Below are 144,179 nucleotides of genomic sequence, written 5' to 3'. Positions count from 1 at the left end.
GTTGGTCTTAGTACGATAGTGGTGACTGCTGTGGGTGTTTTTTTTTAATTTCCGCATTGATTCGTGACTATTGTATTTTCGATCTTGATAATTGTACTAAAAAGTTGGATTATGTAAAATAATTATGCTATTGATGACGTCTTTCACAATGTTAGAGTCTGCCACGACGAACACAACAGAAGTGGGAAAGAAAGACGATTTAAAGATGGTGGCTCTTGGGTTGAGTTCGACAATATTGTGCGAAGGAGCATTGTTGGTTGAAGACAATTATGGAGTGTTTGAATTTACCCTTACGGTTTTCGTAGTGAAATTTATCAAAGTGTTTCCCAAACTTGGCCAACCATATTGGTATGACATCATTCTCCTAGTCTATATTGGAAGAGAAGCTGTGATGTTTTCTATGAAGAAAATGAAGGAAAAAATGGGACAGAAAAGAGAAGTTGCGGCAAAGAAAGGGGAGAGCGGGTTGGAAAATTTGGAAAAAGAGTGGAAGGTAACAAGTGAGCGACTAAGTTGTCATCATCATGTAAATGTTAACAAAGATCTGCCAAGTTTCACAAGAATGAGGATCATCATGGCAAAATGAAGGAGGACATTGATATCTGATATGATAGATTTTACATTGAGAGATTTAGATTTGTAAAGAATTTTATCATTTTTTAATGAAATTTGTGAAAGATTTTGATTTAAACGCGGATAATGGAGTTGAAAGTAAAGCAAATGTAGAAGGGGCGATCAATTTTTTATTAACCGTCTTAACCGCTCGAACCAAATTATACCACACTTTTTTTCCTAATTTTTTTCAAAAGATCGTTATTAAAATAAGACATATATTTCTCTGTCCAGTCTACAGACCTTCTATTTTTGCATGTTTTTTACGACTTACTTTTTCACTTGATTAAATATCACAACATTGAAGTTTATCACAGTATCTAACAAAGTCGATGCTTTAGATCTAAAATAACCGATTCTAACAGTTGATCTCAATTTCACGAAATATAAATCTTTCGAATTGAATAAAAAAACAAAATGTAACAAAAATCCAATTTATTAATTAACAAAAAAATAAACAGAGTAAGTGAGTAAATTTACCAAATCAGAGCTACTTCGCGTGGGTTTGGGATGGTGGGGCAAACCTCAGCGAGGAAGCTAAGTCTCGAAAAAGGGGTGGAGGTCTTTAGGTGAAATTTCACATGGCCAAACCAAGGTAGAGATGCTGGGCATTTAAATGAGCATGTAACAACCCATTGCGACACGTTTTAAATCCGTGAGGTCCGAGGCCAAAGCATAGAATTTCACAAGTGGGCTGAGCCGTTACATTTGGTATCTGAGCGACTCCGCGTGAGTTTGGGATGGTGGGGTAAACCTCAGCGAAGACGCTGAGTCACGAAAGGGGGAGGGAAAAGGCCTTCAGGCGAAATCCCACATCGCCAAACCTCGGCAGAGATGCTATGCATTTAAATGGGCGTGTAGCAACCCCTTTTTACGTGTTCTAAATATGTGAGGCCCTTGGCCAAAGCAGACAATTTAACAAGTGTGTTAGACAGTCACATTGGTATCAGAGCGACTATGCTTGGGTTTGGGATTGTGGGGCAAACCTTAGCTAGGACGTTGAGTCTCGAAAGACGGGGTGGAGGCTTTTAGGCGAAATACCACATCATTAAACCACGGGAGAGATGCTGAGAATTTAAATGAGCGTGTAGCAACCCCTTGTGACGCGTTTTAAATCCGTGAGGCCCTGAGCCAAAGCGGACAATTTCACAAGTAGGTTGGGCTGTTACATTGGGTATCAGAGCGACTCCGCGTGGGTTTGGGATGGTGGTCAAACCTCAGCGAGGAAGCTGAGTCCCGAAAGGAAGGGTGGAGTCCTTTAGGTGAAATCTCACATCGCCAAACCACGAGAGGGATTCTGGGTATTTAATTGGGCGTGTAGTAAACCTTTGTGACGCATTCTAAATCCGTGAGGCCCTGGGAAAAAGTGGACAATTTAACAAGTGGGTTGGGCCGTTATTTTAATTTCTGCATTGATTCTTGACTATACCGTATTGTTGGTCTTAGTACGATAGTGGTGACTACTGTGGGTGTTTTTTTTTAATTTCCGCATTGATTCGTGACTATTGTATTTTCGGTCTTGATAATTGTACTAAAAAGTTGGATTATGTAAAATAATTACGCTATTGATGACGTCTTTCACAATGTTAGAGTCGGCCATGGAGAACACAACAGAAGTGGGAAAGAAAGACGAGTTAAAGATGGTGGCTCTTGGGTTGAGTTCGACAATATTGTGCGAAGGAGCATTGTTGGTTGAAGACAATTATGGAGTGTTTGAATTGACCCTTACGGTTTTCGTAGTGAAATTTATCAAAGTGTTTCCCAAACTTGGCCAACCATATTGGTATGACATCATTCTCCTAGTCTATATTGGAAGAGAAGCTGTGATGTTTTCTATGAAGAAAATGAAGGAAAAAATGGGACAGAAAAGAGAAGTTGCGGCAAAGAAAGGGGAGAGCGGGTTGGAAAATTTGGAAAAAGAGTGGAAGGTAACAAGTGAGCGACTAAGTTGCCATCATCATGTAAATGTTAACAAAGATCTGCCAAGTTTCACAAGAATGAGGATCATCATGGCAAAATGAAGGAGGACATTGATATCTGATATGATAGATTTTACATTGAGAGATTTAGATTTGTGAAGAATTTTATCTTTTTTTAATGAAATTTGTGAAAGATTTTGATTTAAACGCTGATAATGGATTTGAAAGTAAAACAAATGTAGGAGGGGCGATCAATTTTTTATTAACCATCTTAACCGCTCGAACCAAATTATACCACACTTTTTTTCCTAAATTTTTTCAAAAGATCGTTATTAAAAATAAGACATATATTTCTCTGTCCAGTCTACAGACCTTCTATTTTTGCATGTTTTTTACGACTTAATTTTTCACTTGATTAAATATCACAACATTGAAGTTTATCACAGTATCTAACAAAGTCGATGCTTTAGATCTAAAATAACCGATTCTAACAGTTGATCTCAATCTCACGAAATATAAATCTTTCGAATTGAATAAAAAAACAAAATGTAACAAAAATCCAATTTATTAATTAACAAAAAAATAAACAGAGTAAGTGAGTAAATTTACCAAATCAGAGCGACTTCGCGTGGGTTAGGGATGGTGGGGCAAACCTCAGCGAGGAAGCTGAGTCTCGAAAAAGGGGTGAGGTCTTTAGGTGAAATTTCACATGGCCAAACCACGGTAGAGATGCTGGGCATTTAAATGAGCATGTAACAACCCATTGCGACACGTTTTAAATCCGTGAGGTCCGGGGCCAAAGCATAGAATTTCACAAGTGGGCTGAGCCGTTACATTTGGTATCAGAGCGACTCCGCGTGAGTTTGGGATGGTGGGGTAAACCTCAGCGAGGACGCTGAGTCACGAAAGGGGGAGGGGGAAGGCCTTTAGGCGAAATCCCACATCGCCAAACCTCGGCAGAGATGCTGTGCATTTAAATGGGCGTGTAGCAACCCTTTTGACGTGTTCTAAATCTGTGAGGCCCTTGGCCAAAGCAGACAATTTAACAAGTGTGTTAGATAGTCACATTGCTATCAGAGCGACTATGCTTGGGTTTGGGATGGTGGGGCAAACCTTAGCTAGGACGTTGAGTCTCGAAAGACGGGGTGGAGGATTTTAGGCGAAATCCCACATCATTAAACCACGGGAGAGATGCTGAGAATTTAAATGAGCGTGTAGCAACCCCTTGTGACGCGTTTTAAATCCGTGAGGTCCCGAGCCAAAACGGGACAATTTCACAAGTAGGTTGGGACTGTTACATTTGGTATCAGAGCGACTCCGCGTGGGTTTGAGATGGTGGTCAAACCTCAGCGAGGAAGCTGAGTCCCGAAAGGAAGGGTGGAGTCCTTTAGGTGAAATCTCACATCGCCAAACCACGAGAGGGATTCTGGGTATTTAATTGGGCGTGTAGTAAACCTTTGTGACGTATTTTAAATCCGTGAGGCCCTGGGCAAAAGTGGACAATTTAACAAGTGGATTGGGCCGTTATTTTAATTTCTGCATTGATTCTTGACTATTGTATTGTTGGTCTTAGTACGATAGTGGTGACTGCTGTGGGTGTTTTTTTAATTTCCGCATTGATTCGTGACTATTGTATTTTCGCTCTTGATAATTGTACTAAGAAGTTGGATTATGTAAAATAATTACGCTATTGATGACGTCTTTCACAATGTTAGAGTCGGGCATGAGAACACAATAGAAGTGGGAAAGAAAGACGAGTTAAAGATGGTGGCTCTTGGGTTGAGTTCGACAATATTGTGCGAAGGAGCATTGTTGGTTGAAGACAATTATGGAGTGTTTGAATTGACCCTTACGGTTTTCGTAGTGAAATTTATCAAAGTGTTTCCCAAAATTGGTCAACCATATTGGTATGACATCATTCTCCTAGTCTATATTGGAAGAGAAGTTGTGATGTTTTCTATGAAGAAAATGAAGGAAAAAATGGGACAGAAAAGAGAAGTTGCGGCAAAGAAAGGGGAAAGCGGGTTGGAAAATTTGGAAAAAGAGTGGAAGGTAACAAGTGAGCGACTAAGTTGTCATCATCATGTAAATGTTAACAAAGATCTGCCAAGTTTCACAAGAATGAGGATCATCATGGCAAAATGAAGGAGGACATTGATATCTGATATGATAGATTTTACATTGAGAGATTTAGATTTGTGAAGAATTTTATCTTTTTTTAATAAAATTTGTGAAAGATTTTGATTTAAACGCTGATAATGGATTTGAAAGTAAAACAAATGTAGAAGGGGCGATCAATTTTATATTAACCGTCTTAACCGCTCGAACCAAATTATACCACACTTTTTTTCCTAAATTTTTTCAAAAGATCGTTATTAAAAATAAGACATATATTTCTCTGTCAGGTCTATAGACCTTCTATTTTTGCATGTTTTTTACGACTTAATTTTTCACTTGATTAAATATCACAACATTGAAGTTTATCACAGTATTTAACAAAGTCGATGCTTTAGATCTAAAATAACCGATTCTAACAGTTGATCTCAATTTCACAAAATATAAATCTTTCGAATTGAATAAAAAAAACAAAATGTAACAAAAATCCAATTTATTAATTAACAAAAAAATAAACAGAGTAAGTGAGTAAATTTACCAAATCAGAGCGACTTCGCGTGGGTTAGGGATGGTGGGGCAAACCTCAGCGAGGAAGCTGAGTCTCGAAAAAGGGGTGAAGGTCTTTAGGTGAAATTTCACATGGCCAAACCACGGTAGAGATGCTGGACATTTAAATGAGCATGTAACATCCCATTGCGACACGTTTTAAATCCGTGAGGTCTGGGGCCAAAGCATAGAATTTCACAAGTGGGACTGAGCCGTTACATTTGGTATCAGAGCGGCTCCGCGTGGGTTTGGGATGGTGGGATAAAACTCAGCGAGGACGCTGAGTCACGAAAGGGGGAGGGGGAAGGCCTTTAAGCGAAATCCCACATCGCCAAACCTCGGCAGAGATGCTGTGCATTTAAATGGGCGTGTAGCAACCCCTTTTGACGTGTTCTAAATCTGTGAGGCACTTGGCCAAAACAGACAATTTAACAAGTGTGTTAGATAGTCACAATAGTATCAGAGCGACTATGCTTGGGTTTGGGATGATGGGGCAAACCTTAGCTAGGACGTTGAGTCTCGAAAGACGGGGTGGAGGATTTTAGGCGAAATCCCACATCATTAAACCACGGTAGAGATGCTGAGAATTTAAATGAGCGTGTAGCAACCCATTGTGACGCGTTTTAAATCCGTGAGGCCCTATGCCAAAGCGGACAATTTCACAAGTAGGTTGGGCTGTTACATTTGGTATCAGAGCGACTCCGCGTGGGTTTGGGATGGTGGTCAAACCTCAGCGAGGAAGCTGAGTCCCGAAAGGAAGGGTGGAGTCCTTTAGGTGAAATGTCACATCGCCAAACCACGAAGAGGGATTCTGCGTATTTAATTGGGCGTGTAGTAAACCTTTGTGACGTATTTTAAATCCGTGAGGCCCTGGGCAAAAGTGGACAATTTAACAAGTGGGTTGGGCCGTTATTTTAATTTCTGCATTGATTCTTGACTATTGTATTGTTTGTCTTAGTACGATAGTGGTGACTGCTGTGGGTGTTTTTTTTAATTTCCGCATTGATTCGTGACTATTGTATTTTCGATCTTGATAATTGTACTAAGAAGTTGGATTATGTAAAATAATTACGCTATCAATGACGTCTTTCACAATGTTAGAGTCGGACATGGAGAACACAATAGAAGTGGGAAAGAAAGACGAGTTAAAGATGGTGGCTCTTGGGTTGAGTTCGACAATATTGTCCGAAGGAGCATTGTTGGTTGAAGACAATTATGGAGTGTTTGAATTGACCCTTACGGTTTTCGTAGTGAAATTTATCAAAGTGTTTCCAAAAATTGCCCAACCATATTGGTATGACATCATTCTCCTAGTCTATATTGGAAGAGAAGCTGTGATGTTTTCTATGAAGAAAATGAAGGAAAAAATGGGACAAAAAAGAGAAGTTGCGGCAAAGAAAGGGGAGAGCGGGTTGGAAAATTTGGAAAAAGAGTGGAAGGTAACAAGTGAGCGACTAAGTTGTCATCATCATGTAAATGTTAACAAAGATCTTCCAAGTTTCACAAGAATGAGGATCTTCATGGCAAAATGAAGAAGGACATTGATATCTGATATGATAGATTTTACATTGAGAGATTTAGATTTGTGAAGAATTTTATCTTTTTTTAATGAAATTTGTGAAAGATTTTGATTTAAACGCGGATAATGGATTTGAAAGTAAAGCAAATGTAGAAAGGGCGATCAATTTTTTATTAACCGTCTTAACCGCTCGAACCAAATTATACCACACTTTTTTCCTAAATTTTTTCAAAAGATCATTATTAAAAATAAGACATATATTCCTCTCTCCAGTCTAGAGACCTTCTATTTTTGCATGTTTTTTATGACTTACTTTTTCACTTGATTAAATCTCATAACATTGAAGTTTATCACAACATCTAACAAAGTCGATACCTTGGATCTAAAATAACCGATTCTAACAGTTGATCCCAATTTCACAAAATATAAATATTTCGAATTGAATAAAAAAGAAAACAAAATGTAACAAAAATCCAATTTATTAATTAACAAAAAAATAAACAGAGTAAGTGAGTAAATTTACCAAATCAGAGCGACTTCGCGTGGGTTTGGGACGGTGGGGCAAACCTCAGCGAGGAAGCTGAGTCTCGAAAAAGGGGTGAAGGTCTTTAGGTGAAATTTCACATGGCCAAACCACGTGAGAGATGCTGGGTATTTAAATGAGCATGTAACAACCCATTGCGACACGTTTTAAATCCGTGAGGTCCGGGGCCAAAACATAGAATTTCACAAGTGGGCTGAGCCGTTACATTTGGTATCAGAGCGACTCCGTGTGGGTTTGGGATTGTGGGGTAAACCTCAGCGAGGACGCTGAGTCACGAAAGGGGGAGGGAAAAGGCCTCGAGGCGAAATCCCACATCGCCAAACCTCGGGAGATATGCTGTGCATTTAAATGGGCGTGTAGCAACCCTTTGTGGCGCGTTCTAAATCTGTGAGGCCCTGTGCCAAAGCAGACAATTTAACAAGTGTGTTAGATAGTCACATTGGTATCAGGGCGACTATGCTTGGGTTTGGGATGGTGGGGCAAACCTTAGCTAGGACGTTGAGTCTCGAAAGACGGGGTGGAGGCTTTTAGGCGAAATCCCACATCATTAAACCACGGGAGAGATGCTGAGAATTTAAATGAGCGTGTAGCAACCCCTTGTGATGTATTTTAAATCCGTGAGGCCACGAGCCAAAACAGACAATTTCACAAGTAGGTTGGGCTGTTACATTTGGTATCAGAGCGACTCCGCGTGGGTTTGGGATGGTGGTCAAACCTCAGCGAGGAAACTGAGTCCCGAAAGGAAGGGTGGAGTCCTTTAGGTGAAATCTCAGATCGCCAAACCACGAGAAAGATTATGGGTATTTGATTGGGCGTGTAGTAAACCTTTGTGACGCGTTTTAAATCCGTGAGGCCCTGGGCAAAAGTGGACAATTTAACAAGTGGGTTGGGCCGTTATTTTAATTTCTGCATTGATTCTTGACTATTGTATTGTTGGTCTTAGAACGATAGTGGTGACTGTTGTGGGTGTTTTTTTTTAATTTCCGCATTGATTCGTGACTATTGTATTTTCGGTCTTGCTAATTGTACTAAGAACTTGGATTATGTAAATTTTATGGAAATTGGTATGAATTGTTCTTTGGGTGAATTGCTTGTCAACTTAACAGACGGCCGTGCTCTTCTTCTTTAGAATGAAGCAATCAAATCATTTGACTGGATATAGAAATTTGAAATGATGATAATCACTCTACATGTTCTCGAACCCGACAGGGCATTAGCTTTTGGGCAATTGACGCTAAACGAATGGCAACATCCAACGGTGAACGAGGCTTGCTGGCCTGGGTCTTTCAATCTCAGAAAAGGTTTCTTGATTACTGTTTTTTTTTATTCAAGAATACTCATTTTTTGTGTTCTATGTTGAATTTATTACTAAAAATCATTTTCTTTTTTGTTTTGTTTTAACAATTTTCTTGAGATTTGAAATGGGCGTGGCAGCCTTCTTATGTTCCATGTTCGTCGTTTCTTATCACATGCCAGTTACAGATGCTAAAAATAAAGAGGCCAAAAAGGTTTATGAGATTCTTGCATAAATCGAAATTGTTGTTTGCATTATGTTTTTGCCCTTGGCAATGCCCGTAAGTCATTTATTTATATGTTATTTTGTTCTCAATCTATGGATAAAAAATCAAAATATTCTAGGTTGGAGTTTAAAATAATTACGCTATTGATGACGTCTTTCACAATGTTGGAGTCTGCCACGACGAACACAATAGAAGTGTGAAAGAAAGACGAGTTAAAGATGGTGGCGCTTGTGTTGAGTTTGACAATATTGTGAGAATGAACATTGTTGGTTGAAAACAATTATGGAGTATTTGAATTGACCCTTACGGTTTTCGTAGTGAAATTTATCAAAGTGTTTCCCAAACTTGGCCAACCATATTGGTATGATATCATTCTCGTAGTCTATATTGGAAGAGAATCTGTGATGTATTCTATGAAGAAAATGAAGGAAAAAATGGGACAGAAAAGAGAAGTTGCGGCAAAGAAAGGGGAGAGCGGGTTGGAAAATTTGGAAAAAGAGCGGAAGATAACAAGTGAGCGATTAAGTTGCCATCATAATGTAAATTTTAACAAAGATCTGCCAAGTTTCACAAGAATGAAGATCATCATTGGTAAAATGAAAGAGGACATTGATATCTGATATGATAGATTTTACATTGAGAGATTTAGATTTGTGAAGAATTTTATCTTTTTTGAATTTTATCTTTTTAATGAAATTTTGAAAGATTTTGATTTAAAGGCTGATAATGGATTTGAAAGTAAATCATATGTAGAAGGGGCGATCAAATTTTTAATAACCATCTTCACCGCTCTAACCAAATTATACCACACTGTTTTTTCTAAATTTTTCCAAAAGATCGTTATTAAAAATAAGACATATATTCCTCTCTCCAGTCTATAGACCTTCTATTTTTGTATGTTTTTACGACTTACTTTTTCACTTGATTAAAGTATCTAACAAAATTGATACTTTAGATCTAAAATAACCAATTCTAATTAGATCAGCTCGTTTGGATGTAAATTTAACAGTTGATCTCAATTTCAAAAAATATAAATCTTTCGAATTGAATCAAACAGAAAACAAAATGTTAAAAAAAATCCAATTTATTAATTAACAAAAAACATAAACAAAGTAAGTGAGTAAATTTACTAAATCAGAGCGACTTCACGTGGGTTTGGGATGGTGGGGAAAACTTCAGCGAGGAAGCTGAGTCTCGAAAAAGGGGTAAGGTCTTTAGGTGAAATTTCACATGGCCAAACCACGGGAGAGATGCTGGGCATCTAAAGGAGCGTGTGACAACCCATTGCGACACGTTTTAAATCCGTGAGGTCCTGTGCCAAAGCATAGAATTTCACAAGTGGGCTGAGCCGTTACATTGGGTATCAGAGCGACTCCGCATGGGTTTGGGATGGTGGGGTAAACCTCAGCGAGGATGCTGAGTCCCGAAAGGGGGAGGGGGAAGGCCTTTAGGCGAAATTCCACTCGCCAAACCTCGGGAGAGATGCTGGGCATTTAAATGAGCGTGTAGCAACCCCTTGTGACGCGTTCTAAATCTATGAGGCCTTGGGCCAAAGCATAAAATTTTACAAGCGGGTTAGACCGTCACATTGGTATCAAAGCGACTCTGCTTGGGTTTGGGATGATGGGGCAAACCTTAGCTAGGACGCTGAGTCTCGAAAGAAGGGGTAAAGGCTTTTAGGCGAAATCCCAAATCGTCAAACCACAAGAGAGATGCTGGGAATTTAAATGAGCGTGTAGCAACCCCTTGTGACGCGTTTTAAATCCGTGAGGCTCTGGGCCAAAGCGGACAATTTCACGAGTGGGCTGGGTCGTTACATACCAATATCAGAGTGAATCCTCATGAGTTTGGGATGGTAGTCAAACCTCGGCGAGGACGCTGAGTATCGAAAGGAACGGTGGAGTCCTTTAGGCGAAATCCCACATCGCCAAACCACGAGAGAGATTCTGGGTATTTAATTGGGTGTGTAGCAAGCTCTTGTGACGCGTTTTAAATCCGTGAGACCCTGAGCAAAAGTGGACGATTTCACAAGTGGTTTGGGACGTTATTTTAATTTCTGCATTGATTCTTGACTCTTGTATTGTTGGTCTTAGTGCGATAGTGATGACTGTTGTGGGTGTTTATTGGTCTTGCTAATCGTACTAAGAACTTGGATTGTGTAAATTTTATGAAAATTCATTTGAATTGTTCTTTGGGTGAATTGGTGGTCAACTTGGCCCTCAACAGACATCCTGCTCTTCTTCTTTAGAATGAAGCAATAAAATCAATTGACTCGATATAGAAATCTGAAATGACGATAATCACTCTACATGTTCTCAAACCTGACAGGGCATTAGCTTTTGGGAAAAAGGATGTAAACGAATGGCAACACCCAACAATGAACGAGGCTTGCTGGCCTGGGTCTTTCCATGTCAGAAAAGGTTTCCTCACTATTGTATTGTATTTAAGAACACTCATTCCGTGATACTCAAATTTAAACAAAATTTTATCATAATGTTGACAAACCCACCCAAGTGCGAGCCACGAAGCACCCAAAATAACATCAGCACCATGTAAAGCGAGAATAAATAATTCAGGTTGGAAGGTGTGTCCCTGGATTGTCAATGGTGATTGTTGTAGCGTGCCTTATGTGATCAAACGATCCCATTGCCTATTGCTACCATAAAAAGAGTTGCAGATATAATAGGTAGTTGCAGATGTTTAGCTACTCGGGTTTGAACAAAAGAATGTGTACTTCCCCCATCAATCATACTTGTACTAGAGACCCCGCCAATATCTCGGAAAATCGAAAGGTGGTAGACAAAGGCTGGCCAACAAGAACATGAAATTAAATAGCCGAATGAATGGGTGTATCTTGAGATAACAGTTCAGTTGGCAGAGTTGTGTCCTCGGGTGGTGGGGATGGGCAGTCATCCTCCACGTAAAAGAATAAAATGTGGGGTTTAGCCTTGCATTTGTAAGAGGATGACAACTTTTCATCACAACTGAAACAAAGACCCTGTTGGCATTTAAATTGGACTTCCGAAGGGGATAAACGACGAACAAGATAAGGAGAATTTAGTGCAGTTGAAGAAATCACCAGATGAGAATTAGAGATGGAATCTGTGGATATTATAAGTATAAGATATTATAAGTTTCAGAGTTTGACAAACCAGTCAGTAACAGAACTGAATATCTGAACTAAACAGTAATTGAACTGAAAGGACGTAACTTAACTCAGAACTGAAGGAGACTTATCAAACTGAAATAGACCAAGTAGAACAGAAGTAAACAAAATAATGTTTTCAAAAGTATTAATAAATCTCAAATTGAATAATCCGAGATTGATAAACAGAAGAACTGAAGACCAGAACTGAAAATATTATTCACAAAACGGATATTGTTAAACTGAAACGATCTAACTGAAATGATAGTAGAATGTTCAAACTATAAAGACATCAGTTATAACTGATATAGACCAGCTGAACTGATCAATCGACTAGTTTGACTCCTGCTCAGTTAGCAACGTTGTCAGTTGCAATTTGAATATCAGCGGAAAAACTGACACTCCATACCAAAGCAGAATAGACGAAGCATAACAGTCTGATACATCATATCATTGTCAAAAAAATGATGTCTACATGGACTAAAAGACCACTCAACGGATATCATTAATTAATGAATTCAATGTGACAGTTATAAACAAATACTATATATAGCTGAGAGTACAGTTGTGAAGAGGATAACAATCGAGTGAGTGAAAAACAACAGTCAATAACGAACAACAAGAACAATCAGTGTTTCAGTCAGTTGCGATTTATTTTCAAATTTTTATTCAGTTTGCAAATCGCAATCTCTAACTCACAACTCATTGATATATTTGTATCATTCAGGCTACTCATTTGATCTATTCATTTATCAACTAATAAGTTTTGTAAGAAAAATTAAGAGTTTCAATTTCGCAGTGTTTAAGTCCAAACTGAAGTAGGTTATTACAAATTCATTGTAATTAATCGAAGTTTTTTAGTGAATACCTATCATTGAGAGAGAAGAGGTGACGTAGGAGCATTTGAACTCTCTGAGCATCCATAAAAATCGTCGTGTACATTGTTTTTGTTCATTCAGTTTTCACAGTACCCTAGCCAAAATATTCAATCAAAATTCCGTACTATTATTAGTTAACTGATCGATATAGACATACGATATTTTAGGATCAGTCCTTTGAGAAACTTATTCATATTCGAAAAAGAATTCAAAAAGCCTAAGTATTTATTCAACCACCTCTTCTAAACACTTCACTCATATTAACCGATCCTAACAAGTGATATCAGAGCGGTTAAATCTTATCTTGAAAAATTCCAAACACACATCTGATAACCATGTCTTCGTTCAATAAAGTTCACATGTTTTCAAGAGAAAATTTTGATGACTAGAAGATTAGAATGTAGGCTTATCTAGCTACACAAAAAGATGATATGTGGTATGTCATAACTGACGTACCAATGAAAATAATGAAGGCAAATACTGCAGTTGCTTTAACTGATAGAGCACCTCACCGCATTGAGAATCCACGCGATAAGTGGAAAACTGAAGAAAAAAGAAAAGAAACTGATCTGAAACCTTCAGCAAAATAAAAATATGCAAATCTGCCAAAGAAATTAGGGAGAAACTAATCAAGCTATGTGAAGGCGGTGAGCAAACAAAGGAGGAAAAACTTTCTGTTGATGTGCAAAAATTTGACAACATAAAAATTAAGGCTGGTGATTCAATGAACGAATTTGATGAACGAGTAAACACCATTGTTAATGAACTGAATGCACTAGGAAAAGTGTATTCAAACAAAGAAGTTGCTTTAAAAGTGATTCGTGATCTTCCCAATGACAGATGTAAAAACAATAGACATGCGAGAATCAAAAAATCTTTACAAATTGGAACTGCATGATCTGTTTGCTGGCCTGAAAGCATATGAATTTGAAAAGCAAACAATAGAGGGTGAACTACCAGTTCCACCTGTCACAACTGCCCTCAGTGCTTTGAAACTAGAGCCAACAGTTTCAGTTGAGAAGACTGCTGAACAGCTGAGCAATGACGCGATGTCATTGTTCGTAAAAAGTTCGGAATGTCTATGAGAAAGAATCAAGGATCATTCCAAAATAATTACCACATGAATGAATCAAAGGAAGAACCGAACCCGTGCTACAACTATAGCAAAACTATTCATTTCAAAGATGACTGTTCCATGCAAAAGAAAGACAACAAACGATCAGTTGAGAAGGGAAAGAAGCCATTCATCCAGGAAGAAGCACGAATCCCTGGTGGCTGAAGAAAGAAAGTCAAAATGGGAAAAAACCGACAACGATGCATCAAAGTCTAAGAGCTCGAGCAGCTCTAATGATGAAGAAGAGGTGAAATGCCTCATGGACAATGATGTTGAACTGGAATCTAGCAGCGAGCAGGTATTTGATTTCAGTTCGACTGATTTTACGTGTGAAGAACTTATTTGAACCCTACATTATCACAACCCGAGATCGGGGTTAATTGACACCGATGTTGCTCAACAATCACATAATCATGAAACAACAAGCCTCGTAATACAGTATGTACAAAAACCAGTTTAGCACTGAAAGTCATCTCATATGCTTGAATTCAAATTTTACATAGCATATCATAACGTGAATAATAACTAATATTCATACTTCATAATCATAACATGTCATCATATATCATACTCGTATAACATACTTGTTTAGCACTGAAAGTCATCTCATTTCCATGATTTCCTGTTATTAGTCTCCTATATGTTAATCATCTAAGGAGTGAGGCCATGTCCAATATATTAATCCTCTAATTTGGAGCCAGTATGGAATTGATTTAACAAAGAATTATGCTCGAACGAACTTTCAAAAACTGAAGGGAGATTCGTACACAAATTATAATTTCTTTAAACGCAAGCCCACTTCAAAGATTAAGTGTGGCAAACAAAAACTCACTTACGAAAGAATATATACATAACAAAAACCCATTTACGGAGGACAAGTGTGCAAATTATAATATAGTAAAAACCCACTTACGAAAGAATATATGTATAACAAAAGCACACTTACAAAGGACAAGTGTGCAAATTATAGTATAAAAAAAAAACCCTTACCTTGAATAATTCGAAAATGAGAAATGGTGATGGTAGGATTTCAAAACTGAACTTGGATCTAGACTACTGCAGAGCTTCGATACTCGGCACACTAAAAGAGCAAAGTCTCGACAATTCCTAGGGAAAACTAGAGAGAAAATTTCGAAAATGTGGAGGTGTGAATTTCGAATGGTATGGCTATCCTATTTATAAGAGTTGGCTGTTATCCTGATCATGTATTATCCTCGCGTTTGAACTTTGAATCAAACTTTAAATCTATAATAATTATAATGTCTTATCCATGATACCGGATAATTTCGAAATCTATATATCCATTCCTTGGATATATTTTCGAAATATTCTTCTATCCAAGCCTGCAAAATTTCGAATTTTGTGTCTAATTCCCAATATTCGGTAGATCTATTATTTCCAGTACAATTAAATCATTGCTCTTAAATCCCAAAAATCTGCTTTAGTAATTTCGAATTTTGTGTCTAATTCCCAATATTCGGTAGATCTTTTCTTTTTCAGTACAATTAAATCGTTGCTCTTCAATCCCAAAAATAATACTCTTGATTTACCCTAAAATTCTGGTAGGCAAACTCTTAAATTTTCCAATGCCTGTATTTTTTTTATTGTGCAGAATTATTCCTATCTCCATAATTTCAAAAATCCTAATTAAATACTCCAAGATTTCGAAATTTGGGGATCATATTATCCTCTTGCTTGATCTTTATCCAGGTATCAATATCATATCAACTATTACATCTTTATCCGATATCAATATCATATCAAATCTTATATCTTTATTTAGGTATCAATATCATATCAAATCTTAGATCTTTATCTGGTATCAATATCATATCAAATCTTTGGTCTTGGTTTATTTATCCCAAAATTAGGATTATCATCAAAATTTTTATCTCCGGAGAAAAATCGTGGTTTCACATACATGACATGGTAAATGAATATACCAAATCTTTGGTCTTGGATTATTTATCCCAAAATTAGGATTATCATCAAAATTCTCATATCCGGAGAAAAATAGGGGTTTCACATACATGACATGTTGAATGAATATCGTGAGCTTGTTATTTTATTTGAGGAAGCTAAAGCTAAGCAAACTGATCCTACAAACGACAAATTGAAACTGATTGTTCACAATCAGTTGAAATTTCGAATTTAAAAAGTAGATTGCAAAGCTGACAGCGGAAAAAAATGAGAACCAATCTATGATTCAGCAGTTGAAGTCCGTGAACTTAAGACTAACTTATCTGATTCAAGTATAGAACAAGTCATCAGTCACGTTGACTGAGATTCAAGGTTTACATAAATCAAATGAATACAAAACTAGTTTGAACTTTAATAGTCAACATGAACCTTCAACAAGATGTACTAAGCCAAAACTAAATACATGCAAAGGAAAATACATTGACTTTATTAAATCAATTATGGTACATGAACAACCTGAGCCCAGTAAGCCGGTTGAACAGCCGATTGAAAATATGAACTAGGCTAAAAGGCACGAGATTGGATATAGTCCAAAGAGTTCAACTGATTCACTCAGCTGGTGACCTAAGCGGTCGAGCTATAACAAAAAGAACTCTGTGAATGGCTACTACAATCACTATCATAATTGAAAGCTTGTTCAGAAACAATATCGGATTAAAACAAGGCGAACATAGCTAAAACACATATTGTATCAACTGCACACAACACACAAACTAAGTAAATCTATTTGAAACACGACGACTGGAAACTCAGTCGACTGATCCAAGTCTGGGTTCCTAAAGGACTAATAAGTTCAGAACCCAAATAGATTTGGGTACCAGATTTATTTATTATTTTTTATTGCAGATTATAGGAAAATTGACCAAAGACTCAGTTTGGTACTTGGAAAGTGGATGCTCAAGACACATGACTGGAGATGCAGAATTAATATCACAACTGGTCAAGTACTTAGGTTCCAAAATCAGTTTTGGAGACGCATCTCAAGGTAGAACCGTGGGTAAGGTAAGCTTATTCATGGTAACATTATTATTTATGATGTCTTACTTGTTAACAATTTGAAATATAACTTGATTAGCATCAGTCAACTATATGATCATAATCATTCAATTGAGTTTAGTAAACATACTTGCGCTGTTAATAACACAACTAGCGACATCATTATGACAGGCAATAGATGTGGTAATACATATAAAGTTAGCTGGAGTAATCAACCAATTGAACCAATTTGTTTTGTCGCTTCTAATCAATATAAAAACTGATTATGGCATAAGAGATTGAACGACTTAGATTTAAAAACCATTACACAACTAAGAAACCACAAGCTAGAAATTGGTCTGCCAAAAATCGAGTTTTCAAAAGATAAAATATGTTCAGCTTGTCAATTTGGGAAGCAAGTTAGATCATCTTTCAATAACAAAATAAGTAAATCTTCTACCTGATGCTTAAAACCGGTGCATATGGACTTATTTGTTCCACTACCAATCATGAGCTTAGGGGGAATGAAATACACGTCAGTGAATGTTGATGATTTCTCAAGATTTACTTGGGTAATTTTTCTAAAATCAAAAGACCAAACTACTTCACAACTGATAAAACTTTTCAAAAGACTTTTAAATGAAAGATCAATTGGGATTGACAGAATAAGATCATATCACGGGACTGAATTTTTCAATCAAACTCATTTTCAATTTCTTGAAAATTTGGGAATCAGACATGAGTTCTCAGCTACAAGAACAACACAGCAGAATGATAGTATCTAAACAAAGAAACCGTACTCTTAAGGAGGCAGCTAGAACTATGTTTGCTGATTCTGGTATTTCTCAAAGGTTTTGGGCAGAAGCAGTTAACACAGCGTGTTACACTCAGAACAGATTGATGATCAATAAGAATCATTCCAAAACATCTTATGAGATTTTGCATGGAAAGAGAAGTGTGGTTTTGTACTTCAAAATATTTGGGTGTAAGTGCTTCGTTCACAATAATGGTAAAAACCACTTTAACTGCCTTTGATGTTAAATCAGATGAAGGAATCTTTCTTATTTATTCATCAGTTAGTAAATCTTATAGAATATTTATTAAGCGCACATTTAATGTTGAAAAATCAATGCATAATGTTTTTTTATGAAATTGTACTAACTGATAAGCCATCTGATGGAGTTGAACTAACTAATCGCTTAACATATACCAGTATGGAGGATGACAGTGAAGATTAAATTCACGCTGTCAAAAACTTCCATCAAACAGCAAAACCCGAAGTGATAGATCAACTAGTTGGACATGATGCAGTTTTTTATGATCAGTTTGTGGAACACCAAGTTAATATTCAAACACAAACTGAAGTCATTCCAACTGAAGTAGAAGAAACTGGTCAGTTACAAACTGAACCACTTGCGCAGAGAAGTTTGACAAATCCAACCTACATATGGAGCAAAAAACATCATCATGATTTGGTAATAGGTAACTCATCTGATACGATAAAGACTAGAAAACATATGTTTATTTTATTTGTACACACTGCTTTTATATCTCAATTAGAACCTAAGAAAACTGATGAAACTCTATCTGATCCCAGTTGGGTAAATACTATGCAGGAGGAGTTAAATTAGTTTACCCATAATAATGTCTGGACTTTAGTTCCAAGACCACTTTCAAAATCTATTATAGGTAAAAAAAGGTTGTACATGAACAAAATAAATGAAGATGGTTGAGTTGTATGCAACAAAGCGAGGCTAGTTGCATAAGGCTATAGACAAGAAGAAGGGATTGATTACGACGAAACATATGCTCCAGTTGCTCGACGAGAAGAAATTAGAATATTCTTTACATACACATCCTTCAAAATTTTCAGATTCTATCAAATGGATGTGAAAAATATATTTATCAATGGTCAGTTACAGCAAGAAGTTTACGTAGAACAACCTTCAGGTTTCGTAAATCATTTATTTCATGACCATGTTTATCACCTTACCAAAGCTTTATATGGTCTTAAACAAGCTCTCAGAGCTTGGTATGAGACCTTATCATGATATTTAATTTCTCATGATTTTATTGTAGGAACAATTGACAAGACACTGTTCAAATTTACGAAGAAAATCATACCCTGCTTGTTCAAATTTATATTGATGATATTATTTTCCCAAACTATACGAAAAGTTTGCTAAATTGATGCATGAAAAATTTGAGATGAGTATGATAGGTGAACTGACGTTCTTTCTTGGTCTGCAAGTGAAGAAACTGAAAACTGGTATTTATATCAGTCAGACAAAATACAAGAATGAACTGCTCAAGAAATTTGGCATGGAAACATGTTCAGCCGCAACCACTCTCATGAGTTCATTTATTAAATTAGACAAAGATAAAGGTGGAATATCAGTCGAGATGATACTCTACAAAAGTTTAATAGGTTCATTATTATACCTAACAACTAGCTATCCTGATATTATGTTTGTTCTATGTTTATGGGCTAGATTTCAAGATGATCTTAAACAATCGCATTTCTTAGCTGTCAAACGTATATTAAAATATCTTAAAGGAACACAAAATGTGGTCTTATGGAATGCTAAATATTCTTCTTTCAATTTAGATGGATATTCAGATACAGATTATGCATGATATAAGCTAGATCGCAAAAGTACAAGTGAATCATATCAGTTTCTAGGAGACAAACTGATCTCATGGTTTTTCAAGAAGCAGACATCCATCGCAACTTCCACAACTGAAGCTGAATACCTAGCTGCTAGAAGTTATTATGCCCAACTGCTCTGGATTCAACAATAACTGAAATACTACGGAGTTATTGTTGAAAAATCATTTTTTTGTGATAACACCAGTTCAATTGCGATTATATACAATCTAGTTCTCCATTCCAAAACCAAGCATATTGATGTCAGGTATCACTTTATCCGAGATCATGCTCAAAAGAAAGACATCGGAATGGAATACATATTAACTGAACAACAAGAAGCGAACATCTTCACCAAGCCTCTACCCGAGACTAAGTTTTCTTACTTTAGAAATATTTTAGGTCTTATTGACTTATCTTAATGCTTAATTATGGGAAACATTGAATTTTTTTTTGGTTAACTGATAAGACATACGTCAGTTGTTCTTGAACTAAACTGATTCAGTTTCAAACTGATCACTCGGACTCGAATCAAATTATCTTATCAAATATGTTTCAGTTAATTTCTACAAATGAGATTCGTGACTGGTTAAAATTTTTTATTTCAAAACTTTTATTGCTTAACTGCTTAATTTTAGTTTCCAAAATAGAGAAAACGGCTGAAATACCTGAATTTATGGTCAAACTACTAACAGGCTGACACGTGTCCGAAATTTGAGAAGTCACGAAACATATTTGACTAACCTCACTAACTAGATTTTACTTTAAAAATTTCCTAACTCAAATCTTCAGAGCAAATCACTTGAAAATTTCTTCCTTCTTACAACAAATTCAATCCAATGGAAACCCAGACTCCGGCATTCTTGTTGAACATTGTGGCGATCGATTTCGAATCGATTTTCTCCATCAAAGATGTATCAGTTCAAAGTGTTTTCCAGAAGATTGAATCTACTGAACTTCATCCATTCTGGGGCTGACTACTCAGGAAATTTACTCTTCAGAATTATTATTCATCTATGAGTCCAGCAATGCCACTAACGATGGAAAGATACAAATGAAGGTCAACAATCACTCTATGGTTGTTGATTATGAGTTTTTCATAAATCTATTCAATCTGTTGACTGAAGGTCTCTCAAGCTTCACTGAAGTGGCTGCTGCAGACGTCAAAGAATGCAAACCTTGATATCAGCCAGCGGGAAGATGATCAAGGTATCTGAGGCCAAGAGAGAACTGAAGCCAGAGTTTCAGCTGCTGGCAGATATTGCTGCCAAGGACATCCTGGGGAAGGCTGGGTCTTTTGCATCCCAAACTCTTGAAAAGTTTCAAGTGATGACAGTCATCATGAAAGGAATCAAGATGAACTAGTCATGTAACGCCCCAGATTCGACGACTGTGCTCACTGTATCAAGACGGGTCTTTCCAGCGTGCTTATGTCTTCATTCACACGTACCCTGGGAAACTTCCCAGGAGATCACCCATCCCAAAATTGCCCCAAGTCAAGCACGCTTAACTTTGGAGTTCTTATGTGATGAGCTACCGAAAAGAAGATGCACCTTCTTGATATCAATGTACTTATCCTATAGGTCATGGGATCGAGTCATGGGGAGGCGAAAGAAACCCCTTGGTAGGGAGGGGGAGATCCTATGAGTACTTGTAACGACCCATTACAGGCCCAGTGGACCGCCCATACGGCCCACTGCCCCGATCGACCCAAGGCTATTCCGATCTTGGGCTCCCTCAAATGGGCCTTTTCCCTCACGGGCTTTCCATAGGCGTCGTACAGGTTACTCATAGGATCTCCCCCTCCCTACCAAGGGGTTTCTTTCGCCTCCTCAGGACTCTTGATATCAATGTACTTATCCTATAGGTCATGGGATCGAGTCCTGGGGAGGCGAAAGAAACCCCTTGGTAGGGAGGGGGAGATCCTATGAGTACTTGTAACGACCCATTACAGGCCCAGTGGATCGCCCATACGGCCCACTGCCCTGATCGACCCAAGGCTATCCCGATCTTGGGCTCCCTCAAAGGGACCTTTTCCCTCACGGGCTTTCCATAGGCATCGTACGGATTACTCATAGGATCTCCCCCTCCCTACCAAGGGGTTTCTTTCGCCTCCCCGGGACTCGATCCCATGACCTATAGGATAAGTACATTGATATCAAGAGTCCTGGTACCAATTGAGGGAGCTCAAGATCGGGATGGCCTTGGGTCGATCAGGGCAGTGGGCCGTATGGGCGGTCCACTGGGCCTGTAATGGGTCGTTACAATAAAAGGCGTATTTTATTGTAACGACCAATTACAGGCCCAGTGGACCGCCCATACGGCCCACTGCCCCGATCAACCCAAGGCTATCCCGATTTTGGGCTCCCTCAAAGGGGCCTTTTTCCTCACGGATTTTCCATAGGCGTCGTACGGGTTACTCATAGGATCTTCCCCTCCCTACCAAGGGGTTTTTTTCGCCTCCCCAGGACTCTTGATATCAATGTACTTATCCTATAGATCATGGGATCGAGCCTGGGAGGCGAAAAAAACCCCTTGGTAGGGAGGGAGGGGGAGATCCTATGAGTAACCCGTACGACGCCTATGGAAAGCCTGTGAGGGAAAAGGCCCCTTTGAGGGAGCCCAAGATCGGGATAGCCTTGGGTCGATCGGGGCAGTGGGCCGTGTGGGCGGTCCACTGGGCCTGTAATGGGTCGTTACAGGTCATCTATTTTGTTCACAATCTTGAAGAATATGGTGCAATTGACGAAGCAGTCGAAAGGATTTGCACTTCAGCTGAGCAGACTGATCGAGGACTCCGGGCAATCTCTGAAATCAACCTTGACAATCACAAAATTTAAAATCTATAATGTTCACAATGTTCGGTCAAAGAAGGTTGAAGAAGAGGAGATAACTATTAAACAGAAGAAAATTGTCGAGATGAAAACTGCTACTCCTAACTGTAAGAGAAAACTAGTTCTATCAGCCAGTGACTCAGAGAATACTCCCTCCCCGCAGCTGATTAAGAAGCCTAGGTCACAGAAGACCAAGCCAGCTGTAGTTCCAGGAGCTTTACCTGAGCTCAGATTACTTCCAACTAGAGCTGAGGCACCAATCTCTGCAGTGCTTATTCAATCAGTTCAACCAGCAACAGAACTCTGATCCAAAAATAAAGATGACCATCCTCAAAGGATCACAATTGAGTCTGGGAAGACTCTAAAACTGACAGGGATTCCAGAGCCTCTCACCACAGTTGTTCGCCCAACAATTCTTCCGAAAGCACGGCCGAAATGTGTGCTAATTAGAGAAGTGTAGGACACCACACGCTCAGGATTGGATCATCCTCGCGCCCTAACTGATCCAAAGGGTAAGGGGAAACTGATCGAAGAACCGAGGCCTAATAATGCCATGCAGACTCAGATTGACCTTATCATGGACGAAATCAATGACTACGCTGAGCTGAAGATAGAACATTATGATGAATGGGTAAAGTTCGGGACTGTCACCTTAGCCAACAAGTTCAAGAAGAAGTTAGTCCTCAAAAGATTCATTTCTTGGAGCCAGTAGTGTTGAAGGCAATAAAGGCTACTTCAGTTGCAAAGCTATCGAGAGACTGACGTATTTCTTCGATTTGATGAGAATCAAACGGTTAACTGATGTTACAGCTAAGCTGAAGCAGAACTATGATCCAGCTGGACCCACTGTATACGCCGACAGAGCAGTTTCCAACAATTGGATTCTGATCTCATTACCCTTCAACTAAAAGTCAAGAATTGGGAGATGGGACAGAAGCTGCATATCCAAGTTGATACAAGCAGTCCAACTGAGGAGTTCAATCAAACTGCTGCTGCTGAGCCTTCCACTGGACCATTTGAAGTGAAATCAGTTTTGGAACCAACTGCCACAGAGACAGTTTCTCAACCATTCTCTTCAGAAGCTCAACCTTCCTTCTCCACATCAATCATTATTCGACCAATTTCTGAACAAGCAGCTCTACTCACCACGTTCACATATGAAGAGCTATCCTTAGCCAACGTGGATTAGCTCCTGCTATTAGTTACTGAGGAAATTTAATTCGAGTTTGCTTAGACATTGAACAAATAGAACAATGAGGGAGACTTACAGAACTTGATATAAAAGGCAACATTTGCATCCTAGATACAGACATGTGTCCCAAACGTTTGTGCCAGACAAAATGATCACTAGACAAATCAACTATGGAATTGATACGGTTAACAGTGCTATTACAAACAGAATTAGAAAATGAAATAGAAGGTATTATGTTGGAGTTAAAGGAGCTGGAGAAGGATCATGTGTCAAGATAATAAAGGCCATTGAATTCTTTACTAATCCTCATTAATCTCCCATCTTGAGGTCCTGAAATAGGCAAAAATGAGGAAAAAGTGTGACAAAACAATTGTGATCTTGGTAAATTTGGATATTGAAAATAGGTTGAAGTTTAAATCTGGCATGTGCAAGACATTGTGAAGGGTGATGGATTTTGTGAATAAAACAGACCCTATCCTATTGACATGAGCCTTAGTACTATTTGGCAACCTCACAGACCTAGGAAAAGTTGCTACAGATTCAGAGCCTAGCAACATACACGAATCCCCAACCATATGCTCATTTGCACCACTATCAATTATCCAATGTGATGAAAGATTTTTGGTAGCAGGTATACCTGCCATATTCACAACTGGTTCTGCCACAGAAGAAGTCTTAAGAGTCCCCAGCATCTTCATGATCTCGGCATACTGAGCAGGGGAGAAGACTGAGGCAGTAGCAGTTGTAGGAACATCTTCTGTGCTAGGCAGAGTGGTGCTATATCAGTCAAATTAGCATAAGTTTTCTGATTTCTAGAATATTCCTTGTATGCTCTGCCACTTTGTCCTCCCCTCCTGTTGTTATTGACTTTGTACAACTTGTGACCCGGAGGGTATCCAACAAGTTTGTAACAAAAATCTTTGGTGTGGCCATTCCGGTGACAATAATCACAAGTTAAAATGTCCTTCTTTTGGCTTCCATGCTTGCCTTGTACAGAGAAGAATGTTGTTGATGATTCCTCCACAACAGAAAGTGATCTATGGGACTCCTCTTGTGATATGATAGAGAAAGCTTGACCAACTGAGGGCAATGGACTCATCATCAAAACTTGACTTCGAATATGTGCAACTGTCATTGAGTCCCATTAAAATTGCAGAAGTTTCTTCTGCTGATCATGTGCAATATTTTGCCTTGCCGTGGCACATTCACACGAAAGGAGTATAACCAATGATGAATATTCATCCCATAGTTGTTTCATCTTACAATAGTAACTCGACACAGTGTTATTGGCTTGCGTCAATTTCCCAATTTCGCGGTGGAGAGCAAAAATTCTGGAACAATTGACCTTATCATATTGATCTTTGAGATCAGACTAAACAGAAGATGCATCAAGCGCATAAACAATTCCCACAAATATTTCTTTGGAAACGGAATTCATGATCCACGACAACACCAAGGCATTACATCTCTCCCATTGATGAAAAGTTGGATGATCAAGGGGAGGTCTCGGACATAGGCCATCAATAAATCCAGTTTTGTTTTTCGCACGCAATGCAACGAGCATCGCTCGACTCCACACTCCGTAATTGTCAATTCCAGATAATTTATCAGTAACGAGACACATATCAGGAGTATCTGATGGATGAATGTAAAGTGGATCATTGAAGCCAACATGGACCGCCATTGAAGTAAACTTCGATCAAAGCTTCAAGTGTACACATATTTATACTATACAAAAACGTATTTGTAAAAAACATGTTTCCTATTTTCATAACTATCAACAATCTAATGTGGTATAATATATATATATATATATATATATATATATATATATATATATATATATATATATATATATATATATATATTTGGCAAAAACATTTTTCTTCAACTTAAGTAAGCTGCTCATTGATAGTTAATTTTCCAAAGTTCGCGCGATTACTACAGAATATATATATATATATATATATATTTGGCAAAAACATTTTTCTTCAACTTAAGTAAGCTGCTCATTGATAGTTAATTTTCCAAAGTTCGCGCGATTACTACAGAATACAAACCATTATCTCCACAAAACAAAGGTCACGCAGAATTTTCACTGAGTCTATTAATGCCATTAACTCACTAAAAACATCCTTTAAATTTTAAAAATTCATACAAAGTACTGGGATCATGCATACTGCCATCCACATTTCCTTAGAGCTCGCATCAGGTAGATATGCCTCTATTATCAAAAACAGCAGCTAACCGCACTGGTCTGAGAGAGAATTGAGGCCAATTGTTCTTGTCAGTCAGAATCAGAATCAATATTGTTGGACGATCTCACTGTCCTATGTTTATTTTCAAGATCATCATCATCATCCTCTCCTTGTTTTTTCTCCTCAATTATTCCTGAATAAACACCAAGTTTAGAACAAATAATTATGTAGATTGATAAGTTAAAATCCTATCGAATTTTAGGGATTTCATTTTCGTGCTTTTCTTGAATTTAATTAATTCTTATTTTATTCTTATCTGATTTAATTTGATATTATTTGTAGATTTGAGCAAAATGTGAAAACAATACTTAATTTTGAATATAAGGTAAAAAAAAGAGTTGATGGAGAGTTTTAAATTATATTTTAGCATGATTTTGAAAGATTTCAAAGGCATCAAAATATCACACAAAAAGAAAAAAAAAAGAGGGGAATTTTGTTAATTTATTTTCTTTTACATTCACGTTAGACAAGAAAGAAAGAGAAAATGAAATTTGGACTTTGAGATATTGACCCTTTAAGGTGATAAAGCAATAAAAGGTAAACAAGGGTACGAACATAAGAGAAGGAAGGAGGAGGCAGAACATCACGTACAGCAGCAGAGAGGAAGAGAAGGAGAACTTGGAGAAAGACAACACAACCTTCTCTTAAGAACTTGAAAGAAGAACAAGGCTAGGGTTTGAGAGAGAGAGAGGAGAAAGACAAGTTCAAACCGGAAATCACGCTGATATTTTCTTATTTCTTCTTAGATTTTATTCTTATAAATTTAAAATTTGTGTTTTTTTTTTATTTTATAGAATAAATTTCTTTAGACTAAGACCACACAATAGGGTCAACCAATATTTTATTTGATATTTGGTTTTTTATTTTCAATATATTATTTTCCTTGATTTTAAATATTGAATATTTCTTGTTAAGTAAAGTATGATCACCTATTTATATGTTTGCTCATTTATTATGAATCAAAAGATGATTGGTTAAATATAGCAATAAAGCCGACAATCAACACATGGTTAAATTGACTAGAAATAGTATTCAGTTTCAATATCTGATTTAGGTGAAAACTGAAATTCCACAAAGATTTAATGCATTTAGATCTAATTAAATTCAATTAAAAATAATTGGACTACAAGATTTAAATAGGTTTATTAACTCGAAGAATCGTTTAATAAATAAATTTGAGAATTTCACCGTGATTGTCAAGAATTTAATATTTAATTGAATTTTTAACATGTGTCAACATAATAGAGTTTGGTATCGTTTTATATCTTAGTTCTTTATTTGAAGTTGAATCCCTCCTTAATCTTTGAATCCGTCGTTTTTTATCACAATTGTTTTATTTAATAGTTTAGATTGATAATACATATATCCTCATTTTATTTATTTTGTCTAGTTTAAGTTAAGTAATAATAATCTAATAAATATTAATATTTGTGGGATCGCTACATGCACTCATCATCCATTTACTATAATTTGACATAGTCCGTTTGTTAGATTTATTCTTAACCGAAATCGTCGGTCATAGATCGTCGTTGCATTTTGAATAATAGAACTACCTTTTTTCAAGAGGAGGACCTCAAGAGTCCTCGTGGGGAAATCGTCTTTTGCTCCCAGGTCCTGAAATCCGATAAGCCGATCTATTGCTATTCCATTCCTGAACAAATAGGAGAAAAACCCAAGACTCTAGACGTTTTTTTACTTATGGAATATCTATAAATATATCACAAAATTCATCAAATATAATTACTGCACACATTGGAGAAACGTTGATTGAAGCAAATGGATAAATTCAATCCCATGGGCAAACTATTCCAAGGAACCAAAAAAAAAATCCAATTAACCAAAAGAATTGGTGTATTCACACCATGTGACAGATGTATTGATAATGGCCAGAAGGTACAAAAAAGTACTCAACAAACATAACCAAGTGAACTTAATCGGGGTCAAAACACAAAAGTATCATTAAGAAACTGAACAACGATAATTTCAACAATCTTCTATGCATCACCATACCGTACAACAAATAATCAACAGAACAACTATAACAACTACATAATTACATGAACATACCAAACAATAAATACATAATGAAACAGAAGTTACCTGAATAATATGACGCAAGGCAACGTTTTGATTCCGAGTTTAGCAACAAAGAAAGGAGCATTCTGCAAAAAACTTAAAACAGTTAGTAATTTCTCAGTTACTGAATACAATTTAAGTGGGCGCGATTATCAGCAGCACTCAATAATTATATGAAACATAATGGATGAGTTAAACTGACCTCAGCATCCAATTTGATAAATTTGGTATTAAAATGTCTTGGAGCAAGAGACTTCAAATGTTTATCCATGATCCTAGGAAGATCCAACAACACAAACTAAATAGGCAGAAACAGAATGTTTTTAAAATGAATATCACATATTTGCAAGGATAAATTAATAGGAAACACTTCGAGAAAACCATAAATTTTTGACAGATTATATTTGTCTATGACAAACTGGAGATAAATCCACCCTCCAATTCATCTACTACATATATCAAATAAAAGTTTCGTGTTTGCATACTTGCATCGATAGAATTCTCGATGGTAGAAGTGACATATAACTTTGCTACTGCCCTTAACTTCGCCCAAAAAGTCAGGTTCTGTTATCTCTCTGTACTCTCCGTGCCCTTGCATTTTCAATTCTTGCCGCTTCTCAGCTTCTTTCTAATTTTGAAACAGAAAAATTCAACCATCTGAAAGATAATTTTAAGGGCACGTTAAAATAAAAACTTACAGACCTTAAGAGCTGCAATTCTGTCAGCATGCAACTTTTCCAGCTCAGGATCCTGGGTAGGAAAGAAAAATGTGAACAGATATGGTATTACAGATATGGAGAAAGCAATCACTGAGGCATCCCCCTCTTACATCCATCAATTCATCCAGATCTACTTCCTGATTAACAGAGCTGGATGACTGTGCTTTCTCATTCGCCATCACTTCCTGCGAAAAAATAACACTTGTAATGTGAAATCATGGTCTATTGCTACCCTTTTGGTACTTCATTGTTTCAAATTAAAGCTTAACCAAAAAAAGGGTCCTGATCGTGATTATGTTAATCATGAGTTCAAAGTCTGAAATATTATTTTCAGTGTTGAGGATCGGCTGCAACAATTCATGCCTCCATATTCACCATTTCAAACCTCGGCCCACTTCTGGTCGTATTTTCTCCACGTAAACTGATCAAGAGGCAATTAACATTCGAAAATTTTAATTCAACACACTCCAATCAGAATCTTGTCCCCAAATGAAATTCAATCCTCTCATACGAACAACTATATCGAAGCATTTCTATCACTGTAATTATCCTTAGAACTAACACGTCAATTCATAAAAGTAAGTAACTATCACAAACCATTAACGAACCAGAGGCACCGAGAATCGCACGTAAAATAAAGGGATATCAAATTTTTTTCGAAAAAAAATACTTGGGAAATAAAAATCACAATAAGGCAAACCTTTTGGTAATCTCGGGCTGCAGCAGCCATCACGTTCCCGAAAGCCAAAGTAGAAAGGGTAGATTTCACTGAATTTGGATCCATTTCTTCTCCTCTTTTCACCCTGAAATTGAATCTAGGAGTGCATTAAAAACGTGAACACCATCCGGCATTCAAAGTAAAAACAAATTAAAGGATGAGCAAACAAATAAATATTCTTCCATTTCATACAAAATTAGAAGATCTGGGAAAGCAAAAGCTCTAGGAAAAAATGAAGTACGAAATGGGAAATGATTCAAAATATGATATGGGCGTTTTGCTGTCGGGTACAGCATTGAACTGGGTCATGAAAGGTTACTTGGATCCGGCCCATAAGCAAATTTAATTTATTTCTTAAATCACTTATTTTATTTATTTTTTTGAAATTTTATTTCGTATGTCACAATTCATAAATGAAGTTATATTTATAATGTAGAAACACCTTTTGGGAAACGATGACTTCTTGAATAAATTTTTACGGTACCTCTTCATTCAAATCCTTTATGAATGGATACAGATTTAATTCAAAAAGTTGCACTTATTTAACTTGAAAGGTTGCACTAATTCATCCTGATAAGGATATTTTTATTGTGGTGATGTGCTGCTCAAAGAAAAATTTTAAGAAAAATCAGAACCATAGTTTTTTTTTTTTATATTGCTAGTTAAGGAAAACCAGAAGTAGTATTCGTATGAAGGAAAATTAGAACCATATTTTTTTGTATTGAGCTATTTAAGAAAAATCATAATACACCTTAATAAGAAATACTAGTAGATCAGACTGAGAATGAAATAATACAGAACCAAAAACAGTAGTCAAGAAATTATTCTTCCATGATCATCTCTCAGATTACATTAGTGACATCTGTTTTTTTGTACTCTCTATCAAAGGATGCCCCTATTTATTGTAGATGTTCTATACAATAGTACACTTTATTTAAAGTCATTAAATGAACTGTATAAATAATTTATTGTTCACTACCATTTTGGGTACAAAAACAAATAAAAAGTCTATTCTTGGATTTAGTAAACGTTCTCATTCGAACATTGAAGATGATTTATAAAAAAGCTTCATGATGTGTTAAAAAGTACTAACATTTTCGAAACTTCGAAATCACTCGCACCTTCTAGCTTATCATACTAAAAGCATACAAAAAAAAAAACAACAACACGCATTATCAAGTTCTATCAGATTCAGAAGATCATATGTGCTATCATTGTTCACACACTTTTTATTGTATCTACTCACTGAAAAGTGTGAAGTGTTAGTAATATGTGGAAAGAATCTTTCCCAAAATCAAAATTCATTAAGTTTTGAGTTGTAATGCTAAGAATTTCAGTAGGCAAGAATAAGTCTTACTAAATCTGGTTTGTACAAGTGTATAATGATCAAAGTCTTTTAGTGATAACTTTCAGGAGAAAGAAGAATATGATATGTAGAATCCTTCAAATTTCAGAAACAAACCTTGTGTTATTTTATCTTCTACTTTTTTTAAGTTTCATAAAGTGTTGTGGACTGTTTTTGTACTTTTAAGTAGTGCACTACACTTTCAAATATCGATATACGGATTTTGACTCCTAAAAGGTTTGAAGCCACATACAAAAGTGGCTATAATAGAAGGAGCTCCACAAATGCTAGAAAAACAGAGAAGCCAATGGACCAACGAAGATAAAAAGAAAGCTAAATTGGATAATATAGCCAAGGACATTCTGTACTTGACACTTGACAAAAACACCTACATAAAAATATAGATGTGTTTTTCTACGGATGAAATTTGAGAAAGCTTGATCCAAATATGTGTAGGAAATGACAATAAAAAGGAAAATATACTTTCTGTAGCAATGCAGAAGTTTGAGAATGTTAAAATGATGGTCGGAAAATCTTTAATTGCACTCAAGTTTATGAGAGCACCGTCCAGAGAATGTGATGTTAAGACTAGGGAAATGAGAGAATCAAAAGATTTGAGCAAACTAAAATTGAATGACTTGTTTGCTTAATTGAAGACATGTGAGTTTGAACTGGAAGTAAGAAGCAGTGAAGAGCATTCATCAAGTCAGTCAACTAAAGCTCTTACTGTTGTTGTTGTTTCAAGTGTTTCAACTACTTCTGCTACTAAAATACTATCTGAAAGGACTACTAATCAAATCAATAACGATGCTATGTCATTATTCATCAAGAACTTTCAAGATTCATGAAGAAAAGTCATAGAACATATCAAAACCATAATCAAAACTTCAAGAAAGAGTCACCATCCGGTGACATGGAATATTACAACTGAAGGAAGACTGATCACTTTATTGCTGATTATCCTAAGCCCAATAATGATGATTACAAAAAGAAAGTACATAGCATAATGACCATAAATCTCGACTGTCACGCCCCGAAACTCGGGATGGACACCGGCGTCGTTGACAATCACACAATTGAAAACAACAAGCCTTTCGTAGTACAATTTAAACCGAAACCAGTTTATATATCATAATCTCAAAATGTAACAATTGTCTTTACAATCACCGAAATAAATAAGACGACAGAGTTTTAAATGCAGAAACGTAAACACTGAAATAAAGTAACTTAAACTAATCCAAGTTCTTGAATGTTCACCATCTCCAGAACTGTTCGGACTCCTCATCCTCGAGTTCTTCTTCGGGCTTATCTGGGAAGGGTTGTAAGGGGGGTGAGTATTTTGGGAATACTCAGTAAATGGGGAAAAATCGAGCACAATAAAGACAACATGCATAATTTCGAAACATAAATCATGAGTTTCATATGTACTTCATAAACATGCATAACATTGACACGGCACTGCGACTCATCTACTTTCTACGGTTTACTGACGTCAGTCCCTAATTTTTACTCCTCTAAGAGGGCGAGGCCGTATAGCGGTTATGTCCCCCACCACGTAAGGGTACGTCGTGGTTGGGATTCCCTCCCGTATACAGTCGACTCCTCACAGTGCTTTTAAAATCGTATGACGATACAAGAGTAGAAAGAAAATTGTACTCGACTATTTATTTTCTTGTAAAAATCGAAAACATGTATGCATAAATTCGAGATTTTAAAGTTTAAAAATAGCCCACTTACAATAAATATTTGTGCGAAAAACGTAGGTGCTTGGCTTGAAAGGTGGATCGCTTCGTGCTCCTTACTCGGGCAGCGCTTCGGCTTGGTTCCTTGGACGGTTTTTGTGCAGTATTTCGGCTAGGGGGATCTGCTGAATTTTCAAAATTGCAGCTATGGGTCTCGATATTTTGGTGTAAGGAATGGCTAGGAGGGTTGGCCTATTTATAGGTGAGGGGAGGGTGCTCTACTTGGTATTCATATCTTACCCAATTAGGCCTCAAATCTCTCAAAGTTTGACCTCAAATTTCCTTGCTCTTTTTCGAGATTCAGCTACCAAGTTTGTGAGATTAAATCCTTGATTCATTCCTCCTTGATTGGTTCGAAAATAGTGATGCTAACTTGGGGAGGATTTTGAGCCATCTTTGATTATTTTCTTCCAAGTAACCATGTATCTATCCACCTCAATAATTAGGCAATTAATCTAGGAGGATTTCGAAAATCTTAAGCAATAATCAAGCCCCAATCCTTCTAATCTGCATGATATTCACTCTTGCAAGAATTTCCTTCAATTTCGAAAATTGCATGCTTAAACACAATATATTCATACCATATTGCATGTCCAATAGTATCTCCACATATCCCATAAAATATTCTCTATTATGCAAGTCTTATTTTATACAATACAAAAATCTTATGTTAAGATTTCCCTTGCCATTATTTAATTAAATGGTGGGAAGAAAAAAAATCGGATCTTCACATCCCTCCCTCCTTATGAGAAGTTTCGTCCTCGAAACTTGAGTTGGCTTGGTCTCCAAACAGATAAGGATATTCATTTCGCATCTTTTCTTCAATTTCCCAAGTTGCTTCGCGCTCAGTATGGTTGGACCACTGCACTTTGACGTAGGGAACGATACGTCGTCTAAGGACTTGCTCTTTGGTGTCCACGATTCTGATGGGGACTTCCCCGTATTTTAGTTCTTCTCCCAAGTTCCCTTCAAGTATGAGTGGTTCTACCTCCAACACGTGACTCGGGTCTGGTATGTACCTTCTCAGTTGGGACACATGAAATACGTTGTGTATCCTTGACATGCTTGGTGGGAGCGCCAGTCTGCATGCTAACGTGCCCACTTTTTCCAAGATTTCAAAGGGTCCAACATATCGAGGGTTCAATTTCCCGGCTTTGCTGAATCGGACAACACCTCTCATAGGCGAGACTTTCACATAAGCTTTCTCGCCCACGCTGAACTCTACCGGCCTTCTCTTAAGATCTGCCCAGCTTTTCTGCCGATCTTGATGTGGGGACCCGGACGCTAATCAAGTTCTCAATCATCATTGGGACTAATTAATCAATTAAAAACAGGGTCTAATTTTTTTTTTAAAAAATGCGGAACGTGGTGACATCAAACTCATATACATATCAGTATAAAATACAATACAAGTCCTGTACTGCATGCATTCAAAATAAACTAAGGTTTAACAACTAATGTCAAGTGTTCAACCCTATCTCTAATCCAAGTCCGAAGCCTACACTCTAATCACGATCTCTCCTCATCTCCTGGACCCTGATCATGTCCCACCTGTTGTCATGTACACATACAGACAAGACAACAGTCGGATAACTCCGGTGAGAATAAATCCCAGTATAAATCAACGAAACATGCAATCATATAAAACAATATAAAGCATGTAATCAGGTAACAGATATATGTATCAAAATCTGAAATATAATCAATATCAATCTGTCGACATAACTCATAATTCAGACTAGACTCAATCCTAGTCTAGGGATCCCGGTTTCCAGATGTGGTATTCCTATATCGAATTCCGTAATAGAAGGAACTGTATTCCTATTACTCGATATAACCAATATCCTGGTATTCCTATATCGAATTCCGTAATAGACGAATTCACATTTCCTATTACTCGATATAACCAAACATCCGGTGTCCTGACCTATCCGTCATGGACTGCAGTTCTATCTTTAATAACCTATCTTGAGACATCGTGCAATATGCCGTGGCGATACCACCACTATCCGGCACTTCTGTCACAAGATAAATCGTCTACTACCTGTCATCTAAAATCAAAAGAACAAGTATATCATCAATTCAATGCAAATATCAATGCAATAAAGTAAAGTATGTGATTTAGGGAAACCCAAGTCCAAACCGACTCAAGTCCATCTCCCAATACCACATTGACTTATACCTTTCTTTCGTCGATTTCTGGCTCAGTCAAAGTCCTGAACTCACAGCCTGTCTGGTACTGACAATATCAATAATCTCATATCAATATACCAGTCAATTCCATAATAATCTGATCAATCTGGATTTAATTCAAAATTGACGGCATAACTGTACAATCCCAATATTCCCGTCAATACCAATTCACCAGATAATAGTTACAATCTATAACCCATATCCAATATAATCTATCATCAATCCACAATTCAAATCTGTCCGGTATCAACCGATTATAATCAGAAAATCATAACAATTCCATAATCAGTCTATTTCTTAATCCGACTTCGATTCTATGATGTCTAACATGTCAAGAACATCATATATGAATCCTATTTAATTCTGACAATAGCATAATTTCAAAGCATGTCAAAACGTAGCAAAACTTACGTCAAAGTGTAGCCTACGTCGATAGGATAACAGTACCGAAGTCGGATTATGATTCAGACGGACGGATTGATCGCACGGTTGAATTCTTCTAACAAAAGTCGAAGCTTTCCTTGGATTCTCGTTTTCCTTCCTATTTCATTTCTAAAGATTCATTTTGCATGTATATATATATATATATATATATATATATATATATATATATATATATATATATATATATATATATATATATATATATATATATATATATATATATATATATCTCGCACATGCAATGAGCCAAGTGGCCGAGTGTGCCTATTGCACGTCTCGCGCATATGCGCGATTTATTGCGGCGCATATGCGCGAGAACAAAATCTCCGCGCGTGTCTTGCACACTGCCTCGCGCATATGCGCGCACACTATCGGCGCATATGCGCGGGGCCAATCAAAATTTAGGGTGGCTACTGTCCCCTTCGCGCATATGCGCGCAATCACTCGCGCATATGCGCGAAGCCCACTGTTCGATGCGCGCATGTGCGCGCCTTGGTCCGCGCATGTGCGTGAGTCCTTCGCACAAATACACACACTTTTCACACGTACTTGTATTTCGTGTCCCGATTAATACTTTCGTAATCATAACAAATTATAAATCAATAATTACAGATTACCAGGATTAATTTTCCGGGCATTACACTTGAGCTGCCTTGAGTTTCTCTCGGACAATTTTAACCTTGTCCACTGTCATCTGTACTAGCTCGGGTCCCACCACGGCTTTCTCTCCCACTTCATCCCAATAAAGTGGTGACCGACATTTCCTTCCGTAAAGAGCTTCATATGGGGCCATTCCGATGCTGCTGTGATAGCTGTTGTTATAAGCAAACTCAATTAAGGGTAGGTGAGTGCTCCAGTTGCTACTGAATTCAAGAGCGCACGCTCGCAGCATATCTTATAAGGTTTGTATGGTCCTCTCCGTTTGCCCATCGGTTTGAGGATGATAGGCCGTACTTAGGGTCACTTTAGTTCCCATGGCCTCTTGGAAGCTCTTCCAAAAGCGCGAGACGAATCTCGGATCTCTATCAGATAAGATGCTCACTGCACTCCATACAGTCTCACAATATTATCCATGTACAGTGAAGCCAACTTGTCCAGATTGTAATTCATGCGAACGGGTAGGAAGTGTGCAGTCTTCGTGAGTCTGTCTACTATCACCCATATACCGTCGTGGCTTTGCCTAGACTTTGGCAATCCTACCACGAAGTCCATGGAAATATGCTCCCACTTCCATTCGGGAATTTCCAAAGGTTGCAGTAATCCTCCAGGTCGCTGGTGTTCTGCCTTGACCTGCTGACATACCTGACATCTGGAGACGAATTCAGCTACATCTCTTTTCATACCATTCCACCAGAAACTGTTCTTGAGGTCCCTGTACATTTTCGTACTGCCTGGATGGACTGAGAATTTTGACTTGTGCGCCTCTGCCATTATCTCTTGGCGAAGGTTGTCACTGTCGGGCACACACAGTCGTCCCTTCATCCACAAGACTCCCTTGTCGTCAATCTGATGATCCTGAGACTTCCCTTCTCTGACTTGCTCCTTAAGTTTAGTCAGTACCGGGTCTCGATCCTGGTTTAACTTGACGGTCTCCTGCAGACATGGCTGGGCCGAGAGGGAAGCTAGAGTTACCTTGCCTGGGCCCTTCCGACTTAGCGCATCAGCCACTTTTTTGCTTTACCCGGATGGTAGCTTATGGTCAAGTCATAGTCCTTCAGGAGTTCGATCCATCGCCTTTGCCTCATGTTAAGTTCCTCCTGGGTGAACAAGTACTTGAGGCTCTGATGGTCTGTGAAGATTTCACATTTAGCACCATAGAGATAGTGCCTCCAAATCTTTAAGGCGAAGACAACCGCTGCTAGCTCCAGGTCATGAGTAGGATAATTCTGCTCGTGCGGTTTCAACTGTCTTGACGCATAGGCGATCACTCTTCCTTCTTGCATGAGTACGCACCCTAGGCCGTCCTTAGAGGCGTCACTGTAAATAGTGAAATCTTTATTCTCTACTGGCAAGATCAGCACTGGTGTGGATGCGAGTTTCTCTTTCAGTGTCTGGAAACTTTTCTCGCAATCCTCACTCCAGGTGAATTTAGAATTTTTCTGTGTGAGCTTCGTCAGTGGCACGGCTATCGAGGAGAACCCTTCGACGAATTTTCGGTAATACCCTGCCAATCCAAGGAAGCTTCTGATATCGGTGGCGTTCTTCGGTCTCGGCCACTCTGTAATCGCCTCTACTTTCCTTGGATCCACTGACACTCTTGTTCTCGAGATCACGTGTCCTAGAAATGACACACTTCTTAGCCAGAATTCACACTTGCTAAACTTAGCATAAAGCTTATTCTCTCTTAAGATTTGCAGAGCAAGGTGAAGGTGCTCTTCGTGGCTCGCCTCGTCAGGAGAATAGACGAGAATATCATCGATGAATACCACTATGAACTGATCCAGGAATGGCTTGAACACTCTGTTCATAAGGTCCATGAATGCTGCTGGTGCGTTGGTCAGACCAAAGGGCATCACTGTGAATTCATAGTGCTCGTATCTGGTTCGAAAGGCTGTCTTGGGAATGTCTTCAGCCCTGACCTTCAATTGGTGATATCCTGTCCTGAGATCCAGTTTAGAAAAGACGGCGGCTCCTTTAAGATGATCGAACAGATCGTCTATCCGAGGTAGAGGGTACCTGTTCTTGATTGTGATCTTGTTCAATTCCCTGTAGTCGATGCATAATCTCATACTTCCGTCTTTTTTCTTTACGAAGAGTACTGGAGCTCCCCACGGGGACACACTTGGTCGAATCTGCCTTTTATCTAGCAATTCTTGGAGTTGTTCCTTTAACTCCTTGAGTTCGGCTGGTGCCATTCTGTACGGTGCCTTAGAGATTGGTGTCGCACCGGGAACCAGGTTGATTTCGAACTCCACTTCGTGGTCCGGGACCGTCCCTGAGAGTTCTTCTGGAAAAACATCTGGGAATTCTCTTACTACCGGGATGTCCTCCAGTATCAGCTCGACTTCTTCTTTTGCCTCACTGACCATTGCTAGGTAGATGTCTTCTCCGGATTTCATGGCTTTCCAAGCTTGAGATGCGGACAATAGTGATTTTCGTCCCTTAGATTTACCGTGAAACACGACTTCTTTCTGCTCTGCGGTTAGGAGTTTAACTCTCTTCCCTTTACAATCTACTATTGCACTGTTCATGGCTAACCAATCCATCCCTAAGATTACGTCGAAATCGACCATGATCAACTGTATTAAATCGGCGCTAAAATTCTGATCATTAATACTGATTTTACAATCTCTGTAAATCTCGTCCGTTTCCACGGCTCTGTTAGTAGGTGTGGCTATTCGGAAAGGTTCGGTTAGCTTATCGGGCCTACATCCTAACTTTTTAGCAAATCTCTTAGACATAAAAGAATGGGTAGCACCGCAGTCAAACAATGCATAGGCAGGTACTGATTGAATTAGAATGGTACCTGACACGACCTCAGTTGCGTCGTCAGCCTCTTCCTGAGTCATGGCAAAGATCCTAGCATTGGGTTTGTCCTCTTTTGGTTTACTAGGGCCTGCTCCCGTATTTGGCCCAGTTCCTCTGTTTGGCCCTGCTGGTCGGTTGGCGGCGGTAGGACATTCTGCAACTCGGTGTCCCGCTTTCCCACATCCAAAGCATACACCGCTGGCCCTTCGGCATTCCCCGGAGTGCTTGAAGCCACATGTTGAGCATGGCTTGAGTCCTTGATAGTTAGTGGCGGGGGATTGCCCGGAGGGAGGTCCACCTGACTGATTGGGCCTCTTGAACACTGGTCTCCCTTGAGAAGGCTGGCTGTTAAGGGGTCGCTTGTTCCTGTATTCCTCTTCTCTTCGATGAATATCAGCCTCGGCTCGGATAGCCGCACCCATCAAATCTAAAAAGTTGGCAGGTTGGTAGACCGCTAGAGCTGATTGGATCCTGCTATTCAATCCTTTCTTAAAGCGGTGCAATTTCAGAACTTCGTCTGCCATGATTGCTGGAGCATAAGATCCGAGAGCATTGAACTGAAAGGTGTATTCCACCACTGACATGTCTGGAGTCTGAATGAAATTTTCAAATTCACTTAGCTTCTGCAGTCTGACTTCTGCCGGGTAGTATTGTTTCAGAAATGTTTCCCGGAAGATACGCCATGTGATTGGCCCAGCAGCGGTCATGGCTGGCGAGACTGCTTCCCACCATTTAGCTGCCTTGTCTTCCAGGAAGGGCACTATCACGTCCACTTTTAGTGCATCCGGGACTTCCAACAGTCTCAACTGAGTTTCCACACTCTTTAGCCAACTCTGGCTAACTTTAGGATCAGCTGCGACACTGAAAGTTGGACACCTGTTTTGCGTAGTGACTCATAATGAAACTTGACCCCATGCTGTGGTGGAGGTGGGGGCTGTTGGTTAGCATTGGGGTTCACTAACCCCTGAAGTGTCGTTGCCACGATCGTGGCTATAGCCATTAGGTCTGCTTGATTGAGATTGAACTGAGGTGGTGGAGGCCCGTGGTGTGGTGGAGGCCCGTTGCCTTCTTCATTAGTGTTGTTGTTGTTGTTAGCATAACGGGGGTTGCGGTTCTGTCTCGGTGGTCTACCGGCCATTTCCTACAAGTTAAACGTTCTAAGAATTCGTTGTATATATCGACAAGATTTAATAGATAAGTTATGCTGGACAACTGAGTAAATAAATAAACATAACTTGAATATAGATGCACGACTGAGATAAATAATAATCATACTTAATTAATTTTCGAATTTAAAGAAACAACTGAATGAACAAAACGTACTGAATGGAAATAAGTCATGCTGACTGAAAGTAAAATAGCAACAATGGAAGGATAAACTCCTAGTAATAAGGAAAGGTAACTAAGGAACTCCAATCGTCTATCTCTCCATCTCCTATGGCAGCTATAGGCTCATCTATTTCCACAGGTGCTTCTTCTTCCGGCTCCTCTTCCGGCTCTTCCTCTTGCAGTATCTCCACCATGTGGGTGAGTTGGGCATTCTCTGTAGTAAGCTGAGCATTCTTTGCATTGAGCTGGGCCACCTGCACCTTCCACTCCTGAACGTCTGCCTCTGCCTTGTCCAATAGATCTACGGTACACTGGTGGCGCAGTTCGTACCCCTTCTTGTTCTCCTTGATCTTGTTCTTCAGTGTTTCCCCATGTTGAGTCAGCTGGTAGTTCACCTTGGCAATGCAGCTTATAGCCTCACTCAAATTTTCTAGTCTCTTTTTGCTCCTGGTATTCAGCTGTTTTTCTTCCTCCAATTCTTTGCGATAGCGCTCCACATCCTCTCGCAACTTTCCATTTTGATATTTGCACTGCTCTACGACGTCCCGTAGGTCCATGTTATCTCCCCTAACTAGTTCACCTTGATAGATAGACTGATTAAGGCGGACTTGAATCTCTTCTTTCTCAGCGGTTAAGGTTTCGACCTCACTCCTCCTCTCACTCAATCGGGCTCTAAGTCGTCGAATCTGACGGGACTGATAGTGAAGGGCAAGCTCCTTCAAACGAAGGGCAGCTTGGACACGAGTACGGGGTCGCATGGGAGAAGATGGAGCCATTTCCTGAAATAAAAAATGGAAATGCTCAGAATCCGAAATAGACAGTATATAACAAGTGAGAATATGCAATATATATGAAATTTTCGAAATTTAAATAAATATATATTTTTTTCCAAAAATGGAAAGTTTGGAATTAGACATATGGGTTCGAAGCATATGTCGAGAGGATTCCAGAACAGTTGACGGAATCGAATTCGGAGTTTCTTACGAAAAGTTATAAGGGTTACAAAACTTTCCTAAAACGGCAAAAACGACGTTTCGGGGGCCTAAACGGAGGATTTTCGCGATTCCAAGGTGGTGCTCACGACTTTAGGGTGGTGAGCCTTGATCGTTGGGCCGTTTCGGAGGGGGTAGCATCGGCCTCGAGTTAAAATTCCACAGAAAATTTTTAGGTTTTTTTTTTTTTTGAAAATCGATTTTTCCCAACCAGACTATGAACCTGACGGCTCTGATACCACTTAAATGTCACACCCCGAAACTCGGGATGGACACCGGTGTCGTTTACAATCACACAATTGAAAACAACAAGCCTTTCGTAGTACAGATTAAACCGAAACCAGTTTATATATCATAATCTCAAAATGTAACAATTGTCTTTACAATCACCGAAATAAATAAGACGACAGAGTTTTAAATGCGGAAACGTAAACACTGAAATAAAGTAACTTAAACTAATCCAAGTTCTTGAATGTTCACCATCCCCAAAACTGTTCGGACTCCTCATCCTCGAGTTCTTCTTCGGGCTTATCTGGGAAGGGTTGTAAGGGGGGTGAGTATTTTGGGAATACTCAGTAAATGGGGGAAAATCGAGCACAATAAAGACAACATGCATAATTTCGAAACATACGTACTTCATAAACATGCATAACATTGACACGGCACTGCGACTCATCTACTTTCTACGGTTTACTGACGTCAGTCCCTAATTTTTAATCCTCTAAGAGGGCGAGGCCGTATAGCGGTTATGTCCCCCACCGCGTAAGGGTATGTCGTGGTTGGGATTCCCTCCCGTATACAGTCGACTCCTCACAGTGCTTTTAAAATCGTATGACGATACAAGAGTAGAAAGAAAATTGTACTCGACTATTTATTTTCTTGTAAAAATCGAAAACATGTATGCATAAATTCGAGATTTTAAAGTTTAAAAATAGCCCACTTACAATAAATATTTGTGCGAAAAACGTAGGTGCTTGGCTTGAAAGGTGGATCGCTTCGTGCTCCTTACTCGGGCAGTGCTTCGGCTTGGTTCCTTGGACGGTTTTTGTGCAGTATTTCGGCTAGGGGGATCTGCTGAATTTTCGAAAATTGCAGCTATGGGTCTCGATATTTTGGTGTAAGGAATGGCTAGGAGGGTTGGCCTATGTATAGGTGAGGGGAGGGTGCTCTACTTGGTATTCAAATCTTACCCAATTAGGCCTCAAATCTCTCAATGTTTGACCTCCAATTTCCTTGCTCTTTTTCGAGATTCAGCTACCAAGTTTGTGAGATTAAATCCTTGATTCATTCCTCCTTGATTGGTTCGAAAATAGTGATGCTAACTTGGGGAGGATTTTGAGCCATCTTTGATTATTTTCTTCCAAGTAACCATGTATCTATCCACCTCAATAATTAGGCAATTAATCTAAGAAGATTTCGAAAATCTTAAGCAATAATCAAGCCCCAATCCTTCTAATCTGCATGATATTCACTCTTGCAATAATTTCCTTCAATTTCGAAAATTGCATGCTTAAACACAATATATACATACCATATTGCATGTCCAATAGTATCTCCACATATCCCATAAAATATTCTCTATTATGCAAGTCTTATTTTATACAATACAAAAATCTTATGTTAAGATTTCCCTTGCCATTATTTAATTAAATGGTGGGAAGAAAAAAATCGGATCTTCACATCGACAAGCTCACAAGGCGATGATTGCTGAATAAAGCAAAAGTCTGCGGGCATATTCTAGTTCCGAGTTTTCTGAATTAGAGAGGCAATCCAATGAAAGTGATGCTGGATAGATTCAGTGTCTCATGACAGATATTGATTCAACCCCAACTACAAATGAGGTATTTGATTTTGACTCAGAAGAATTTACACGTAATGACTTGGTTAAAGCATTGCGTGACATAGTTGAAGAGTACTCAAAATTATCTCAATCAATCGAGGTAGTTAAAACTGAAAACCAAGACTTGTTGGATCAAATAAATAAATTCACTCATGGAATAAGTTTTCTGTTTCATTAGAGAAGATGCAAGAGCTACAGAAGCAATCTGGAGGCAAAACTGGTATCAGATTCAGTAGCCATGAAAACATTAATGAAATCAGTACTCAGTCGAAACTGAATATGTTCAAAGGGAAATATATTCACTTTGTTAAATACAGTACGATATATGAACACAACAAACCTAATGTTCAAGTTGAGAAACCTATAAATCAGATTAAAAAAGACAGACATGCTGGTCTAGGTTATGTTCAACCGAGAGGAAAGCTCATCTGAACAATTGATCCAGTAAATCATAAGTTTCAGTAGAACATTCCTCAACAAAGGTTAAAAACTACCGATACTATGATTGTAAGCCAGTTCATAAGAAATATAAAATAGAAAACAAGTACATGGGAGAACTATATCATAAAGTGCATTTTGTTAAGAATAAATCATCAGGTACACGCACCTCTGAGGCTACTCAAAGCACAAAATCTTTCAGGATTGTACAAATATGGGTTCCTAAGAGATTAATTAGTTTTGGACCCAAATAGACAGAGTACTATTCACTGAACTTTGTGATTGCAGGAAATGAAGAAAATAATTATAAACAGTAGCTTCATCTGGTATCTGGTGGATATTATAGGCATATGACTGGCCAAGAAAATCTACTTTCAGAAGTATGTAGTTGTAGTGGTCCAAAAATAACTTTTGGGGACAACTCAAAAGGTAAAACTTTGGGTAAGGGTAATAATATTCATGAAAATATCATTATTAATGATGTACTTATGGTAGAGAATTTATGCTATAATTAAATCAACGTTAGTCAACTTTGTGACAATGATTACTAGATAGCCTTCCAAAAGCACACATGTAGTTAAAAATATTTATGGTTCTACTGTTTTATTGTTGTGAAGTGGTAAAATTGTGTAAAAAAAATCGTGTAAAAAAAATTATTGTTGTGAAGTGGTGTAAGAAAATGGATCGGAAGTGGAGGTATTTATAGAAAATTCGACGACGGTTAATGAAACAACCGTCGCTAATCGACGGTTACCGAATAAATCGTCGCTATGTATGGCAGGTTTTTCAAAATTTAAATTAGGCGACGATTTATCTCGTGACCGTCGCTATATTTAGCAACGTTAATGCTATAACCGTCGTTAATATTAGCGACGGGTTTAGTAAAATAATCGCTAAGTGAATACATGCGACGGTTTGACTTTACCCGTCGCTAAATGTAGCCACGGTTTGGTAACACTGTCGCTAAATGTAGCAACGGTTTGATAACATTGTCGCTAAATAAAGTGACGGGTGTCAGTAAAACCGTCGTATTTTTGAAAAAACGACGGTTTGTATTAAACCGTCGCGAATATTAGCGACGGTTTTTGCGTATGACAACAGTTCCGGAATGCTCTTAACACTTATATCAATAAGAACAATGTATAAAAAAGGTTTATAAATGTATTTAATAGGTGAAATTTTCAAATCAATCCGAAAAAAACAGAGCTATAAGGGCGGTCCACAACACCGGTTTTGTGAAACCACTGTTAAAAATATTCAACTAGAGTAGTTTCCAGAATGATTCTAATAGTTAAATCAATAGGAGCAATTTATAGCAGCGATTGATACAAAGCGGTACTAAAAATTGCGCAACTAAAGCGGTTATGCGACCACTCCTAAAAATAAGGAAATAGAAACGGTTTAAGTAAAACCGATTTTGTTGTTCAGTTTGCACGAGCGGTTTTAGAAGTGCTCCTCAAAAACTGCTTCTAGAAACACTTCTTTTTTAGTGATCTTCATAGTAGCTTATTAGCGCCTTGGATCATATGGTCACCCACAGGACATGATACATGGTCAACCACAGTTGCTCAGTATATACGAATATCCTATAACATGTACATGGTTTTCATGCACGATATGTTTAAAGATTCCATTGTTGACTACGAATTGAAGACGTATGTTCTTATGATACATCTTGATATGTACAAATAACAATTTGATGAATTTATAAACTCATGTAGCTCATGTATTGCAGGATCAAGTAATGAAGATGATTAGGATGTCGGTTCACCAATGGATGCTTGTCACTTGTCTTATCTCGATGAGGACCTGGGCATGAGATCGCTAATACTCAAGCTCTATTTTTAATAATGATATAACATACAATATAGTTAATATGAGTGAAAAAGTGTTACACCAATGGAGTTTAGCAGTTACCTCGAAAATATGCTAATATGAAATTTTTTCTTAAACATCGTAAGAAAATAACCTTTGCCGTTCACCGAAGTTTTTCCTCGAGCGCAGATACATTTAAGTTAAAAACAATTAAATAGTTAAATAATATTAGGCATAATTAATTAAACAATTAAATAAGTGCAAACATGCAGTTCTCTAGACGGTTTTAGGCAAATCACACAGTGAATTCCAAAATATAAAATAATAATACATTATCTTTTTTAAAAATAGTACGAACAAATTAAGATTAAAAGTGATAATTATATAAAAGATATGAATTTAATCAAAATAAACGTGTAATTTTTAAATTATATATAATGAAAATGTTACATGTGCTTGATTTATTTTGAATGAAAATATTGACTATGTTTCTCCATCAACATTTTATGCATGTGTATTCGAGGCCTCTCATTGGATCATATTAATCGAAACAAGCATTCTTCGTTTTTGTGGCGATTAACGAAGCTTGTTACGACAGATAATTGCTTAGATCAATCGAAATGTGGTGATTTGACTGTTTTACTGTTCAAAATATTAATTGCACTGTTAAATTAGTTACAAATTTTGATAAATCAATAAAAAATTGATCATATAATTAATATCAGAGCAAGATCATAGTTCAAATCATGTGGATTTCAATTAGTATATATAATTATTGAGATATGACCAAAAAAAAAAAAAGATTTAGTACGTTCGAATTAAATTCAGAATATAATGCCTATGGCATTCAATTGTATACAAATAAATAGAGCTCAGATTTTGCACTGGATTTTAAGTTTTGGTTCATTAAATTCTCAAAGTTTGTTTTGGTATATTAATTTTTAATTTTCGGTTATGTTGTTCAAATTGTATTTATGACAAATCAGTAATTTTCGATGTCACGTAAGCATTTTTCGATTTTATGTCAGTATATTTTCTAGTATCACGTCAGTATTAAGATCAAAATGTCTATAATAAAAGATACAGTTTATCAAAACCAAACTTTAAAAGTTAAACAGACTAAAACCTAAAATTTATTAAGTTAGTGGATAAAAAATACTATTTTCCTAACTTTTTGAACATTGCAATTTATATGTAAGTTGGTGATTGTTAAAGTTTTTAGTCAGTGTTTGCTTTGGAACCTTTTGTTTTCCCTTTCTCCTTTATAAAGTGGGGATTGCATTGTGTACACCATAATGAATAAATCCATGATTAGGGAGTGTGAGTTGCTATTTGATTGGAATAATAATGTTGAAGCTACAAAAGGTGAGCTTTCTTTCGGCCATACATTTTTTGAAGGGGGGTGGTTGATATTTTTTGGTTTTATTAGGCGCGGGTTGAGTTTTTCGGATTCAAGTAGTTATAATCGGGAATATGGAAAGTAGGGTTGAGGAAGAAAAACCCGACTACGACCCGAACAATATCGGGTACCCGAATAATGCTAGGTATGTTTAGGTCCATGATATGTATTTTTATAAACAAAAAATACCTTTTTTAATAATTTACATAATTTTTAGTTAATAAAATGTATCATAAAAATTTATTTTAGTATATATGTATATAATCTATAACTAAAATATCCTAATAAAATATTTCTGTATATTTATCTATACGATGAATTTTTAATCAATAGCGTAAAGATTTTATAAAAAAATATTAAATACGTTAAAAATATTTACACGTGAATTATCGCTTATGTGGGTTGCTAGTATATATAACAATCACATGTATAGTATAATATTAGTATCTCTTGGAATGAGATGTAAGAATAAATATAAAGAAATATTTTATTGTAATATTGTAGTTATATATAATATGCTTAATACACACATGGCTTTTAAGTGCTCACAAAACTTAATTATTTGAATTAGTGCTTTCAAAACAAGCTAGGCGAGTCGGTTTGACAGAGAACTGGTCAGGAGTTCGATCCGATAAGTGTTAAAAAACTGTTTGATCGATCAAAGAGGTTCGAACCGGTTGGACCGGTAAAAAAAATATTTGTTATATTTAAAAAATTTTATCTTTTTGTTAATATAAATGATTATTTTGATTTGAATTTTATTAAAAATATTATTTTAGTAATATTAAATTTTATTTAATAAAGATGGAGATAAGTATGAATATTACTAGTACACAACATCAAAGTTACATAACAAAATAAGTATATTCTCATGTAATAAATAGATTTTTTTTTAATTACAAGACGACTCAGTGGAGTTAAAATCATACCAAAGAAAAAGCAAAAAAATTGTGTGAGACGGACTTACGGGTCATATTTTGTGAGATGAATATCTTATTTGAGTCATCCATGAAAAAATATTACTTTTTTATGCTAAGAGTATTATTTTTTATTGTGAATATCGATAGGGCTGACGCGTCTCACAGATAAAAAATTCATGAGACCGTCTCACAAGAAACCTACTCCAAAGAAAACGAGAGAAACAAAATATTGATGATGTAAAAACATTGTAATTAAAGAGGAGGAGAAAACTATACCAAATTGTATCCCTCTTCAGGTATTAATGAAAATGACAAAGCCATAATGCATGTGATCATTTCATTAAAATATGAGAAGAGTTTCGATCGCATGAATAAATCTTCCCTTAGAGAATCTATATTTTATATTGAGAAATTTTCTTAAATACACTTCACACAATTACTATGATCAATTTTAGTCTTCAGTAAAATTAATTTACCCAAATTATCTTTTTATCATATCAAATTACGAAGATATCATGTATCCTTTAAACTCTATTAACCATTAATTTCTTCATTCAAGCTCTTTATTTAGTTTTCACAATTTCTCGAATAATCTTATGAATTTCATGCATTTGGACATAAAGTGATGATAATTTGAGATAATTATTTTGTCGAGTTGCATTTTTATGCATTTTATTTTTTTGAAGGTTTGTTGTGAATACTCATTACATGTTAGTATGAAATAAGGTATAGATTTAATTAAGACCATCGGAGTTTTTGTTTATATTTGTGTAAACTCACATTGATGTAATTATTAAGTTTCATAACTATGGTGATTGATGATTTTGTTTATATTATTTTGCATGAGCGACAATCATAATTAGAATATTATAATCTTGGTGGTTTCGTATGCACTAATTCAAACTAACAATTGATAATTTTATTAAAAATATGTTTACTGATATAAGTAAGTAGTATTAGAAAATTAATATATTATAAATTAAATAAAACTGAACAAATGTTAAATCAACTCTTAAAGAGAAATAATAGATAATTAAACAAACGAATCACAAAAATGAAACATGTGTATTCATAGAAAAATGATATTTTATGATTTTTTTAATTATATAACACATAATGCAAAATATATATAAAAAAAAAAAACTATTTTTAAAATTACGAGTTTGAAATAGACAAAAATAATCAATTTTTCTTTTATATTTTGCATTTTTAGTTCATTATATTAACAAAATGGCTGAGAGCCCCACTCGAGTAAAAGCTTCAACTACAAAAATTAGGATCCCAAATTGCCCCTGGTAGTGGCCCGTGTTGTAGTTCGAGGCATAGCCCAATTTCAGTGAAGCTGAAATGAAACGAAGGTACTTTCCCCAAGGGTAACATCACTAGGAATTGTGTTTAATCCTATATCTTACATTTATTTCCCAATTTCGATCTTTAAATTATTTTTCAATTTTTGTCTTTTCTACATGAGACTGCTTACGTATCATCAGTGTCGTAACAGAATCACGTAGAAAATAATTAATTTTTTTAAAAAAATTAAAAAATAACCGAAACTCGATAATATAGAAGAAAAAAATCACAAAAAGAAAAACAAAAAGGACAGACTTATTTTTCAATTTCATCCTTTTTTATATAAACATATCAACTATATAAGCCAAGATTTGTTCATCAGAAATATATACTCTCTATTGTGTTCAAGATAAAGAGTTATTTAAAATACAACTAAAAAATTAATTACCCTTATTTTCAACTTAAAAAAAAAAAACCCAAAAAAATCACCGGCCAGTAAAGTGATACAACGAAAGTGTAACATTAATTTTAAATAAGATTTTACGAAATTCATTATATTTTAATTATATATATATATATGGATGAAAAGCTGGGATATCAAAACATGAAGCGACACGCAATAGAGAACCCCATGCCCTGAAATCGCATCCACTGATTTTCTCCCTTGTGAAAGTCCCACACCATCCATTTCCAATTAAGGCACTATCGGATCCCTAAGCCTTTTGCACGTCACTTCCCATTGACTCATATCTGAAGATCCCCTTCACCTTGTCCTCTTTCTCCTTTACCCATCAAACGAAACAACATGCAAACCCATTCTTTTTAAAGTCACGATTTTTGTGCATTGGGTGGGTTGTTGGCTGTATGCTTAGGACAAGTGTCACAACCTCGGCAGCACAAAATCAGATCCACGGCTCCAAATCAACCAGCAAACCTAGCTCCTTTTCCTCATCCACTTGACCATTTTTAACAAAAAGATGTTTGCATCCATAGGTTTCTTCATCTGTTTACCTTGACATACAAAAGGAAAGTAAAGTTCCTAAGGAAAAATGTTAAAATAAGGGTGCCTTACAGAAACCCTTTTGAAAACTTTTATGCCCTCTCGCATATATCGTTAATCCCACCCACCGGGACAACACACACATAGGTATATGCCTCGTGCAAATACATAAGAGAGATATATATATCTCATGCAGTGGCGGAGCCATGTTCATTGGCACATGAAAAAAAAATATTATGTATAGTTTTGGATCAACTTAATATTAGTTCGAGTTGATCAATTTAAAACATTAAAGGATTTAGGAGTTTAAAACGATATTCCGGACTACTCCCTTGATCTCACGTCTCCTTCTTAACTCGATCCCTTTTTCTTTCAACCTTTTCTTTTGGGCTACTTTTCTTTGTTCGGAATAAGAATATAGATGAATTGAATAGGCTTAAACTTAAATCTTTTTGCTTCATTTTTCAATAATATATTGTTTTTGAGCCGAACCTAATTTAATTCTACAGTGTTTTGGAGATTTCGAATCAAGTTTAAGAATAAGTTACTGTTCCACCTCTCTCAAGTGTAATATAATAATTATTAAGTATATCAAAATTAAATGAGATTTTGGGTGACTATTAACTTATTTTTTTTTATATATTTAAGCTGAATTTAAACCTATAAAAGTTGACAGAATTAGAATTAAAATTTAATATTAAAAAAATGAATAAGATTGAGCCCACTCCACTATTTCTAACTGTATAAATTGCCATCATTATTGCATGTAATGGCCATCTTTTGAAAACAATTAAGGAGATATATATTAACCTTCGCGGTCGAATATGGCGGTTTCGATATTCTCCGGCATGCCTCCCGCATCTTCGATTTTTACCTTATACGCCTCCATTTCAGCTCTACTTCTGATGCTTCAGACCATTTTGAACCAACTTGTGCCAGGACAGGTTCAAGACTATATACTCAACAAAATTCAACTCTACTTCATGCCAAGATCTTCCATTAACGCCACCATTGTTATCGAAGAAAGAGATGGCATGTCCTTGAACGAAATTTACAGCGCTGCTGAAATCTATCTATGCACCAAAACGAGGCTAAATATTGGGCGTGTGAAGATCAGCAAACGCCACAAAGACACCAATGTGAGCATCAAGTTCGCTCAATCTGAAAAGATCGCGGATAGCTTCAATGGGATGGAGCTTCAATGGCGGTTCGTGAACGAGGAGATGAGAAAGACTTCGAAAGTGATCGATGAAGAAACTGATAATGTTCTTCTTGAATCGGAGAAACGGTATTTCGAGCTGTGTTTCGATAAGAAGTACACGGGTAAAGTGCTGGATTCTTACGTGCCTTTCGTGCTTGAAAAGGCGAACTCCATCAGATCTGAGAATAATGTCGTTAAGCTTCATACACTGGCTTGCGCTGCTCCTTATACATCTTCAATCGTGTGGGATTCTATTAATCTCCAACACCCATCCACTTTTGACACAATTGCCATGGACTGTGCCCAGAAACAGGCTCTGATCGATGATTTGGGAAGGTTTCTGAGTAGAAGAGACTTTTACAGGAAAGTGGGCAGAGCCTGGAAGAGAGGGTACATGCTATACGGCCCTCCAGGGACTGGAAAATCCAGTTTGATCGCTGCAATTGCTAATTATCTCAAGTTTGACGTATATGATTTGGAGCTGACTAACATAAAACGCAACTCGGATTTGAGGAAACTTTTGCTTAGGACAGCGAATAGATCCATACTCGTGATTGAAGACATTGATTGCAGCACAGAGTCGGCCGACAGAAATGGGCAGACCTGCAGAAATGGACCTGGACAGTGTCGGCCCGATCAGCAGGTTAATCATATGTTCACACAATTGTTAGTGACTGCCCAACATTATTATGATAAAATATAGAGTTTTCAGTGTCTGGAGTGTGTGAACTTATTAATATCAAAAGTTTAAAGCTCAAGAGAAATGAAAATATTAGTGTTCATCTTTTTAATAACTTTTCAATGCAGTTCACGCTGTCGGGCTTGCTGAACTTCGTGGACGGGCTATGGTCGAGCTGTGGAGATGAGCGGATTATCATATTCACCACGAACAACAGAGACAAACTTGACCCGGCGTTGTTGCGGCCTGGCAGGATGGACATGCACATTCACATGTCCTACCTGACGCGAGACGGTTTCAAACTATTGGCCTCAACATATCTTGGGATCCATGATCAACACTCGTGTTTCGGAGAGATTGAGGAATTGATTGAGAATATGAGAGTCACACCTGCAGAGGTTGCAGAGGAACTGATGAGGGGCGATGATGCTCATAAAGCTCTTGAAGGGCTGATTAATTTTCTCAAGTCGAAGAGTAGTGAAGCCGAAACTTCGTAAAATGAATTGGTTCAGAAAGCAAAAGGAGACGTGGCTGATCAAGAAAGTGACATGGAAATTGTAACAAATAATGGGTGATGGCTAACACAAAACATGATATCATGCAATTATTTGATGATCGGAAGAAGCAAGCAAGATTAAAAATTTGATGTTAGCTTCGAACTGTTTCAAATGACCAATTGGGATTTCTATTAATTAATTCCTTTTGCTAGGTTTCATGTTGTTTTTTTTTGTTAAAATTCGGATCAATGTTAGAATTCGATGGCTTTACTAAGCTCCCACACTCTTCGTCAAGACATGGACCTAAAATTTCGAGAATTATCAGAATCAGCTCAACCCGTCGGCCACTATGACTCTCGATTCCCAAATGTCCACTAGAAGATAACGGGGCTGAGCGATCCCACCATCAAGATGTATCACAAAATATAACAAGCTCAACATATATATTATGCAACATATTAATATCAAACCAGTAAAACATGTATCATGCATACAAATATGGAGCATATAAGTGTGTGTACTACGATGATCATCTCAATCAGTACATTATGTACCTCTAGTTAAATCTATATGTAAATCCTAATCGTCCAACCTTCGTCCATCGTCAGCCATTGATTTCATCTCGATTTGCATGCTCGGAGTCGCCGACCACTCTCCGATTCGTCACTCACTCAAAAAGCATTTGGAAGCAACGCGAATGCTTTCTATTCATTTCTTGTGTCTAAAATGGAATCCCAAATAACAACAATAGTCGATTGTACTAGAGATCACATTGGCCTCAAGTGCGTAAAATCTTACCTTTTGGCTCAAAGCATCAACTAGGGGATTTGTTAATCCTAGATGGTATTTTATTTCACAGTCATAATCTTTCAGTAAATCCATTCATCTTCTTTGGCACATATTCAACTCCTCTTGAGCGAAGAGATCTTCAAAATCTTATGATTAGAATATATCTCAAATCTCTCACCGTAAAGATAATGTTACCAAAGCTTCAAAGAAAAAACAAACGCTGCCAGTTCTTGATCGTGAACTGGGTAATTCTTTTTGTTCTTCTTCAATTATCTAGAAGAAAAGTTAATCAAATGACCATTATGGGTCAAAAAACACCCTAAGCCTTGCAGCGATGCATCGGTATAAACAAATTACCAAGCCGATCTTGATTGCAGAGAAAACACTAGTGCAGCCGTCAATCTTTGATGTAATTCATTCAAACAACTCTTCACATTCGTTTGTCCATTCAAACCGAGCATTCTTCTATGTAAATTGGGTCAATGGCGTAGTTATCTATGAGGAGGTAAATCTTCGGTAATAACTTGCCAAGCTTAGAAAACTTCGAATTTCTTGGGTTGATTCCAATCATGACCAATTTAGTACATCCTCAATCTTACTAGGGTCAATCGATATCCCGTCCTTGGATATAACATGTCCCAAGAAGATAACTTTGTTGACCCAAAATCACACACATACAAATGATGATTTCTCAGTGTTTGCCACACGATCCTCAGATGTTGGGCATGCTAATCTAGGCCATGAGAATACACCAGTATGTCGTCAATGAAAAACATGACAAACTTATCGATGAATTATCTGAAAACAGGTCATCAAATCAATGAACAATGTTGGGTCATCCGTCAAATCGAAAGGCATTACCAAAAACTCATAATGCTCATATCGAGTCTGGTTCTCATCTTTTACCTCCACTTCTTTCACTTATTCTAGAAAATAATGAACTACTAAAATCAATAAGATCAATTTCGATATTTTCTTCTACAATATTATTGAAAATATATCTAATTAATCACCAGTACTCTCTTATTGAATGTTTTCTTCCACAAGAGTTTCAATAAGATTTTCATCTTCAATTCCATCTCCTTTATCATACGTGTAGTATCCAAATTCAGTATACGTATAACCCATGCATTTATTTTATTATTAAAGCATTTATTTAATTTTAAAACGAGTCTTAGTAGTGCATGATTTATTTAAGTGCATTATTTTAAATTAATTATGTTTATGCGATGTACGTTAAAATATTTTTCGAGTTTCATGTTTCAGGCGATTACTCGGGGCGGGATCGAGGAAAAGAGATCGGTGACGATTTTGACGATTTTAAATGTGGTATTTTATTTTAAGTTGAGGTTGGGGCATTTTTAAATAATTATTTAGTTTAGAATTTTAAATCCTAACTTATTTATTTAGTGTATTTAAAAGTTTAAAACTTTTCAAATTAGCACTTTTGTGGATTTTTATTTTGTTAAATGAGAATGTTATAAAATTAGCGTGTATTTTATTTCAATTAAGGAAATTGAGTGAGTTAGTGTTTGATTAACTTTTAATTAGTGGTTAATTGATTATTAAGCAATTTATTTCCCTAAATTCACCACTAACTCACGCACACACACACTTTTACACACACTAATTACCGATCACACACACACGCACACTTCACTACTCAAGTTTTATATTTTGAGAATAGAAAACCTAGGGCTCCTTCCCTAGTGCAGCCGCCCACCCCTCTGCATAATTTCCAGCAATATTTCGTTGAGTTTAAATTGCATAAAGATATATACCTTTCAGAATAATTTAACATATAGCCTGCATCATCTAAATATTAATTAAATAATTAAATTATTTCAATTATGTATGAGATTTACCTGTACTGATTTTTGGGCACACAAATATGATGGGTACACTGAACATTCCTCCCTCAGTTTATTTAAGTGATTATCATTTATCGAATCCTATATTTGATATAAAATTACCTTTAAGTTTAAATGAATTGAATCGCATTCCCACAACATCATATTATAGAATACTCAGTAACTACGTATGAACCGGCGTCGCAATACCTTTCCTCATGTTGGTTGGGAAGTGTAAACATTCTACAAATCAAACGACAATTAATTCCTAATTTGATTTGTTATAATCTACTAAAAAAATGTTATGCCAAAAACATTGGAAACAATACTGGAAATTGAATAAATTAACTCCTGACTTGACATATTCACATTAAACAGTAAGAATTTACAAAACATAAAAATATAATAATGCTGATAAAAATGAACGTTGGAAACTAGACTAAGAAACTGAAATTGCTTGAAACTAGAGCTATTGAATTTGCATAGTGTTTGCAAGTTTGTTGAGTGTTGAAATGTCTTCTGCGGATATATTTTTTTCCTCTTTTTATTCGGTGAGAGTTTTTCTTATTCCCCAGTTTCTCCATTGTCTTTGCCATGATGTTGCCCATGATTTTCCCAGAACCCATTCAAATTCTTTCTGAGACCATCCATGGGCTTGGCTTATATTATATGGGGCTTTCTATATCTCTTTCTGTCAGTTAGCTCCTTGTATTGGGTTTAATGGGTAAAATTTAATTGGGCCCAATTAAATTCTAGTTCAAATGGGTTTGACTTTGTCAACCAACTTCTTTTATCATGTTTGTTTGTTTTGTTTCCGTTTATCTATATTATTTTATTAAATTTGAGTTATTTAGAGTAACTGTCTTTATTGTCATGGTCTGTTTTAATAATTATATATATTAATATAATGTTAAAATGTTAATATAAGTTATATGTAGTTCAGCGGATAAAATTATTATTTATCGGTGTTTAGGTTATAGGTTGAGGTCATTTTTTTAAATTTATTTTTAAATTTATATATCAAAAATAGAGTGTAGTCTCTCACTATTTCTTATAATTATATTTTGATCATCATTTAAATATAAATCAAATGAATTATAAAAAATATTATACAAGTACGCAACGCGTGCGTCGGTGCACTAGTAATAAATAAATATGTATGGTTGCCCAATGAAATATATTTTCTCATAGTAGGTCTCTTGTAATACAGTATCACGGATCTTTATCTGTGAGACGGGTCAATCCTACCGATATTTACAATAAAAAATAATACTCTTAGCATAAAAGGTAATATTTTTTCATGGATGACCCAAATAAGATATATGTCTCACAAAATACGACCCATGAGATCATCTCACACAATTTTTTGTCATTTTCTTAATTTTGAAACATTAAATCTAAGAAAAATTTATGGTTCGTAATACTCTTTTCTTCGCCATACAATAATTGTATCGAAAGAAAATGATCTTGATTGGTGCAAAAATGACTTCAAATCAAATGTACTTATTGACCAATCCAGAACGATTTCACTCGGTCAATTTTGCTATATTTTGATTTTTGTATTCAAACTTGCAAAAGAAATGGATCTAAAAATAAATTAGAGTTGATATTATTGGATAGTTGACCGACCGAATATTGTCTCTCGTCCACTTGCTATAGCTATGTTCAATTTTCACTAAATCTTTACCGTGATAGATTTTTTAAAAAAGAAAAATAATAGTAATAATAATTATAATTATTTTAATATTAATTAATATACAATATGATGATACCGAAATTTCTATAGGTCCAAGCTGGTGAGCGTAATCTTCGAACCTTCAATGTTTTGAGCCAAGACTGATGAATTGATGAAAATATGCACAAATGAGCAACAGTTAGGTGGACCAAATATTTTTTTACGTGACCACTCTGACGCTCAAGCCAGATCTTGACTCAAGAAGAAAGATAAGCAATAAACTATGGTATGTAAAGTAGTGCTAAATGAAACAATCTGTGAATGAATCGAACAATGAATTATACCTGAAATTTATAAGCGTTGAGAGGACTAGTTACCGCACTGAGAAGAAATCTATTTTAAATAAGTTTCCCTTGTAAAGATACATTCTTAACATATCCTTGTAAATCCGAATATATCCCGGATATTTTGGTAGATTTAATCATATCGCAAGATTCTTAAGATTACCATGTATTTAAAAAGATCGCTCATGTATTCGATATCTGATAAAGTTCCAAGGGTAGACCTCGAACACTTAGGTCAAGATTGAGTTTCAGCTGGTATAATTAGTTCAAGGCTTATACTCAGCCCGCATATTGAGACTTGTACCATATTATATAACATACTCCCTCTAATATAAAGATCGAGGTAATGGGATTTCATAGGTAAATATTAGTGGGGTGTGTTTAATGTAGAGATTTAATGACTTTCAATAACTTTTTTAAATGATAGATTTATATGGATTTGATAGATTTTTATTGACTCTTATAGAATCTTATAGATTTTCAAACAGAATTCCATAGATTTTTGTAGACTTTTTGCAAGATTTTGATAGATATTTACAAATCTTTTGATTAATGTTGCAAATTTTGTTTCTTTGAACTAATAATTATTTAGTATAAATAACATCTTCAATTTGAAATAAATTTACTTATTTAAAAAGTAAATTTCTTTTAACTAATAATTATTTCTTTGAACTAATAATTATTTAACATAAATAACATATTCACTTTAAAATAAATTTACTTATTTAAAAAATAAATATGCTTAATATATGAAAAAATCACAATTCAATTTAACAAAATCAAAATTTCAATTCCTCCGTGTCTATTCAACATGCATAAATAATTAATCAATAAAATTTTAATTTATAAGCATATATAAAAATTTAATCAATATAGATAAATAACTAATCAAAACATTATGAAATTTGATAAATTTTAAGCAATTTTTTTATGAAAAAATCTAAGGTTCGTTATTGTCAATATGATCAACGTCCAAATTCGATTTGCTATAGTATCTCTCCATGCATTTGCATTTGCATTTGCTCGTTGTTGTTCTTCAGTGTCAAATATTTGATCAAAGTTATTATCCTCGTAAACTTGTTCTGTTGAAGGTTGTGGAAATTCATTCTCTGGTTCAACTAAAATTCATCAAATCGACACTACTTTCGAAGAAAATTATGCAATCCGGCACAAACTACTTCGGAGACTTTAAAAAATACCCGACCCGAAAAATCGGGGATCCCATCCTCGTTTGGGTTTTTTCACGTGGGAAAAGTTGTCATCCCTAAACTCTTTTATGTCCAAGATATATTTGCTTAAAGAGGGGAACTAAGAAAACTTCATTTCCAATAATTTTATTAAATGGAGATTCATTTCCTTAAATTAATAAATTGAAATACCACTATTCTATTTCAAAAAAGGGAAAAAAATAGCACCACTCTATATTAATCTTCAGTGTCATGTATTATCACAATCATTACCCTCTCATTTTTTCAGAATTACATTTGCTAAGGTTACTCATAGAAAATTTGAATTCGTTTTCATTATATATTTATATCTTAAGATTTTTTTTATTATCGTTTGAAAAGTAAAATCATGTACATTATTGATGAATGCTATATATATTTCATATTAAAAAGTTATTAAATTTGAATAAAATATAATTATTTAAGTATAATAATATTTTTCAATTCAATTGATTATTATTATTACAAGGTTATCAATAAGTTAGATTTATACCGTGCCTAACTTTTTCAACTTTTTCCTCTTTTTTTGTTAATTAAAAAAATAAAATTTAACATTACAAAATGATAAGACATGAGATAATTGTAAGAGCCAAGATCTTGATTCTGTTAATCTGAGATTTTGATCATATTAATCTGAGATTATCGATTTTAAACTGATGTGATAATAGACGGGCCATTACGAGACCAAATTGGGCCAAACATATGAATTACACAATTTGGGGACAGAACTGTTGGCACCCGAGCGGTAATTGTTGACCGTCCGAGCGCCAATGTTCAACAAGATCATGTTCGGGCATAGGATGTGGCGCCCGGGCGGTAGTTTTTGACCGCCCGAGCGCCAAGGTGTAACACACCGAGTGCTTGGACAGAGACTGCCGCGCCCGAGCGGTAGTTTAGCACCGCTCGAGCGCCGACCGAGATGCAAGAAAAATAAGCCACGTCGCCTTACTTGCAATGGGATGTATATAAAGTGCAATTCTTCAAATTCGGAAGAAAAATTGAGAAGAGCCTCGAGAAAGTTTTGAAGAAAATCCTTACGCCTTTATATTTCGATCCGTCCGTCCAAATTTAAATTCGAGTACGGCATCGTGTTCCTAGCAACGACAGCTACAACAGGACGTAAGTTTTGTTACGTTTTGTTAAGATTTGAAATTATGCTATGTCCAGAATTAGATACGATTCATATATAGTGTTCTTGACATAGTAGACATCATAAAATCGAAGTCAGATTAAGAAACGGATTGATTATGGAACTATTATGATTTTCAGAATGAAACTGACTAGAATTGATGTCAGATTTGTACGGTGGTTGATTGTAAATTATTGGAATTAGTATATACTGGTGTGGTATCACCGGTATCGCAGAATTATACGGTTGTACCGTCAGAATTTAATAAGACAGAGATATTTTGAATCAAATAGAATATTGATACAGTATATTGATATTGTCATTGCCAGATTGAACAGTAACAGACTTTGATTGTATCAGAGTGACAGCAAGAAAGGTATAAATAAATGTTGATTCGGGATTGCACAACTCGAGTTAGGTTTGACTTGAGTTTCCCTAAATCACATACTTTATTTTATTGCATTGATATTTGCAGATTATCAGATGGATATGTTAATCTATTGACTTAGAGCAGAGTCAGAGTTTGAGTCTAGGGCAGATCAGCCTAGCTAGGGCAGAACCGCCGAGTCTTTGTCAGAACCACGAAGACTCTAGACTTACAGTGTATCGATGAGCTTAGATGTAGATCGACGTCTATTGTAGACATTCGATACAGCATACCAAAGTCTAAATTAGATTGGGATCCCTAAGTTAGAAATAAGATAAGATCAGATCAGATCAGATCACTAGTCATTGATTCATGTAGTCAGATTAGATACATGTTTTGATGTTTGTTTATGCTTTTATATATGTTTTATATGATTGCATGTATACATTGTTTATACTGAGATATTTATATCTCACCGGAGTTATCCGGCTGTTGTCTTGTCTGTATGTGTGCATGGCAACAGGTGGGACAGGTTCAGGGTCACAGAGGAGAAGAAAGATCGAGTAGAGTGGAGACTACGGACTTGGACTAGAGATAGGGTTTAAACACTTGATAGTTAGTTGTTGAACCTGAGATATGTATGATTGTATATTGTATCAGATTTATACTTTTATACTGATATGTATAGGAGTTTGATTCCATTACCTTCCGCATTTAAAAAAAATTAGACCCTGTTTACTATAATTGATTAATTAGTCCCAATGATGATTAAAAACATGATTAACGTCCGGGTCCCCACAATAATAAATAATAATGAGATAGTAATAACAATGGATGCACCCGTCATGTTTTCTATGATATTTTTAGAGTTGAATTTTTTTAGCTTGTGCTCGCTAGGGAATTTTTTTTTATCTTGTTGTTGTTTTCTTAGTTTATAATTTATACATGTAGTGATAATTTCGAGGACATTCTGCAAAATGTATTAGGATGAAGTTTTGTTTCATAGCTTGTTTATAGTATCTTTTGTGAACTTTTCTGAAATTGAAAGTTCACACCACATGAATGCACAAAATCGTGTTCTTGTTTTATGTCTGGGGTATGCTTCTAATGATACTTTACCATTCGAGAAATCAACAAACATTGGCTTATTTCAATCATACCTCTGAAATTCGAGGAATCCCCGACTTTCTTTTGAGAGGAGAAAAACGTCGTCTTTGAATGAAGAAGAGAGATATATGAGTGAGAAAGATATTTTATTAGATTAAAAGTCTACCAAAATCTCTAAGGTGAGTAGAAGACAATTTTTGAGTTTCTATGGTTGTACCTAGAGTTTTAAGGTTTGTGCATAAAGAATTATATTAGAATCATCGTAAATCTATGGAAATATTGGATACCTATAGATTTTTATAGATTTCTAAAAAGTCAAGTTTGAATACCACTAGACTTTTTAAGACTCTAGAAAAATCTAATTTGGATGCCACTAAACTTTTATAGAGTTTATGTTCAATAACTCTAGACTTTTAAACTCTACAAAAGTCAATAAAAATAATTAAATTTTCAAGATTGAATACACACCCCTTAGACTACTCTAAAATCGGATCAAATACGTATCTAGGCTCTAGATGAATAAGACTCGACTGAATAGGCGGAACCTCAGCCAAGCATGGCTCAGGGCCTCGACCGTACACAAGGGGCTCGGCCGAGCACCTCTCAGGAGCTTCCTGTGCATCGCTCTGGTGCCTCGGTCGAACACAGGGGCTCGACCTTGTATGGCTTATGGTCAGAGAAAGGTTAGGGCTCGGGAATGATTTAGTTTTCGGGGCACCCCAATAATTTTATTTTATTTTATTTTAAAATAACACTCCCGCATAAAATGAATTATGACCTCATTATCACATCTTTAAACACAGTCTCAACACACGGAAATGTCAGCCATTTTTGTCAGACCTATAAGAGCTGCGATTTCGCAACCAACGAAACTCCGTGATCCCACTAAAATTTTTGCTAAAAGACTGGAATATTTTGAACGGTTGGAGCTCAGAAAATCAATTTATTGGGAGGATATTCGCAGGATAAACCCAAGGAGAATGCCCAGTTTGAATGTGGCAGGCGCCAGTTCGAGTGAAGAGGGTGTTCAAGCTTTTGAACAAGATGCTTTAATGGGAGAGTCTTCATCTTTCGGAGCTGTCGGGATTCAAGCAACTCTCAATAGTTTGGTTGGTAAAAATTTCATTTTATTTTTCTTGATCGGTGTTCTATTTCGTGTTAAATGCTTCTGCAGGTCTTCGTTTTTAATTGGTTCTTCCGAAGGTTTGGAAAATTATCAAGCTATTTGGTGTTTAGGTTATTTTAGAAACCACGGTTTTCTTAGTATAAAGATGAAAGATTGAAGGGTTCTCCAGTTCGAGTTCTTGGTCTCTTTTTTACTAATTATGTTAAATTCGTAACTTCCAATTTTTAAAAGGTTTCCCTGTCACAATCCAAGAGTTGAAAAGTTGTATTCACTTCAAGTGTAACCAAAGAACCCAAGTAGGATCATACCTTTGTAGGCTTATGAACAAACAGGCTAGTTATTTTGTTTTCCAACTGTGTGTTACCCTCCGTTTTGCTTCACTTTTTTCTTTTAAATAAATGCAAGTTTCAATTGCATGACTCAAATTTAAGTTTGAGGTGTTACTTCTGTTCTCATCAATTAAATTCGAATTAAGCTATTTAGTTTACACTCTACCTTTTGTGGACTGGGAGTGACATTGTTCATTATTTTGACTGCTTTATTACAATTGGCGCAGAGCAAGTGGTTAGTTACCGCAGTTTTTTGTTCTATAATCCTCTTGAGGCATGATGCTGAATCGTTGTGGGCTGCTATAGGGTCTGTCACTAATGTCACGCTCTCAACTGCTCTCAAGAGAATACTTAACCAAGAGAGGCCTATTTCCGCGGTAAAATCAGATCCCGGAATGCCATCCTCTCATGCTCAGTCCATCTTTTATACAATCACATTTCTCAATCTGTCGAGTAAGTTTTACCTGTCGAACTTCTTTCAACAGCCACACTGTTGCGATATAGTTTCTTATACAATAGACACCAGGCACATAAGATGCGTGTAAAAACTTCATTCGATTGCATCAAATCAGAAGGAAAAAATTATGTAAGTGAAGGCAAAACTGATTTGCATATAAAGCATAGGTTACCTATTGCATACAAACTAAAGAGAGAGAAGCTAAGAAAATGGGGTAAGAATTATTTTGAAAATCTCAGTCTCAACAAAAAAATGACCAAAATATTTTTTCTAAAGGGTGAAGATTACAACATAGTAAAGATATGATATTCAACTGTCACTTGTCTGCCCCAGCTACACCTGATGTATTCAAACATACATATACACTTATAGATCAATAAATGTACATGTATGCTTGCATATATCAATATATAAGAAATTTCAGGCAATATTTGTTAATTTTGCAAAATATGTTTTCATTCTCCTAAAAAATATATAAACATACACCACATTCTCCAATTATAATCTCCAGAAAAATACTTTATCTCATTTCTTATTTTCCAGTACAGTTATAATTTTTAATTTAGTTCTTTTATCATTTCTCAATAATACTCTATTATTGTCTTCTATAAATATATTTTATTTTATATTTTAAAATGCGTTACGTACAATTAAAATAACTAAATATATATCATGGACCATCATTAAACCAATAAATTCTTCATAAATGATATCGATCTTAAATTCTCCTGCTGAAGATAAAAAAATTAATTCCAATACAATCTCTATACCACATTTTTTCAGAAAAAAATTGTTCCCACACTCAGGAACACCACCGAATGTCACCCCCCGTAATCAAGTCCTTCAATCATATCATAATGATACAACCATCTTATAGAACTAAATTTTTTTTTTATGTTTAGAATTCTTCTCTTGTAATGTGTGGTTCATTATGCAGTCCCCTTGGTCTTCCTTAAACATTATTATCCTTCTGGGCCTTTTTTCTATCTATCTGTTTGTCCTGATCCATGCTTTAAATTTGTCCCTCTTTCTGGATGAGAAACACAAAATGGTTTCAATTAAACCGAGCAACAATTTCTCGCTGAAGCCTGAAAGCATGAAACTGCGGAGTTCATTTAATGTCTGACTGTTACTTATCACTGACAGTGTGTTGCTTAACATATCTCATCATGCATTTTGATATAATTGATGCATTCATCTATGCAGTGGTCGAATGGTACGGACTAAATGCGGTTACAACAACTCTATGTGTGTTTTTCTTTACACTCGGGTCATTTTTGGTAAGTATATGCCAATGAGCATCAGACATACATACGATCAATCACTCTATCATGACTGGATTTCTTGGTAAAAGTTTGTCTTATCAAATATCTCATCATTAGCGATTGGTTGATTCTTATTGATCTAAGGCTGCTTCCTACCTTGGCTGGATCAGATTGCTTTTCAAAATGAATTCACTACTGTCATTTACATACACACGTCTGCTTTGAGATTGTATGGCATTTTGTCAGATTATTTATGCCGGGCAATCAGCATGCGGTAGTCAAAAAATTACTTGACTTGAAGGATTCACAAATATATTTTATTTCAATTGGTGGATTGTTATGGACTGGAAGTATAGAGTTGCTAATTTGCCAATCTTTTTATTTACAGTCATGGTTACGAGTTTCCCAGCAATTCCATACAATTAGCCAGGTCGTTGTGGGAGCTGTTCTTGGATCCATTTTCTGCATTTTATGGTTCTGGTCTTGGAAATCTTATGTTTTGAATTTATTTGCATCTTATGTGTGGGTTAGAATTTTGGTAGTTGTAGGTTCTGTTGCATTTTCTGGGGGTTTTATCTATCATGTTATTCAGTCCTGGATTTTGAAAGAGAGATGATTCTGTTTCTTGTTCAGTGGAATATTTTTATGAAATAAACTTTGAGGAATTCTAGCATTTTCGTCTTATATGTTTTTTTGCTTCCTTGGTTCCTAGTGTGGATTAGAACTTAGAAGTGACTCAAAACAGCAGGCTTGGGGCCTATGGATACATCACATATAAATTTACGTTCATTTGTCAAAAAGCAAATAACTTGGTTGTTTACACCACTCTTTTTTATCCATCAGAAAAAATACACCTCCAGTTTTTTAGAGTATCAGTTAGAGAATTTCATAGCCAATAATGCTTAGACATAACTGCCCGATGAACCAAATGCACACAAAAATTGACAGTAACTTTCTAGTTGTTATTCTGCATAACAAAAATCATGAAAAACCCCATCGTGGAAGAAACTAGGCGTTGTACAACTCACCACAACTTCTTGGTTCCTCTGACACATCTCGATCATGGTTCATGGTTTCATAATAATGTACTCTATCCCACAGATGAACAGTCTCGAAGTTCTTTGACCTTATTTGAGCTTGTGTGTCCATCTCAACCTGGCTTTTGTGCAGTGGAAGTTGAAGCCCAATCTCTGGCTGCAAATCTTATGCATCTGATGCTAACAAATTATACAAAGTCATTTATAATCAACAAGGAGAATGAAAATAATGTTTTCTCGCAACCTTTAGCCCTATGTGAGCATTATATCCCACCGCGTCACATCGTCCCTTCGATATACTTTTATATCACGAAAGTTAAATGTAGCACTAACAGAGAAATTAAGGCCCAAAATTAAGTTTTGCCAACATATAGAAGACATAATGACTAATGTGATACTTCCAATAATTTAGATGAACCACATAAATCAACAAAATATATCCTCAAAAAAAGCAAGTCACCTTCCCAAGCATTGTAAAACTCCAATTGGAGTAGTAGGGTTCAAAGAATGTTCTGCTCCGCCATCACGCTCACTCAGCATTTCTGTGAAGATCGCCCTACTCTTGTGGAATGAAAATCATCAGGTTCACAATCTCATTGCCAATTAAAGGAAGCACACTTCAACACACCATTTTACCTACCTGTACCATTAGCCACGACACTGCTTTCACATCTTCTCAAAGACTTTCTCATCTGCTAGTCATCTGCAATAAAAGATGGAAGCAAGTTCCTGGACAGTGAGTTCTTCTATGGAAGCTACTATTTCCAAGATGCCGTATATATCTCGACTCTGTGAATGAGACTTATCAGAAGCAACAAATGCAGAAACTTGATCTTTGATTTTTATCCAAGACCATCCAGGTTCCTTGATAACACCTTTGGTTCTCATCAGTTTCCTTACATGGGCTGCTTCTCTCCATTTCCCTTTTGAGGCATATATATTAGCTAGGGTGATATGGGTCCCAGCACAAGCTGGATCCAATTGAAGTATCTGCTTCGCAGCAATCCTTGCACATTCAACATCACCACGTTCTTTACTAGCTCTCAGCAGAGTTGACCAAACAACACCATCCTGTTCAAATGGCATGTTTTTTATCATATTCTCGGCTTCCCGTAATCTTCCTCCTCGGCATAGGAGATCAATCATGCAACCATAGTGTTCTTTGGAAGGATTTATTCTGTATTCTTTAGTCATTAAATCAAAATAGTGAAACCCGAGGTCAAGAAGTCCGACATGGTTACAAGCACTAAGAACACCAATAAACGTAATTGCGTCTGGCCTCAAACCTACAATGGAAATTTTCTCAAATAAATCAATAGCTTCTTGGCTGCATCCGTGTTCCGCATACCCATTAATCATCGCTGTCCATGACACTATGTCATCATTCTCTGCCAGATTAAAAATTTTTACGGCCTCTCCTATGCTACCACATTTTGAATACATGTTAATCAAAGAACTTTGTACCAAAGCTGTTTTATCTAAACCGGTTGTTAAAACATTGGCGTGAAGCTGTCTACCTTGATCAAGAATTGACATGCTTCCACAGACACTCAATACACTAGAAAGAGCATATTCAGTGGGCTTCTGACCCTCTCTTTTCATCCTTGAAAGAAGTTCAAAAGCCTCCTCTCCACAACCTCCTTGAGCATATCCTGAAATAATGGTGCTCCATGAAATGACATCTCTTCTGGTCATTTCATGAAAAATAGCCGAAGCTGAGTTAGGCTGTCCACATTTTGAATACATTGTCATGAGGGAGTTTGCCACAGATAATGAATTCGCAAGGCCTACATGGAAAAGTTGTGCATGCAATTGCTGACCCCAATCAAGTTTTGCAATATTTGCGACGCCCGAAACAACGGCTGCATATGTATACCCATTTGGACGTACATCACACCCTATCATCTGCAAAAACAAATGAATTCCCTGTTTCTCTTGGCCTGTCTGCATACATGATGTTATTGAAGTTGTCCAAGAAACCACATCTGGTGTACTCATACTTTCAAACAAGCGGGAACCATACACCAGTCTACCGCACTTGTTGTACATGGTGGCCAAACTATTGGCCACGTATGAGGTCACATCTACACCTTTCTTGATTGTTCTAGCATGTATCTCCCTTCCATGGTTTAAAAACTCAAGATCGGCACATGCCTTTAGTGCAATAGCAAACGTATATGAATCATAGTCAACACCATCTCTCCACATTTTGGCGAAATACATCAACCCACGGTTGTTAAAACCGGCACGAACAAGGCCTGTGATAATGGCAGTCCAAGTCACTACATTCCTTAATGGCATCTCGTCAAACACTTTACAACCATGAAAAACTCTTTCATTCTTCATATACATATCAAGCATTGCACTCCCCACGAAAACCGAGCTCACAAAACCAGTTTTCTCAGAATATCCGTGTAACATCTCCCCATAGCTCAAATTCATGTGTGACCCACATGCCTTAAGCGCCAAGCTGAGTGCGAAGGGATCCATATGGATTTTATGCTCGCCCCATATTTTTGAAAACAACGACAATGCTTCAAATGAACGATTGGCATTTACATAGCCGGAAATCATATTGGTCCAAGAAATTTCATTTTTCTGAGGCAAGCTGTCGAACATATTGCGGGCGCCTTCCAAATCCCCACGTAGTGTCATAAGCCTCAACTGTGAGTTAACTTCCATCATCTTGGTCTGCAAAGCTTCATGTTCATTTGGAATTGAGTGATGTTGAGCATCTTCGACAGACAAAATGTCTCTGGGCGCGGCGTAAGCAATGCATGATGCTGAATGTAATCTTGAGATGGTAAATGGCCTTGATGATAAACACTTGGTACAATGCATTATCATTGTAATGTTAATGCATTGTCTGATTCTCACCGAAATATATGTTAAGGGTTATGTGAAGTTCACCATATATTCAGTATTTGTGCCATTTTTTGAGTATATAACTAGTTATATTTAAGTTTAGTACAAGTACATCTAAATTCAATAGATGAAAATAATATTTTTTTTTCACTTTTATTTAATCCAGATTTTGAACAAGTTAACTCCAAAAATAATTTATTCAAAGATGAATATTCCACAAAATCTTATCAAGAGAAAAATTAAATTTAAGAAAGATATTATATCAAAATAAAATCTTAACATAATTATATAAAAAGACAAAACTATAATTAAATATTAAATATCATATCAAGAAAAAGATAATATTAAAAAAATCAATTTAATATGAAAATTTTATTTCCCTTCAAATGTGACAGCATTTTTCTGAAAAATTGAGGAGGAGGGCATAATTGTAAAATAACAAGGTGTCATCATTTTGATAGCAGAAGATCGATAAACCAAGTTTCTGCTGTTGTGCTCACGAAATCGATTATTGAGTAAATATCTTGTGAGACGGTCTCACGAATCTTTATCTGTGATATTGATCAATCCTACCTATATTCACAATAAAAAATAATAATCTTAACATAAAAGTAATATTTTTTCATTAATGATCCAAATAAGAGATCTGTATTACAAAATATGATCTGTGACTTGATTATTTATATAATTTTTTGAATAAACTTATTTATCGTGAAATTTTGTCGAATGAATTTTGATTATTTTTATTAAATATATATACAGGTATACTAGTGTTTCGTAACACAGATATGTGTCATATTAATTTTTTTCGTGCTTGATAATTTTTACTTAAAAAATATTTATTATTTTATTAGGCTATGATATTCATACATTATTGAGATAATTTGAATTTTTAGATAAATTCCAGATAAATTGAAGAAAAAACGAAAAAAAGATAGATATATAGAAATTACTAATTAACCAACACAAATAAAAATTGATTAACAAGTAGTATGAAGGCTGCGTTTGGTTGGAAGGATAGGATAAACTAATGATTAGTATGTAAATGAAAAAGAAAATAATTATGATAGAATTGTAATATATGATGTAAAATAATATTATGTTTGGTAAGATTTTTAAGTGTAGGATAATTTTGAATTTTTTGATGAAAAGACGAAATTGTCCTTCCCCTTCGCGACGGCGACAGTGGCGGCCGACGGCCGGCGGAAATGGTCGCTCGGAAAAGGTTAGCAGGTGAGACGGCCGGAAACTTACCGACAGATTCTCAAAAACCGTCGCTAATAGCGACGGTATTGAGAAAACAATCCGTCGCTAATAGCGACGGTTTTGAGAAACTGTCGCCGATCTTGTTTTGAATTATTTTAATTACTAAAAATTAGACATTTAGCGACGTTTTTTAAACACACCGTCGCTACTTGCGACGTTTTATAAACAAACCGTCGCTAATAGCCACGGTGTTATGACAACCTTTCTACACAAACCGTCGCTAATAGCGACGGTTTTTGACAAACCGTCGCTAACCGCTGTCGGCCGGTGTTCGACCGGTGGTCGGCAGTTCGTCGCTGGTCGGCCGGTGCTCGCCGCGGTCGGCGGTCCGTCTGTGGTTGGCCGGCGGCGGTCGGTGGCGGGAAATGGTGGTGAGTTTGAATTTAGGAGAAGGGTAAAATCGGAAAAATAGGAGGTATTAAGAGTGGGATAAATAATCCTAGGGGGTGAGGAGGTATTATTTTAACCTACCTAATATAACCTAATAATACCTAGGAGGGATAGGGTAGGTTTATTTAAAATTGAACCAAACACTTGATTGGACCGGATAAATTAGTCTATCACTCCTAATCCCTCGAACCAAAAGGGGCGTTCAATTGTAAAGAAATTTGACGTCACTCTACACAACAAACAAAGCTAATTAATATTTTTCGCCGCTCAAAATATAAATATGATATAGTTATATTTTTCGCTATTATCCACATTCATGCAAGTTTTCATCAACCGTCGACCGATCGAATTCGCATATTGAGACAGCCATCAAATCTATAGACTCCCCCTGGATGACCATTTTCGATCCATCTCTAAGAGTAAAACACAACACTCGTACTCGTTGGTATATATATATATATATTGTATTTAGATATAGCGTCAATTTCCAATGGGTTTCCACAAAATCATCGAGCCCTGGAAACTATTTTTCTGATTTCATACAGTCTGCGAGCTTGTTCAGCAATCAAATTTGCTGTAGACGAGTTCTCCTCCAGGATGATGTCGTACCCGTCTCGAAAAGAGTCCATTCCTTGGGCTAAAAGCTGCCAGAAGAGGCCTCCAGACGCAGCTCCACCGCGCTTGGCGGAGGCATAAATCTTGGAATACACAGTGTTGAACACCATGTCTCTCTGGTATGGGCTGAAACCGGGATCTTTCCAAGATTTTCCAAACTCGGCGATGAGTAGTGGCTTGTGAAGAACATTCTCAGCATCTTGAATATGTGCATCCAGCCAATTGCTCAAGAAATACAGTTGGCTTTGATCGTTTGAGCTGTATAGCCTAATCATTTAACAAAAAATATGTTAAGAATTACAAGCTCTTGGCACATCTTATATCATTGAACCGATGTAGGATCGTAATATCTACAAGGTAAGCATGCACTTACCATTGATCAGGATAGGAGTGAACGGTAGCAAAATCTATGGCAGGTATCCGATTGTTCGAAATGAAGTCGGTTCCTGAGTTAAAATGAGGATTGAGATGGGTCCTCTGGGGAGTTGATTGTCCATAGAATCCTTCTATACCAGCTTCAAGTAAATGAATTCTATCAATGGACTTCACATAGAAGGCCATTTCCGTTATCCAGGTCTGTTAAAGGAAAAAGACACCAACACATGCATAATTAGGACCACAGCTCACCAAGAAATTAGGTGGGCTAAGAAATACCAGTTCTCGTCATTCATTTATTCCCAACCATCATGTAATTCAAATGGTTGGGGCCGACCGACCCTTTTTGCAGTTTATTTGCATGTTCTAGGCCTAAAGATTATGTGTTAACTCTGACAGAAGTGGAGAAGAAAACAAATGAATTGGGTCTGTCTATAAAACATGTAGTAAATAATATCCAGTCTTTTAAACAGAAAAAAGAATGAAATTTTTTTCATGAAACCTGAATGGTTCTGCCTGATGGATCTGAAGTGCATCTGGGCTCATTCATTAGTTCCCAAGCCATAATTGTTGGATCATTTTTGTAAACGACTCCGGTAATATGGTTGTATCGATTAAGAACGGTCTGTGAAAAAAATCATACCCAAAATACAAAAAATTCAGAAGTCAAAAGATTCTCACTCCAACGTAGAACAAATGCGTGAAGATTACCCTGATATGATTCTTGTAGAACCCCTTGACAAGAAAGTTTGTGAAGAAATCATCATCAGAATTGAGATACTGCCCTTTATTTCTAGCCCAATTCACATACTGTTTCTTTCCTCCAAAACTTTCATAGTTATTAGCCAAGCTTAATATCAGCTTAATTCCGTATCTTCTAGCCTCAGCTATAACAAAATCCAACCCCTTTACACACACATAATGTATTAGAATCTTGAAACAATATATGTATATATATGTATATATATTTAAAACGTGAGACCTGAAACATTTGCTCATTATAAGATCCAGGAGCATACTGTAAAGGCCGGTAGCCACCATCACTGAAAGCCCAAGTTCTTGCGACAGTGAGGCCATGGCTTCTGGCCTGGCGGAATGTGGCGGATACTTTTGGCCGCTGAGAAGGGTCAGAAGCCATATACATGAGCCAGTAAGCATTGAAGCCATTGGCATAAAAAGGGCTCCCATTCAGCATGAACTGAATCCCTTTGCTTCTGATGAACATGTCTCCATTAACAACAATCCATTTTTGTTGGAGGAAAAAGAACAAGAAGAAGATAGTATTTAGCATTGCTGCCAAATGTTGCTTCATATTGGGTATTGAGCACTCTTTGTATAAAGTTTTGAGGAACACTATGCTGCTGCTTGAGCTTAAAAAAACTGAGATTTGTGTTTTCTTAGTTAAGATTCAGGGTCAAAAACAAAAAAGATGATAATAAAAATAATTTCTTTTTGAAAATATAATAATAAAAAGAATTTGGTAAATATCAACCTCGCCACAAATCAAGGAGGCGATGGGTGATTGATGAACCAATTGTAATCGTATAAGTGTGAACCGTTTGTAGCTTTAAATTTGGGCCAACCTTATTTATTGCCGAATTATCATAAGACTACAGAGATAGGAATGGTTTCTGCATACATTTCATGATTGAATTATGTGTCTATTCACATACCCAAAAATCCAACATCTAAATATGGATCTTGTTGTGCCATGTGTGAGGCTATGATAGATCATGTGCCCTATAAAATAAAAATATGACACATCACCCTCTAAGAACGAACAAGAGAGATTTGGGAGCATCCACCAACGTTTTAAATTTTTTTTATATATATATCAAAAATTTGTGTGAGACGGTCTCACTTGTCGTATTTTGTGAGACGAATATCTTATTTGGGTCATCCATGAAAAAGAATTACTTTTTATGCTAAGAGTATTACTTTTTATTTTGAATATTAGTAGGGTCGACCCGTCTCACAGATAAAAATTCGTAAAACCGTCTCACAAGAGACCTAAAACCCAATCAAAGTGGCTCAAATCCATAAGATAGATTGAAAGATAAAAGCCCATCAATTGTTTCTCTAAATCTGAATTGGCTTGGCTGTAAGTAGCGTGCTTGTAAGGAGATCGTATGATAAAGTCGTGTTTGGTGGCAAAAGTGGAAGAACTCGTGAAACAGATCATGGAGATGGGTGATGTGGAGAAATCGTTCAAGCTGAGAAGAATATTGGGCAACATAACTCAACATCACAACTCTTGCAAACTCTTTGCAAAAATTTCATAACATTAGTTCAAGCAAATTCACCTTTTTATTTTAAATTCTAGATATTTTATTTTAATATTCATTTCAGTTTTCAGCATTTCATAAACTTTAATATATTTTTATGCTTTCTAAATTCCTACAAATTATTGTAGATACAAAAAATTATGTTGGGAGTTTATGTCTTCAATTTTCAGACTATTTTTCTTCGTTTTTAGCTTAGTATTTTCTTAGAAGATTATAATTTACTATCAAATTTGGTTCCTACGTCATTTTGAATTTTTAATTACATAAATTGCTGCTCTTAGCACCTGATATTCCGCTTTCCATAAAATTTGTGCAAACATATATATATATACATATATATATATATATATATATATATATATATATATATATATTCACTTATATCTCAGTAAATTTTTTATTTTTAAATTTTCAAGTTATATATATAAATTTAATGGGATATAAGTAAAAGTGGTAAAGTTATACAAAGGGTCCCGAGTGGTTGAAATAAATATACAATTTAACGGCACTTTTAAGTCAAAAAAGACTGTCCCATATTAAACATGGGTAGCACTCGAATTAATTTTCATAACTTTCTCAGGTTACCGTCTTTAATAATATTGAATTAATCTAAAAAGAAAAGCGGAAAGGAATTAATACATCTGCTTTTTGCATTAAACCCGGCTGAAATTGATGGATGTCATCTTCTTTTGCTATGGATTATCTATGCTATAATATGTAAAACCCGCCCTCAGGCACATAGGCCGTGTGGTAAGGGCCTGGAACGAAGGATATTTTAATTCATGTTGGTGAGAGATCGAGTATCGGCTCCTTTTTATGGAGAATTTCTCCTGCCAACCTTTTCTCTGGGTACCTGCTGTCGGTGCATAACCCTGATTTATCTCCCTTCACGCCGGGGCTTGGGACGGCTCTGTGTAAGGCCCTTGGGGGTGGGGTTCACCCTTTTTTATAATATGTAAAACCCTTTGCATAATTACATTTGATAATATTAATCAATGTCCAAATTTTTCCTTGCTGTTTTTCTTATTTAAGAATTAATATGCAAAAAAGTAAATTATTTAATTAAAAACATCTCATATTCTTTTGCCACTAGCTCATTATTCTAACAATTATCTTATTATCCTAACATGTAAGGAAATGCTATAAATAAATTCAAATTTACAAAAATAAATTTTATTTCCAAATAATATTTATATTATAAACACATGCAATTCATGTTCTCGGTACACTAGTAAATATTATCTTCAAACCACACAAATATACAAGACCAAAAATAGATTTAAGTATAAAATTAGAAATATTGTCATGAAAATACAAAATTTTGCAAAATAGTTGTTATTTACACTCCATTTTTTTGTTATTTTCACTTCATATTTGAATAATATTGACACATAATTACACATGAGGTGGAGTGTAAATAACAAAAAATAGAAATAAATATCAACTATTATTATGGAAATGAAAGTTTTTGCAACGGTCACTATTTGAATTGTCCCATCATATAATATTGAATCATCCTACATGTACAATGAGAGTTACACATTAGGTTACAAAATGCATTTGAAACGACTATAAAAAAGTTCAGTTTGCGCACCCGGAACACCTCTAACAAAGGGATAAAAATTAAACTATCTTAAAGGTTTTTTTCGAAAGAGTTTTTCAAATAAAATGCAATGATAATTTTGTTATTTGAAATAAATTTTTTAACACAATTTGTAATTCTCATTTTACGTATAACATTTTCCTTAAATATTAATCAATCGGCCTATTTTGTCTTTTAGAAACTATCCTTCACCAAGTAGAAAGGGTTGGAGGGGGCCAAAAACCAATAAATGTAAAATAAAATATTATAAATGTTCTATAACTAATTAAACTATAAAATTTTAAATATTTAATAATATTTGTGAATGACGAGGCCAAAATCTGGTAGTAATTGATTAATTCAAGACGTGCAGCATGCATGGTGTGTCCCCCAACAACACAATCAATACGATCCCAATCCAATGCCAAAAGATATGTACTAATTAATTGGATCGATATATATGATATATCATTCATTGTACACACACCCCATGTTCGTTTATGTTATAGATTGGTCCATTCGACAGAGTTTTGATTAATTGAATTGCTTCTGCTTCTATGGTTTATTTGGTAATCAAACCCCAGCTGTTGAATCTTCGCATATTATAAAAGTAAATCAGATATGTCACGGCCCGAGACCGAGGCGTAAATGACATCCGGCATTGTTTAAACATTTCATTGAAAACAATAAGTCTCGTAGCAAATAGGCAATAATCAATCTAATTCATAAAAGAATATTGTCTTTATATATTTGAAATGTGAATAATGTTGTTGCTGTTCTTACAAAGAAAAGTGCGAAATACGGAAGCGAATAAACTATAATCATGAAATCAGGGGTTTGGTCGTCATAATTCTGTTATTTACCAACCCCACGTCTCTTCCTCTTGATTTTCATTATTAGCTGGAGAGTGACGTAAAGGGGTGAGCGTTTTGGTAAACACTTAGCAAATGAGAGCCTATTGAATACCAGAATAACAAGTTAAATATATACATATATTTAAAATGGTCATTTATAGCATAAGTAGAAAATGGAACAAACAGAGTTCGGAACTTATATCGATCAGATCATGTTAAACAAAACAAAATCTTAACAAAACAAAGTCTTATCAAATCAGAATCACATATTGAAAACATATCTTATAATAATGACAATGAGTTATCAATGATATCGGTCTCCCTCTATGGCTTTCTCCAGTAAATGGACTCTCTCTGGAGCATTTTCCCACATCCGGACTCCCTCTTAGGCTTTTTCCCATAGACATAAATCCTCTGGGGCATTTTCCCCACAAGCTTTCCCGGTGCGCCATCATTCGAAGCATATCAAACAAACTTATCCCAATGGTATGAAACAGACGGATCAAATGAAATGGACGGAATGAATCGGATCGAAACAAAACTTAGCAAAAGATGCAAATGCGAAGCAAACGATTCAAAACAAAACATACAGTATACAATCAATTTTAACACATACAGAAGTCTTTAAAATATATATATCCCCACTTACGGTAATTCAAAGGTGCGATTTCGAACTTGATCGATACTTAAACGTAACCTTGGCCGAACATGGGCAGAGCTTGAACGTGAATTGGACAGCATTACGAGCAAGACTTGGGCGTGATACACAAGCAAAATAATGCCTTAAAATGTTGGCTAGACAATGTAGAAACTTGACTAGAAGCACACGATCTCGACAGCTACTTGCTTGAGGAGGCCGAACTATGACGATTCAAATGAGACTCCATTTCGATTTTATTGTTGCTCAACTCCTGAGGGAACTTCTTGGCTTGACTATAATTGATTATTTGGACAGATTAACACTTTAAGGTGATATCTACTTGCTGCCCAAATTTAAGGGCACAACAACAACTTTCTCGCACGAAAAGGCCGAATTTTGGTTAGTTTGTGAAGGCTTTTTGGACTATGAATTGTCTAGACTATGAGTGATCTTTATAGGTTGAAAAATGACACAGTGAGGGACATATGGCCGAAATCTTGGAGCCCAATCAACCTCCATGATGGTCAATTTGCTTAACCACTTCACATGTCATTTTGGTTTACTAAAAGGTCATCTTTTACACAATAAAGATGTTTGACTCCTAGCTCATCAATTGACTGCAATATATTGTCATTTAGGACAACATGGATGAGGTTCTTTGAACTAGATATTAAGATCCATGAGCTAGGGGTTTGCGTCACCGAGTGGCTACACTTTGGTCCTTGCGGTTTTGCGACGTCTCGAGCTCCGTTATACTGGATTTTGCACATCTTGAGCTGAAAATTTTAAGTCCAATTGTTGAGCTTTTAATTTTATAAAGTTGAGCTAAAAATCCTGAATTTATTTCTTGAGTGATTTGCTTCGAAAATCTGGGTGTTCACAAGATATATCATGTGCATAAATGTCTGGTAAGTAAAAAAAACTCATCTAGAAAATATATGTCGTTACAGGAAATGGACAATAATGATACAGACATCATCCTGCTATAAAATATGAACACAGGTGTCTTGACTGGTACCTTGATCTGCCGCTGCCCAAAAAATCATCAGCCATATGGGGATTTTACGACAGGAAGCATGGAGTTCTACATCACAAAGCTTGAATTTGCCCCCCATAGCCATAGTGTTTAAGTAGCCCTTCATTTTGCCTCCAGTTCTCTTTTACCTTGACTTCAACCTGAAATTTTTTATTTTCCCAGTAATCATTATTGCAACAAACACTACGAAAAGTAGAAAAGAAAAGGCTACAGAGTCTCAACTAGCGGTTGAAATTTTCACAATACTTATTTCTCATGCAGAGTAACATTAACAAGACTAATAAATTATACCTCAAGGAAAACTTTCTTTTGCAAAAAATCTTCTATATCAAGCCGAGCAGCCGTTGCCAGTAGTTTTAAGGCCTTTCCTTCCTGATAGCATCAAGAAAAGATCGATGTTACATGCTACGCATCTCACAGGAATATCATCCGAAGCCTTTTTCTTTATTTAGAGGCTTTCATGAAATTTGAATAAAGTGAACTTCATAGAATTACAAAATGTGCTCTATCGGAAAATATCATAAATTTTGAAAAGAATGGTAAAAATGAGATTATGAAAATATAGTAGTGTAGCAAAAGTAGGAACGCACGTAGGGTTTGGAGGTTGCAGAGTGTAATTCAGAAAATTAAAATTAAGAAGTCTAATACGAGATATTAATTTATAAAGATCTACATACCTAGTTTACTCCAACAAGGAGTCCTATATCTAGAAGATTAAATATACTTTAAAATACAAATAATATTATATCCTAATTACTGATCATTCGGATAAGATTTGTTGTTCAACATTCGACACTCCTCCTCGAGATAGGTTACATATGTTGATCATGCCCAGCTTGGAACTCAAGTCTTCAAAATGAGGTCGGTGAAGCGCTTTCATTACGATGTCCGCTGTTTGCAACTGAGTGAGGATATAACAGAGATCAATGACTTTACTCTCGATCTTCTCACTTATAAAATGTCGATACACCTCAATGTGCTTTGATCAATACTGGTGGACTGGGTTTTTGGCTATACTTATAGCTGCTTGATTATCACACACTACTCGCAAAGGTTGTCTAACTTCAGCTCATTGAGTAGTCTCTTCAACCACATTCCTTCACATATACCATGAGCTAAGGCTCGATATTCTGCCTCTGCACTACTTCTCGCCACTGCATACTGCTTCTTACTTCTCCATGTAACCAGATTCTCTCATAAGTATGTACAATAGCCCGATGTGGAACGCCCGTCAGTATGCGACCCAGCCCAAGCAGCATCACTATAAGCTTCAGCATTTCGAATTGATGACTTCTTGAAGAATAGTCCCCTTCCAGGGTGGTTACTTTTGAGATATCTCAGTACTCGATACACCTCATCAATGTGATCTTTTGTAAGAAAATTCATGAATTGACTAAGAACACTCACCGTAAAGCCAATATCAAGGTGTGTACGTGAGACATAAATCAATTTTCCAACTAGTCTTTGATATCTCCTTTTGTCAACAAGTAGACTATCGTTTTTGCTTCAAGCTTGACATTTGCATCCAGTGGTGTGTCCATTGTTTTGATTCCCAACATTCTAGTTTCTTAAGAGATCTATCACGAACTTCTTTCTTTGAGAAATTGAGATCCCAAGGAAGATCTGGTCATTTCCATTCCAAGAAAATATTTGAGGTTCCCAAGGTCTTTCATTTCAAATCCCTTCGAGAATAAGGCCTTCATATGCTCCATCTCCTCAATATGCCTCCCTGTAAGCGCGATGTCATCAACATAGACTATGAGGGCTGTGATTTTTCCTTCTTCTAAGTGCTTGGTAAACAAGGTATGATCCGATTGCTCCCGAGTGTACCCACTCATTTTTAGAACCTTCGAGAACCGTATAAACCATGCCCGACGTGATTGTTTCAAGTCATGCAAGGATTTTTTCAGTTTCCACACTTAATTAGTTGTGGATTATGTCACGAACCCTGGTGGAATATCTATATAGACATTTTTCCACTAGATCACCACTAAGGAAAGTATTATTCACCAACCTGCTACACAAGGGCTGGTCCAAGTTTGCTTCTAATGATAAGAGAACTCGGACAGTATTGAGTCTGGCCACTGGAGTAAAAGTTTATTGGCAATCGATGCCATAAATTGCATGTATCCTTTTGTTACCAATCATGCTTTGAATCTTTCTGTACTACCATCAGTTTTGAGTTTCACTGAGAAGATCCACTAACATAAAACTGTTCGTTTCTCATGAGGGAGATCAGTGATAGTCCCAGTATTGTTTTTCTCAAGGCCTGTATTTCATCAAAAGCAGTCGTCTTCCATTGTGGGTCTTGGAGAACAATATCTATGATTGATGGAATCTGGACCTGGTCTAATCTGGATACAAAAGCTCGATATCATAGTTATTTAGGCCGCAAGGCGCACAAAAGCGCTAGGGTATCCTAGAGTTTAAGCCTCTGAGGCAAGTGACGAACACGCTTTCTCGAAGTAAAACACATTTGGGATAAATTTTAAAATTCAACATATATATATCATACTATAATATTACATAGATTAAATATATTAAACAAATATAGAAAATAATATAAATAAAATTCATTAATAGATAATGTAGCTTAAAATCATAATGAGAAAATAAACTTTGGAATTGAAAGAATGTGGAAGCAAGAAGTTGTAAAAGCAATTGCAAAAAGAAAAAGAAAATAAGGGCTGCTTATTACCTGATTTGGATCGCTAGAAATTGATAAACCAAAACTGAAGTTTCGGAGTTTTGGGCGCTGCACCTAGAATCGTAGATAGAACTTGAGGGAGATGAAAAGTTGTTGCACACTATTACAACTTACATGAATTCAGGGATTTTTTTATCATTTTGGTATTTGGGCTTGAGTTAATTTTTATTTATGTACAAGATTTGCATACCACTTCATGAAGCGCTCGCTTTTGCGCCTCATCCTGGCCTTGCGCCTAACCATAGAAGCGCGTTTTTTTTCAAGGGATGCGCCTGGGTACAATGGGTGCGCCTAGGAGCTCGCTTTTAACAACTATGCTCAATATGCAGGTGATAAGTGTTCAAGAGAAACAAAGTAGTATATAGGATGTCATGTACATAAACAGACATCTTCCCTTAATGCAATAGGCCTATTATCTGTAATATCACATTCAATCACAGGGAACTCATCAGTACCTTGTGTATTTTCAGTTGGCTGTTCCAGAGGAGAGTCGGGACGTGCTGAATCTGTTCATGGCGCTGTTGGAATTCTGCATGCGGTGGTTTCCTGCGAGAATAAACCAGTAATGGCTTACCGGACTCCAATTGTGATTTTGCTTGCCCACACAGCTCTAATTGTGATTGGATATGCCTACACGGCTCTACTTGTGGTAGAGTATGTGTATCAGGTTCCCGGTTGTGAGATTCACTCAGTTCGATCTCTCCCTGAATCGAAGATTTGGAATAAAAAGGGTCATGCTAAGAAAACGCAACCATGGAGTGGTATAATTTCTTGGTGAGAGGTGAGTAGTACTTGTACCCCTTTTGGTTGGCGGTGTACCCAAGAAAAATGCACTTGATAGATCGAGGGTCAAGTTTTCCTGATCATGAATATGTTCAAAGGTTGAGAAACCAAAGACTAGGAGAGAGATATTCTGAATGAGGAGTGTTGTAGGGAAGGAGACCTGGAGAGTTTGGATGGGAGTTCTGTATTTGAGGACACGAGAACATTTGTTTGATTGGCAGTGAGGACAGCATCGCCCCAAAAATGCGTGGGGACATTGTGTGTGAAGAGTAAGGATCCGGATACATCAAGTAAGTGTCGATTCTCTTGCTCAGAGACACCATTCTGTTGGGGGTATTGACACGAGAGCTTTGGTGAACTTATACCTGACTGTGAAGGTAAGTTCCTAGAACATAATTGAAGTAGTCTTGGGCCCTATCAGTTTTCAAAATTTTGATGCGATTGGAGAATTGTATTTGGATCATGACATGAAATTGTTTGAAAAGTGCAGATGTCTCAGATTTTTCTTTCATATAAAATACCCAAATCATCAATAAAATGCAAAAACCAACAGTGACCCGCAACATTTTATATATTAGACAGACCCCAAATATGACTGTATGAATGAAAATGGTCGTGATGGCTTATATGGTTGTGGTGAGAAAGTAGCACGTGTATGATTAGACAATTGACACACATCACAAGAAATAAACCTGGAGGTTTTGTTACTAAATAATGAAGGAAATAATTTCTAAAGGTAAATAAAATTGGCATGACCTAACCTATTGTGTCATAACAAAATTTCATTATCCTTATTAACTAAAGAATTAGAAACCAAAGAAAGATTGTTCGAGGCAAGACAAGAATCATGCAATAATTTAGTGGTGCACTTGAGATCTTGATTTAAGCAACTGAGATACAGAGTACGATCCAAATCTGGGACAAACAAAACTGAATCGCGAGAAAATGTTCGAGAGACATGGACTGTCCCAGAACCCAGCGCTGTAGACCATGACCCATTCGCAATTTTAACCGAGGCTGAGATCGTGTACCGGCTGTAGGACCGAAAGAGCTCCAGATTCCCAATCATATGCGCTGATGCACCTGAATCAATGATCCAACTATCTGATAACATGTGTTGTGCTAAGAAAGCATTAGGAGCAATACCTTTGTGCGCCACACTCCCAGCGCCAATAAACGAGGAATTGTTATTTGGATGTGCTTAACTGAATAATTTATGGAGCATCTCTTGTTGTTCCCGGCTAAAAGGTGGTTGTTCGGGAGTGGAACTCTCCGTTGTAGCAGAATTGGCTCGTCTCTCGCATGCAGGTTTCCAATTAGGAGGCTTGCCGTGAATCTTCGAACAAGTCTCTTATGTATTTCACACCACGGTCGGCCATTATGCATGCTGTTGCTGGAGGCTGGAGATTTCAGTTTCAAAACGGCAGGTTGGGAGGGCATATCAGGTGGTAATTGCGCAGAAGGTGTTGGGCGATGAATGGCGAGGGCCAATCCGACAGAGTTTGGGCAATAGGTGAAGGACCCAACATCAATTTCCTCCTGCTTTCTTCATGGCATATGCAGAAAAGGTGCCACACAAATTGGGCAGTGGCTTGATTGCAAGGATCCGGCCGCGGACATTATCTAGTAGTGAATTGAGGCTTATAAAAAATTTAAATACGTATTTCGTCTCCACAATAGCCCTATAGCGATCATCTTCTGACACACTTCCAATCGTACACCTCAAATAGGTCTTGTTGCTGCCAGTAACGAGTAAGCATGGTGAAGTATTGGGTGACAAGGGCATCTCCCAGTTCGAATTCATGAAGGATGCTTTCTATCACGCAGTGTTATTCTTGGAAGAGTAAGTATCGCTAGCAGCTTCCCGGATGTCTTTTGCCATGGGATACAACGGAAAATTCTCTCCAATATCGGGTATCATGGAGTTAATTAACCAGGACATTACCATAATGTTTTCGGCCTTCCACAGCTTAAATCTGGAGTCATCCTTGCTAGACAGCGGCTTGCGCCTCATAAAAAATTGTCATTGCTCCCACAGATAAACATCGTCACGAATTGGGACCATTGAAGATAATTTTGGCCATTCAATTTAGGATTTGTGATTGGAATGGATGTATTATCGAAAAGTCCTTGTGTGATTGTAGGAGGTGGTGGAGGGGATGAAAAGAAACAAGAAGAGGAGGCCATGTAGCCGTATTTTGTCATGAACCGCTCACGTGCTCTGATACCATGTAGCAAAAGTAGGAAGGCACATAGGGTTTGGAGGTTGCAGAATGTTATTCAGAAAATTAAAGTGATAAGTATGATACAATATATCAATTTATAAAGATCTATCTACCTAGTTTACTCCAACTAGAAGTCCTATCTATAGAAGATTAAATATACTTTACAATACAAATGATAATCTATCCTAATTATTGTTATTCAGATAGGATTTGTAGTTCCACATTCAACAAGTAGTTTAGCTTGTCTGCAGTACTTCAAACAAGCAGGAAAATACTTGCAAAATTTTATCATGCCAAAAATATTATCTTGTAGAGAACTTATTTCTTTTCAAGTCAATAAATCATTATCGTGATAGCAACAGAACCTGATAGCACACTCACACCGAACCCATTGAGGGATCAGTGCTAATTCAGAGCGATGATTCAACCACTTCATTGATAATTTTCAGTTCTTCTGTTCGAGATTCTCACGCAAGCAAAACAAGCGCGTGTGTAGCCTGAAACTAAAGGCCCTTCCAGTGACACGTAACAAATTGTCTCATTAAGAGTAAAAACTTATACTTACACAGCACACAACAAATAACTCTGCCCTGTCTAAACACATTCCCAAATTAACCAAGGGACAAATATTACAGAGAACTTACTTGGTATCGAGTGGATATAGCTTTTGAATTAAGACTCTACATGCAAAGAACATCGCTTTAACTCAGGCAACGAAAAAGACATGCAATTTGGTTTTAGAAATTATTTGCTTAAAACCATATCATGTAAATTATTAATTAGTTCCACAACTAAAAGACAGTTAGCAATAAGAATATCATTGGATCAAAGCGAAACTTCACACTGGTAAACTTCAGCATTAATTGCTTCCTTTATATAAGAGATATTTCATCTTTGAAATCACATAAGAATCAGACAGCTTCCTTTTTAAGTTCACCGATGCAAACAGGTTGCAAAATGCTTCATTTTTTTTCCAGATGCATGATACTAGCCACAAATGCCATATTCCAATAAATGTATTTCTTCTTCAAACTTTTGCTTAGAAAACAATGGCAGTCTCTCGCTGTTTTTTTGGGTTACATGAAAAGTGGATGAAGCAGTGGACCCACAATATTTTGAACTCAAGCATCGAGGGATTTAAAAAAGAAAACCTTAATTGTTTGTCAAACAAGTATACCACTGATATCATACCACTTGTATCACGACCCTATTAATAGCCATGGACGACTTAAATGAAAAGTATCTAGAACAAACTAAGCTAAGAATTTAAGATAAACTTCATGTTTCAAATAACAATTATTTGGTCAAAAGTTTACCGTCAACTAGGTCTTACAGAGGCATAGCCAAAGGAGGGCTGGCGACTGTTGTAGCCAACATTTTAAATTTTCTCATACAATTATATAATTTTTATGAATTATAAATAATAAAAATGATTTTCCACCCTTCTAAAATTCTTGAGATTTTGTTTCTCTCTCTAGATGGAAATTTTTGGCTCCATTGTGGCATTTTAGGAAATAAAAAAACAAAGTTCTAAATTTTTTATCCAACTAATTCCATCGGGTTAAACTCAGCATTCCTTCCAGCATAGTGCACCAATCATAGTTGTCAAGGCGCTAGGCGACGTCAAGGCGACGAGCCACTGCCTAGCGCCCGAACGCCTAGGCGACAAAAGGCGATCGCCTAGCCACGAGGCGATAATATAGAGAGAATGTATTATATATTTATGTTCTACTAGGCCATACTAGGCTATTTTTTTAAAATTAATGCTAAACAGAAGCCTGAAAGAGAAGAATCTGCCCGGCAGAGAAGAAAAGTTGAAAGAGAGGCCTGAAAACAGAAGCCTGCGGCTGCGGCAGAGAAGAACAGGTCCAGGAGCTTCAATATTCGATCGGCAGGGGAGAATGGTGTGCGCAGAAATGGCAGGGGAGAATGGTGTGTGCAGAACGGCACGGCAGAAACTTCAATCGGCAGGGGAGAAATGAGAATACGTATCGACATGCAAAGCAAAACTAGGCTTTTTTTAAAAATAAATTACTTATGGGCTAAATTAGTTATGGGCTTATTTAGTTGGGCTTTGGGTCATTAAAAAATAAAGGATATGCGATGCACACATGTTCTGCAAAGAGGCGGAACGCCTGGAACGCCCATCGCCCGGAGAAATGCGGCTTCAAGGCGCTAAAGGCGCTCGCCCAGCCATGCACCGTCGCCTGGTTGTCCATAAGGCGCTGAAGCTCTGCCTAGCGCCTGAGGCGCGCCTCAGGCGCGCCTTTGACAACTATGGCACCAATCCCTATGTTGCATGGATACGGGTACGAATATCGTATCGAATACGATACGGATACGGCGACACGTCAAATTTTGAAAATATAAGATACGATACGGCTAGGATACGACAATCATTAAAAAATATATAAATATTATATATATTTATATTTATATAAATTTAGTATTGAAAAATAAAAATTATAGAGATAGATGTAATATTTCATTAATCATAATATCTTAAGTACAAAATATTAAATGCAAAATCCATCTTAAGCAAGTAAAAAGAAATCAAATATCCATATCGGTTGAATTGAGAGACGCTTGAGCAGAAATGGAATGAAAGAGATGAACAAATGTATTTAGGGATTTAAAAGCCCAGCCCAATTTATTTTAAATTATTTTTCTTTTAGTCCCTAGAAACTATAGTTTTTTTTTAATTAACCCCTAAAATTTTTAAATATTTGCAATTTTGCCCAAACGTATCCGAAAAACGTATCCACGCCGTATACATGGTGTGTCCTCGCCGTGTCCAAAACGTATCCGCTGGTCAACCCTAAACAAAGTCAACGATACGGATTTTGAGGTATCCGACACGCGTATCCGTGTGTCGTATCCGTATCCGTATCGTATCTGTATCCGATACTTCAAAAAAAAAATTTTAGGGTATCCGTGCTACATAGACCAATCCTGAACATTAGACTATCCAATCGGTGTAGATAAAACACATCCAGGACTACATCAGGGCACATCTATCTTAAACAAATTGGCAAAGTAGAAGAATATAGATTCTCAACAGCTGAAAGGCGTGAACATTGTATGATAGAAAAAATTTACCTTTCCAATAAGGATGATTCTCTGGGAGTTCTTTTCCACGATAATCTCAGCTTGAATGAAGTCTTTCGCATTTGGTCTGCTTTTATAACTAACTACATTAACCTGCAGGATTAATGAGTTTTTTCCTTGAAAAAATAAATCTAAAACAATAAAGAAGTTGTATCTGATCATATCTCAAATTACAAAATTGGTGTACCTGACATGCATAAGGCACTTCATTTCTGTACTGCATAAAGATTTTTTCTCTAAGAATTTCAGCCACAAAAAATCTCTCGGGGTGCTCACTAGCAATATCCTAAAGAGGAATGGCGTTATTTGATTTCAGATGCAAAGATTTACCTCTGTAAGGAGGAACACAAAATGAACTAACTAGCAAACATTTTTCTACAGCAATCCCACATTTGAAACTTATCATGAATTTCATTAAAATTGTAAACTGAATATAATACTAGCAAAAATTGACACACCTTAGGATAATAAGCTGGTCCGATTGGAAGTTTTGATAGAATCCACTCCTTAACATCATCCACCCCATGGCCATACTTGGCGCTCACTGGTATGACCTCATCTACTTCAGTAAACTTTTCATACCACTGCAAAAAATATGGTGCCTATCTATAATGAATCCGCGCAGCGATATTGGAGCAAAAATAGTTAGCAGAAGCATGGGTGCAGAATTTCAGGTACAAGATTTAGTTTGGAAGGTTAAACTAGCCAAAGGATTACCACACAGGCTATCCAAAATCACTAGTCAGTTCCATGCTTCCAGAATGTGATTAATTTATTTGTCTTGTTTGGGACAGATAGGCAACCGTCACTTATCATCTAATGAAATAGAGCGCATGTAAGTGACTATTAAGATCTTAAACAAACAAAGAAACGGAAGCAGGAAAAGAGACACCTAGCCAAATCATTAGGTTCAGTGCATATACCAAACAAGGTATTGCTGTGTAAGATTCATAAATAATAGCTTATCAGCAATTATACCTCAATTCTCTTGGCTATCTCTCCAGGTTTAATTAGATCTTTCTTGTTCAAAACCAGCAAGGTAGGTAACTTATCTTTGCGGTCTCCAACCCCCTCTTCCAACACGTCATCAATCTAATAGCAGCTGTACACCATTAGTTTAGAATCCAAAGTTGAATTTTGTTTTAAAAGTGAAACGTAATACCTTTTGAGGTTCCTTACAAACATCAACAACAACAATTACACAGTCCGCATTGAAGGCAGCACTTCGGACGTTCTTCATCATCATAGAATCTAACTTGTGCATTTTCTTCTCTATGACACCCGGTGTATCATAAAGTATCATCTACAGCCAATTCAATAAGAATAGCTTTTGAAAAAACTATGTCAATTGCACACAAGTATATTTCTTTTCTCTTCACTTTAAAAATGGAACACTTGGATTACATCATAGTGGATGGAGGTCCATTCATGATTCACGAAAACTGTAACATAGGCAGATGAGTCCGGCCTGTTCCTCAGACAGTTGTTCAAGTGAAGTTTAAAAGAAAAAAGGCAAAAGAACAGACAATTTAAAAAGCGACGATATATTTTCGACCTTAGGTGCCCAATTTCTATTTTACTCAAGCAGAGACGTGAATTTATATGTAAACTATTCAAGAAGGCCATATTAGAATAAGCACTAATATGATGAGCATCATACCCTTCATAGATCTTACTATGATTGCCTCTGGCATATGCAAATTATCTTCTTGCAGAAACTAGCGTTTTGCAACAACGGGGTATCATAATTGCATAGGAGGTCATTCGGTTTTGGTGAGTTCAACAACCTTGTTTCATTTGCCATTATTTATTATCGTGTAGGAGCATGGGTCTCACACTGATGAATTAGTTCTTTTGTAACTTCAATGAATGTAGAATCATTTACTTTTAAAACTAATGAAAAGCCACCGGAAAGAAGGAAAACTGACAGTACGAGGCCTGGTAGCAACCGTATGATCATCAAGCACTAGCACAAAACATAAATTTCAACCTACAATTGACTCGAGCAACATCAAAAGCACCAAGGAACCAACACGGGATCAAGATATGATGGAAAACACAGACCTGAAAATCTGGAGCCGAGCAAATCCCGAGGATACGGTGTCTAGTAGTCTGTGGCTTATCAGTGACAATGGAGAGTTTCTGGCCAACCATTTGATTGGACAAGGTACTCTTGCCAACATTGGGCTTTCCCACAACGGCCACGTAGCCGCTCCGGTGGTTGGGATGAAATTCCATTTCTTCCATCTCGTAATCGTCCAGCAAGAGCAACGACGTGTTTCTGTCGGGCTTGACGTTCAACGAAAGCAGCATCGACGATGAATTTTCAGCATCATCACCGGTCATGTAATCATCTTCCTCTTCAGCAGTAGAATGCGTGGGTAATGTGTTCCTCCTGGAATTCCTTCTGTCGGTGGATACATGAGAAACCACTGGCCGAAATTGGCGACGAGTAGTACTTGTGCGGGTGCTTCGGGGATATGTAGATACAGAGGGAGGGAAGGGAATGTTGTATCTCACTACCAATTCATTCATCCTTCCTACGTTATCCGCCCGCCCTCTTGGATTTTGTTTATTCGACGACGTCAGCTCTCTGTCATCTCAACAAATTCATGCCAATTATTATTATTAATAAATATGTTAAAAATAAAAATTTACGGTAAATAATACAATCTCAAACTCACATAATATATTAAGCTACACATATTATAAAATTTTCTTCACTCAATTGTGTATCTTATTAACAAATTGAGATACACATTTATCGAATTTCTTTGAAAATAATCCAAAAATAATTACATCATTACATATATCATCACACACTAATTTTCAATATTTCCAACTTTTGTTTACTCCCTCTTCTGATTATGATCATGATACAATGATTGTCTTTATTACGTGTTTTTATACTGACTCGTTAAAAACCTTACTAGAAAGAACTCATTGGGATAAAAATCATAGTAAGGAAAAAAAAATGCAATCAAGTAAACTTCCCCTCATGTTAACACGAACGATTCTTCGCAAATTTCGTAGATTGCGCATCTCAATGTTATATATATGTTTTTTGAATATTGTCATAGGAAGTGCCTTTATGAATAGATTTGATGAGTTTTCAATTGATTGAATGTAACGAATATCAATATCTTTATTTTTCTCAAGCTCTTGGGTGAATGCGACGAACTTAATGAGAATATGTTTGGTTCTGTCGCTTTTTATGTATCTTTATTTCATTTGAGTAACACATGCAACATTATCTTCATATAGTGTCACGGACTTCTTGTCGAATGATAATCCGCATGAAATTTGGATATGTTGGCTAATTGATTTTAGCCACACACATTCACGGCTTGCTTCATGTAGTGCAATAATCTCGGAGTGATTTGATGAAGCTGTTATGAGTGTTTATGTATGTGAATGCCAAGAAATTGAAGTGTCTCCACAAGTAAATGCATATTCAGTTTGAGAACGCGACTTGTGTGAATCAGATAAGTACTCAGCATCAGCATAACCAACTATACTTTGATTGATATCTTTTTAATATAAAAGTCCCAATTCTGTCGTTCCTTGTAGATAACGAAATTTATGTTCAATTCTGTTCCAGTGTCTCTTTGTTGCATATGAGTTAAACATTGCCAATAAATTTACAGCAAAAGATATATCAGGTCTTGTGCAATTTGCAAGATATATAAGGGCACCAATAGCACTTAGATATGGTACTTATAGACCGAGAATAACTTCATCATCTTCACATTGACGGAATGGATCTTTTTCTAAGTTTAATGATCTAACAACCATTTGAGTGCTTAAAGGATTTGATTTATCCATATTAAAACATTAATGGACCTTTTTCTGTATAATTTGACATGTTAACAAATATTTCACATTTTTTTTGTTCAATTTGCAAACCTAGACAATACTTTGTTTTTCCAAGGTCCTTCATTTCAAATTCTTCCTTTAAGTACAATACAACTTCTTGAATTTCCTTATTTGTTCCAATAGTGTTTAAATCATCGACATATACAATAATAATTACGCATCTGAATGTTGTTTTCTTTATTAAAACTCAATGACATATTGAGTTGTTTACATATCGCTTTTTCATTAGTGTTCACTTAGCCGATTATGCCACATTCGGCTGGATTGATTTAACCCATATAATGATCTTTCCAGTTTCACATAATAATATTCTTTGGGTTTGAACTTTCTGCTTCAAATATCTTAAATCCTTCGGGTTTTCATATATATGTATATATATATATATATATATATATATATATATATATATATGAATTTCTAAATTTTCAGATACCATCAAACAAATCAAATAGTGAAACGTAATTGCATCCATAACGGGAGAATATGTTTTTTCATAATCAATTCCAGGCTTTTGATAAAAATCTTGTGCAACAAGTTGAGCTTTATATCTTACTATTTCATTTTTCTCATTTCATTTTCGAATAAAAACTCATTTGTACTTAACAGATTTTACACCTTCAGGTATAAGGGCTATAGATCCAAAAACGTTACGTTTATTTAGATAATCTAATTCAACCTGGATGGCGTCTTTTTATTTTATCTAGTACTGTCCATTTTTAAATTCACAAAAAGATTTTGGTTCATGATCTCCATTGTCATTTATGATGTAAAATGCCACATTATAAGAAAATATCTCATCAATTTCTTTTATATTTTCGGTTCCATATTTTTTCAGTATTAATATAATTGGTAGAGATTTAACGATTCTCGTCAGTTTGTGATTCTAACAGAACATTTTCATCATCATGTGTTTCTTCCAGAATATCATCATCTATTTTGTGATCATCATGTTTCACTATGCATTTTATTTCTCGAGGATTTTTATCTTTGGAACCAATTGGTCTTCCACGCTTCAATCGTTTTATGACAACATGAGTGTCTTCAATTTGTTTATTTGAAATTTCAATTCGAGCAACACTACCAAAAAAAAATAGATTTATCGACGGTCAAAACCGTCGCTAAAACCGTCGCAAAAAGGTAAGGCGACGGTTGTAACGACGGTCAGGCTATCCGTAACCTGATTCTGCGTCGCCTTCGAAAAGTAACGGTTGAAAATTCCCGTCGTTATATAGCGACGGTTTTGATGAAGAACACCGTCGCTATATTTGCGACGGATTTTATAACCGTCGCTAAAATAGCGACCGTGTTTATATAAACACCGTCGCTATTTTAAGCGTTGGTTTTTAATAACCCGTCGCTAAATTAAGCGACGGTTCTTTATAATCCGTCGCTAAATTAATCGGCGGTTTTTTAAAAAAACCGTCGCTTAAGTAGCGACGGTGTTTATCGATAAAATTCGTATAAAAAAACTACTAAAAAATTTACGAACGAAATATGGCACCGATGAAGAATTTCTGTAAAAAAACTACTAAAAAATCTTTTGTGAAAAAAAAGCTTTAATACCTAATTTGAGCGAAGACATGCAGCTTTACGTAACGGAAGATCGCACCGACGAGGAAATCTACAAAATAAATACGAAAAATTGTTAGTACAAAACAAAAAACGAAACTTTGAAAAAATAGATAAAGTTTCGCTACCGGATATAGTGAAAACTCGTTAAGAAAATTTTCGCGAACCTTCGTATATATAGAATTATAGCGACGGTTTTTGGAAAAACCGTCGCTATATAGCGATTATTATATTAAAACCGTCGTTATTATAGCGACGGTTTTTGACAAACCGTCGCCGATCTAGATCAGCGACGGATTCTGCATAACTGTGGCTGATCTAGATCGGCGACTATTATATTAAAACCGTCGCTATTAAGTTAAGCGACGGTGTTTTACACGGTCGCTATATAGCGACGAATTTTAATAAAACCGTCGTCTGTTAAATTAAGCGACGGTTTATGAAAATTTGTCGCTATAATAGCGACGGTAGTATACAAGACCGTCGCATGTGTTTTACCCTTTGCACAAAATGGCGACGAGTGTGTGGAACAGTCGCAATAATAGCGACCGTTTTTTATAAACCTTCGCTAATATAGCGACGGGTTTTATAAAACCGTGGCTATTATAGCGACGATTTTATACAACCGTGGCTATTATAGCGACGGGGTTTATAAAACCGTCGCTATAATTTAAAAGGCGACGGTTCATGAAACCCCGTCGCTATATAGCGACGGAAAAGAGAAACCGTCGCTATTTGAGCGACGGTTTTAAAAAAATCGTCGCTAATTCTTCCGTTTTTTTGTAGTGCAATGACATTTACAGTATGTATATATGATTTAATTACATTTTTTTGTGTCTGCAAACACATCTAGTATTTAATTTGTTATTCTTTACAAGTGCACAATTTGTTGTACATATTTTCCACATTGTTTAGTTCTTGGATCCAGATGTAACAATGATGATGCATACCATGTAATTTCATTTTCGATATGTTTCTTTTCTCCCTCTAACATTGGGAAGATTTTCTCATTAAAATAACAATCAGGAAAATATGTTTTAAATATGTCGTTTTTCCGAGGCTCAGGATATCGAATGATTGATGGACTATAATGACCGATATAAATTCCAATCTTTCTTGAAGGTCCCATTTTTGTTCGTTGAGATGATGTAATAGGCACATATACCATATATCAAAAAAATTCTCAAATGAGAAATGTTTGGTTCTTTACCAAATGCAAGTTGCAATGAGGAGTATTTACGAAATGCATTTGGTCTGATGCGAATTAATGCAGCATCATGTAAAATTGCATGTCCACATATATAAATAGGGAATTTTGTTTTCATAATCATTGGTCTATCAATCAGTTGTTGACGTTTAATCAATGATTCAGCTAATCCATTTTGTGTATTTACATGAGTGTTGGAATATTTCATGTTCTTTGATGTTAACAAAACTTGTTATTTGTTTCTAATGAATTTAACTAAGTGAGCACAAAGCTGAAACGGATCAGACTTCGAACTGATAAGTTACCGAGCCAAGATTGAAGCTATCGAGACGAAACTGAAAGTACCAACTAATTGTCTAAATTGAACCATTCCAACTGAAATATCAAATACCAGTTCAATAGATTGTTCAGTTGATAGGTAGTTCAGCAGAAGACCTTCAGAAGCCTGACCAGCCGATGAAGAGCTCAACTGATGAATCGCCTAGCTGACCAGTTCAACTGAAGCAGTGAAATCGGTTCAGCTGACGAGCCAACTGATTTCCCCACACCGATGCAAGACCAGTTCAACTGACCACTTCAGAGCATCAGTTAGGAGCCGACCAATTTGCAGAACAAGACAAGCTTATCTGCGCACTAAGGAAAGCAATTGTCCAGTCAAAGGACAATAATGGACGTTGCGGCATAGCTTAAAGATAAAACGTTCCAGAATGGCTGTCGGAAAGTAAAAGACAAAATTCGAGGAACGAATTCAAATTACAACGAACATATTTGATGAGTCTTGGTGTACAGTCACATTGCCTCTATAAATACAAGATCAAGACCATCAACAAACAAGTGTGAAAATAAAGAGAGAGGGCACGCGCAACGTATATCAGCTTACAAGAAGCAATCGGCTCATATTTGAGGGAACACTTCAACGTTTTATCAACTTAGATTAGAAGCACAATTCCCTCAGTGTGTGAGAATACTTTCGTGTTGTATTCCTAAACCAGTTCTCACACACAATCAGTCACATATAATATAGTAGAGCTTATTGAATAGCTGAGTGAGTCTTGCACAAAGACGTTAAACTTGTGTATGTAGTCTTCAACACATAGACGTTAAACAAGTGTTGGCTGGAAGGTGCTGCCTTCAGTTTAGACTAGGAGTTCAGTTAGGCAGTAGGGTAAGTCCTAAGCTTAGTGGGTTTGTATAAGGTATTGTATAAATCAAAGTCTTTTAGTGGATCCTACCCGAGGTGGTAGAAGGGGTGACATATAAGCAATTGAAGTCTCCGAAACATGTTTTAAACATGTCATCTGTCTGAGGCTCAAGATATCGAATGATTGATGAGCTATAATGACCGATATAAATTTCAATCTTTCTTGGAGGTCCCATTTTTGTTCGTTGAGATGGTGTAATAGGCACATATACCATATATCAAAAAATTCTCAAACGAGAAATGTCTGGTTTTTTACCAAATGCAAGTTGCAATGGGGAGTATTTATGATATGAACTTGGTCTGTTGTGAATTAATGCAGCATCATGTAAAATTGCATGTCCACATATAGAAATAGGGAGTTTTGTTTTCATAATCATTAGTCTATCAATTAGTGGTAGACATTTAATCAATGATTCAGCTAATCCATTTTGCGTATTTACATGAGTGTTGGAATATTTCATGTTCGCAATCTTGATTTTGATATTACCAAAAATTGTTATTTTGTTTCTAATGAATTTACCTAAGTGTGCAGAAAGCTGAAACTGATCAAGCTTTGAACTGATCAGTTACCGAGCCAAGATTGAAGCTATCGAGACACAAACTGAAAGTACCAACTAATTGTCTGAACTGAACCAGTCCAACTGAAATATCAAAGACCAGTTCCACTGATTGTTCAGTTGATTGGTAGTTCAGCAGAAGACCTTCAGAAGCATGGCCAGCTTATGAAGAGCTCAACTGATGAAGAGCCCAGCTAACCAGTTCAGCTGACGAGCCAACTGATTTCACCACACCGGTACAAGACCAGTTCAACTAACCAGTTCAGAGCATCATTTAGGAGCCGACCAATTTGCAGAACAAGACAAGCTTATTCAGCTGTGCGCACTAAGGAAAACAATTGTCCAGTCAAAGGACAATAATGGACGTTGTAACAGAGCTTAAAGACAAAACGTTCCAGAATGTCTATCGGAAAGTACAAGAAAAAATTCGAGGAACGAATTCAAATTGCAACGAACATATTTGATGAGTCTTGTGTACAGTCACATTGCCTCTATAAATACAAGATCAAGACCATCAACAAACAAGTGTGAAAATAAAGAGAGAAGGGCACGCTCAACGTATACCAGCTTACAAGAAGCAATCAACCCATATTTGAGGGAACACGTGTTATCAGCTTAGATTAGAAGCAGAATTCCCTCAGTGTGTGAGAACACTTTCGTGTTGTATTCATAGACCAGTTCTCACACACTCATACACAATCAGTCACATATACAGATAGTAGAGCTTATTGAATAGCTGAGTGAGTCTTGCACAAATACGTTAAACTTGTGTATATAGTCTTCCACATATAGACGTTAAACAAGTGTTGGCTGGAAGGTGTTGTCTTCAGTTTAGACTAGGAGTTCAGTTAGGCAGTGGGGAAAGTCCTAAGCTAGGTGGGTTTGTACAAGGTATTGTATAAATCAAAGTTTTTTAGTGGATCCTATCCAATGTGGTACAAGGGGTGACGTATGAGCAGTTGAAGTTCTATTTATTAATTTGTAAAGCGTTAACCAGCCACTAGCCCACGCCACAAGTCCAGCACGAGAAGCGGCCGATAATGCACCCTAGGACTTCTAACTCGCCAAAGACCCTTCACCCGAGCCACCACCCAAGCCCGAACCCTCATGACCCTCACTGGACCACCCTCAGACCTAGCCTAGACCTCCTAGACAAACTGTGACATCCCTCATGCACAACTGCTGCCCTCGGTTTGCATGGGAAGAGTCCTATCTCGCATGGACTCTTCCCTAGCCATTGCGCATGGCTAGGACTCTTCCTCACACATAACCACATCCAACCCGAGCCCTGGTCAAGCCCTGATTGAGCCGTACGCCATGATTCCTCCTACCCGAGACCCTAATGCACAACCCTTGCAATTTTCGTTCAAGCTTGGATCACCTACAGTCCAGCCCTTGTGCAGCCTCGCCTAGGCTCCTAAACCTTTTGAAATTCATCCATTTTTATTAACCTAGGATGGCAGTCCTTTTATGCATCATATACATGAGTTTTATATCATCAGAACATGAGTTATATGCATGTATGCCCATAAAAACGAAAATAAAACTTGTGACACATATTTTTCATGCAAGGTTAATCAAATATACATAATATGGTGTGAAAGATGTTTGAAAGAAAGTTAAGGTGTGCTTTTGCGTTTATTACGCACGAAAACGAGTTGGCGATGCGAAGAACGGAGACGTAGGAAACCCTAGGCTGAATTCTTACTCAAAACCGTGGATTTCCTCTTCAAAATCTCATGTGGTGGGTGTGGTGGGTGATGAATAAGAGTCCTTGTATGATTAGGGGTGAAAGGCGTGGGGTTGTGAGGGTTTGAGGCTTTTATTTTTTTATATATAGCAAATGTTATCAGCTTAGGCCCATTAACATGGTATAATAGACTCATTAAGCCCATTAAATAATATTTAAAATATTTATTTAGGAAATTTTATGAAAATATTAGTCGAGTTCTCAAAAAGATCATATTTTTGTCGAAAATCGAGTACCGTTAAAAATTATGTCTCGACGAATAAAATCACCTCAAAACACCCTATTTAAAAAAAAATATCATATAACATATACCATATTTTAAATAATTAAAAGTAATCATGTAATAAAAATATTTTCTCTTTTCAACCATCGGTCTCCGTTCATCGATCGTGTCTTGAATACATTTAAAACACAGTTTTTTACATTCTAAAATAAAACTATATTTTAAACATTTTAACATGCATATCATAATTAATTCATACCATTAAAACCATTTAATTAGTCATTTTCCAATTTCCCTATATTTGCATGCAGTTGGATTACATTATCATATTTTGGACCTTACACATTCAATCGTGACATTGTAACGCATAAATGTTCTTAAACATTATTTTTTCCGACAGAACTTCAAGATGTTCTTATATCCTTAATTCGAGACAGTCGTGGTGTTGATCTTAGTATCTTATAAGGACATCACCAAGTATCAGGAAGCCTAAGATGACATTAAAATAGATGACATTTTCGGTTATGTCACCAAAACTCAAATGTCGCCATATCTTAAGTTTAAGGACATTTTTTGATGTCCTTAAAGGGGATATTCTTGTGGCAGGAACTCAGGATACATATGCAACTGATGATGCGTGTGTGTAGGACAAGTTCATGTCGCATTTTATTGGAAGACAGGGTTTTCTAGGCTGGTGATTGAGTAACTGGTTGATTTGGAAGCAAAAATGTCATGTACTTGAATGTAATGTGGTATGGTTCAATGCATTGGAATATATGTTTATTTATAATGTTTTTTGTTTTGGTTGAATTGAATGTGATGTGTTTTGTTTCTAAATTGCATTGAACTTCATTCCTTGTTTTCTATTGGTGAATAATTCAACAAACATAACTTAATTTACTTAACCACACAAGAAAGAAAAATTTAGTTTCGTTCATAACCAAAATACATTACATTACCTAACATAACACTTGAGTTGACTTCTCTCATACTGCACCAAATTTATATCCGAACTAGAACTCCATTACATAATCAATTCACACACATGATAAATCCCCATTACATAAACACTCTATTACTTAACAAGAAAACCAATGAGTACAATGAACAAGGCACAATCAAACTAGAAAACATGCACATAACCAGTGACCAATGGATCTTGCATCACCTCCTGCTTCTTGGATTTAGCTTCGCCCACTTCAGGAGGCTTAACCCGAGTTTCGGTACCGTTAAAACTGCTGCAATTGGTCCTTCTTGAATCATCGCACGATCCTCATCGAAAGAACTCACAATTGTTCAGTGTTTTACTATAATACATCATGTTTTTGGATTTTTTTTTTCTACTCGGACATCATGACCTTAATTTCAGCCATCTTGTTTGCAGCACACAACCGAGGAATCAGATACCTTAAATCGAAGATGGGCTTGGCAGTTTCATTTCAACATGCTTCGGATTCAATGGAAGCTTTGTAACGCCCTAGATTTGACTGATGTCCCCACCATACTAACATGAGTCTTTCTAGCGTGCTTTTTTACTCACTCACAATCACCTTGAGAAGCTTTCTTGGGAGGTCACCCAGCTTATAATTGCTCCAATTTAACCACGCTTAATTTTGAATTTTTTATTTGATGAACTACAAAAATGAAGATGCACGTTGTTGATATGAATAGTATATATCAAATCTTTTAAGTTCTCATCAACTATACTTACTCATTCCAGTAAAATTTTGGAATCCTTCTCATTCTGGTGTTAGATCTGTTCATCTTCCTCTTCGTTATTTGCTCTTTGCCCGAGAAACCTCTTGTAACCAGTGATCACTCTCAACTTTCTTCAGTCCTAGTCGCCAATTGCCCATCGTCTTCTGCTTTGTTCATTCCCTAACAATCACTCCTCGTCCTTTTTGACCTCGGACGTCGCAAGCTTCCTCCCCCAGCTTTCACTCGTACAATGAAGATAAGAAAACAAAAAAAAAAAAAAATAGCCAACTTGTTAAATCATATATATGAAGTGTAGTTTATGCTACAAAAAAAAAAATTGCGACGGATTAACCGTCTCTAACGACATTTAGCGACGGTTTTAGTGACTGTTTCTCGCAACGTCGCTAAAGTCATCGTCGCTAAATTTTGTGACGGTTTTACATATTTGCGACGGAATTATCGACGGTTTTTAACCGTCGCTAATTTTAGAGACTGTTTAAAACCTGACAATTCGTCGCTAAGTAAAACCGTCGCTAATTTAGCGACGGATTGGAGAAGCTAATGAGCGACGAACGTCATAAGTCGCTAAAAAAATGTTTTTTTTGTAGTGTTAGGAAGTTGCTGTAGAAATTTTTGATAAAATGCAAGCAATACTTGCATCTTCCGTGCGTGTAGACACAAATGGTGATCGGGGTTATGTGAGCTAATATTTGAAATATATTTAGACTATTAAAATAATTCAGGAGGTTGTGTGCAAATTAAAATATTTGCGGGTCCATATACATTTCCAAAATTTATATATAAAAATCTACTTTTAATTAAAGTTGAGGCCCTTATATAAGAAAATAAATGAATCGAGTTGGTTCGTGAGTTTGTCGAGCTGACTAGATAAATATATTATTTATATTCGAATTTATCAAATTCAAACTTCTTTCAAGTTGAACTTGATCCATATTTATTTTGTTCGAGATTTTACGAGCCGTTCGCGAGTTTTAATATTTAATTAATTTTATTGTCATTTCCCACACATGCATGATGTTAAATAAATTTAATGCATACGAAAAAAAAATGGTTTTAAATAATTTTTTTTTTAATTTCGAGATAATAAAATTTAAAGCTTTAAAAATGATTTTTAAAATAAATTTTTATGTTGTGAGTGATATGATTATTTAATTTTAAAATTAAGTATAGATATAAAAAAATATTTTATTAGGATATGAGAGATGTAATAAAATGAAAATTTATTGAAATAAATTTATGAATATACTTTTATTAAAAAAATTGTAATTTGAAAATTATTTTTTGGGTTTATAAAAAAACATATAAAGACAACAAAGTTAATTACTTTAAATCCATTAACTTTAGGTAAAAACTTGTGTGAGACGGTCTCACGGATCGTATTTGTGAGACAGATCTCTTATTTGGATTACCAATGGAAAAGTATTACTTTTTATGCTAAGAGTAATACATTTTATTGTGAATATGAGTAGGGTTGACCCATCTAACAGATTATGATCCGTGAGATGGTCTCACATAAGACTCACTCTTAACTTTAATAGTATTGTACAAATAATATAATATTTATATATATTTCACGCTTTTAAAATATTTTGAGTTTTCGAATATTGATTCTCGAATCTTTGTATTCGAGCAATAGTTTGAATAGCTCGCGAATATATTGAATATTCCGTGTCGAATTCGAGGAAAAATTGTAAAATTTTCGAATCGAGTTTAAAATCGAATATGCTTAATTTGAACCGAATTGGAGCTTAAATTTTTTTCTTCTATTTGACTTGATTTGTTTTTTTTAAACTCATACGACCTTGTACTAACCAATTTTTAATTAACTTTATAAAATCTTATTAAAAATTACAATCATATCATCATTATATAACTTTATTGATTTTTTTTTTTTTGAATTTTCCTAAAATAGCGTTTTTTTAGTTAATTCAATCTTATCATTCTGCATTTTTTTTTATTTCAATAATACATTTATCTACATTTTAAAAATTTTAGATGACTACATTATTTATAGGCAAAAACTTGTGTGAGCTAGTCTCACGGGTCATATTTGTGAGACGGTCTCACGGGTCATATTTGTGAGACGAATATCTTTATTGGGTCATCTATGAAAAATTATCATCTTTTATACAAAAAGTATTACTTTTTATTGTGAATATGAGTAGGGTTGACCCGTCTCACGGATTAAGATCCGTGAGACGGTCTCACATGAGACCTACTCTTACTTATAATAGAAAAATATGAAGAAACAATATTAAATTGAAAATAACATAAACTCTCATGTTTAATTACTACTATTTTAAGAGTGGGTCTCATATGAGACCGTCTCACGGATCATAATCTGTGAGACGGGTCAATCCTACCCATATTCACAATAAAAAGTAATACTCTTAGCATAAAAAGTAATACTTTTTCATTGGTGACCCAAATAAGAGATCTGCCTCACAAATACGATCCGTGAGACCGTCTCACACAAGTTTTTGCCCTATTTTAAACACTCGTGTTTGTTAAAATGTTAGTATATAGAATAGATGGATATATGATCTATACCAAGCAGAATGTCTAATGAGTGAGTTTTTGCACCAAAACCTCACGTGAAAATTCATACTTTCACCCCATGAAAATTAAATAGGAGTCTCAATCCTCAACTTTTTATAAAATTTGCACAATTTACCCTTGCTAATGATTTTTTTTTTTTAACTATGCACTCGTGTTGAGGCTACGACACTAATTTTTGAAAAATATTACGTCAAATGTACGAATACCCTTTTATTTATCTATAATATTTTGTACATCCACCCAATATATCAATCATAATATATATTTTCTAGGTCCACAAGAGATTGAGCAAAAACCCATAGAATTTTCGAGCAAGAAATCGTGGAATCTTGTTCGAAGAGGGAAATTCTCGACTCGATGTCGGCCTCACGTAGGTTATTTAGATATAACATGGGTGCATGATCAAAAAATCGTTTTAATAAGAGTAAATCTTGAGACGACCTGAGATGACTATTTAATTTTCATATGGATAAAATATACATTTTTTATATTTTATATGGAGTTTTGTTGTAAAAAAACAGTCCAAATAGCACATGGTGCAGTGGATGGAAATTCAAGAAAGTGTAACGCATTACTATTTACTCCGGGAACAGAAGAACGTCCAAAGGTATCCTGAGAGTCTTTTCTTTTTCTTTTTTTGATTACAACACACGTGGGATAGGGGATTCGAACTCGGGGGCCAGCTAATCTGACAGAGGGTGAGACAGAGGGTGAGACCACTGGGCTACAAGCCCGGTCTCTTATCCTGAGAGTCTTGAACTAACATATTGATGAGATGCTAGAATACTACCCCAAATGTCCAAATCAATAGGGACTTTTTTACATTAAAATATTACCCTTATCCTAGCATGAACTCAAACAAACAAACAAACAAACAAGCAAACAATTGCAAGGTGGGCAGTTTCAATGCTTCTATGTGATTTATGAAACATCATAAAATACACAAAAAAATATATACCATCATGGTGTTTCTTTCACAAGATGTTGTGGGCAGTTTCAATGCTTCTATGTGATTTATGAAACATCATAAAATACACAAAAAAAAAATACCATCATGGTGTTTCTTTACACAAGATGGAAAATTTTATCATCTTGATTTTTATTACCTTCTATGTTATGACTTTCCCTAGGGTACATCACCGCTATTTTGGGCTACAGTCGACCTCAGGCATGTGAGATTGGCTCCTCGAGGAAGATGATCCTTTTTCAGTGTGGAAGTAAGACCACCCAATGATAGCTGAACCCAGTGTAATTGCTGCAGCAATAGACCCAAAAACCCATATCTGTTTTCTCTTCCTCTTTTGCCTGAGTCGTCTTGCTGTTTCTACATGGTGTAAAGATGGATCAGATGAGAGTGTCCCCTCTAAAGCAATTCAAAAGGGTAAGCCATAATAATGAAGAATAACATCCGAAATAAGCGTCAAATACACGTATAAAAATATGCTGACCAATCAGAAATACAAAATGAGCTTTCATGGTAGTACGCGTCACTAAGAATTTTTTTTGCACGTACAACTTGTACAAATAGAAAATAAAGATTAAAAAAGTTCTGTTAGAAGGAAACGAAACTATTTTTTGACTTCTTTTCCTTTTATTTTCCTAAGATTTTCTCATCTCACCAAACGATTGTTGTAACATGAAGAGAATGTGTGATATCATTTTATGAGTACAGCAGATCACACATTTTATGAGTACAGCAGCAAATAAGTATAGAACTAACAATATGAAAGGGGGAAATTTAATGAGTTTTCAAATTTGTCAAATACATTGAAACATAATATTACCTGTTCATTAAATAAAAAAATTGTATTGGTCGAACAAAACCACAGCTCACACTATCATATCATTTTTCATAGGCAAATAAAAAAGAACTCAAAGATAGAAAGAAAAAAGAAAAAGAAACTTGGTCACATCCATGGTATATTATACCGATTTTGTTATAATTCCCTCAAAACTAGAATTCCAGTTTATGAAACACATATTGCTTACCAAATAATATTCTGAACATAATTGGCCTTCTACACACAATTAAACTTGGGTATTTAGCAACATAGGACAATAGATACTCTTTTTATTCTTGAAAAAAAAGGAAAAAAAAAAGCTTCAACAACTTACCTACAACTTCTTGGTTCCTTTGAGACATCTCCTGGTTCACAGTTTCATAATAACGAAGTCTATCGCATAGACGAGCAATCTCAGAGTTCTTCAACCTTATTTGAGCTTCCATCTCCATCTCTACCTCAGCTTTTGCAATTCCCCTTCCAATTGAATTTGATATAAACCGAGCAATATACACTTGTTGGCACACCTCAGCTGCAGGATCAGCTGACTGGTCACCATCAGCCGAAGCAGTTGGGTCTGCTGGTAGCGTCAACCCCAAAGGAATCAATCGTTCACAAATCCTCTGCCAATGATTTCTCATATTGTTTAGAGTTTCTTCCGCTTGCTTTCTCTTCTCCATCTCTTCCAATAAATTCAATCTTGTTTCATGCAATTCATAGTCAATATCTCGCATCGGAAGTTGAGGCCCTATCTCCGGCGATAAATCTGAGGGATGAGATGCAATTAATTCATTGAAAAAGGAATTTTAAGATATTAACCTCATGATACATGTAGTGATTGATAATTGACTAGTAAATGAGATTAATGTTTACTTTCTCTCAATCCTCCATTCTGCGGCTATATCTCATTCTGCCGCATAGTTCCATTTCTTTTAGGCAATTATTATTTTAGAGCTGATATCATGATACTTACTCTATAAAAGACCACAGCATCGTCAAATTGAAATCAAGCCACGTGATTATGTTTTAACAACATTTAAAAGACACAAGAAAGCACTTCCATTAAATTAGGATCCTCAAAAAAAAAAAAAAATTAAGGCAAGGCACCTTCCCAAGCATCATAGAACTCTGTAATTGGTGTGGTAGAGTTCAATAACCGCTCCGCTCCACCGTTACCCTCGCTTTCGGCATTGCTCTCAACACTCATCGACTCCTTTGGATCAATAAAAACATCAACCTCTCCATCCTGCTGTAAATTAAACGACGGACACTTCATAACACCATTTATCACATTCGTACCGTTAGTTTCGTCGTTGCTTCCACATTTTCCCACTGTATCTCCAGATGAGGCAGATACAAAGTTATGATCACTCTTTTGATCAATCAACTCGCCATGAACAAAGCTGTAATCCTTCGCTGCAGTTTCTATGTTCTTTTCAGCAGTGTTCCCATTCCCATGATCGGCTCTTTCACACATTCCAACATCATCCTCGGAGTAACTCTTCAAAAGTCTTGGACCCCGTCGCTTGTGATTGACGATGTAAGGTGATGGAGGGAAAGAAGATGGAGAATCGGGAAGAGGAGTGGATGCAGGAGTAGCGTAAAGTGCAGGTGAGATTTGAGTCCAATGGTGTTCTTTATCTGCAACAGATGTAGTTGATTCAAAACTTCTCTTATCGATCTTAGGACTATAAGGAGTATAAACTCCCCTATCTCGCTTAGCACTAGAAGAAACCTCAACTCCCTTTGGATTCGGAGGAACACTGACACCCCTTTCAAGCTTTGAACTAGGAGCATTAATTCCCCTGTCCAGCCTCGAGATTGGAGCACTCATCTTCCTTTCAAGTTGTGAATCAGGAGAATTTCTAGCTGGCGCCATGGACTTTGCAGCTCCAGGTTCTATGAGTCTATCCAAAGCTATTGCTGTAATTGCAGACATGGCGTCGCCTGCAAAGAAAAATGAATCCCATCTCATATCCCACCAATGGAACGCAGAAGAGTTGTCCATCCGTCCGTCGAAACAAGGACGTGAAATCATTGAACAAGAAAACAAATACACGAGAATTGAAAAAAAACCTAGAAACAGGTCAATCAAATCAATATAAATCATTGAATAATTGACAAAAGCCTAGAAACAGGTAAATAAAATCAAAATCCATAAATATATTATAAAAATCTTACAGGAGGAACCGAAGAATCCCTAGCAAGGAGAGGCGAGAAGTAGATAGATCAGGAGAAAGTATGGATGCATGTCTTCAATTCAATGGCATGAGAAATAAAGGAGGATCCTGTTTTTTCGGTCCTCTCTTGGGATTATTTTCCTGATAATTATAGAAATCAGCGATTGGTAAGGGCGGCGGCCACACCATTCGGGTCAATTTGTAACCTATCGGAATCCTAATTCCTAATTAAATGGGTCTAGAAGGTGAAGCAATTATACGCTATGTTTAGGAAATAAGTTCCAATACAATAATAATACATTTATAACACTCTCTGTTAGACGATTATTTGCACAAACTTCCTATTCATCAAATATCCATTTGGTAAGATGGATGTTTAGAAACTTCACCGGAACTCAATGATGTATAGTTACAACATTTTCAGTAAAATTCATTGGGAAAAATCCGAACGAAAGAAAAAGAGTATATCAATAGATATACTTTCTTTGTATGTCTTCTCAATAATAGATGTGCCTCGTTAAAATATTTCTAGAAAAACTCAGTAAGACAAAATCCTAGTAAAAGAAAAAGAGTACATCTCTCGCTAATTGTTAGTTCTTTCATTAATAACCTTGTCATGAAAATTCACGCGGAAAATTAATAGATGAGAAAAATAGTACAACTTTGATTGCTTCTTCTATTGCAAGCATCACTTGAAATCATCATCTCTTCGTATTCCAAACATATACACTGATTTACCAAAAGTTGATGCATGTGATAATTTTGTAACAAAATAGGTCATATTATTTTCAGTTGTTGATAATTTCTTTATGTAAATCAATAGTCTGTATGATATTGCAAAGAAAACTAGTCATGTGTCTTTCTGGTTGTCACTGTCTTTTTTGGAGAAAAGATAGACATTACTAATATAATTTGTGATATATGATGACATATAAATTCCTATATATGTTACTTCATGACAAAATATATTTTCTTCATATTTCAAATTGGCGAAAATAATACTTACAGCATCAAATTGTCAACAACCACAAATTGATGCAATTTATAAAAATACTTTCGTATATTTTCTTTGCACTATAACTTATTTACATATATGTTTCTAAAAAATCTTCAATTTATAATCATAGACAGAATTTCGTCTTTTCCAAATATTTTATCGCAAATTTATATTTCAATTACTTGTCTATTTTAGTAAACTCTTCAAGAAAACTAATCTAAAAATATCACATGTATCATGATCATTTTAATTTATATAATGACATGTTCTATTGAAATAATAATTTAGGACGTTGAATATAAATCCATTTAACACCTCAAATCCTAAGAGAATTTTCTATACATAACTCATTCATGGCAACTGAAAATATTTTCTCATAACCGACTCTGGATTAGAAATGCTGAGCTAAAGTGTGTCATATTTAACATGTCATTTGTCAATCATTTTTATCGACAATCACTGCAAATTATATTTCCAGATAATCATCATTTTACATTATAGCAAAAACACATTTTAATTATATCATTTTGATCCCAAATAATATGAGAAATATCATATTTTAATAAACTTGATATTTTTCATGAATAAAACCATCCAAATTGGATTGATTAAAATATTTGGTCGATCATGTTTTTAGCGTCTTTTATGTTTACTTACAAATAATATAAGATATGTCATGCATGACATCAAAATCTTTCATAACGACTAGACTTCATTATTCTTTTGACATGGAGATATTCACTCATTTTCTTTAAAGGGGTTCTTCGTCGCATCAGGCGAGTTGTATACATTATTCAACTAGAATATTAATGAAGCTAAATAGTATAATCGATCTTATTCACAAGATCAAATAACATATTTTGAAATTTAAACTTGGAACTTCATGTTCACTTTATATTACACTAGGTTCGATCTAAAAATATTCTTTTAGCTTCTATTTATTTCACCTCAATGTTGGAAATATCGTTTTACAATAATAATAAATGAGAAATTACATAATAAAAATCTCATTGCTCAAAATATTTGATCATAAGATTCAAATTATTTCGAACATATTTACAATATCTTCAGAGATTTACTCCAGTGCATTGTCTCATATAACACATTATCAGTTGTCATAATATATACAACATATATTTCAGATATTCTCAAAATATGATGCATTTATTATCAAAATCAATGGTTTCAATAATTGATGGGTGGCAGAATATATCAATTAAACCAACATATTTATAATCATAAATTTGATATTCATATTCTCTCTTTTAATCAAGCTTGTCTTGATTATATATTCCGGAAATTTTTCTCAAAACGTATTTTCGCTAACATCAAGTTGCGATTCTGGGCCCACATTATTTATTCATTCAAGATAATATAGGAATTTCTGTCAACTTGAGTTTATGATAGTGTTATCAAATTTGATAAGTCATAAATAAAAATTCATAAAATTTTCTGGATATTTGATTAAAAAATCTTCATATTTATCGATCCTTGGCTTCATCATTAATATCTTTGTGCATTATCAATATTTTGTTAACTATTTTTATAATTTGAATGTTCAACACAATTGATTATGCTAAACTCTGAAAATATTTGTATCGATGATACTTTTGGAAAATATTAGCTCTTTTAGAACTATTGATTTGTAATATACTATTTATACCAAATTAATATTTGCATTGGATTAACAAATCCATGTACGTCAATGCTTATTATTATTTTATTTTAACAAGTATGTCATCTTCTTTTTTTTTTTCATCTTCAATCAAACGAACGTCTAGATTGTTAATACATTCATATCAACATACGATGAAAATATAATTTAGATAGACATCATCAGCCTCCATAAACTTTATATCGGGTTTGATGTATACCTCAATATTTTGTGCCAATTTTATAATCCATATCTCATTTGAGATAATATATTCTTATTTGATATCAATTGTGTTCATTGGCACTATCGCATTCATCTTATAGAATGGATCACATTAATTAGAAAATTTTGAATAATTTTATTCCTTTATTTTTCTTTGAATAAACAAAATATTATAATTAAAGTATTGAAATTGAGAAATCGAACATACATTTTCAAATTCTACATACATTTTCAAATTCTTACATGTAGCAAGTAGATATTCTATCTTAAATAACGAAATTCGGTCTCTCGTGAATGTCATTCTGCATTAGATTTTTTTTTCATACATTTGTAAAACATATAAAAAACAATATGTAATGCAATATTTTGTCATTTATTAGCACTTTAAAATAAAGACAATTTTAATCAAATAATTTTAAGATTAGTCAAAATTATATCAACAATTAAAAAAAATGAGGAAATCAATGATAGCTTAAAAAAACATAATATAAGCATATTAGTTAACATAAGAATAACATGCAATGAAACATGGAGTTGAAAATCGGTGACAATGGATGAAAAATAAGTGAATGTTCAAAGCTCAATTCACTGCCATGATCCTGCATAAACTACCATAATCGTTGATATTTAATATAGACAATGATATCAATTCATTGCGTTTACAATTTATTTTTTTTTTCGATTGATGACGTTGTGATCTCACTGCCATATATTCTCTTTCAACATTGTGGTCTCATTGTTACATATTCATATATATATTTGATCAAATAGCCTATGCAATTTATTGAACATTAAGTGACTATACATAATGAAATAGTAACAAATAATAGATCGTTCATTTTCTTTTGATATATCTTAGAGCTTTAATCATTTTTTTAGGAATATAGACAATTTTAGATTTTATATTGATTTTTTTTAAGAAATTGTATTAAATTTCTCATTTCACAAGATTCTCAAAAAACATTCAACCAAAAGGGCATTAAATTAATATTCCTCAAGAATATTGTCAAATCTAGGATCTTATATAAATATTCTTCTTGAATATCAATATTTTTTTTATCTTTGACCAATATTTTTATATAGATATTAATGTAGTATGGCATAGATCTATATCTTTCGTAATACTTATGGGTCTTGGATCTAAAATTAGATATCAACCATAAATATCTTTGGTTTCTCAATATATGAATTCATACAACATATATTTATCATGAATTTTTTTATATTTTCAATATAGTATATCATAATCACGAATCTATTTAGATTTTCAATATAAATCATGTTGTGCTACTTTAGAGTCATCATCATCATGATATTTCATAGGCACCAATATATCAATAATTATAATTGTGCTACTTCTATAGCAATAATAAATATCTCATAAAATTGAGTGTTGATAACACGTTGTGACATTCCAATAACATCAATAAAATGATAAATATGTTCATTCTCAGTTATTTACAGCATCATATTGATAACGTGTTATAAACCATAAAGAAAAATCGAGAGATGAGTAGAGAGAATTCATAAAAAAAAGAAGAAAAAAGAATGAGTCCATATTCAGGTGCAATTTTCATCGAACATAATATTCCTATTTATAAAGAAATATTACAACATACAAATCTTTACATATATTATCTTCTCATATATCTTTCAAATCTAATTTAATAAAAATAATCATCTATAATAAAAATATATTTATAATAATTCCAATATTTGTAAGTGTGACACTTTATAATAATTCCAATATTTGTAAGTGTGACACTATTATCTTTCTTATTTCGGGATTCATTTCCTCAGACTCAATCTTTCATTTCATGTAATTTTTCCTGATTTACTTCTTACATCTGCACACTTATTTACTACTTCATCTTTTTGCATTTCCCAATTTAGTCCCTCATTTTTTCAAGTGCCTCGAGTTAGTCCTTCATTTTGGACAAAAAATTAGTATTGGTATTTTTTTAACTAAATTAAACACGTACATACATCAATAATTTAATATTTCCCATTAGCTACAATATAAGCATTACTCCTTAGATGTAATTGTGAAGAGTTCCAAAAATAGAAAAATTGAGTCAGTACCTACAGAGATTGAGGGGTAATAACTACTGGCAAAGGCAGAAGATGAGAGCTTAGGTGACTACTGACAGGGTCTTATGGGGATTATTTTCTTGATTTAGGATTTATCAATAAATATATATTTTGATTTTAGGAGAAATACAGGTTCTTTCGATGGGTATAAATTTTTAATATGAGTTAAATGCTTATTTTTATGTGTATTTTAACCGCATAGTCAATAGGAAACTAAAACGAGAAAATATGTTAAACTAAGGACTAACACGGGATGCTTGAAAAACGAAGGACTAAATCGAGAAAATGCAATAAAATGAGAGACTAGATAAGGAATTATCAATGTATCAAATGCTTATTTTCCATCATTTGAACTGTGGAGTTCAAAAAAATTACGCAAAATGAAGGACTAAGAGGGTGTTCGGTTAAGTTTATTAAATGCAACTTATAAGTTCTTATATCTTATAAATTATTTTAAGAGCTTATAAGTTGTAAAGTCTTATTTTGAAAATAAGTTTTTAAAGCGTTTGGATAATATAATATAATAAATGTTAAGATGTTGATGTTTTTTATATTATAAGATATTTTAATATAACAATTATAAAAATGACATAAGACTATAAAAATAATACAATAGTCATTTTAACATATTATTGATTAAATAATTATTATAACTATAATTATTAATAATAATATTATTACTACTTTTTATTTGAAATTAATTTGTATAATATATTATATGAGAGTGTATTGAGATATATTAAGAATGTTCAAAATTTTTTATAGAATAAGATGGGTAACTTAACTTTTTTAAAAACATTTATTTTGATTACTTTTATGACAAAAACTTGTGTGAGACGGTTTCATATGTCATATTTTGTGAGAGAGATATCTTATTTAGGTCATCTATGAGAAAAATATTACTTTTTATTGTGAATATCGGTAGGGTTGACCTATCTCACAGATAAATATTCATGAGACCGTCTCATAAGAGACCTACTCTTAAGTTATTTGAATATCTGACAAGATCTAAAACAGTTTATAAGCTCTTACGAACATCATTTAAATCAGAAAAATTGAAAAACGAGGAACTGAACCGTGAAAATGGGATAAATTAATCAAGGGCTAAATAGAGAATTATCCCTCTTATTTCATTAAACACATTGTCTTTTTACTCTATTTTGATTTATGAACCTTACGATTATAATTTCTCATATTTTAAAAACTCTTGAATGAAACAAGTTGATAAAAAAAAAGTACCGAACTACCAAAAGGGAATTAAAATCATGTACATTAACCAAACGATTTTGTATTGATATTAAATAAAAAGACAGATACATATTAGATGTGATGAAACATATCAAAATTATATATTCGACATGTGAGTATATTACATCATTGGTGACTACAGAGGTTGACACAGTTGGTTGGCAATTAGCAAAAGTGTGTGTGTGTGTCTATATATATATATATATATATGAGTTAGATGTGTGAAAGTGCAGTTTTGAAATTAAGAAGAAGTCTTCACAAAGGTGGTTACTATTCAATCCTCTTGCTTTGTTAATAGCATATTTTGTCCACATAAATGGTCAGGTATTTCCCCAAGAAAAACCATGTTATTCCTATGCATAACCATACCGACCATGAAAGAGCAGAACCATGCAAACACCAGTACCATGGGAAGAGCACAACCTTGCTCTTCCCTCCACAGTCTAATTCCCTACCTGAGCACTAACATAAGAGCACCCGACGCCATGTGGTCCGACCCCTCTCAATTCCCTACCCGAGAACTATCAGAAGAGCACCCGACCCCATGTGGTCTGACCTTGCTCAAGCCTACCTGAGCACTGTCCACCGACAATCAATATAAAATATACAAAATCTGATAAATATGAAATACAAGGAAAATCTCCATCGACAAGGAAAAAGTCCCGAAAATCTCGAGATAGGTTCGAATATGTCAATATTTGATACGGATCACCACAAATATGGCAACCCAATCTTCTCTCCAAATAAACTACTTGATTGGAGACCTATCTCAATAAGGTAACAAGTCATTTATGTTAGAGTACATACCCTTGTTAGTCAACAATTGGTTAGGGAATTTATGGACTCAGTTGTAATAAACAATCTTTATTTTAATATAATTTAACTTTTCACGGTTTCATTTTATTGTATCTGTATATTCATGCAATCGACATAGATAAAGTTCTTGATTATAATACAAATGAATCGTAATTCGATCTTGAAACCCATTTGTAAACACTGTATATTCTAAATTCGTTCATAGTCGATTAAGCTGCCTAAAAATAAGGATAAAGACAACTTGAGGTTAAGACTAGCGTCTGTGATGTTGTGTACCGTGTTTCATGGTAAGAGCATGGAGATGTCCAATCATACAGATGAGTAACCATACGATGATTGTATCGAATAATCCTCCATCGGACTTTCCAAGTGGTTATCATTCATCGAGAAGAAAAGTATGTGGCTGTGATTGTACTTGATTAGTCCTTACGACCCGGGACAACATTGAGGATCTACATACTAGAATTGTGCTTTGACTCGTTTACCGACTCCGCGAGGGTCACAAGATGGCGAGGTTGGGTTCAATTACGAAATGTGTATGAGCCAGTGCATTGTAGTCGTGAATTCACCGCTCATCTATGGGTGTAGATATCCTATGTGATCTATCGAAATAATAGTGCATGAATCCCTAGTCAGAGTGTGATATGTACATTGGAGAAGGAGTTCTCTAGTTGTGTATGCGATGACACTATGAATATTTCATGATTGTATCACATAGCTATTTAATCTAATATGCAACCCTCGATGAACCAACGGTTACAGATTCGATCGGGATATATGAGATGAAGGGACCGTGATGTAAGTTAATCATAACCGACTGGTTCTTGCGGGCACTATCAGTGATACCTAGGGAATCATGGGGCGATAATACTAGATGCTCTTACCATGATTCGATGAGTTTAATCAGAAAATGATTTCTGACATTCTCATGACCAAATGTTGATGCATGAAATTGGGCAAATTGGGGTAAGCCCGAATAAAAGAAAATGTCCTGGATCACAAACATTTGTAAATTATCACTGAACCATTGAAGGTCATACAATCACTAGATCATTTGTTCTCGTGGAGAAAATAAATTCAATGAGTTGAATTTATATAAAATTATGATATAGTAAATTCAAGGGTTGAATTTATGATAATTAAAATTTGAGAAAATAAATTCAAGAAGGTGAATTTATGATATTTAAAATTTGGAAAGAATAAATTCAAGGAGTTGAATTTATAAAATTTGAGAATTTAATTATTAAACTCAAAAGTTGAGTTTATTAAATATTAAATTAAATATAGTGGGAAGTATGTTTAATGTGCTTGTAGGAATACAAGTCCAACATACTAAATAATTAATGTTGTTAATAGACTTTGATTAATTAATTAAACTAGTTGGACTAGTACAATTAATTAATCAAGCATATTAATGTTAATTAAGAGGTTTAAATCTATATCGATGGAAATTAGGTCATGCATTGATAATAAAAGGAAATGAGGCACAAACCCTAGCCTCCATAAGACTTGCAATTTTCGAAAATTGCCTCTCCATATTCTCTCAAGATTTCGGCCATCCCTTGAATAAAATTAAGGGTTTGAGCATCCTCTTGATTTTTCTTCTCCAACACAAATCTTTTTCAAAATTTCTAGTGCAATTTTTTTGAAGAGAAACAAATATTCCAGTCATGGATCAGATTAGGAGATCGAATAAAGGAGTTTGAAGAAAGTTCGTAGGGATTTACAACAAAACTTACATCTCTCAATATCGGAGTAGTTGGAGTCAAGTAAATTGTTCACTAAATAATGTATATACGAAACATCCTATAAATGTTTATTTAATTTAAATCATACGGGTATCCAAATAATATTTTGAATGTCAAAATAAAATTTTAAAACTTCTGCTGCGATTTGGACACGAGAAAAACGATAAAACAACAATTTATTTATTATAAATATCAAGGTATGCATTATAGTTTGATTCATTCACACATTATTATCACTTGGCACAAATCTCTTTCAATCTCATGTTTTGTTTGAGCATTAACTCAATCATCGAAAGGGCTTCACATGAAACATCTTGTATTGGTGTATAGTTTTCTTATTTTCAAGACCCAATGAAAGTTTAAAATTTTAATTTGATCATGCAATTTAAGCTTGAGCCCTCGTGTTAAAAACGAAATTTTAAAACCTCGAACAATGTAACAAATATTTTGATTAAACTGATATATAAAACTTGAAACCGAAACCAAGTATGTGTTATAACTGATTATAAGAATACAGACAAATGAACACACGTATTTCATTCTAAAAGTTCGATGACCAAATTCTTTTACGTCTCATCTTCTTTCATTTTCGAAAAGTTCCACTAAATACTTTGATTTATACTAGCCTTCATATATTCTCAATCAATCTCTCATCAGAAATCATAGCACTCACAATCATTGGGATGACAAACCCTATCAGTCTACCGGATGATAAGTCAATAGATCAACTCTTACGACAACTTACTTACAGTTGCAAATTTATAACTCATACCAACCCCACAACAAAAGATAGAAACAAAGTCTAAAGAACATTTGAATTTAAAATGTTTCTAAATCACGATTATTAATTATTCAAAAAAACAAAAAAGGGCGATGATAAATACGCACGAAAGCATATTTTTTGGAACGCTTTTCAAAATTCTAACACAAGTGATATCATCAAGAAGAATGCAGGAGATAAAAATCTATTTTGAATTTAAAGAGTTTCACGAATTTATTTCGAATTTTATATCATCAGCAAACTCACTGGACAGCTAGGTTTACCTACTTAATTTTACCACTTCGGATGGCAGACATCATATCTTTGTTTTTTTCTTGATTTTGGCTTTCATCATTGAGAAGTTTTGCCAAAATTCTCCAGAAAATGGTTCATTTCTTTATGAAATTATTGATTTTAAAGTAAGGTTACGCTCACTCCCCGAAAGACTAAACAACCAACAGGATACGCTGAGATTGGCTTCTTTCGTCACTTCCTCAAGCCTTCCACAATATAGGAAGCATACAGATCCCTGCAAATTGGAAATAGAAAAGGATTAAGAAAATCGCTAAAAAAATTATCACAACAGATAATTCAAGACGGATGTTCAGAAGAGAAAACTAAATGATTCTTTCAAAGAAAAGAATGCATAGATTGGAAGATCAAAGCACGTTCTAAAGAATTCAGGATTATGGTTTTAGGTATGATACCACTTAAGTTTTTAGATAAATTCTTAAGAAATTATTATGATGGATTCTGTGGTTTATTTGGATTTTCTACAACAAGTGGTATGAGAACCACTTATCCTTGAATCATTGAAAGTTTTTTAAAGTTATAGATATATTTTGCTTCCAAATCTGGAAAGAAAAACTTTGTTTGAAATTTTTTTGATATGGTTTCAGCTCTGGAAATTTTTTTTTGTCGAAAACAAATCTTTTCAAGTTTCAGTTTTAGTACAGAGATTTTGGTTGAAAAATATAAGGATTCAGCAAAAGACTCTGATATTCTGTCCATTTTTTGTTCAAAAAAATATTTTAGAGGAAAATCGAAAATTTAGGTTAAACTTTTTGCAAAAATTGACCTAGGGCACACCCAAAAGAATCCAGGACAGTAAGAGGTTCATAGGGGCGTGAATTTTGGGCGCTTGACGTTCAGGACATTAGCAGGAGCGATTTCGAGGCGCCCCCGCGCACCGCAAATAATTTTCCGAAATCTTATTTTTTTTAACGGTTGAGGTTTATTCATTTTAAGATTAAATTCTCAATTATTCAAATAATGATAAATTTATGTCTTTTCAAATAGAATGATTGAAATAAAATATCGCCAGAGTGATCTTTTTATGTAAATTAAATTTTATTTTGAAATACAAAAGGATTTTGGCATGTGTGATTTATATGAATATTGATCGGCTCAAAGGAAGATTGATATTTAATATAATTACATATGCACTTGTGGCGGTAAACATGTGATAATTGTTCGTTTTTCATGTGAATAATAAATTGTCCCAAATGAATGTTGTTATTTGATATGATACTTACTATCAGTATTTGACTGCTGCGCCAAGATATTACTTATAAATTAATCTTTACGAGTGCTCGATATCCTATTTATGAGGTTTACGTTATTTGAATTTATTGATGATTTTATTTTGATATTTGTTGGAACATGTATATTTTGTTTTTTGTTCTCTATTCAGATTTGACTCCAGCGAATATTCATTCCAACATAAATATTATTCCTATGTTAAATGTCTCGAACTTTAAATCATAGCAAGAGGATTTACCAATAGTTATCGGAGTAATAGATTTGGACTTTGCGATAAGGTCGACTCTTCTCCTGCCATTATTGATAAGATTACATCTGATGAAGAGAAGGAGTTTGAAAGATTGGAGAGATCGAATTGCATGTGTATGATGATTATGAAGATAGTCGTTCTAGAAACATTCAGGGCACAATGTCTAGTAACATTGCTACTACTAAGACTTTCCTTCAGGACCTGGAAAATAGGTTAGCTAAAAGTGAAAAGTCTGAAATTAGCACTTTTTTGGCAAGTCTTGTTTCAATAATGGACATGAGTAAGGGAAACATAAGGGAGCACATTATGGAAATGTCTCATCTTGCTTCAAGGTTGAAAGCACTGAAGCTTAACCTCTATGACTTGCTGGTGCATCTGATTGTGATATCTCTTCCTCCTCAGTTTAACTCTAGCTCAAGGTGAGCTATAACTGTCAGAAATGAGCTCATCTCACACCGTGTTCAAGAATAGGAAAGGTTGAAGCAAGATAGGATTGAAAGTGCTCATTATGTATATACCTCGAAAGATAAAGGAAAGAAAATGAAGGATAAGGAAGCTGCGGATACACATCCTCCGAAAAACAACAGAAGAATCCTAGTAATTCTCAAAGTGCTGGTTGTTTCTTCTGTAGCAGTGATGTGCATATAAAGAAGCAATGCACAAATTATCACACTTGACGTGCTAAGAAAGGTATGCATTTGCATATGGTTTGTTTTGACGTTGATTTAACTTAAGTACCTAGACACACGTGTTGGATAGATTCTAGAGCAACAACTCATATCAGTGTGTCTATGCAGAGTTGCTTGGATTGTTGAAAACCAAGTTATGCTGAAAGATTCATCTATGTTGGAGTTGATAACAAAGTTGAAGTTAAGGCAACAATAAAATTTAGATTTATTGTTAAAGACTGAATGTTTTTGGATCTTTTTGAAACATTCGTTGTAGCTTCTTTTATACGGAATTTGATTTCTATTTCTGTATTGTATAAATTCAGTCATTCTTGTTCATTTGAAATGAAATATTCAGTTTGTTCCATGATTCAAAATTGATTGGTTCTGGTTCTTTATTAAGATACAATAATCTTTATTCTTTCGATGTTATTAGTTCATTTAATGAATCCCTGCAAACAAGTATATGCACTGAAAGAAAATTATCAAATGATAATTCAGCTAAGTTATGACACAAGAGATTGGGTCTTATATCCGTAAAGAGAATAAGGAAACTCGTAAATTCTTGAACCTTTATATTACACAACTTTTAATAATTGTGTTGATTGTATAAAGGGAAAACAAACCAACAAAAATATATTTGAAGCCAACAGGAGTTTAGGCATCTTAGAACTTATACATATTGATATTTTCACTCCCTTCAGCTTCTTGGAATGGTCAACAATATTTTATAACGTTCACAGAAGATTTCAAGATATGTCTTTATTTATCTCATCCATGAAAAGCAGTCATTGGATGTGTTCAAAAGTTATAAAGCTGAAGTTGAAAATCAACTTGGTTTAAAGATTAAAAGCGTCGTATCTGACCATGGTGGTGAATATTATGACAAATATGATGGTTGAGGTGAACAACGTCTAGCACCTTTAGCTAGATTCCTATAGGAATAATGTACCGTCCTATAGTACATTATGCAGGGTTCGCCCACTATGAATGGTATTGCTGAAAGGCGAATAAAATGCTTAAGGACATGGTGAGGTGTGTGATTACTCAACCAGAATCACTCTGGGAAGAGTCACTAAAGACTGCAACATATATCCTTAACAGAGTTTCAACTAAGGTAGCAACCAAAACCCCTCGTGAACTTTTGACAAGCAAAAAGTCTAATCTTAAAGATTTGCACGTTTAGGGATGTCCAACTGAAGTAAGGCCTTATAAGCCTAATGAAAAGAAATTGGAGTCAAGGAGGGTCAACTGTTATTTTATTAGATACTCTTAAAGATCTAGAGGTACAAGTTTTATGATCCCACAATTAAATCGATTTTTTACTCAAAAAATATCCGTTTCTTTGATGATGTGAGTTTGTAATGGGAGATAAAGTAAGTGATATTGTCTTTGAATAGAAATATTGTAGGACCGAGTGCTTACCGCTTTACCAAAAGCTATAGCTGGTGGTAATGGTGCAACTCAAATCTTTTAAACCGCACAGCAGCACAAGCACCATGGTTCGATCGCTCTACCAAGCAAGGACAATTATTGCACCCAACAATCTCCCTCCCAATAATTGCACTCCTTGCAATCAATGGGAATCGAACCCATGACCTTGGCTCTGATACCAATTGTAGGACCGAGTGCTTACCGCTTTACCAAAAGCTATAGCTGGTGGTAATGGTGCAACTCAAATCTTTTAAACCGCACAGCAGCACAAGCACCATAGTTCGATCGCTCTACCAAGCAAGAACAATTATTGCACCCAACAAATATGTAAATATTCACACATATGTCTTGGACATTGATTAGGATCACATTACTCACTTTGACCAAGAGTCCAAGACACAATACATAAAGACAACATTGGAGATCCTCATATTCTAGACGAACAAACTAAGCACCTACAGAACCTATGCTATTAAGGAGATCCACTAGAGAGCGGAGATATGCAATGTCAGGTGATTATATTGTATTTCTTCAAAAACGTGAGGTAGACATTAGAATGATGGACAATGATCCTATCAACTTCCGTCATGCCATGGAAATTTTGAACTCTTAAAAGTGGAATGATGTCATGAATGAGGAGATATAGTCTTTGAAGGATAATGACGTATAGATATTTTCCCATTAGCCTAAAGGTACGAAGACTATTGGTTGCAAATAGATATTTAAAACCAATGGGGATTCTAGAGACAATGCGGAAAGATATAAGGCTCGCCTTGTCACTAAATGTTTTACACTGGGAGAAGACATTGATTATGAAATGACTTTTTCTCCGATTTCTTCGAAAAACTCTTTAAGGATTATAATGGCTTTGATGTCGCATTTTGATCTTGAGCTTCATCATATGGATGTAAAGACTGTGTTTCTAAATGGTGACTTTGATGAAACGATTTATATCGTGCAAAAGAAATTTTGTGTCCAAAGACACAAATAATATAGTTTGCAAATTAAAAAAATACATTTAATGCTCAAGCAGACATCTCGACAATGGTATTTCAAATTTCATCAAGTGATAATCCCATTTGGTTTTGAGATGAATTTGGTCGATGATTGTGTGTATCATAAGTTATATGTTGATGACATTTTGTTCCCTAGCAACGATATAGAGTTGGTAATCCCTAAACCAACGTATATCCCTATGGCTAAGGGAGACATTATTGAAAAATGTCTCAAGAATGATTTTGAGGAAAACGAAATGCAAAAGATTTCCTACACATATATAGCGGAAAGTCTGATTTATGTTCATGTTTGAGGAGACAGTATCGGAAAATGTCTCAAGAATGATTTTGAGGAAAAAGAAATACAGAAGATTCCCTATACATATGTAACGGAGAGTCTGATTTATGCTCATGTTTGTACACGTTCAGATATTGTGTACGTGACAGGAATGTTGGAACGATATTTAAGTAATCCAGGAGAACATTGGAAATTAGTCAAAAGAGTTTTACAGTACCTACAGAGAACAAAAGATACATGATCATATATCAGAGGTTGGATCAGCTTGAGAGCATTGGTATATAACTCCGATTTTGTCGGATGCCAAAATAATATGAAATCTTTGTCGGGCTACATCTATCTTTCACCATGACAGCTGAGTTTATAACGTGTTATGAGGCATCCAATTATTGAATATAACAACAAAATTTTGTCACGAGACTACGCATCATTGATGGCATTGAATGGCCACTAAGAATACATTATGACAATAAATCATCAGTTATGTATTCCAATAATAATAGGAGTTCAAAGAAGTCAAAACATATTAACATCAAGTTTCTGGTTGATAAAGAAAAATTCATATTAGCAAGTTGTCTATTGAGCATATCAGTAGAAATTACATGGTTGCAGATCCACTTACTAAGATACTGCCACCCAAACTGTTTCATAAGCACATTAATCGTATGAGTGTTATGTCAATTGATGAAATTCAGTTTTAGTAATATTTTTTTTATTTTAAATCATTTTCAATTGTAGACATTTTCAGTTATGTAAATTTATGTTCTGCCGAATTAGATTTCAAGTTAAATCACACTATGATTATGGTTTAAAGTTTTATATCAATAAGGTTTGGGATGACCAGTTGGAAGTAAGCGTGTTATGATCACATTGCATGAAATTTTCTTGCTACACATCCACTTCATATTCATGTCATTCAGTTGTGTTGACATACGTGATCACTGATTGGTCTTGGTTACCTTGAGTATAACGAAGACTGTTTTGATACTATGTTGATGTGATTGATGGTCCGGATTGATTATAGATACATTTCGAAATAACAACATTTTTTAGCTCATAAGGTTATTTTCACAAACATAATTATAAAGTTACTCATAGTCCAAGTGGGAGATTGTTAACTCAATTTTATTAATATGAGATCATATCTAAATAATTATGCGTTGAGAGTTGTCTATTAAATTATGTCCAAAATTAAAGTGAATGGTTAAAGTTTTGACTATTGAGATTCAATATATCTAATAGGTCATGAACATTTAATGTGTAGAGACATAAGTATAATTTCTATTTTTATGATTAGTTAAAACCGAAGTATCAGAAGATAATGATAAACATATAAATCTATATATAGGTGAATCATGCATAATCATGTTTCATATTCTCTCACATTAAGAAATTGAAAACTAAAAGATTATCTCAAGGAAAAAAATGCATAGATCTGGAAGATCGATACATATTTTAAAGAATTCGGAATTATGACTTTAGGTTTCCTTTCATTAAGTTTTTACTCAAATTCTTAATGATTTAACATGAAATTATGTGATTTATATGAATTTTCCACATGTTCATGTTTAAATTCATTGAATCTTTGGACTCACATGGAGTGCCTGACTGCATCAACAGCTGCTTTAGCTGGCAGGAAGTCTTCAACTGCAACTTCTTTGTTCTCATTCTTTTTGTCTATTTAATACAAGTCAAGGACCTAGAATATGATCAAACATAAACTATAAACAATTAACTATTCATTTTTTGTTTTTACTGTCAGTAACTTGGATTGAGGGCTACACTTGTAACAAATAAAAACAGCTCGACTCTGAGTTAAAATACTTGTGTATCAAATTTTAGCTCAAAAAAGGATTTCTTTCAAAATGTCCACGAGGTATAAAATATAAAAAGATGAATGAGTGAATAATAAGTAGTGATTGATGATTGCTAAGTGGATACAGTCCTCAAAGAAGCGGCGGATTTCAGCCAGGCGGTGTGGTGGAAGATCCTTTATGTCCTCGTGATGGCGAAACTCGGGGTCATCAGCACATACCGCAATTATTTTGTCATCCTTTTCGCCCTGTGGATTGAATGAATTCCTGTGAGCTATCAGTTTTACAAAACAATCTACTTCAGTTACAAATATAACTTGGAAGAATATCCAGGGATCCCTTTATACTCTGCTACCAGTTTAAAAGTTTTAGGGATACAAGGGTCAATTGTGGCCACCATCTATCCCGCTCCAAAAGGTTGCACCAACTTGTAAATTTTTAGAACCTAACATGTGTACCTGAATAATGGAGCAACTCAAATTCTTTTTAAATCATATATAGTAAGCCAATGCTGCGTTGTAATCGCTATGCCACCACACATACAACCACATAAGATAATGGGGCCAATTGTTGCTCCCTAATACATTCCATAAACTATGTTCTTCCCACAATTCCTCTTCGAAAATGTAGTTTACACGTTGAACTGAATAGTGCTTTTAGAGGTTTTTCAAGACATGTAGAGACTAATTTTAATCAAGAAGCATCAATTTGGTGAAGTAAAATACTGTACCAGCGTTCCAGAATAGTGAAAGGCCTACCTGATCTATCATTGGCATCAGCCCAATGGCACGTGCACGGAGGTAAGTACCTGGTAGTACAGGTTCCTGTGCAGAACCCACAAAAATTATGAGCAAGACTAATAAATTTCCAGTAGTAAACATAAAAAATGACATTTATCAAGTCGGAGCAACCTGCATCAGAACTAGAACATCCAAAGGATCACTATCTTCACAAAGGGTTCGAGGGATGAAACCATAGTTGTGTGGATAGACAACAGATGAGTAGAGCACTCGATCAACCTGTAACAAAATTACTATTTTTAGTACTTCACTACAAAGATGGAAAACAAAACATAAAGCAAATTTTCATTCTGCTCTTGAACATAGAAGGAACCGGCATTGAGTAAACTGAGTGCATATATGAAGAACACGGAAGAACATTATTATGAAAAATTGCAGAAATGGAGATTGTTTTGCAAAAGTAGATCCTATCATGTTTCTGGAAACCCAGACTTCTCTTATTCCTGTGCAATGTTATGACGTGTGGTTTTAAGGCCATGCGTGCCCATTTGCTCTCTTAGCCAAAGTAACAGAAGATTCAACCGTTGAGTTCATTGGCAAAAAGAAACAAAATCTTCTGTTATGGATTCATAGAAAGATTGTTTAGCTAATAGTTTTCGTCAGAAAAGAAAAACCAAACTGATCAGCATACAAGTAGTGTTTTGCTTCACATAAAAGTACATGGAAATGAATTCCCCACCTTGATGAGGCCGCTGTTTTTGTCAAGCTCATATTTAACCTTGCTGCCTTTACCAATTTCAATCACCTGCCAAGTTACTACAGATCAAAATACTATAATAACAAAGATAATCACATTAAACATACATTCAACATTATCATCACATTTTTTTAAAGAAAAAACATGCTGAAAATGATTTTGAAATTTACAATATTAAAAGGGCCACATGAAGAGAAGAATCACTCACACAGTTGAAAGTTGCTGGTGCCCCTGGCCCTGCATATCACAAAATTAGATTAAAAACGTATGTAATGCAAAGTAGAGAAAGAAAATCAGATAGGAATAAAGAATGGCTATGGCTCCCGAAGAGGTTGATTCTAGAAATAATTATGTAACTATATAGTTTCATCCTCTAACTTCATCAAGTTTTAGTTTAGTCCCGCCACGAAATTTGATCTTAAATTTTCTACCCCTACCACTCACTAGAATTGTATTAGGAAAACCAATATTCTCATCTCAACTAAACTGAAAAAGCAAATTTACTGCACAACTTTAGCCCAAAAAAATAAAAGTTTCGAATCTTCTTCACGATTCAATAGTTGGGTATAAATATTACCAATTTCCAAGTCATGCCATGGATGAGCAGCAACAGTTCTCCGTGACATAGAGGCTAGGATTCTTTCGTTAAGAGCAACATGAGAGTTTGCCGAACTTTTCCCGGCCTTGTATTCTCCCTGGCTGTCGCCCATACTCAACTAATTTTATAAATAAAACCACAATATCAATATTTTTAGTAAAGATTCCCACGAAATCAATCATTACAAAAATAAACTCATGTTTGATATATTATTTAAAGTTAGAGAGACAGATATTTGATAAGATTTAATTACGGTATACTTGGTATAAAATCGTGGATCCATATTTGATATATGTAGACATACATAGATATTCAATAAAGTTTTTCAAAAACTTTATTGAGACAATCTCATTTCTAGTATTTATTTTGTGAGATAAATATTTTTATTATTTTTTATTGTAAATATCGGTAGGATTGACCGGTCTCATCCTCTCTTAGATGCCATGAAAGAGAAACAGAAAAAAAAATCAAAGCTTACGATGAATTCATTTTTCATGAAAGGATGAGACCGAACAAAGTGAAGAAACTGTGAAGTGGCTATGAGATAAGCATACGGACAGCAAAAAAAATGATTTTTTTAAAATTTAATGTAATTTTCTAGCAACTCCCAGTTATCATACGCAGTTTGCATCGGCCATCCAGTTTCTTGGAATCAATCAGCTGTTGTAAATTAAGCTTCAAGATTCTACCAAAACAATTAATCAAATTCACTTGGAAATCACTAAAACAACAGCAATAACGAAACTTGGATAATAATCAAAGATACCAAACAGAATAAAGAAAGAAGACACAACTGTTTAACAATATTTCTTGATGACAATGGGATAACAGAAGTGTGACTTACAGTTTACAGGGAGAGAGATTGAATTTAGAAGCTTTCCGAATAATAATAATGATAATATAAAGAGAGAGAGTGCGGTGCGGAACTAGATGATTCGTGATATGTATATATATATAAACATATACATATGCATACATGTGAAAAGCTACCAATGCATCTGTGCCACCTAATTTTATATATTTTTGTTTTGTCCCCAAAAAAATAATACTTTTGTGGGAGACGGGAGGGTTGCGAATATAAGTATTCTTTCTTTTTCTTATCTTTTTTCCTAAAATAACATATATATATATATATATAGAGAGAGAGACAGACAGACAGACAAACGTAACATACATACATATACATAGGTAGAGGAATATAGCATCATGCATCACCATAACTTTTTATTGAAACATTGAAGCAAATGGTTGGGACTTTTCTGATTCCCACGCGTTCACAATTACACCATTAGCAGTATACAGAATAACACAAAATACAATCACGTGAACAGTTTTCCCACTTCTTGAACTTCTAACGCACATAAGAGGCCATGAGAGAATGTTGTTCATGCCACTATGACAGGTGCCGACTTGAAGAGCTTTTCCTATATATACTCATAAATTTGGCGACGAATTCTGCACCAAAAAACTCAGATTCAGTGAACATCAAAAGACTGCACAGGCACTAACCATAAAAAATAATCTCTAAAGCATTAACAAATGATTAGAAGTGGTCCATCAACATTACCTTCTAGCTTTAGTAAGGCCGTTGTTCCACTTGGGAGTCTTTTATCCTGCAGATGGATATTCAATCGCTCATATGCTTCCCTTTACTTTCTGATTTGTGCAAATTGAAAAAGTTGTGAAAGAATGATACTTACATAGTATGCGTACCAATAGTAAAGTTCCCTTTTCAACTTTGGCTCAACTCTCTGAAGGAATTGTTCAACAAGTTTCTGCAAAGTTGGCTATTTGTTATGATACAAACTAAATAAGACAGGTAATACAATCAACAGTGCTGGAAAAAATTTATATTGGCCTGTTACCAGGAGAATCAATTTTGGATGAACAAAATCAGCAAGAAGCTTCTGAACCTTTCCACGAATGATAAATAATCTGACCAAGACAAAATGCACATGTTTACCGTTAAGTGCAACATTCATGACAACTTACAACAGAGGTGGGGTTAATATCTTTGTAGATGTGAAAAATGAAGCTCTTAGACCTCTTTCAAGGTAGTAATATATACTTTTGTCTATGTTTAGTTAACTTCAGGAAATAATTTTTGAATTGTAATTGTGAGAAAGCAACAATTCGCCATGTTGTTCTCGATCAGTGGTTTACTATATGGCAAATCAATTGAATTGTGGTGCCTGAATCTACTTAAAATTTCGAGCTGTAGCATCAACTATAATTTTTGGTACACCAACAATAACTTGATCCTATAACATTGTAGTATTGGTACCAAAAGAGCATTATAAAAATGATAATTGCACTAATACCTCTTAGGCAATGGATCTTCGAGAATATCAGCAGCAAGTTCCACGAGGGACTCTTCCCATCCTATTGGAATAGGTTGATCCTCCGCAAAGGGATAGCTGAAAGTTCTTAATTTAAGTTCAAATAGCAAAAAAAAAAAATCCTGGCGACTAGCCCTAAAAAATCTTCCATTAATGAACATACTTGTGTGCTTTACAGGCTTCAAGTGCCATGACAGCTCGCCTCAGGTTTTGCTTTGATTTGGTTGCAATTTTAGCAGCAAAGCTCATTGGTAATTCAAAACCTTCTCTTTTTGCTATCTGGAGAAGAACTTCCATGACCTACGGGGGAAATGAAAATAAGAAGAAAAAAAATCATTGATGATATGCATATGACAATATAATCTTCTTTTATTAAGCTGTGTAAATAGTACAGTCCAAATTCAAAGAGTATATTCTAGAATCGGAATTGATATTATTAAGATTATGAAAATACATCCTCCGCCATGTTTATGTAAATATATTCACATGTATAAAGAGGTTAATTATATCTTACTCTAAATTTAACAGATAGAAACTTATTTATATGGGCATCGTACCGTGGATGTGTTCCATCATGGCTGAACCACAAAAATCTAGTATTGCATCCCATTCTCTTTTCAACATAACATTACGACTTTTAAAATTTAACAAATATTATTTGTCATACATACTTACTTCATGTGTCACAGGAGCCTCAACCTTGATAATTTTGCATCGGCTCTTAACCGACTCAAGGATATCTACGTCATCTTCACAGCAAAGAATTAACTTACAAGAATCTGAGTAACAGTCCATGATCCATTTTATAAGGTGTTGTATGTTTTCTGGGGCTTTGTCAACATCATACAGAACCAAAACTGCAAGTCGAAAAAATAGTTAATGTTACAATTAAAGCTTATGATTAAAAAGAGTAGCATGAACATGAAAATAGACCTTTATACTCTGGCTTTATATATGCTGTGCTGATTTCTGGGGTGACAGTATATTTGCTGCTTATTTCCTTGACCAATGCTGTTAGTGCATATGCTGCCTTAGGCTCTATGTACACATTAAGTTCCACATGGTGAGAACTTGAGCTTACAGGAACAACTACTTGCATAGGTCTCGACTCCTGTTGGCATTACAAAATGATAACTCAATTTGAAATCTTGTAATTGCTTTAGAAAGAAATAATATAGATGGACGTCGGAGAAAGACATTGAGAATAAGGTTAAATCTAGATAATATCGATCACCGGATCAATGCTTCAACAGTATAAAAAATGAACCAAGTATAAAAATATATATGTATATATATATAAATCTAGATAATGACGATCACCAGATCCATGCTTCAACAGTATAAAAAATGAATCAAGTATGAAGTAACTCAGGTATTTATATGTGTATGTGTATGTGTGATTTCTCAAACTTTTTGCTAGTAATAATTATTACCCATGACATTGTGGCTTCAATGCTTTTTACTGAATATTATATCAGTATTTTTGGTGCTATCATGGAAACTAGTCCACTATAATACTAATTATATACACCTGAATTTAGATTTAGCCTTTGCGCAAAAAAATAAGGTATTGTCATTTGCAATATTAACTCAATCGGCAATTTGGGAAACTTTAAATCTGAACATGAAAAGGATTGAGCACATTTACGGTGAGTGTACAGTCTTTTCATGTCTAGATTTTTAATAGACGCAAGGGTTTGAGAAAATCATCAGTGGCTAACATACCATAACCTGAAAGTATCGTAAATCATGAGATATCTGCCAAAGGAAAATTCAGGTAGATTTCAGTTAGGTATCCAAAATTTGTGTGTATGAAATTAAAGATATGCAATAAGGAACAAAAGAACATACATTCCAAACTGGATCACCATATATTTCACGCAGAAGAGCCATTGTCAGTGACTTCTTACCAGAACCAGGTGGTCCTTTCAACAAGATATGAGGGAAAATCTCACTGGTCTTCTATGAAAAATGAAAATATTAAGAATCAATAAACCATATTTAGAGATGGAGATAATTATATTTTAGCATTTGAGCCAGGCTGAGAGTAAAATATATCTCTCTTCCTCATTTGGTTGATTAAGTTTATTTATTCTATCAGAAACCAGAGACAAGTCTTTTGCAAAGAATGTAAACAGAACCCCTTACAAGTTGTTGAAGAAGCTGAGCCTCCTGCTTATGGCAAGTGAATCCAATCAATGAACCAGGCTGGTATTTATCAGCCCAAAATGGCCTCAAGCTCTCTACCACAATTGCTTTCTCAATAAATGAAGCTTCGTCAAAAGGTCTCTCTTTTTCTGGAGATTTTTGAAACTTCTTGCAGGATCCTTTCTTAATGCAAGAAAACCAAGCATCTGTCTGGCCTTTTCTTCTATTGTCTATGAATTTTTTTGTACTCACACTAGTCCTACCACTCGACTCACTTATGTTACTACTTTGCCGGCTTACAACAGAGCTTGAGTTTGTTGTTGTTTGAGAAATTGCCTGAATATCGTGATTGAAATTCAAGGTCACTTTATTCCCCTGTTGAGAGCCAGGATTTTTGTCGACAAAACCAGGTGGTTTTGGGAGAGGTTTTCTTGGATCGTCACCAACTTTTTTCGGAAGCACCACCTTCTGAAAGCCACCATAGTCCTTAGAAAAGAAAATGTCCCCTGGAGAAATGGAATCAGTGCTCTCAAAGTTGGGAGCATGATTGTCCGATTCTTTAGAAACCTTAGCATTTGCAAGCATTTCATTGATTTCAGACACTAAAGGGACATGCTTATGAGGAGTTTCATGAGGCAAAGGGGGGAATTTTGTCCCGTCCCCTTGATCATATTTGATATGTTGCCCCCTTTCTCTAAACCTTGTTCTGGGAGCAGATGCTGTTCTCCTACTGTAATCAGATTTCTCTCTCCCTCTACTTGAATCATGATTCGACTTTTGATAAACCAGACCATGAACCTTTCCACCACTTTTATATGAAGAAACATATCTCCTACGCTCCGATGTTGAAAAGGGGCTCGCATTTTCAATATAGTTTTCGGGATTAGTCCTTTGTTCGGATTGTGCGATTTCACAAACAGTTGCACCAGAATCATTTTTCTTACTACTATCAAGATTAGTCCTCCGATCAGACTTAGCAAAAGGACTCGAGTTTCTGTCCAAATCAGAATAAGTCCTACGCGTAAAAGGACTACGATTTCTATATAAATCATTATATGAAAGGTGGGGAGCATTACCATGCTCTCCTCGCGGCTTATATGGCGATATACTGTGCCTCCTTCGAGAAGAGCCTGATGATGGAGCCTCCATTTCTACGAGCATGCCATCGGATTGCATCACTTCCACACCATCCAGAGGAATTCTGCTACTACTCTGCATATCAAATCCCTTATTCTGAGTTTCTCTCCTGGGACTGTCGACCCAATCAGTTTCAGTATCCGACGGCTCATAACCACTTCTTCTCCTGTTGTTACGCAATGTGCTATCCATTTTCAATCCACAGACAAGAAACTGTATCAGATGATATGCATACAAAATCTTCAAAGCATGGAGTGCTAGTCAGTTTAGGAAGGATTTTGGGGGCCGGGAAGATGATGAGTACGAGTGTTTGGCGGTACGATGAATCCAAATTCCTGAAATGGGTAGATTGTGAGAGCATCGTCGATGTTTATAGTGGAGACAAGCGAACTGTACGAGGACAGAAGCATCGGTGAAGTCGACGATTGCTAAACGTGCAATTGCTAATAAGAACAGAAACAGCATATGCAAGCCTTTTTCGTAGACAAGGATGTTTGTTTTTCCTGCGATCTCCAAAGCATTTCGGGTCGGGCAGTTCGGGGCCCCGACCTGAATAACAATATGAATTTTATAATAAATGAAGTAATTAATATGGGCTTGCTGGCTTAATTGAATTTGTGATTTAGTTTCTTGCATTTGTTTTTATATTCAAATTTATTTGTTCTTTATTTAATTTATATTAATTAATTAAAAAAGTTAAGATTAATAATTTTTTATTTTGAATATAGGGTAAATAACCTAAAATTCACGGCCATAGTCTCATTTTATGGTTCGAGTCATCCGTTCATGATAATATAGTAATCATGAGAATATTGAATAACAATCTAACATTTGCTCTATTTTCTCGAAACCAAAGATTCATCGGTCCCAAAGAAGTCGAACAAGTTGAATATGACTTGTGATTAGAAAAGAATCGTCTTATTTTTCAAATAAAGCAAAGTTCGAGGCAGCCATTCATGATAGTGTAGCCATCGTGGGAAGGTTGAAATAATAATTGAACATTTGCTCATATTACTCGAAACCTAATGGATTGGTTCGGACACCTTTGTATGTACTTCAAACACAATATTCACGATGAGCTGCAATAGCTCGAGTTTTAAGAATGCATACACCGATGAATTAGATCGAGTTTGATTTCAAACCAAGAGGAAAACACTCGAAGTAATCATTTGTTAAGAAAAACTTACATATTTTAAAATCTAATGACTTGTGTAAACTAATCGACTGAAATACGGGGAATCAGTTATGGCTTATATCAGTTCAGCTATGGACAGAACTGAACTGATCAAATCAGTTTAAGAAACACAGTTGAACAGTATATACACAAGATATGTTTATGGATGTCCAGAGACTTCAACTGGTCCTATGTTATCCCTTTTTACCATCTTGGGTTGGATCCACTAGAAGACTTTGATTTATACAACACCTTGTACAACCCACCCAGCTTAGGAATTATCCACTGCCTAACTGAACTCCTAGTCTAGACTGAAGCATCACCTACCAGCCAACACCTTGTACAACCAACCCAGCTTAGGACTTATCCACTGCCTAACTGAACTCCTAGTTTAGACTACAGGAATCACCTACCAGCCAACACTTGTTTAACGTCTATGTGTCAAAGAATACATACACATGTTTTACGTCTTGTGCAGGACGATATATGAGTGGTGGTGTTGTGTGTGTAAGAACTGATATCTGAAAACAACACGAAAGGTGTTCTCACATACTGAGGAAAATAAGCATCTACACTAAGTTGATATAACTTTGAAGTGTTTCCTCAACTGGGTTGATTGCTTCTTTGTAAGCTGACATGTAATAAGCGTGCCCTTTCTTTTCTCTCTTGTTTTTTACCTTTCGTACATGTTTGTTGATGGTCTTGGTCTGTGTTTATAGCAGTAATGCGACCGTACATCAATACTCATCATATGTGATCATTGTAGTTTTGAATGTGTACCTTGAAATTTGTGTCACGACTTTTCGGACAGACATTCTGGAACATTTTATTTTTAAACTTTGCTGCAATGTCCATTATTGCACCATTGATTGTACAGATGTTTTTGTACCTTTGTGCACAACTGGATCTCATTGAATAAGATTGTCGAGTTCTGCAACTGATTAGTTCTAACTGATGTTCTGAACTGGTCAATTGAACTGGTGAGGTGCAATCAGTTGACTCGTCAACCGAACTGATTTCACTGATTCAGTTGAACTGGTCAGTTGGGTTCTTAATCAGTTGAACACTTCATCAGCTGGTCGGGCTTCTGAAAGTCTTCTGCTGAATCTTCTATCAACTGGACAATCAGTTGAACTTCTCTTGATACTTCAGTTGACTGGTTTAGTTCGATCAATCAGTTGGCACTTTTAGTTTGCGTCTCGATAGCTTTAGTTTTGGCTTGATAATTGATCAGTTCGAGTCCTGGTCAGTTATATTTTCTGCGCACTTAGGTAAAATCATTAGAAAAAAATAGCAAGTTTTGTTAACATCAAAATCAATATTGCGAACATGAACTTTTCCAACAAAACCAAAGATTCATTGTTCCCAAACAAGTTGAACAAGTTGAATATGACTTGTGTTTAGGAATTACTGTCTTATTTTTAAAGCAAAGTTCGAGTCATTTATTCATGATAGTCAATCCATCATGAGAATGTTGAAATAAAAATCGAACATTTGCTCTAGTTTGCTTGAAACCAAATATTAATTGATCCAAAAAATTTGAACAACTAAAATATGATTTGTGTTTGAGAAACAATAATCATATTTTACAAATAAAATAAAGTTCGAGTTATATATTCAGGATAGTGTAGCCATCGTAGAAAGATTGAAACAACAAACAAAACTTTGCTCCCTTTTGCTCGAAAACAAAGATTCGTTGATCCCAAAAAATCGAATAATTTGATCACGACTTGTGTTTGGGAAAGAATCACCCTATTTTTCAAATAGAGCAAAGTTTAAATCATCCATTCATTATAGTATAGCCACATTGAGAAGATTGAAATAACAACCGAACATTTGCTCAATTTTCTCGAAACCAATAATTTATTGATTCGAAACAAGATGAACAAATTGAATATGACTTATGTATGGGAAATAATCTTCCAATTTTTAAATAAGGCAGAGTTCAAATCATCCATGCAAGATAGTGCAGCCATCATGAGAAGATTGAAATAGCAATCGACAATTTGCTCTATTTGCTCGAAATCAAATATCGTTAATCCAAAACAAGACGAACAAGTTGAATATGACTCTTTTTGGGAAATGATAGCCTTATTTTTCAACTAAAACAAAGTTTCCATTCATGATAGTGCAGACATCACGGGAAGATTGAAATAACAAGCATATATTTTCTTGAAAAAGATTAATAGATCCAAAACATGCCGAACAAGTTGAATATAACTTTTTTTTTTGGAAAAAATCGCCATTTTTTAAAATAAATCAAATTCGAGTCATCCATTCATGATAGTATAGCCATCATGAGATGACTGAAATAACAATCAAAATTTTGCTTTGTTTGCTCAATGAAAAAGATTCATTAATCTAAAACAAGACGAACAAGTTGAATATGATTTGTGTTTGTGAAATAATATTCCTTTTTTTCAAATAATCAAAGTTTGAGTCAGATATTTATTATAGTGTAGCTATCATCTGAAGATTGAAATAACAACCAAAACTTTTCTCTATTTTTCTTGAAACCAAATATTCATCGATCCAAAACAAACTAAACAAGAAGAATATGACTGTGTTTGAGAAAAAATAACTTTATCTTTTCAAATAAATCAAAGATGGAGTCACCCATTCATGATAGTGTATCCATCATGAAAAAATTGAAAAGGATCAAATATTTACTATATTTGCTCAAAACAAAAGATCCATTGATCCCAAATAATTCGAACCAAGTGTTGAAAATGAGTTATGTTTGGGAAATAATAGCTTTATTTTTAAACTAAAGAAAAATGAGAGTCATCCATTCATGCTTGTGTAATCATCATGGAAAGATAGAAATAAAAATCGATCATTTTCTCCATTTGCTCATACCAAATATTAATTAATCCAAAACAAGTCGACCGTGTTGAATATGACTTGTGTTTGGGAAAAAATAGTCTTATTTTTCAAATAAAGCAAAGTTCGACATATCCATTAATGATATTATAGCCATCATGAGAATATTTAAATAACAATTACACATTTGCTCTATTTTCTCAAAACCAAGTATTCATTGATACAAAATAAGCTGAACAAGTTGAATATAACTTGTATTTGGGAAAGAATCATATTTGATGATACCCCTGTAAGAGCCTGGGTCATGAATGACCCGGGATATCATATGGATTCCCAAATCAGGATCAATTTGCAGGATGGATTCTTCTGAAGGCGGGCAAGTGCAAGCTCGGACTCTACTCCCCGGGCAACCAGACGCCCGGGCTCTCATATAAAGCCTCGGGAGGTATTCTAACCGGGCCACCTCGAGAATTGAACCACACTCGAGTATGATTGATACAGGCCGTCTAATCTGTCAGAACAACTTGGGCTTGGAGTGTCCTAAAAGTCATCAGAAGCTAGGGTATGGACAACCGACTTGCCATACTTAGTAGGTGGCACTGGAATCGAGGTACCTACCTCATTTTCTCCTATAAATAAGCAGGTATACTTCTCATTTGAGGGATCCCCTCTCTGGTTCTCTCTGGAGAATTCACCCTTACACATATGTTATCACACATATTTACACCAGTAGCCTTTACTTTTATCTAAACTACACTGGTTATCATCTTTACCTGCTGACTTAAGCATCGGTGTGGCCACGCCGGACACCCCTCCGGCGCCCATTCACGAGTTCATCTCCTTATTTGCAGGTCACAGTGGAAGCTATAGCTCACGGGTTCATCTACCTTGCTCATTTTCCTTAATAAATTATTGATCTGATCCGGTGGAGCACCCGACCCTGCTCGTCCATTTCACCAGGATCGGATCATTGGCGCCGTCTGTGGGAACTTGAGTTCAAGACGTAGATATGGTTTCCATTCAAAAGCAAGTCCGACCTTGCTCGGCACCTCAATAAGCCCAACTCTGCTTGGCAAACATATCAGTCCGACCAGCTCAGCTCTCAGATCGTATATGTGGATTTTGTATGGGATCAAAGCTCAGCAGCTATCCTGGATTGGCATGGAAGAGCATTTTCTATGCACTCAGTAGCATACAGCTATATTAGTCACGTAATTTAGCTCAACTAGAGAAGTTTCACTCTACAAAAAATGAATTCTGAATCATTATTTCCAGGTTAGTGATTTGGTTTTTAATAAAACTAAGCAGAAAAATTAAAAGTCCGGGAGACATGAGGCCCCGACACATTCTTGAGAGCCCGGGCAGACATCCAGACAGCCCGGGCAGACCATGCCAGAGCCCGGGCAGACATCCAGAGAGCCCGGGCAGACCATGCCACAGCCCGGGCAGACATCCATAGAGCCCGGGCAGACCATGCCATAGCCCGGGCAGACCATACAGACAGCCCGGGCAGACATCCAGAGAGCCCGGGCAGACCATGCCAGAGCCCGGGCAGACATCCACACAGCCCGGGCAGACCATGCAGACATCCCGGGCAGACATACCAGAGCACCCGGGCATACTATGCAGGCCACCACGACACCTTCTTGAAAGTCCGGGAGATACGAGGCCCCGTCACAGTATCTTGAGTCCGGGAGATATGAGGCCCCGGCACATTATCTTAAGTCCGGGAGAGACGAGGCCCCGGCATCTTATTTAAAAGCCCGGGGCACTACACCCTTGAAGAACCTAAAGGGGGGTGAATAGGTTCTTTTAGGCCCTTTAGCGTTTTTAAAACGAGTTTGCAAAAATTGCAAGCGGAAGACTTGAGGGACAATCACAAATAAAATGAATGCGTAAAGTAAGTGCGTAAAATAAATGCGTAGTAAAGTAAATGCGTAAAGTAAAGAGGGATAGAGATGTTTATGGAAGTTCGACGAAGAATCGTCTACGTCTCCCCTTCTCGATGAGGATCGAGGTATCACTATATCGACTTGGCTTTAGGAGCTCCAAGCTAGCTTTTACAACCACGCCTCGATGCGTCTACTTGGCCTTGAGGGCTCCAAGGATAGCCACGAACTTTACAACCCACTCGAGAGTATTACTCTTTTTCTACAACTCTTTTGATATTACAACTCTTTTAATCAACGCACACAAGAGATAGTAGAAAGCTTTGTAAGAGACAAGAGAGAGTGGAGTGGGATGATTGAAAATGCATCCTCAAAGGCCTATTTATACTAGTCTTGGACGCCAAGGTTCGGATCTTCTGTTTATGCTTCGGAACGTCCGATGTGATTGAAATCAATTTGCGTAATTTTGGGATGACTTCGGATCGTCCGTTCTTGACTTCGTAGGGTCCGAACATATGCTTCGGAGGGACCGATCCAGCTTCGTTTCTTCCGAACAGTTCTTTCAGACAGTGTATGACAGCTTCGGAAGGTCCGAACTCAAGTTCGTACCGTCCGAACATTCCCGCGTTTCCAGAGATTTGAAATCTTCAACACTTCGTAGCGTCCGATCATGTCCTTCGTAGCGTCCGAAATCTTACTCAATCAACAGTCAGATCAATTTGTCTCCGCATTCAAGTGATTTGATTGCTTGTGTTCGGAACGTCCGATCACGTCTTCGGACCGTCCGAACTGGCTCCTCGCAGCTTCCGAACAGCTTCCACTTTGCTTCTGATCGGCACCTTTTCGGAACGTCCGAACCAACTTCGGATCTTCCGAACGTAACTTTGTTCTTAATTTCCTGCATGCCTCAATATAAAACATTAGTACATTTTTAAGCCAAGTTTTGGTATCATCAAAACAAAAATTTTGGGATATGTTACAGCATTAAAAACATTAATCTCATCCTCGAGATTTGTATGCGTTTAAGGCGTAACAATCTCCCCCTTTTTGATGATCACAAAACTTGGTTAAAAATTGAGAAACAATAATCAACATAATCTAAATTATTATTAAATAACTCCCCCTTAATCAAATAACAAGTCTAAGAGGTTGAATTAAGGCGAATTTATTTAATAACCATTTAAAAGCAATTTTAACCAAATAAATTCTCCCCCTTTTTGTGATAAGCAAAAAGACATAAGCATAAATAGAGACAAATAAACAGGTAAAATATCCACTAATAAATGCAAGTCTTTTATACAATGATGCATAAAGATAAAATAAACAAAAATAACAAAAACATAATCTAAGAATCCGCATCCCGCGACTCTCTATGTCTCCTCATCTCAGCCTCGATGGAATCAAGACGCGAGGAAGTCTCAGTATGATGACGCTCTAAGGTAGACTCCAAAAGGGAGAAACGAGTGTCGAAACGAGTCTCCAATCGCTCGAGATACTCGAAAATCCGATCGTAGGGTCCAGAGGGAGCAGGCGGAGTGAAGCCATGAGGAAGGTCATCCATGGTCATCAAAGGAGTGCTAATAGGGTCGGGAACACGCTGATGGGATGAAGAGGGAATATCAACCGAAGGGGTAGGAGTGGTACCCGTAGTAGGGGGACCAGCGGGAAATCCTCTCGTCTGAACGTGAGGAGGAAGGAGACCGAAGGGAACATGAAAGTGTTCGGTCGGACGATAGGACGCAAAGATGCGATCCTTGTCGATGACCCAAGAGGATAAGACGGGATTCCAAGAGAGTCCCATCTTAACAACAGTATCATGGTCGATAGTCTCGCGAGGAGAAATAGATAAGGATTCTTCATCTGTAAAGTCAATGCCCAGATGGGCTAGAATCCGGTTAATGAACCGGCCAAATGGAAAAGAGACGCGAGTAGAAGAAGCCGCGTACTCCATGGCGTACATAAGAAAACGGGGAAGGTTAAAAGGACGCTGGGAGACTAAATAATAGAGAATGTACAGATCGAGATATTTGCAAGTGGAGAGGTCTCCACTGCGAGGAACAATAGAAGAAGTGATGAGCTTCAGAACAAGCTGAAGCTGAGGAGGAAGGTCCTTCGCATGAGGACGGTCATCGGCAGGAGTAGGCGGACGACCGAAGATGGTGGTCAAGGCAGTGACTCGATCAAAAGTAGGGTCATTCTCAGTCCAAGACTGAGAAAAGAACTCACTCGGTCCGTCTCGAGGAAGATCGAACCAAGTGGAGAGGTCGGCGGTAGAAAAAGAAATGAACCGACCCTGAACAATGGTAACAACACGAGTGTCATCACCACCAAGAACTAGGGAAAAGTTCGCATAGAACTGATGTATGAGAGAGGGGTAGATGAGATCGGGTACGGAAGGTAGAAAGAAGTTTCCCCAACGTTGAGACTCAATAAGAGTTAATCAACGTAAAGGAATTTGCACGGAGGTATTCGGTGTGAAGGGTACGACCAGGCAGAATGTTACGGGTTTCGAATTCAGGTGGGGTAGGACGAGGATTGGGTGGTTGGGTAAGATCATGATGAAAGGCACCGTGACGAGGGCGAACATTTCGGCCAGCTGCGTTACGGCGCGGAGGCATAGTGAGTAGTGAGTGTTTTGTGTGGGGAAAGAAAGAGAGGAGTGAATGAGCAAGTAAATCAGAGGATCCGAACGCCTATTTATAGGCCATTTTCGGACGGTCCGAACATGAGTTCGGAAGGTCCGGAATTTGAACGGAACGGTTATCTGGCAGTCAGTTCGGACGATCCGATTCGCAATCGGAAAATCCGATCATAGAACGGAGGCTACGAAGCGTAAACGGAGGGTCCGAAGTCTGACAATCAGGCATGGGAAGGCGCGAACATTAAATGACATCGGAAGGAGTTCGGACGATCCGATGTTTGTTCGGATGGTCCGAAGAGGGAATCGGAGGTTCTGGAACCTATGGTCAGGTTCGGACGATCCGAACACGTTCGGTGGATCCGAGGTGAAACGGAGCATCCGAATAGGAGCGGTGATTCCGAAGTAGCCAAGATGAGGAACACCTAAAATTTAAAATATTTAGCACATAAATGAATGTTGAGCCATAATTATGGATAAATACAATTAATTTGTATTATCCGACATTATAATGCTCACATTAATAATACTCCCCCTCAATTTAACAAATATGTACGAGAGTATTCGACTAGTGTTTACAACTCAATCATGCCAAGTTCACCACGCAAACGAGTAAAAGTAGATTCATCTAGTGGTTTTGTAAAAATATCAGCAATTTGATTCTTGGTGTCAACATAGTGAAGTTCAACATCATTTTGCTCAATGTGATCACGAATGAAATGATGTCGAATGTCAATATGTTTAGTACGAGAATGTTGAACTGGATTCTTTGTTAGACATATGGTGCTTGTATTATCACAAAAGATTGGAATTTTTGAAAAAGTAACACCATAGTCGAGTAATTGATACTTCATCCAAAGAATTTGTGCACAACAACTACCGGCAGCCATATACTCGGCCTCGGTCGTTGAAAGTGCAACACAGTTTTGCTTTTTAGAAAACCATGACACCAAGCAATTTCCCAAAAAGAAACAAGTTCCACTAGTGCTCTTTCTATCCACCTTATATCCTCCAAAGTCGGCATCACAGTAAGCTTTTAAATCGAAAAATGAGTTCTTAGAATACCATAATCCGAGATTTGGAGTATTTGAAAGATATTTGAAAATGCGTTTTAAGGCGAATAAGTGTGATTCCTTTGGACATGATTGAAATCGTGCACACAAGCAAACACTAAACATAATGTCAGGTCTACTAGCAGTCGCATAGAGTAGGGAGCCAATCATGCTACGAAATAACTTTTGGTCAACAGGTTTACCTCCCTCATCTTTGTCGAGTCTGACTGTCGTGCTCATAGGTGTGGATGAGGCTTTGAAAGACTCCATCCCAAACTTTTTTAGCATCTCCTTGATGTACTTCCCTTGGTTGACAAAGAAACCATCCTTGCATTGCTTGATTTGGAGACCAAGGAAGTAGTTGAGTTCGCCCATCATGCTCATCTCAAAGTGATCCTGCATAAGCTTAGAAAAATCTCTACACAAGTGTTCATTAGTAGCACCAAAAATAATATCATCTACATATATTTGTACTATCAGCAAATCATTATTTTTAGTCAAGGTAAATAAGGTAATATCAACTTTACCCCTACAAAAACCATTAGACAGCAAAAAGGTAGATAATTTCTCATACCAAGCTCTAGGAGCTTGTTTCAAACCATACAAAGCCTTATCAAGTTTATACACATAATCAGATAAGTGCACATCTTCAAAACCAATAGGTTGCTCAACATACACTTCTTCTTTCAAATCACCATTAAGAAAAGCACTTTTAACATCCATTTGAAACAATTTAAAGTCTCTAGAGCAAGCAAAAGCAAGTAGCATGCGAATGGATTCTAGTCTAGCAACAGGGGCATAAGTCTCATCATAATCAATTCTCTCTTCTTGACTATATCCTTTAGCTACTAGCCTAGCTTTATTTCTAGTGATTGTACCATGCTCATCTAACTTGTTCCTAAATACCCATTTAGTTCCTATGACAGGTCTATCAGTGGGTCTAGGTACAAGATTCCAAACTTTATTCCTTCTAAATTCATTTAGTTCATCTTGCATAGCAATAATCCAAGAATCATCAAGTAAAGCTTCTTCTATGTTCTTAGGCTCTATGTGAGAAAGAAAAGCAAGATAATTGCACATATTAGAAGAGCGAGTAGATACTCCCTTCGATGGGCTACCAATGATGAGGTCCATGGGATGATCCTTGTGTGTAGTCCACTCCTTCGGAAGAGGTGCGTCCTCTTGATCTTTAGGAACATCATCTAGGCTTGTGGACTCCAACTTTTCGCCAAGGATATCTATATCATCATCATCAGAAACAACAGTTCTAGGCAAGCAAGGGTTAGTTTCATCAAATATGACATGAATAGATTCTTCAACTAGTAAAGTACGTTTATTAAAGACTCTATATGCTTTGCTAGAAGTAGAGTAACCAAGAAAGATACCTTTGTCCGATTTAGCATCGAACTTACCCAGGTTGTCCTTACCATTGTTGTGGATGAAGCATTTTGATCCAAAAGCGCGGAAGTAAGAAATGTTAGGCTTTCTCCCTCTCCATAGTTCGTATGGAGTTTTCTTGAGAATTGGCCTTATTGATACGCGATTGATGATGTAACAAGCAGAACTCATTGCTTCAGCCCAAAAATATTTTGGTAGAGAATGCTCACATAGCATGGTCCTTGCAATCTCTACTAGGGTCCTATTCTTCCTCTCAACGACACCGTTTTGTTGAGGAGTTCTAGGACAAGAAAAGTTGTGACCAATGCCTTTGCTTTGACAAAAAATTGAAAAATTTTCATTTTGAAATTCCGTTCCGTGGTCACTACGGATTTGTTTGATCAAAAGATTTTTCTCATTTTCAACCTTTTTGACAAAAATTTTGAAATGATCAAAGGCATCATTTTTGTGGGTTAAAAACAATGTCCAAGTAAAACGTGAAAAATCATCTACAATGACAAAAGCATAAGATTTTCCTCCTAGACTAGTTGTCCTCGAGGGACCACATAAATCTAGGTGAAGTAATTCAAGGGGCATAGAAGTGGATACAAAATTTTTATTTTTAAAAGATTCCTTTGTGTGTTTACCAAGTTGACAAGCATCACAAAAAGAATCTAATTTTAAATTCAGCTTTGGCATTCCGGAAACTAGGTCAAGTTTTAAAAGTTTTTCTATGGTGCTCATCCCAACATGACCAAGTCGTCTATGCCAAAGAATGTTGTCATCAACATTTAATGTTACAAGGCTTTTTATTTTTGAAAAAGATGAAATCTTTAAATCGACCTTGTAAACATTTTCACTTCTATAACCTTTGAAACTAATGGTTTTGTCAGTTGTGAGTGATACAGTGCAATCGTGTGGTGTGAATTTGACTTCATAACCCCTATCGCACAATTGACTAATGCTTAGGAGGTTATGTTTAAGCCCTTTCACAAGAAGTACATCATCAATAATAGTAGAGTTAGATATACCGATTGAGCCGATGCCTTCTATGATCCCTTTGCTGTTGTCTCCGAAGGTCACCGATCCCTTTTCTTTTGGTCGAATGGATTGTAGCAGCTTCTTTTCTCCCGTCATGTGTCGAGAGCATCCACTGTCAAGATACCAAGTGCTCGATGACTTGTCTCCCCTTTGTCCCTACAAGGTTGAGATACAGTTTGATAGTTGGTACCCGTTTCTTTGGGTCCTTTGGGGTTAGTAGTAGTTGGGGATTTGGGGATCCATTTCCAATAACTATTCTTGTTGTGTTGGTGTCTAAGTTTCTTGCATTTAGGTCTTATGTGGCCTATCTTACAACAGTAAGTGCATGTTGGTGGTGTTCTTGGTTTTGCCTTTGCGATAAGACTAGCGAAGTTGACTGATTTCTTTTCATATCCTAGACCTCCTTTGTCGAAGTTACACCTTTGCATGCTCAAGAGGTTTTCTAGTTTACCGCTACTCACATTGAACTTGTTGAAGGCTTTCTCTAAGTCTCTTAGGTTTGTCTTGAGCTTAGTGTTGTCATGCATCCTAGCTTCTAGTTCAGTTTTAAGTTGCTTATTCTCATTTCTAAGTGACTTAGCCTTATTGTACATACTAGTGTAAGCGGAGAGTAATTCATCGTAAGAGGGTACCTCGTCGTCATCCGAGTCGGTCAGATGATCTTCCTTCGCCATGAAGCATAGGGTAGACTCCTCTTCGTTGTCGCTGTCGCTCCACGTGGCTAGAAGGGCCTTTTTCTTGTCTTTGCTGGCCTTCTTCTTGGAGGGACACTCGTTTGCATAGTGACCCTTTTGTTGACAGTTGTAGCAGGTCACTTCCTTCTCAAACTTTTTGTCTTTCTTGTTGAAGTTGGAACTCCGCATGAATCTTTTGAACTTTCTAGTGAGGAGTGCCATTTCTTCATCGTCGCTATCTTCAAGTTGACTGGTCAAGGCGATCCCTTTCGCCTTTACTTTATCGTCATCTTTCTTTGTCTCCTTCCGGGTAGATACTTCAAGTTCATGGGTCTTTAGGGTCCCATGAAGTTGATCAAGGTCGTAGGATGCCGCATCTCCCTTGTTGGATTCAATGATAGCCGTGCGCTTTGCATCCCATTCCGCCGGTAATGCTCGAAGGGCTCTCCTCCACACTTGTTTAGTTGGGTAGTTCTCACCAAGTTGGGCAAGCTCATTGATGATTTGGGTGAGCCGCCGGAACATGGTGTCGATATCCTCCTTGGGTTCCATCTCAAAGGTCTCGTACTTGAGTTGGAGAAGGTCTATCTTCGTTTCTTTGACTTGATTGGTTCCCTCGTGGCAAATCTCCAATTTGTCCCAAATCTCTTTGGCGGAGGTGCAAGCCGAGATTCGGTTGTATTCATTCATATCTAGAGAACAATGAAGAATATTCATAGCTTTAGCATTTTGAGAGATAAGTTTCATATCGTCCTTGGTGAAGTCATCCATTCCCTTAGGAATTTCCTTATTATCCACCGTTTTCATGGGGATATAGGGACCTTTCACCGTTATTTTCCAAAGGTCGTAATCGACGGATTGGATGTATAGAGATATTCTATTTTTCCAATATCCGTAATTAGTACCATTGAAAAGAGGGGGACGATTTGTGGATTGTCCTTGGGCATACTCGCTTGCTAGATTGGCCATTTAAAAGATTTTGAAAAACCTGGCTCTGATACCACTTGAAGAACCTAAAGGGGGGTGAATAGGTTCTTTTAGGCCCTTTAGCGTTTTTAAAACGAGTTTGCAAAAATTGCAAGCGGAAGACTTGAGGGACAATCACAAATAAAATGAATGCGTAAAGTAAGTGCGTAAAATAAATGCGTAGTAAAGTAAATGCGTAAAGTAAAGAGGGATAGAGATGTTTATGGAAGTTCGACGAAGAATCGTCTACGTCTCCCCTTCTCGATGAGGATCGAGGTATCACTATATCGACTTGGCTTTAGGAGCTCCAAGCTAGCTTTTACAACCACGCCTCGATGCGTCTACTTGGCCTTGAGGGCTCCAAGGATAGCCACGAACTTTACAACCCACTCGAGAGTATTACTCTTTTTCTACAACTCTTTTGATATTACAACTCTTTTAATCAACGCACACAAGAGATAGTAGAAAGCTTTGTAAGAGACAAGAGAGAGTGGAGTGGGATGATTGAAAATGCATCCTCAAAGGCCTATTTATACTAGTCTTGGACGCCAAGGTTCGGATCTTCTGTTTATGCTTCGGAACGTCCGATGTGATTGAAATCAATTTGCGTAATTTTGGGATGACTTCGGATCGTCCGTTCTTGACTTCGTAGGGTCCGAACATATGCTTCGGAGGGACCGATCCAGCTTCGTTTCTTCCGAACAGTTCTTTCAGACAGTGTATGACAGCTTCGGAAGGTCCGAACTCAAGTTCGTACCGTCCGAACATTCCCGCGTTTCCAGAGATTTGAAATCTTCAACACTTCGTAGCGTCCGATCATGTCCTTCGTAGCGTCCGAAATCTTACTCAATCAACAGTCAGATCAATTTGTCTCCGCATTCAAGTGATTTGATTGCTTGTGTTCGGAACGTCCGATCACGTCTTCGGACCGTCCGAACTGGCTCCTCGCAGCTTCCGAACAGCTTCCACTTTGCTTCTGATCGGCACCTTTTCGGAACGTCCGAACCAACTTCGGATCTTCCGAACGTAACTTTGTTCTTAATTTCCTGCATGCCTCAATATAAAACATTAGTACATTTTTAAGCCAAGTTTTGGTATCATCAAAACAAAAATTTTGGGATATGTTACAGCATTAAAAACATTAATCTCATCCTCGAGATTTGTATGCGTTTAAGGCGTAACAACCCTGGCTCGGGACCACACACCTCGACCATTCCCAAGTCCCGGGACATGCTCCCCGGCCCAAGGCTCCGCACCTTGGTTCTTAAAAGCCCAGGGCACTACACCCTGGCTCGGGGCCACACACCTCGACCATTCCCAAGTCCCGGGACATGCTCCCCGGCCCAAGGCTCCGCACCTTGGTTCTTAAAAGCCCAGGGCACTACACCCTGGCTCGGGGCCACACATCTCGACCATTCCCAAGTCCCGGGACATGCTCCCCGGTCCAAGGCTCCGCGCCTTGGTTCTTAAAAGCCCAGGGCACTACACCCTGGCTCGGGGCCACACACCTCGACCATTCCCAAGTCCCGGGACATGCTCCCCGGCCCAAGGCTCCGCGCCTTGGTTCTTAAAAGCCCAGGGCACTACACCCTGGCTCGGGGCCACACACCTCGACCATTCCCAAGTCCCGAGACATGCTCCCCGGCCCAAGGCTCCGCACCTTGGTTCTTAAAAGCCCAGGGCACTACACCCTGGCTCGGTGCCACACACCTCGACCATTCCCAAGTCCCGGGACATGCTCCCCGGTCCAAGGCTCCGCACCTTGGTTCTTAAAAGCCCAGGGCACTACACCCTGGCTCGGGGCCACACACCTCGACCATTCCCAAGTCCCGGGACATGCTCCCCGGTCCAAGGCTCCGCACCTTGGTTCTTAAAAGCCCAGGGCACTACACCCTGGCTCGGGGCCACACACCTCGACCATTCCCAAGTCCCGGGACATGCTCCCCGGCCCAAGGCTCCGCACCTTGGTTCTTAAAAGTCCAGGGCACTATACCCTGGCTCGGGGCCACACACCTCGACCATTCCCAAGTCCCGGGACATGCTCCCCGGCCCAAGGCTCCGCACCTTGGTTCTTAAAAGCCCAGGGCACTACACCCTGGCTCGGGGCCACACATCTCGACCATTCCCAAGTCCCGGGACATGCTCCCCGGTCCAAGGCTCCGCGCCTTGGTTCTTAAAAGCCCAGGGCACTACACCCTGGCTCGGGGCCACACACCTCGACCATTCCCAAGTCCCGGGACATGCTCCCCGGCCCAAGGCTCCGCGCCTTGGTTCTTAAAAGCCCAGGGCACTACACCCTGGCTCGGGGCCACACACCTCGACCATTCCCAAG

General features: G+C 36.2%; 10 protein-coding genes and 1 long non-coding RNA gene across 20 annotated transcripts; 2 read left to right on the top strand and 9 right to left on the bottom strand.

The window, feature by feature from the left end:
• Positions 1 to 25,731: 25,731 nt before the first annotated feature.
• On the bottom strand, positions 25,732 to 29,631 carry LOC140803051 (thioredoxin domain-containing protein PLP3A-like). 2 transcript variants are annotated; one of them, XM_073158741.1, is made up of 9 exons: positions 29,504 to 29,631; positions 29,294 to 29,396; positions 28,704 to 28,778; positions 28,577 to 28,624; positions 28,360 to 28,502; positions 28,077 to 28,149; positions 27,899 to 27,960; positions 27,352 to 27,449; positions 25,732 to 25,931 (listed from the first exon to the last, which is right to left on the bottom strand). In XM_073158741.1, the coding sequence occupies exons 1-9, from the start codon at positions 29,605 to 29,607 to the stop codon at positions 25,828 to 25,830; spliced, it is 810 nt and encodes a 269-aa protein (XP_073014842.1). In that variant the 5' UTR covers positions 29,608 to 29,631; the 3' UTR covers positions 25,732 to 25,827. The 2 variants fall into 2 exon arrangements, with proteins under 2 accessions (XP_073014842.1, XP_073014841.1); XM_073158740.1 differs by having other exon boundaries at positions 29,294 to 29,408; positions 29,504 to 29,568.
• A 6,041-nt stretch (positions 29,632 to 35,672) lies between these two features.
• Positions 35,673 to 39,641, bottom strand: LOC140842862 (uncharacterized). Its single transcript, XM_073211063.1, has 3 exons — positions 39,466 to 39,641; positions 36,863 to 39,379; positions 35,673 to 35,847 (listed from the first exon to the last, which is right to left on the bottom strand). Exons 1-3 carry the CDS (start codon positions 39,639 to 39,641, stop codon positions 35,673 to 35,675), a joined length of 2,868 nt encoding a protein of 955 aa, XP_073067164.1.
• Positions 39,642 to 50,246: 10,605 nt separating this feature from the next.
• On the top strand, positions 50,247 to 52,121 carry LOC140803050 (AAA-ATPase At3g50940-like). The gene is made up of 2 exons (XM_073158739.1): positions 50,247 to 51,370; positions 51,535 to 52,121. The coding sequence occupies exons 1-2, from the start codon at positions 50,351 to 50,353 to the stop codon at positions 51,901 to 51,903; spliced, it is 1,389 nt and encodes a 462-aa protein (XP_073014840.1). The 5' UTR covers positions 50,247 to 50,350; the 3' UTR covers positions 51,904 to 52,121.
• A 9,049-nt stretch (positions 52,122 to 61,170) lies between these two features.
• On the top strand, positions 61,171 to 64,330 carry LOC140803049 (lipid phosphate phosphatase epsilon 2, chloroplastic-like). 2 transcript variants are annotated; one of them, XM_073158738.1, is made up of 4 exons: positions 61,171 to 61,503; positions 62,152 to 62,298; positions 63,509 to 63,582; positions 63,956 to 64,330. In XM_073158738.1, exons 1-4 carry the CDS (start codon positions 61,209 to 61,211, stop codon positions 64,181 to 64,183), a joined length of 744 nt encoding a protein of 247 aa, XP_073014839.1. In that variant the 5' UTR covers positions 61,171 to 61,208; the 3' UTR covers positions 64,184 to 64,330. The 2 variants fall into 2 exon arrangements, with proteins under 2 accessions (XP_073014839.1, XP_073014838.1); XM_073158737.1 differs by having other exon boundaries at positions 61,172 to 61,499; positions 62,073 to 62,298; positions 63,956 to 64,259.
• Positions 64,331 to 64,623: 293 nt separating this feature from the next.
• LOC140803048 (putative pentatricopeptide repeat-containing protein At3g47840) lies at positions 64,624 to 67,528 on the bottom strand. Of its 4 annotated transcripts, none has more exons than XM_073158735.1 (3): positions 65,245 to 67,528; positions 65,065 to 65,160; positions 64,624 to 64,784 (listed from the first exon to the last, which is right to left on the bottom strand). In XM_073158735.1, the coding sequence occupies exon 1, from the start codon at positions 67,449 to 67,451 to the stop codon at positions 65,304 to 65,306; it is 2,148 nt and encodes a 715-aa protein (XP_073014836.1). In that variant the 5' UTR covers positions 67,452 to 67,528; the 3' UTR covers positions 64,624 to 64,784; positions 65,065 to 65,160; positions 65,245 to 65,303. The 4 variants fall into 4 exon arrangements, with proteins under 4 accessions (XP_073014836.1, XP_073014837.1, XP_073014834.1 ...); XM_073158736.1 differs by having other exon boundaries at positions 64,624 to 64,778; XM_073158733.1 differs by having other exon boundaries at positions 65,065 to 67,528.
• Positions 67,529 to 69,398: 1,870 nt separating this feature from the next.
• Positions 69,399 to 71,536, bottom strand: LOC140803047 (mannan endo-1,4-beta-mannosidase 7). The gene is made up of 5 exons (XM_073158732.1): positions 71,098 to 71,536; positions 70,827 to 71,021; positions 70,618 to 70,740; positions 70,114 to 70,316; positions 69,399 to 70,007 (listed from the first exon to the last, which is right to left on the bottom strand). The coding sequence occupies exons 1-5, from the start codon at positions 71,425 to 71,427 to the stop codon at positions 69,632 to 69,634; spliced, it is 1,227 nt and encodes a 408-aa protein (XP_073014833.1). The 5' UTR covers positions 71,428 to 71,536; the 3' UTR covers positions 69,399 to 69,631.
• Positions 71,537 to 76,296: 4,760 nt separating this feature from the next.
• On the bottom strand, positions 76,297 to 87,920 carry LOC140803045 (GTPase ERA-like, chloroplastic). 2 transcript variants are annotated; one of them, XM_073158731.1, is made up of 9 exons: positions 87,400 to 87,920; positions 86,498 to 86,638; positions 86,314 to 86,427; positions 85,794 to 85,919; positions 85,523 to 85,621; positions 85,327 to 85,428; positions 76,804 to 76,884; positions 76,569 to 76,652; positions 76,297 to 76,524 (listed from the first exon to the last, which is right to left on the bottom strand). In XM_073158731.1, the coding sequence occupies exons 1-9, from the start codon at positions 87,868 to 87,870 to the stop codon at positions 76,522 to 76,524; spliced, it is 1,221 nt and encodes a 406-aa protein (XP_073014832.1). In that variant the 5' UTR covers positions 87,871 to 87,920; the 3' UTR covers positions 76,297 to 76,521. The 2 variants fall into 2 exon arrangements, with proteins under 2 accessions (XP_073014832.1, XP_073014831.1); XM_073158730.1 differs by having other exon boundaries at positions 76,297 to 76,652.
• Positions 77,084 to 82,244, bottom strand: LOC140803046 (uncharacterized). 2 transcript variants are annotated; one of them, XR_012111749.1, is made up of 3 exons: positions 79,675 to 82,244; positions 79,211 to 79,531; positions 77,084 to 78,866 (listed from the first exon to the last, which is right to left on the bottom strand). It is a non-coding gene; the product is annotated as an uncharacterized lncRNA (long non-coding RNA). The 2 variants fall into 2 exon arrangements; XR_012111750.1 differs by having other exon boundaries at positions 79,211 to 79,273.
• Positions 87,921 to 100,894: 12,974 nt separating the features above from the next.
• On the bottom strand, positions 100,895 to 104,195 carry LOC140803044 (uncharacterized). The gene is made up of 4 exons (XM_073158729.1): positions 103,959 to 104,195; positions 102,885 to 103,724; positions 102,112 to 102,543; positions 100,895 to 101,320 (listed from the first exon to the last, which is right to left on the bottom strand). The coding sequence occupies exons 2-4, from the start codon at positions 103,714 to 103,716 to the stop codon at positions 101,139 to 101,141; spliced, it is 1,446 nt and encodes a 481-aa protein (XP_073014830.1). The 5' UTR covers positions 103,717 to 103,724; positions 103,959 to 104,195; the 3' UTR covers positions 100,895 to 101,138.
• A 9,491-nt stretch (positions 104,196 to 113,686) lies between these two features.
• On the bottom strand, positions 113,687 to 123,569 carry LOC140803043 (soluble inorganic pyrophosphatase 4-like). Of its 2 annotated transcripts, none has more exons than XM_073158728.1 (9): positions 123,434 to 123,569; positions 122,569 to 122,707; positions 122,200 to 122,228; positions 121,974 to 122,039; positions 121,406 to 121,513; positions 121,253 to 121,318; positions 120,622 to 120,742; positions 120,276 to 120,357; positions 113,687 to 114,022 (listed from the first exon to the last, which is right to left on the bottom strand). In XM_073158728.1, exons 2-9 carry the CDS (start codon positions 122,699 to 122,701, stop codon positions 113,980 to 113,982), a joined length of 648 nt encoding a protein of 215 aa, XP_073014829.1. In that variant the 5' UTR covers positions 122,702 to 122,707; positions 123,434 to 123,569; the 3' UTR covers positions 113,687 to 113,979. The 2 variants fall into 2 exon arrangements, with proteins under 2 accessions (XP_073014829.1, XP_073014828.1); XM_073158727.1 differs by lacking the exon at positions 123,434 to 123,569 and adding an exon at positions 123,210 to 123,242.
• Positions 123,570 to 123,782: 213 nt separating this feature from the next.
• LOC140803042 (uncharacterized) lies at positions 123,783 to 128,687 on the bottom strand. Of its 2 annotated transcripts, none has more exons than XM_073158725.1 (11): positions 127,077 to 128,687; positions 126,780 to 126,890; positions 126,654 to 126,686; positions 125,862 to 126,039; positions 125,604 to 125,785; positions 125,092 to 125,228; positions 124,911 to 125,006; positions 124,455 to 124,524; positions 124,290 to 124,364; positions 124,157 to 124,202; positions 123,783 to 124,044 (listed from the first exon to the last, which is right to left on the bottom strand). In XM_073158725.1, the coding sequence occupies exons 1-11, from the start codon at positions 128,403 to 128,405 to the stop codon at positions 123,983 to 123,985; spliced, it is 2,319 nt and encodes a 772-aa protein (XP_073014826.1). In that variant the 5' UTR covers positions 128,406 to 128,687; the 3' UTR covers positions 123,783 to 123,982. The 2 variants fall into 2 exon arrangements, with proteins under 2 accessions (XP_073014826.1, XP_073014827.1); XM_073158726.1 differs by having other exon boundaries at positions 126,780 to 126,887.
• Positions 128,688 to 144,179: the final 15,492 nt, after the last annotated feature.

The sequence above is a fragment of the Primulina eburnea genome, chromosome 10, assembly GCF_022965805.1.
Source record: "Primulina eburnea isolate SZY01 chromosome 10, ASM2296580v1, whole genome shotgun sequence".
In the NCBI taxonomy this organism is placed as follows: domain Eukaryota; kingdom Viridiplantae; phylum Streptophyta; class Magnoliopsida; order Lamiales; family Gesneriaceae; genus Primulina; species Primulina eburnea.
The sequence above is the reverse complement of the archived record's forward strand: the minus strand, read 5'-3'. Positions and strand labels throughout refer to the sequence as shown.

Excerpts from the sequence above, each read along its gene's own strand:
- LOC140803047 (XM_073158732.1), bottom strand. The coding sequence starts at position 71,427 with ATGAAGCAACATTTGGCAGCAATGCTAAATACTATCTTCTTCTTGTTC. Across the intron at positions 70,317-70,617 it reads CATCAGGCAGAACCATTCAG|ACCTGGATAACGGAAATGGC; the intron begins GTTTCATGAAAA and ends TTCCTTTAACAG. Across the intron at positions 70,008-70,113 it reads CACTCCTATCCTGATCAATG|GCTATACAGCTCAAACGATC; the intron begins GTAAGTGCATGC and ends TTAAATGATTAG.
- LOC140803051 (XM_073158741.1), bottom strand. The coding sequence starts at position 29,607 with ATGCTGTACCCGACAGCAAAACGCCCATATCATATTTTGAATCATTTC. Across the intron at positions 28,625-28,703 it reads ATCTGGATGAATTGATGGAT|GATCCTGAGCTGGAAAAGTT; the intron begins GTAAGAGGGGGA and ends TTTCCTACCCAG. Across the intron at positions 27,961-28,076 it reads TTATCAAATTGGATGCTGAG|AATGCTCCTTTCTTTGTTGC; the intron begins GTCAGTTTAACT and ends AGTTTTTTGCAG.
- LOC140803049 (XM_073158737.1), top strand. The coding sequence starts at position 61,209 with ATGTCAGCCATTTTTGTCAGACCTATAAGAGCTGCGATTTCGCAACCA. Across the intron at positions 62,299-63,508 it reads CACATTTCTCAATCTGTCGA|TGGTCGAATGGTACGGACTA; the intron begins GTAAGTTTTACC and ends TCATCTATGCAG. Across the intron at positions 63,583-63,955 it reads TTACACTCGGGTCATTTTTG|TCATGGTTACGAGTTTCCCA; the intron begins GTAAGTATATGC and ends TTTTATTTACAG.
- LOC140803042 (XM_073158725.1), bottom strand. The coding sequence starts at position 128,405 with ATGGATAGCACATTGCGTAACAACAGGAGAAGAAGTGGTTATGAGCCG. Across the intron at positions 125,786-125,861 it reads TATAAAGCCAGAGTATAAAG|TTTTGGTTCTGTATGATGTT; the intron begins GTCTATTTTCAT and ends TTCGACTTGCAG. Across the intron at positions 124,365-124,454 it reads ATCCAAAATTGATTCTCCTG|AAACTTGTTGAACAATTCCT; the intron begins GTAACAGGCCAA and ends CCAACTTTGCAG.
- LOC140803050 (XM_073158739.1), top strand. The coding sequence starts at position 50,351 with ATGGCGGTTTCGATATTCTCCGGCATGCCTCCCGCATCTTCGATTTTT. Across the intron at positions 51,371-51,534 it reads AGTGTCGGCCCGATCAGCAG|TTCACGCTGTCGGGCTTGCT; the intron begins GTTAATCATATG and ends TTTTCAATGCAG.
- LOC140803043 (XM_073158727.1), bottom strand. Across the intron at positions 122,229-122,568 it reads ATGGCATGACTTGGAAATTG|GGCCAGGGGCACCAGCAACT; the intron begins GTAATATTTATA and ends TGTGATATGCAG. Across the intron at positions 121,514-121,973 it reads AAAACAGCGGCCTCATCAAG|GTTGATCGAGTGCTCTACTC; the intron begins GTGGGGAATTCA and ends ATTTTGTTACAG.
- LOC140842862 (XM_073211063.1), bottom strand. The coding sequence starts at position 39,641 with ATGGCCGGTAGACCACCGAGACAGAACCGCAACCCCCGTTATGCTAAC. Across the intron at positions 39,380-39,465 it reads GTGGCAACGACACTTCAGGG|GTGTCCAACTTTCAGTGTCG; the intron begins GTTAGTGAACCC and ends TACGCAAAACAG. Across the intron at positions 35,848-36,862 it reads TTCGCCTTAAAGATTTGGAG|CTATCACAGCAGCATCGGAA; the intron begins GCACTATCTCTA and ends TTATAACAACAG.
- LOC140803048 (XM_073158733.1), bottom strand. The coding sequence starts at position 67,451 with ATGATAATGCATTGTACCAAGTGTTTATCATCAAGGCCATTTACCATC.
- LOC140803045 (XM_073158730.1), bottom strand. The coding sequence starts at position 87,870 with ATGAATGAATTGGTAGTGAGATACAACATTCCCTTCCCTCCCTCTGTA. Across the intron at positions 86,639-87,399 it reads GCTCGGCTCCAGATTTTCAG|ATGATACTTTATGATACACC; the intron begins GTCTGTGTTTTC and ends AATTGGCTGTAG. Across the intron at positions 86,428-86,497 it reads TTTGTAAGGAACCTCAAAAG|ATTGATGACGTGTTGGAAGA; the intron begins GTATTACGTTTC and ends AGCTGCTATTAG.
- LOC140803044 (XM_073158729.1), bottom strand. The coding sequence starts at position 103,716 with ATGTCTGCAATTACAGCAATAGCTTTGGATAGACTCATAGAACCTGGA. Across the intron at positions 102,544-102,884 it reads GTTCTATGATGCTTGGGAAG|ATTTATCGCCGGAGATAGGG; the intron begins GTGCCTTGCCTT and ends CTCATCCCTCAG. Across the intron at positions 101,321-102,111 it reads AAGGAACCAAGAAGTTGTAG|AAACAGCAAGACGACTCAGG; the intron begins GTAAGTTGTTGA and ends TACACCATGTAG.